Source organism: Chenopodium album, chromosome 21, assembly GCF_948465745.1.
Source record: "Chenopodium album chromosome 21, dcCheAlbu1.1, whole genome shotgun sequence".
Classification (NCBI taxonomy): Eukaryota; Viridiplantae; Streptophyta; class Magnoliopsida; order Caryophyllales; family Amaranthaceae; genus Chenopodium; species Chenopodium album.
The window spans coordinates 8,119,491-8,263,669 of NC_137854.1; the positions used below are offsets into that span (position 1 = coordinate 8,119,491).

The window sequence follows — 144,179 nt, forward strand, 5'->3', positions numbered from 1 at the left end:
GTTAGTTTAACAAAACAATAATCAAGAACTAGTGAGTAGCCGGGCATTGCCCCGGATTACTACTTTTGTAGTTGTGCATCTACTTATTTTTAAGAGCATTTAATAGTGTGTATGATTATGTAATTTCAATACTTTTATAGTATTATGTTAGTTGGTGTACAACATTAAAGCATAATTGACTATTTGGTTAGTTGTTAAATAATAACATTACTTTAAAGACGTCAAGTGTTCAAACATTCTCATCCATATATAATGAATTTGAGTTATTTCAATGGAAAAATGTGGTTACTTTTATGAATAAATAGAGTTATCCATATATATAAACTAGATGAAGCCCGTGCAATGCGCGGTTTGTTTGATTATTTTAAAATAATTTCTTTTTGTATTTATGTGCTAAAATTTGTTATAAATTTAGATAAAATTCCTAATATTATAACATAATGTATAATATTTATATAATTAGTCTTATTATCATTAGTTCAGCACGGAGTATGAATTACTGAATGTGAATAAAATTGTTGCAAAATAAACACACAGTTGACTCAAGGTCTTGTGCAATGACCATTGACCAAAACATGTCACAAGAGTTGACTCTACTACTCTAGTGAATCGGGTAGGGCAGACTAAAAAAGGGGAAATTCTCTATTTCTCATATTGAGAAACAAAATTTGTTTCTCATGGGCATTTTCGTGAATAAATCAACAATTTTTTCATTATTATGGACTCCATAATTGAATAAAGTTAAATTAAATAAAGTTATTGGTTTATTTACGAAAATGTCATGTGAGAAAAATTTTAAACGTGAAAACTGAAAAGGACCAAGCACTTACCATTATGACAACCCTCTCCTTCGATGAATCCATCACCGGTGAAACCCGGACAACACCGACATCGGAACCCGGAATCTCCAACATGACTACAAGATGCACTTGGATGACAATGGCACGTACCAGTAAGGCAATAAGCCACCAATGAACCTCAACCGCTTGAAACTCAACCCATGAGTCGGAATCATAAACAACTACACTACTACAGATGAAAACAAGGATTGACATCTAGTAACAATAACATCTTCGTACCTCAATGTTTTTAATATTAAAACCTTGGAATTCCATTCTACCGTTAGACGTGCAATTATATTCAGTGGAAACTCGCAATTTTTGGAGAATCCGAAAGGGTAGTTTATTGTTGTTCCGTTGCATGATCTGATGCATTTTGTTGGATTTGTGATCGGTTTTGGTATTGATATGAAAGTGAAAAGTATCACTAACATTAATATTGTTCTTTTATTTTTTGAGGTACTTTGCATATTTCTTATCTTTGAGACTTGGGTTACAGGCTTACATCACTAAAGAACAACGGCATAAGGTTGATTTTTCTATGGTCGTAATTTCACTCGAACTTTCAATATGAAAGCATTGTGCTCCTATTATCATTTTTACGTGTATTTTGAGTTTATAATACTTTTTCCGTTTCCCTAATCTATAACTTTATACTAAAGGCGAAACCAGGAGTGACACATGTCATTTCCTGGTTAAAAATTTTCCCTCCAAAAGTTTTTTTTTTATTTTTTTGGCCAAAGCTTCTTAGAGAAGTTTTTAATACAAACTATCTATAACTTTATACTAAAGGCGAAACCAGGAATGACACATGTCATCTCCTGGTTAAAAATTTTCCCTCCAAAAGTTTTTTTTTTTTAATTTTTTTTATTTTTAGTTTTTTGGTCAAAGCTTCTTAGAGAAGTTTTTAATACAAAATACAATAATATTACATTTCCGATCTGATAAGTATATTCCATTTGTACACATTCAAACAAAGATATTTTTTTTTATACAATATTATGCAATAATAGTTTGCTATCTATAACTTTGTAATGAAATTCATAGTTATTTTTATTAGTCGTGCATATATTATTCTCTCTATTTTCTTTAGTGTGATAAATTTTTAAATTTTTTTTTTGTAACTAAAGAACTTTCATCCTATTTTGCAATTAGGTATAATTTTTTATAATTTAATAATAGTGTTAAACTAATGATAAGTATTAAGTATTAAAAATTACCGTGCATGGCACGGGATTTAACCTAGTACAATAATAATTCACTTCCTATTTGATAAGTATATCTTATTTATATATGCAATAATAGTTTTCTATCTATAACTTTGTAATGTAATTCATAGTTATATTTATTAGTCGTGCATATATTATTCTCTTTGTTTTCTTTAGTGTGATAATTTTTTTAATTTTTTTTTTGTAATTACAGAACTTTAATTTCATCCTATTTTGCAATTAGGTATAATTTTTTTTAATAATTAAATAGCAATCTTAAACTAATGATAAGTATTAAAAATTATCGTGCATGGCACGGGACTTAACCTAGTATTGCAATATGGGGTAATGCACGAATTTTAAGATGAGAAGTGAGAATTAAAACCTATATGATAAGACATTGATAAGAAGAAAGCATGTACAAATAAAGAAATGTGGTAATATTTGTAAAATGTTCTAAAATGATAATTGTTGCAATATTAGGGAAATGGGGGATGATCTCTATTCTCTCTCTTCAAACCTAGCCACCATATTAAAACTTAGGGGCTGCCATCGATTTTTTTTTTATGGTAAGCTCAAATTTTTTTTTAATTTAATGTTTTTGGCCAATAAAGATCATCATCAGTATGGTGATTATAGTTAGTCCATTAATGTAGGATTTTGTCAGTCGCTCCATGTAGGGTTTAGTATTGTTTGTTTGTTTGGTTTTAGTGTGTGCAGGGATACAAATTTAGAAGATTCGTCTTGTAAATTTGTGAAATTTCTGTTGGTATAGAGGTGTAGATTTAGAAGATTTGTCTGGCAAATTTGCAAATCTTGGTAATCAATTAAGTTATATCTCTTTTGCGACTATACTTCAATGGAGCTCCGTCAACAACGATGCAAAGACATCTTAAATTATCCAGGAGCAGTTCAGAAGCGATGCCATTAGTTTAGAGGTATTTAATTCTTGTATTGAGAATTTAGATCTCTTAAAGGATGATTGTAAGTGTCGAATGACTATTATTGTTTAAAGAAATCACCCCCTCCCTATTCCATTCAAATTCAAAAAAAAAAAAAAAAAAAAAAAGAAAAAAAAAGAAAAAAAAGGAGGGAAACGGGGGATGAATGTTTAAACTACATCGAAAAGTCAAGTTGCCTCACCAATCAATCATATTGAGTCTATCAATAGCCCTTTAAAGAAGATAAGATTAGCTCAAAGAAAAAATAAAAAGGCATCAATTAATAATGATGTGCTTATGGCTGATTATTCGCTTATTCAGTATTATACTGGAAGTGCTCTATAGTCTATACAAGATGGGCAGATGGTCCATTGATAATTATTTCGAATGGCTGATGGGCCTTTTTTGGGGGGAGGCTATAATAGGCCTACTTCAGTGTGATTGATTATCCAATGATCCACATAATTTAAACCTGAAATATTTCCTCCGTTAACTATTATCTGCAACAAAGGGGGTGTTTGCGGACTCCTAGACAAAACTTGTTTGTGAGTGTAAAATGGAGAGAGAAAAAGTTGGGTGCATGTGATGAGGAGAGAGATAGAGAGAAATGATAACTTAAAAAGGAAAGAAAACATTTGTTGCACATAATAGTAAGCATCAATTTATAGTATATGTTGCAAATAATAGTTAACGGAGAAAGTATTTGGTTATTCAATGGGGTGCAATGGCCTTGTTTGGCAATTACGAGGAGCTTTTTACTGTTATTTGTTAGCTTCTTTGACTAGTGGTAAGTTAGCAATTTGATTAGATGATTGTAATTGTGTAATAGTAAAGGTATTTTGTAAATTACTATTTTCTCCGTTTTTGAATTGTTGTAACAATTTTCTAAAACAGTAATGTCACAATACATGTAAGTGATAACATTATAATTGAAAATTTTTGTTGTTGAATGTTGTACTATTACCTTTTAAAGTTCATTGTCCACTAATTTATACTCCTTATGATCTCTCACTCTTATTTTCAGTGTATTATATCATGTGATGTCTTCATTTCTTACAGAAGTGAAAAATTGTGTGTTGCAACTCTTGCAAGTATCAAAAAAATGGAAAGTATTAGCTATTAATTATTTTTAGTGTATAAAACAATCAATAAGCTAAACTCTCCTCATCTTAATTTAAAAAGCACTTGCCCAAAGCCTTACACCTCTAATAATGTTGCTAATAAAAGTGGCGCATCATACTATTGACATGATGAGACAAGTGCCAACTATACTCAAGAAAATTAGAACCATATTTAAGCTTTGTTTCCACGACTCTATGCCTCTAATCAAGACCCTAAACCTAAATGTAGGCTAACGTTGTCACTTTGAGTTAAAAAACAGCGTAGGCTAGTGCATAACTTACTCTACAACACAAATACATACTACTCCGTACTTTACAATCCATCTCCTAATGTTTAACCTATTTTCATTTTTAGTATGTTTATTTAATTTTGTCTCATACTACTTATACAAAATTACAAAGTATCAGTTTTGGTTGTAATAAACCACAATTTTACTCTACACATATTTGGTTCACCCATTTTTCGGGCTATTATCCACAAAATTTATTAATACTACCATACTCTCACGTATATGAACAATGAACCCTATAAAACATACAAAGTATTAAACATTATCATTAAAGAAATGTAGCAACTAAAAATAATACAGAGCTGATATGCATAACTAATTACGATAACAAAATATACTCATATATAACTTTAACATCTACCATTACCATAGCTTACACACTTTGATTTACTGTAATTAAAACAAGAACATGAATTAAAAGGCCTTAACTACTAGGCTACGACCTCGAACCCCAACTTGAGGTAATTAAGGTTCAATATTAAAAACTTAAATTATCAAGTATGGTAAATATGGTGACAAAGTCGAGGCTCAGCACAAACACTAAGAGGAATCTTTTTAGGATTTGAGAGACCATAAACCTCATCCATATCCAAATCTTGAGGCTTCATGTTATTAGGCAATTTCCATGCAAAACCATGAAGAAGATTAGCCAAACTTGTCTCTATAATTTTAAGGCCAAGATTATACCCTGGGCACATCCTTCTCCCCGATCCAAAAGGCAACAACTCAAAATTGTGACCTTTGACATCTATATTTTTCCCAATAAATCTTTCAGGCCAAAATTCATCTGGCCTTTCATATACCTTAGGGTCTCTTTGTATGGTGAAAGTATTTACAAGCACAACGGAATCCTTAGGGATATCATAGCCTTTGGTTTTAACTTGCTCCCTTGCTAGATGAGGCGCGAGCAAAGGTGCTACCGGGTGCAATCTCAATGTTTCCTTTACTATTGCGCAAACATAAGGCAAGTTTTGTATATCTTTCTCTAGAACCCATTTTTCCTTTCCTATTACGTGGTCCATCTCCTCTCTAGCCTTAGCTATGATGTCCGGCCTTCTTATGAGTTCAGACATTGCCCACTCAACTGTTGTTGTTGAACTCTCTGTACCTCCAGCAAGTAATTCCTGAAATCCATTTTATGTATGTATAATACTAATGTATAATATAATGCAATTGTTCACAAATGACAAATGGAGGCCGGATTAATAATAATTAAGTTCAATGTAATTATAAGTCGCTAAAAACATCTAATCACTTTTATAACAAATATTTTTCCTTGTATTTAGCCTAGATGTGCAATATTACAAGAATATACCCTAAAGTGATTTTTAAATGAAGATTATGTTTAGAGAGTCACAAGGACAAGTGATGAGAATTGATCCTAAGATCTCTTCGAACTAGGAAAGTTGCTCTAATCACTCTCTCATGAAAATTTATGTTGTATGTGTAGGTATAACAAAGTTAGATTAGGAAAGACATACCTGAGTGAATGCCTTGACTCCAATTCTTTCAAGCTTAACTTCATTATTAGGATCATCAGCAAGTTGTAATAATACATCCACCATATCTTTTGGAACCCAATTTTCCTTCTCAATCTCCCTTCTGGCATTATGTTCATCCAATACATGTTCCAAAAATATGTCGAATTTCTTACCTAAAATCTTCATCCTCTTCACATAACCTTGAACATCCATATACTTTAAACAAGGGATCCAATCTCCAAGATTTAATACCCCATTTAAAAAGAACCATTCATCAACCATTGACTTAAATTCCTTTAGTGTTACAATCGATTTTTCTTCGCTATTTTTCTCCGTGTATTTTTTTCCTAACACCATCCTACTAATCACATTTAAGTTCAAAGCAAAGAGGTAATCTTTCAACAAAATAGATTCTCCATTAGTGTTAAATATACCTCTTAAGAAGGAATTAAGTTCTTCTATGCGTATGTACTCGTATGATTCGAGCCTCTTGGAGCTAAAAAGCTTCATCAAGCAAATCTTTCTAGCTTGACGCCAATATGGACCATATTGAGACCATGTTATATCATAATAGTTATACGTTGTATACTTTCCGGAAGCAACTCTAGGCCTTCCGGCAAAGATTTCATCATTTGTTTTTAGGATAATCTTTGCCATTTCTACGGATGAGCCTACTAACACTGGGACTGACCCAAATTTGAGCATCATTACATGCCCATATTTCTTAGAGAGTTCGTCGATAGAACGATGGGGAAGTGACCCAATGAGATTGAAGTTCCCTATGATCGGCCATGGTTTTGGGCCGGGTGGTAAGTTAAGTTTAGGATGGCGGCGAAGGTGGTTCGTAAGGAGTACTATGGCTATGGTCGCTAGCGATGCGAGAAAATACGTTGTCCAAGTTGGTGCCTCCATTGTTGAGTGGTTAGTTTATGGATTAATGGAGGTATAGCTATGAATGGTTTTTTTTTTTTTTTTTTTTTAAAAAAAATCTTTTAGGGTTGATGGTTTTGAAGTGAAAATCAATAGGGTTATTTACTTATTTATAATAAATGAAGCAAGAATAACTTAAATAATGCATTAAGGTCCAATTTGGTAAAGCTAGCGGTAGCGGGTAACTGTTAAGTTAGCGATTAGCTGTCAATCAGTAGTGAGTATATGTTAGCTATCAAAGTAACTGATGATAGTATGGCGTGGGTGTTTGGCAAAAGTAGCGATTGCATTACTAAAATAAATTGATAATAATATAAATGTTAAAAAGAAGTAATAAAAAATTAACAAATGCTACCCGCTACTCGTACTATTTTAACGTTTGAGAAAAACAACTTAAACGCTACTTCTACTGCTAATTGCTAATCACGTTGATATCTTGGCAAACACACTTATTTTTTTTCCTTAGTAGTGTTTTGTATTGACTGGTCAAAACGCTAACCACTATCTTAAACGTTATTACCAAACAAGGCCTAAGTGATGATGAACTACTTACGATTTTGACCTCCCTTTTGTTTGTTTTTGCATTGCTTTTATAATTTTTGAAAATTTTATTGCAGGCGGCTGTTGTACCTTGCTTGGTACAGCCAAAAAATGCAAAAAACATCATATAACTATTTTGTAAAGAACATACAGTTGTTTTGTAAAGAACATATAGTTGTTTTGTAAAAATCATTCAATTTTATAATTTTTTTTTCATATCTAAAGAACTTTTGTAATATTAATAAAGTACATGATAATATTATGTAATAAACACTATCTATATATAACCACCATAATTTGAACACAAAATTCAATGAACATTTCACAATAAGCAATGAAATTATGTCGTAAATAAAAATACATTACACTAAATAAATTACACTGACAATCAAATAACATAGACATATATTCTTTTCACTTTTTTGGATGCAAATATATTCATTACATTTTAATGGTATGTTATTTTCACTCTAAATATATGTTCATTAAATTTTTACTCCGTATAGAATGTTCTTTTCACTATAGCTATATGTCCATTACTCTTCTATATCATGTTCTTTCCTACAAGACGACTGTACGTTGCACCGTACATGCGCCTGTAGGAACCAGCTATTGTATAATTTTTTGTATTGTGCGTCTTGGGAATATTACTGATCTATGGAGAATGACGAATTCTTTCAAACACATGAAGCGCAATTGATGATATCGATCATAAATTTCCACAAGATTACAGTACTTCATTGAAGAAAAGTATAGCGAATAGTCAAGCAAAGCTTATCTTAGATAAAATCACTAGCAAAAGTGCAATTATAAGTGGGTTAAAACAAAATATAATCAATAATTGATTAAATAGAAAGAGTATCCCAATTGAACTTGTAATTGGTTGGATAGATTGTCTTTTCACGAATAGTATCTTGAATTCTTGATAGAGTAAATTTTATCTTATTCCCATTTAGCTGAATCAATTGGGTGATGACTCGCGCGATCATCCAAAAGAGACGGAGATAATCAGGGAATATGTGGTTTATCATATGACACCAAGTCAATTTAGGGAATATGTGGTTTATTATATGACATCAAGTCAATTTACGTTTATTGATTCTGAAATTTTTTCCATAATGGAGGCGGATGCACAATGTTCCGTGCATCCGTTTTCTTTTTTTAAAGGTGGAATGAACATTTAGTTGTTCAGTTTAGAACATACAGTTATTTTATAAACAACATCTAGCTATTTTATAAAGAACATTACATATAGTTGTATTGTCATGAACATATAGAAGTTTTGTAAAGAACATATAGCTATTTTGTATAAAAAAAACATCAAACTTTATGTTCTTTAATTTATATATATCTAAACAACATGTCAACATCTGTAGTATTAATAAAGAACGTGATAATTAGAGGTGATCAATTTCAGCCCGGCCCGAAAATAAGGCGGGTTTGGACAAGCCTAAAATTGCATTTTTAGTTAAAAATCCAAACCCGACCCAAAAAAAAGCCCCAAAAGCTCGCTATATTTTCCTGGTTTGGGCACGAGATATTATGTTAAGGCTCGGCCCGACCCGAATTTTTGATCACCTATAATGATAATTTAATGTAATGAACATAATTTTTATTCAACCTTCATAATCTAAAGATTAAATTAAAAAAACATTTTAAAATAAACAATTAACATTATGTCACAAATAAAAGTTCATTATACCAACAATCAAAGAACATGGAGATAATGAACATTAGTTAACATTCTATAATATGCTCTTTTCACTTTAACTATATGTTCTTTATATTTCTATACAATGTTCTTTATAATTCTATAACATGTTCTTTTCACTTTAACTAAATGTTCTTTAAATTTCTATACAATGTTCTTTCCGCTTTTATTTTTTGGAAGAGATTCACCATGCGGATCGTGCATCCGCCTGCATGAACCGCACATTGAGTTTATTCAAGGTATTTAATAAACTCCAATGGTTGATTTAATATATGATACTCCGGATCCCTCCGTGTTTTTTTAAGTGATACACTTTGACCGGCACATAGTTTTAGGCAATTTAATTGACTTAAATAAAATAAGAGGTAAGTGGGGTAGTGGAGTATTAAAAAATTATTAAAAAAAAGTTAGTGGGGTTAATAGTTTATTGAAAAGTAGTTAATGTGAGAGGAAAGATATAATAAAAAAGTAGTAGTGGGTTTGGGTGGGGACCATGAGAGGAGAGAGATATAATATTTTAATGTATTTTTTTTGCCAAAAAAAGGAAGTGTATCATTTAAAAAAACACGGCCGGAAATGGAAAGTGTATCACTTAAAAAATCACGGAGGGAGTATTTTTTTTAAAGATTCTTGTACTATTTCTTAGGGGCAAGCTTGGACTGAAAATTGCATGCCCAAACCCGCCTAAAATGGCCAGGTCATGCGGGATTTAATTTTTGGGCTTTTTCAAGCTCGGCTAAGAAAATCAACTAAAAATACATAAAAGCGCATGCCCAAGCCAGTCCAAAAAATTTAAAAAAAAAAAATTGAGCCGGGCCGAACCCAACCTGATTTAGGCCGAAATTTTTTTGCCCAAAACCCACCCAAATTCAAGCTGGGGTAAGTTTGATCAGCTCTAAGTGATACTAGTACTATCACACACTCATATCAAAAGATTCTAAACTACTCCCTCCGCTTTTTTATATGAATAGTTAAAAATCTCAACTCTAACTTATAAAAAAAACAGAGGGAGTAGTTTAGAATCTTTTGATCGGAGTGTGTGATCACTAACATATGCGAGTTTGATCATACATTACATACACATGGAGCGAAGGAAGTAGTTCAAAGCGAAACATACATTTATAATATATACTATTCGGTGAAAACAATATACTTCATAATCTAATAGAATTTTATTACTATGTAGACCTATCAAATAGGGTCGGGTCATGAGTCATCTCAGATTGGGTCACCTCAGGTTATGAATCAAAAAATGTTCAACCCTTGTCAAAGTTTTGGGTTCAGGTCAACCTAATGCATGGGCTTTGAACATTTATTTCATTTATTTTTTTTTTACTAATTTTTTATTTTTTTAATGTATTAAATCAAACATTTCTACCAACATTATTATTAGTCATTACATACCTACGAGATAGCAAATTATTACAAAAGCACATCAATTCCTAACTAAATTGTATCAATGATAAAATTTGATATATAGATTAAAAATTTATCTTAAAATGCAATAAACAACCCGAGTATTGCACGGGGCACAAAAATAGTATATAAATATGTAAATATGATAATATAATATGTTGTTAGATTTGTCATAATGTCTATTTTAATAAATTATTATTTTTTATATAATTTTAACTAAACTCCATTTAAAATATTGATGGTTAAAGTTGCGTCTTGTCAAATATGCATATTTGACTCTAGCTATATAAAAAAAAAAAAACAGAGGGAGTATCTAGTTTTCCCTCTTGGAAAAATAATAAAATAAAAAGACTAGTCCGTAGAACTCTCTATTTATTTTCTACGTAGTAGTTGATAACTGATACAATTAAACTTTGCACACATGCCGATGTACTAGTTTCATCTTATTTTTACATAAATAAATTTTTTAAAAATAAAAAAAAAAATTATATTAAGAAACTTTATATCAATACCTATTTAACAACATATTTTATGATAATATATTTCTAATAAAAGAGATGGAAATAAGTAGGAGCCTAGGGTAGCACGCACGCGCGTGCTACTCCCAAATAAGAAGAGTCTGCCAAATAAACGTTTAAATTAGGGGTTTTTCACCATATATTCTTGAGTTTTTTTGTTTATTCACCATATACCTATGAACTTTTTAAAATTCATCATATACCCTCGAATTTTCACAAAAAATTACACAATATAACCTTGATGACTAATGATTGTTAACTTTGTCAATCATTACGTTAATTATGATCCGAAACCACCCTAAGTGCAATCCTTTACCTACGAAATCACTGACATATCTTTTTTCCACCCCCAAAACCACCCCCGAATTTCTTTTTTTCATCCTCAAAATCGATCATACGGATACTATTATGGAGATTTGGAGTGGTTTCGGGGATTGGACAAAGGAAAGGAGTGTTTTCGGGAATGGAAGGAGAGATCTTAGGTGGTTTCGATGCATAATTAATCAAATTTCATTCATCTTTTTGTCATTAGGGTATATGATGAATTTTTGTAACAACTCAGAGGTATATGGTGAATTTGAAAATTTTCATGGGTGTAAGGTGAATAAACAAAAAATTTAAGGATATATGGTGAAAAAATCGTTTAAAATACTAGTAGGTAGAAACTTGAGGAATGCAACTCTTGTTTATTCTTAATTTTCACATGGGACTTGGATCGATACCCGAACACATGATTGTCAATTTCATATAGCTCCTAAGATAGATCACCTTAGATATCCTTTGAGATGTTCTCTTAACATTATTGGTGAGCCTCAGTTATGATACGTAAATTAAAAGAATAGATTTGATTTGTTATAATGGCCTGTTTGGAAAGCATTCTGGATTCGGCCCAATTACCTTATTTGGATGTGCTTGGAATTTGGGAATTGGATTTGGCCCAATTCCAAGATTTTGAAGACATAAGTTTATTTTGTTAAATTGAAATTCCAACTCTAAATCCATCACTTCAAATTCCAACATTGAATAAAAATAAATAATACATAATTAACCAACTCTTTCTCTACTGCCCCGATTTTCAATTTCTCTAACTTGGCTCCCAATTTTCTCTCTCTTCCATTAAATCAGGTTATATCCTCCATGATTTTTTTTCCTCCATTAAAATGTACTCTCGACCCTCCATTGAAGCGGTGCGTGAGTTTTTCACTTTTTCTGCCATTAAAGCCTTTTCTTCGACCTCATCCTTTTTCATGATTATATTTCCCTACCGCCCGTAACAATTGACGGCATAGAAGGTCGGAATTATGAATCTAGAGCACGATCTGGACAATAGCAGCAGCATTTGCACGATTTTCCGTCGTTACTCCATTAAGGCAGTAACTTCTCTGACATTTATAGATGATTTCTTGGGAGAAATTGCGACGGAGTTAGGGTTCCGGTGAGAAGCAATTGACAGCAAGTTGAAGCTGTTGTTGATGATGATCTGATCATGAGTTGAAGCTGTTGTTGATGATGATCCGATCACCTTCACCATTTTCGATAGTAATGTTGAACAAGAATTCATGCCTCAAACTACATAAAAATGGCATATTATTCTAAAAAATACAATGAATTTCAAATGATTAAATTGAAATTTAAAGTTTTTCCAAACAAAATATTTGGATTTGAAAGTCTATAACTGAAATTTCAGATTTGAAATTCCAAATTTGAAATAAAATGTTAGTAACCAAACACTACCTAAAGAACTTTGATGGATTTCAAGTACATTATATCTCATCGTTGCTGATATTTTGAGCTGGATACCAATATGTTAGATATTATCAAATGTATAACTTTTTTTTTTAAGACATATCAAATGTATAACTAGCTAAACAAAGACCATTGTATTTACGATTTACTAGAATGTTTACCTTAGGCCTCTTAGAGCCAATTCATCCAGGCCATCATGCACTCGTGTGTATACGATGTAAAACCTTTAAGTAACATATATATAACTAGTATACTAAAAATATGAAAATGATATTAATAAAAAATATATAAACATTTCTCACGAATTATTCTATAACAACTCAATCCAATTGATGCATATAGAACTGAGGGAAAAAAAAATCAAAATCTTGAGGGAAACTGATAAATTATTGACGACTACCGGATAATCATTGATTGATCACTAATAATTGGTTGATCTAAATTCTTTCATTTTCCTTCATACTAGGCAATACGTACAGTACAATCTCAAAGTTGAATGCATTTCTACAAAAAACACCTCATACTTATTCCAAAATTTTAGTACATGTATCGGTTGATGATGCGCAACTCTTCAAGAAAAGTATCCTTTGTAACCTGTAGGTCTTTGATTGCATCTTCGATTTTTATTCGATTTTGTGGTGAATACACTGAACATTTTAGTCCTACCTTAATGAGAGATTGTAAGCAATTCATTTTACAGACATTAGTTGCCGAAATTATATCTTGATTCCCATTTCCTGCACCATCACTATCATCTAGAAGCCTTGGGTCAACTACCCTGGACAATCGGTCAGTCGATAATGCTTTCTTTGCATACTTGTGAAGGTCTAAACCTTCCTCGAACATGCCAGCTGTGGGAGATTCAGCAACCATCATTTCTATCAACACAATGCCGAAACTATAAATGTCACCTTCCTTAGACACTCTACTTCCTAGGCCATACTCCGTCCCAATATATAATACATAACACTTAGAGGTGAGAATCACTAGTAGAAAAATTGAAAAAGACACCGCTCAATGGCCACCGGTTTTTGAAAACCGGTGGCTTAAAAAATGGGCGGGATTAGACATATGTACATTGCCACCGGTTCAAGCCGAACCGGTGGCATAAATGATAAAGGCCACCGGTTTTGAACCGGTGGCAATAATCAAATAATAAAAAAAAAAAGCCCACCATTCTCTTTTCCCTTCCTTTATATACCCTAACCCTAATCTTCTCTCTCCTCTATCGCCTCTCCTCCTGCTCTCCTCCTTCTCTCTATCTCCTTCTCTCCTTCGTTCTTACTCCCCCTCTCTCTCCTTCTCTTTCTCTCTGTTCTCTTGATCTCTCTCTATCCTGCTCTCCCTCTCTGTTCTCTCTCTCGTCGCCCTTCGTCCTCCCTCCTCCGTTCTCCTCCTTCATCCTCCATCAAATCCGCACTACACAGCCACCATCAACCCACGAAATCACCACCACACCAGCAACACCAACATCAACAACACTGATAGATCTACATCATCAACACCAATTTTCGCTCTTTTTCGCAGTTTTTGGGTTTGATATTTTGAGGTTACGGTTTCTGGGTTTAATTGATTTTGTAATTGCTATGTTTAATTGATTTTGGAATTTTCTGGGTTTAATTGATGAGTGTTGATGGGTCTATGTTTCTTGGTTTAATTTGATTATTCAAGGGTTTCTGGGTTTATGTTTAATTCGAAATTGCATGAGTGTTCTGGATTTTTTTTTATATTTTATATTTTTTATTTTTTTTCGTGTTTTTTGTGAGTTTTTATTTATTAATTTTAATCTTGGTGTTCTGATGTTCGAAATTGTACGAGTATTCTGGTGAAATTGCATGCGTTTTTTCAGGTTTTTTGTTTTATTTTGAGTTTTCTGTTTTTTTTTCGGGGATTTCTGGGTTAATTTTTTTTTTTTTAATTATTAATTTGAGTTTTCTGGGTAGATAATGCATTTTTTTTTAGTTCTTGAGTTTTATTAATTTTGGTGTTTTAATTGATATAGGTATTAGATTATGACTCCACGAAGAATCAAGATGTTTGTGTCAAAAAAAGATCAAGATGTTGATTTTGGAATATTGTTTTAGAACTTAATTTTATTTTTTTTGTTTCTGATGTTGTAATTTTATTTATTTATTAATTTATTTTTATGTTGTAATTTTTTTTGAATTTTGTATTGTACAATAACAATTTAATGATAATTATATTTTGGATTATATTTCGGTTGATTTCGATGTTTTTTTTTCGATGTTGTGTTTCTTACATAATTACATTGAATCGTTGGAGTATATTTCAAGTGGAAAAAACAAAACCAAAAAAAATAAACATATATATAATTATATGCACATTGCCACCGGTTAACCGGTGGCATTTATATATAATACCAAAAAAAAAATAAAGCTGGAAGGGTTATTGCCACCGGTTAACCGATGGCAATACTTATTTTTGCCACCGGTTAACCGGTGGCAATACTTATTTTTGCCACCGGTTTTGAACCGGTGGCCTTTGCTTCGGAGTATTGCCACCCCCCAATTGACCACCGGTTCAAAACCGGTGTCATTGGGGGGTTTTGAACCAGTGGCCAATTCATATTTTCGCCTAGTGAATCAAGCATAAATACATATGAAAAACAAAAGAAAATGTAACAGCTTTGTAAAATAAATAAATAAATAATGATGCATCATTTAAGAAATAGAAGTACGAATTTAAATAGGTAAGTCATGGAGTTACCGGGAGCAGCATATCCAACAGTCCCTTTAACCGCAACTGAACTACTAATGCGTGAACTCGATTGTGAATGAAATCTTGCTAACCCGAAGTCTCCAACATGAGCAACCATATCATTGTCGAGTAGAATGTTGGCTGGTTTGAGGTCGCAATGAATTATTGGAATGTTACAATAGTTGTGCAAATAATCCAGTGCACATGCTATATCAATCGCAATGCTTACTCTTTGAAGGAGGCTTAAGATATTCTCAATATGTTGAACATTGTGAATCCATTGTTGAAGATTTCCATTTGGTATGAACTCGTAAACTAATGCCTTAAAATCATTGCCTTGAAAGTCAGTACTCGAGCATACAGTAAAAATTCTTAGGAGGTTCCAGTGACGAATACTTCTTAATACTTCACACTCTGCCATGAAGCTCTTTGTAGCTCCTTTGAGATCAAGACTGATGACTTTAACAGCGACAATCACCTTCTTATTGCGTTCGAGATCAAGGACTCCTTTATAAACCCGAACCAAAATGACCTGCACCAACTAAATTTTCTCTAGAAAATCGATCTGTTGCTTTCAAAAGCATGTCATAAGATACTTTTGAGAAGGGCAACTTCAAGTTCAACATTAATCCTTGAGATATCTTGTTCTGTTTCCTCATAAAATGAACTACAAAGTATATTAGTGCTAATATCACACCAACCAAAGAAGCTACCACAATGATTAAGGTGACTACAAAACGTAATTTATGCCGCCTTTTGGACTTGTTGGTTTGGCAATTTGGCAAATCAAGCTTATCCCCACTACAACTTTCTTCATGTCCTAAATATTTCTCTGCATTCGAATTCATAAAAACCTCCATATATGCTTTTGTCAAAAAAAAAAAAAAAAAAAAAAAAAAAAAAAAAAAAAAAAAAAAAAAAAAAAAAAAACCCTCCATATATTAGAACCTATTCCTCCAAGTTGAAAGATAGCTAGAGAATTATACTGGTATGAGATAAATATGACTATCATATAACTTAGAGATAGAATCAAATCTCGAAAATCGATTAAGAGACTACTATTTTTAATACTAACACCACTTCTAATATTATTGACATTATATCACTATAGTTTCATTGTCTTATTTTTTGAAAATTTGACATTGAATCACTATATATAGTTTCATTGTCTAATTGTTTGAAGTAATAATTGACTTTGCATATTAATGCTCAACTATGATTAGAGAGGGGTGTTGTTTTGATTTCAATGCAATTTAGGAGGAATCAATGAATTATAGGGGTAAAACCTCTCTTATACTTAATGTGCATCTTGTATAATATACTCTGTGACTTAGAGTACACATATATAGTGGATTTTGGGCTATAACTTTTGATAGGGAAATTTTAAGTACAAATACTTGCAATTATTTTTATAGAAAAGTGGAACGGGTCTTTTGTACAAAACAACCTTATGTGCAAGATCACTTGTAATTTGTAACAAGACCTAATATTTAGCCCATGCACTACGCTTAAGCATTGACTTACATTATGAAGTACGTGCATTGACTTGCAATCTTGCATTATGGACTACTTACTTGTAATATTAATGATAAAGTATTCCTTATTTGGCTGTCTATCCAAACACTTGCGACAATATTTAATGTCAAATTGTGATTAATCAATGCAATAAGACATTAAGACGGATGTGAACTCATTAACAACTTTGTATAATAACTCCTCATCAAGCATTTGTAAAATGTAAAGGACATGTTTTTTAAAATTAATCACAAAGTATTGACATTGACAATTCAAGGTATTGAACTATTGACCAAAGTAACAGGAAAATATTATCGTAATTTTAATACTCCCTCTGTTTTTTTATTTATTTATTTTTTTATAATTTTATTGCATCAATTTGACCGATATATTTGCCGAAACACAACTTTTACCATTAGTATCTTTAATTGTTAATTAGTGAAAATTATAACAGAATTATATTATGAAACTAGATATTATGAAGAATCTAATGATATATTATATAATAACATTTATGTATTTTATAGAGGTAAAAAAATTAAGTGCAAAAATCAAAGTGGTGCGTTTAAAATAAAACAAAGAGAATGCCTCATTAGGTATATTTGCAACAATTTAACACAAAAGGATAAGTAAAAATGTCTAATCATTGCAATAATTTGAAACGGAGATAGCATATACCAAAATATAAAAATAAGTTGAACTAAACAAGACCTAATAAGATATTCAAAAGTTTTAACTACTACACTTGCATATAACAGTGATTGATCTGTGCATGCACCATGCGCATGGTGCACCTAGTAAAAAATAAAAAAAGGTGGAAAGAACATACTAGTGTTTGAAAAAAAAACATATCTGTATTTGACAAAAGAAGATGTTTGTGTTTGACAATCTATGAACATGTCATTATAAAGAACATGAAGTCTTTACAAAAGAACATGATAATAATTTCATCAAATTAGCCATTGAAAAAAAACCCTATTCTTCATTTACTCTCCCCATAGTTTGGTTGAGGCCAATTCTTGAACCCCACCTCCTTCTTTTTCTTAATCTTCTCTTAATCATGCTCAAAAACTCAAACTTTGATTTATGCTTTTAATCTTCTCTCTCATGATCTTTCAATCTTCCTTCTAACCTTCACCTCGGTAATGATGGTGATGTTGATGAGGCTGTTTCACCTTGCGGTAATGCTCAAATTGGGTTATTCTTCCCCTAAATCGAATTAAGTGAGGATTTTATATTAATTTTATTGGATTTTAATGGGCTTTGTTTGAATTTTAATTTTATGGTGAATTTGGGGTGTTTTTGTTGGGATTTTTTTTTTAATTTCTTGCTGATTTAATTGTTTAAGTGATTGTTCTTTTGATTTTTCTAGGTATTCTTTGATGGGTTTTGTTCAATTTGTGACTTTGAGTTGAATTTAACATTTATTTAATGTACATACATTAAAGAACAAACTGTATAATGTAAAGAATATATCAATTAAATTCAAAGAAATTATGCTCTCGTTCTTTATAAATGTCTATGATGTTCTTTTTCCGCCCATGTTCTTTAAAATATGCATAATGTTCTTTCCAGGCGCACCACCATGGTGCACCCGGGTGTACCATAAAAATTTCAGGCATAAATATTATGTCGTAATTAGAAGTAATGCTCCGATTTTTCAAGTCTAATCTAATTTGTTGTGGGCCTTGTGGCTATTGCAAAACTATCCATCTAATATTGACTTTTATAAATTAGAGAATATGCTAAATGAATGAAATTAAGCTTTTGCCAAACTAATAATTATATGCATTTACAGATTTTGGAAATATCGAGATTGATAGAAGGTATCCTAATCAGTTTCGTAGTCTTCATTTGTCAAGTACCCAAAACAACCAATCTAAGAGCAAGGTTGGAGTGTCGTTTCTTGTGATCTTGATTATTACTTCCTAATCAGTTTCGTAGTCTTCATTTGTCAAGTACCCAAAACAATGATCAGCATGCTGAACGAGCCTTAAATCTCCTTCAAAGAGTAAACATTGCGATTGATATAGCATGTGCATTGGATAATTTGCACAACAGTTGTAACTATCCAATAGTTCATTGCGACCTTAAACCAGCCAACGTTCTGCTCGACAATAACATGGTTGCTCATGTTGGGGACTTTGGGTTAGCAGGATTTCATTTACTGTCAAGTTCATGTATCAATAACAGTTCAGTTGCGATCAAAGGAACAATTGGTTATGCTCCTCCTGGTAACTACTCGACTTATTATACCTCTAATCTGTTTCTTAATCTATGCATATATGTATCATTGCAATTAAAATTTTCATCTCACAAATAATACTCCTTTGTCGTAACTAAATAGAAACGGAGGAATATTATGTAAAAAATAAAAATAAAAAATTTAATAAAAGTACTTAATAGTAAGATATTTTTTGCTTTTCACACATAGATGGATGTATCTCGTCTCTAAATGTTATTTTTTTGGACAGAGTACGGCCTAGGAAGCAGAGTGTCTAAGGAAGGTGACATTTATAGTTACGGCATTATGTTGATAGAAATGATGGTTGCAGAACCTCCCACTGCTAGTATGTTTAAAGAAGGTTTAGACCTTCATAAGTATGTAAAGAAAGCATTGTTTAAGAACCGATTGTCCAGGGTAATCGACCCAAGGCTTCTAGATGATAGTAATGGTGCAAGAAATGGGGTTCAAGATGAAAATTCAGCAGCTAATGTCTGTAAAATGAAGTGTATGATGAAATCACTCATTAAGGTACAAAATCGAATTAAAATCAAAGATGCTATCAAAGACCTACAAGTTACAAAAGATACTTTTCTTAAAGATTGTGCATCATAAATAGATATATGTATTAGAAAATTGGAAATTTGTTAGATACTAGTATACTACTGCGATACCTAAATGCTTGAGGACAATTATTTTAATTGTATATATGGGTATGTGTGGTTTTATAAATATACATTCGTTCACTTTCAAAATTGTACTGTATTATATACTTATAAAAAAAAAATAAAACTCCATACATATGAAGACAAATGTAATACATAGTTCACCTGCTTATCTGAAATTATTTGATCTAGTCTGATCTGATAAGATATGATTTTGGTCTGGTCTGATTTGATCTGATTATCTGTTTTGACAAGATATGATTTGGTCTGGTATGATTTGATCTGAATGTAAACCAAGTTCAGATTTTTTTACTAAATGTTCAAAAGTATAGGCATGGTATATTGCGATTGTTCAAATATTTTTACTATATGTTCAAATTTTACGATGTTCGGATTTTCTTACGAAATGCTCAAAATCTATAATTGTTCAAATTTTTTTAATAAATGTTAAAGAAAAAAAAATAATAATAAGTGTGGTGCAGCTATTTTTGGGGCTTTTATGGGCCTGTTACACTCTCCATGATTGATTAGTGATCCAAATAATTAAAAGCTGGAATTTTTGGTTATTTAATGGGCCACAATGGCCCTATTTGTACAAATAGCTTTCACAACATTAAGTAGATGTTAGTCGCTAATTGGTTATTTAATGGGCCACAATGGCCCTATTAATGGTTATTTGCTAATTGCTTTGACAACTTTAAGTAGATGGTAATTGTTAGTTGTTTGATTAGCTTATTATATCTCTGTAAAAGTGTCGGGTCGTGTTAGGTTTGTTTATGGTATAAAATAAACTTCAAATGTCACTTAACTAGATATTGGGTAAATTTATTAGACTCTTGCATTTAGTCTTGTGACTTATTAATATAATACTATGTAGCTCAATCATCACGCATCATACAAGATAAATAAATCACTAATATGTAGGTTAACATTGTCACTTTGAGTTAAATAAAAAATAATAATAATAAATACAGTAATTAAAAAAAAAAAAAACAGTATGCTAGTTCATAAGTTACTCCACAACACACACGAACACATACTCCGTAGTCCGTACTACATACTCTATCAATCTCTTAATGTTTCACCAATTGTAATTCTTAGTATGTTTATTTAATTTTGTCATATACTGCATACGGAGTATAAGTTTTGATTGTAGTGGGTCACGATTATACTCTATCATATTTGGTTATACCACTTTTCTGAGCTATTCGCCTTAATAGTTATTAATACTATCATACTGTCACACACCCAGAGACTCATACAAATTTGCAGTATTAAATTTATAGCAAATAAAAATACAGAGCTGAGCTAGTATATATTTATTCTATTTTTACCATATCTTACACAATCTTTAGGTTCATTATGGTAAAGAACACAATTTCAAAGGCCTTGTCCTACTACCTCAAAACCCAAGTTGAGGTAATTAAGGTTCAATATTAAAAACTTAAATTATCAAGTATGGTAAATATGGTGACAAAGTCGAGGCTCAGCACAAACACTAAGAGGAATCTTTTTAGGATTTGAGAGACCATAAACCTCATCCATATCCAAATCTTGAGGCTTCATGTTATTAGGCAATTTCCATGCAAAACCATGAAGAAGATTAGCCAAACTTGTCTCTATAATTTTAAGGCCAAGATTATACCCTGGGCACATCCTTCTCCCCGATCCAAAAGGCAACAACTCAAAATTGTGACCTTTGACCTCTATATTTTTCCCAATAAATCTTTTGGCCTTTCATATACCTTAGGGTCTTCTTTGTATGGTGAAAGTATTTACAAGCACAACGGAACCTTTAGGGATATCATAGCCTTTAATATTAACTTGCTCCCTTGCTAGGTGAGGCGCGAGCAAAGGTGCTACTGGGTGCAATCTCAATGTTGAGATCATAGACAGCTTTTCTAGCAGCCACCTCACAGGACTCTTCTACACTCTCAGTGTAGCCCCCTATATAAACGGAAGCAATGGGACCACAGTCTGTCTTTATCACCACACAAGCAATGCTACCTGGTTCATCTACAAACTGGTAATCTGGATCAGGGAAGCTCAAATAACTGGTTATCTGCTTCAGGAGAGGTCGGAAAGGCATTATCACTTGCGTGGGTGGTAAGTCCATGACCTGTAAACATTTTTAATTCAATCAGTCCATCGATAAAGACACGATTCTTATTAAAAACTGCTATAGTGCAGATAATCCTAGACCTACACCATAACTCTCATGCTAGACTCACAAAATCCATACTATCTTAAAAAGTCCATTCCAACGGGCCAATCCCTAACAACATAGTAGGTCCTTATAAACAGCTAGCAAACAACATGCATCAAATAATAGCAGCAAACAAAGACAAGAAGCACCTTTTCATGATCAGAGTTAGCCATGAAAAAAAAAACCAACAACCACACTCATCTTTCCTCCACACAACCATGACTGCTTTAAAAGCCATCATTCATCAGTTCACTTTAAAAACTCAACACCTAAGACTCTACAAAAGAGACTAAAATTCCTGTAAATAACAATACACCACTACCCTGCACTCTAAACAGGACAGCTTCCCTTCCCCTCCCCCCTAAAAAAACACAATCCTATAAAATACATTCTTTTGCTAACAACGCATGACATGAAAGCAGCATCCTAAAATTCAAAGACACAACCATATACTATGACAACTCTAAGCTAAATCTAATGAACAACTCACTCAACCCAAAAACAACCTATAATAACCAACCCACTAATTAATGGGAAAACAACAATCATTTAACTTGTAAACTAAATGAAATAAGCAAAGAATGATTCACCACACGAACCATACTCCATAGACAGAACACAAAACATAGATAAAATACCAATCTATCTACAAATTAAAAGCAGATTGCTGATTCAAAAGCAAAAAAACGATTTAGCACATAAATTACACTCCATAAAAGAACACACAACATAGGAAAAACACCATCAACATGGATAGTCTAATCACATTGCTAATTTGTCCTTGTCACAGTCCAGTAATGCATGGAATTGTCATCTGTCATGGCTAATCACAGTCCAGGCTTGTCTAGTTTTTGGCAGTGTTTGCATCAACCAAACAATGAAATTAATTAATTAAAAAGATAGCCATATAACAATGTTCAGCGAATGAAAGCCAAGTTACCTGAGTTTCCTTTGTCTAAAATCTATCAGGCTGTTGTGGGCTTTCAGAACACAAAAAAGGAAAATAAATTTCAATGCAAGAACGCAAATGAAAGACAGACTGCAGAGAATGTGGATTCCTTATATACACATCCAACACAAGCACATACTAATAAGGTAATAATAAGCAAATACTTTGCTAATAAGCAAAAAGAGACACAAAGTCAAGACCTATGGCCAGTCAAATAAGGCAAAACTCTAGCAAGCCTTAAAATATGGAAGACCACATCCACATAAGCACACAACCTCATTGACCACATTATTGACCACATTTTTTTTTTTTTTTTTTTAATTTCACTGAAAGGACCTCATTGACTACATTAGTCTAACCACTCCTCTAACAAACCCATCATTAGGACACTAATGTAAAAGCACTAAGCCTATTAACAATCACAATAATCCCTTGTTTTCCCTATTTTTTACCCACTATAAATAATTTTTAATTTTGTATTGATTTCTAGCACTTCTAAGCCCACCCTTCTAATATCGATATTGTATCAATCTTGTAACTGATTTTTTTAAACTACTCACCATACAAAATTATTAGCACTTGTAATTAACCATCCTCATTGACCACACTTTTTGTTTTTTTTTTCCCTGAAACGACCTCATTGACTACATTAGCAATCACAATCATCCTTGTGTTCCCTATTTTGCATTCAGCATAACTAATTTTTAATCCTGTATTGATTCCTAGCACTTCTAAACCCACTCTTCTAATATTGATTTTGTATTGATCCTGTAGCTAATTCTTAATTAATTAATTTCATTGTTTGCCAGCGCCTGTAAGTAACCATCAACACTAACCCAACTAATAACCATATAATTATAATAACAGGAAAAAGGCAATGAAGAATTAGAAGTCTCGTGGATTGTCCCCAAAAACCCAGAGCAAAACAAGGAAAGGCATCAGCCAGCAACACCAAAATCCAACACAAAACAAAGACCAAACACCACGTGGGAATTAAAGGAAGGAAAAAAAAAAAGAGCAAAAAGGTGCGTAAGGGCAGAATTGCCAATGCACTGTAGAATTGAAACAGTAACCAATCTTCTGGTTCTTAAAAGGGTAAGGATATAACTCTATAATTTACCCTGACTAAACAAATAACCCCTTACAAGTAATCTATGACCGAATGAATAACCCATGACCAAACGAGTAACCTCTTACAAATGACCCTTGACTAAATGAGTAACACTCATAAGTAACTCCTTACTTTTGAGTATAGTTTAAAAAAACAAGATTTCAAGTCTAACCAAAGATAGTTAAAGTCTCACCTGATCTAGAGACAGAGGGCACAGAGCCCAGTCGAGCGAGATTTGACATATACCCATTCTTTGTAATCCACGCATTGTCTTAGAGGGAAGAGTTTATATAAACATATCTAAGCAACTCGCCTTCCCGGCTCCTGACATACGTTAGAAAAGTGGCATTCTGGATTCAGGAACCTCTTCCATCTTCATGCTGCATCCTCACTCTTTTTCTCTCTCCTCCACTCTGGTATCTCTCTTTATTTTTCGCTCTAATTCCCCGCTATTTTTTAATATTTATTCTGAAATCGAATTGCTTGATTACGACCCAAATTACAGCATTTCATTTTGGAATTTGATTGAAACAAAATACGATTATTTACATAGAACATGAATTTCCGCTCTTAATTTGTTATCTTTCATCGAAATTTAAACCTAAAATCACAACTAGCAACTCTGATTTTCGTTCCCTAATCACCCCAATTGATATACATAAGAGAACAAACCAAGTTAATTGCTAAATTTTGTTGGTTTTCATGAATTATTAATAGAAATGGGTATTAATTATTTTGGACTAGGGCACATTGAGTTTACCTAGGGCTATCAGAAGCTCTAATTGCCCAAGATTTTCAATGGTTTCAACGGTGAACAACGGTCCCAAGATGAAAATACCGCATGTTATGACGGTGGCGGGTTCGGACTCGGGTGCGGGTGCAGGAATACAGGCTGACTTGAAGGCCTGTGCTGCACTTGGGGTTTATTGTTCAACTGTGATCACTGCTGTTACTGCTCAGAATACTGTTGGGGTTCAGGTCTATTGTTTATCTCCCCTCATTATGTTTACAAAGTATTTATTCACTTGTTTTTGATGTATATGTGACATAGGAGGATGTGCATTATGGTATGTTGGTTTGTGTCTTGAAGAGAATTTGAACTTTGTTCTGTGAGAAAAATTCAGTTGTTTTAAATGGAATTATAACCTCTTATTAGTAATTGTAGAGGATGGCTAACATTAATGGTTACACTTCGTAGATTTGACCTTGTCTAATCCCGCATTCTAGGTTGTAGCCTTGTTATTAAGGTTGGTGGTATGTCGAAGAACTAATGTTAAAATATATCATGATAAACTCTATAGTGATATTAAAAGTTCAGCTTAGTGCTCACTGACCCTTGTGAAATCTTAGAAAGTTGGAAGTTTTGTATGGAGTACTATGTTCGCCACATATACTGCTAACACTTGGGCAGGGAATCTAAGGCGCAATTCTTGATTTGACATTGGTAGAAGGTTATCTATAGTCATTCAGAGCCTACATTTTACGTGATTAGTTAATAATTATATGATTCTATCTTGTATCCATATGGGTTCCACAATCGCTTTGATCCATACAAATGGATGATTGTAGGATAGTGATTGGTTTATTTAGCATGCAATATTGTTCGCATACCTTTGAATTTTGAAGGTTCTCAATTGATGAGTTATGTGTGAAGTTTGAAGATAACTCGTGGTCTAGGAGTTTTAATGTTCTAAGAGGTTTTCCCAAAGTATCAAGCACTGTTATATGTCGGGGAGTGCAACATGGAAACAGTCTCCAATCTAGCTTAAGTCGAGGAAAGCACAAGCTTTTATTGAGGGTGTAACAGAATTTCTGGATAAAAGGAGTGCACAAACCTCGTAGTATGTAGGGTGACAATTGCACATAATATTACACATTAGCTTAACTATCTCTCAGGGTGTTAATTGTATTCTTAGGTGAGGGTGAGAAAGTGCAATTATATCCGAATAAAGTTACCATTGTATTCCACTGTTACTTTTTTTTTTTTTTTTTAATAGGGACTAACCTTTGCAAAAGAGGTTGTGGTGTAGGTCTATTAGGGCCTTAGGGAAACAAAGCTTGTACTTATTTTGTGGTGTCTCTTGTCTTCCTAGATGTTTTATAATTGGTTGATCTAGTTGCTTACAAATGCTTGTGGAATCCTATAAGGACCTTTTTTTTTTGGGTATTGTGTGCTAACAAGTTGTGTTTTAATACGATGGTAAGCTGTTTGTGAACTTTGATGATTAAAATGGGAAATATTTGCCTTGTCTTATAGGGTGTCAACATATTGCCAGAGGACTTTGTGGCTGAGCAAATGAAATCTGTGCTCTCAGATATGGAAGTTGATGTGGTAAGTTCAGTTAAAGCTATCTGAATCCTTTTTGTCAAGGATTTTTCTTCAAGAGGTATATAAGTGGCTGAACTTGGTCCTGATAGGACATTCTTTGGGTTAGGTTTTGCTGACCTGCTACTTTTTGCTCTGTTGTTGGTTGCTTCAACTTAGCATACTCCAGTTTCTCATGATGAATAAATGTGTTTATGTCAGTTCATTCAAACTGTATGGCCTGGCATTCATCAGTTAATTGCTTCAAAAACTTTGAAGAGTATCACTTTAGAGCTGGGTTCATTTTTATTTCCATGCCGGTATTCATTAGCTATCCAGTTGCTTAATTTATCAGCACTTAAATTAATAATTTTTTAAACTATTGCCAAGAACTCCTTGTGTTAAAACTTACTTATCTTGATACTTGTTGCATTAATGTAAGTTGACCCAATTGAAAATTATTTGCTGAAGTATGGATTTTTGTCCTGCTAAACATCATTTGATTATATATTAGAACAGGAACGCAAAAGTGATTGAGGTTAGATGCTTTGTTACAAATTTGGAGTTTTGATCATGGCACATAAAAGAGTCCTTTCATTTTGAATTCTTGAAGTGATTTCCACCCTCCCCCACCCCCCTTCTTTGCCCCCAGCTATCACTACTTTCTTTATACTAATTTATATTTTGATCCTCGAAAGCTTACATTCCTACAACTACAAGTCCTGTCTCATGTTACTAGACTGTAGGTTTTTTGTAATGATGTGAAATTTCTCAGGTAAAAACGGGTATGCTTCCTTCTGTTGGTATGGTCAAAGTCCTCCTCCATTCCATCAAGGAGTATCCAGTTCAGGGTATGTATGCGTCTCTGGATTAAATTATTCTTAGTTTTTGCTGCAGTTGTGTATTTTGAGCTGAGTTGATCATGTTATTGAAGGAAGCTTTGGTGGTGGATCCTGTGATGGTAGCAACCAGTGGAGATGTGCTGGCTGGTTCATCTGTTCTACCTGTATTTAGGTACGTGTCAACGTGTGACAGTTTTAAGATGCATTGCCTCCTTAGTGGAAGTGAGTATGATATCAATGTCTATGTGTGATGTATAATAAAATTTCATCCTAGGAATAGGGAATCAGAATATTATTTAGTGGTGGTATTTAACCAAAGATAGTCACAAAGCAATGAAGAGGCAAAGTCAAATAGAATTTGTTAGACTGTAGTTGCAAAAAAAGGCTTATATGGAACTAATGGGAGGTAGCATTGTTCTTTCTGCCATTGTGTTTGCCAGTCAAAAGTGTATTTAAAGGCTTTTTGGCTCGATTAATGATTTTTATCAAGGCTGTAGCATTGATGCCGTGTCATTCAGCTTTTACTATAATGATTTTCCGTTTTCAGTTGCTTTCTTTTGTATTTGTATGTTTTAATTATAATGTTTGTTGATTTGTTGCTTTTTTAAATTACTTTTGATAGTTCTACATGCTACCCCTGTTTCTTTATTATTAAATTTTTTTAAATAAACTATATAAAACAGGGAAGAGTTGCTTCCTGTGGCTGATATAGTGACACCAAATTTAAAAGAGGCATCATATTTGCTTGGGGGCATGCACCTTGAAACAGTTGCTGACATGCGGTCTGCTGCAAAATTGATACATGATATGGGTCCACGGTAAGACCTTTACATGCCTTTGATTTTCTTATTATACACTTCTTTTCTGTACTGTGCTTATTAGTTTGTAATAAGGATGTTATCCTTTTATTCAAATGATTGTTATCTGTTACTGATATATGTGACTACTTTAAGTGTGGAAACAAAATTTGTATGTTTTCAGTTAGAGCTACAGACCTTGATGTAGTTTTTACCGTAAACCTGGGCCTATGAAATGGGAAGACAAGGGAGGAAATATGATTTCCATCTAGTCAGAGTTGCCATTATTATCCCAAGCCTTGGGCTTATTAAACTATAGAACTCACAAGCAAATATTATAAATTGTTGCTGGTGCCTTTTCTAAGAAATTAGCTTGAAAACTAATGTAGAATAGCATATTGCAACAATAAACTACATAATGATTTCAGACGTTAAAGTACAAGCTGCCATTTGGTTGAAGCTAAACAAATCCAGCTATGTTTTGGTTTTTTCATTGATAAAAAAATTGTTTCTTGCAGTTTGTTTTAATTTTTAAGTATGTGGATTTGTGGTCTTTGTTCTTCTATATCTAATAGACTAATACTACTATCACTGTATCACATTTCTAACAAAATGATAAAATGATCCCTTTATTGATTTATTTTTCTCAAGCTATATTGCCTCGTTGTTAAAGGTGACCCCCATTTTTTTCCTAGATGGCCAACCAATCCCAACACTATAAATGCTTTGATCAATAATTGGCTTGGGTGATGATCACATGATGTTTTTGGGTGCATATTATAACATCTCACGCAGTTGCTATTTGTAGGAATGGTTTAAAAACCATCACTCTGGTGATGAGTCTTATAATTAGTAGTTGAGATTGAGGCCCTGGGTCCTGGACTCTTGGTTTGACTTTTTATAGAAGAATTGCAGCCAATAAAGAAACAGAGAGAAAATTAAATGAGGGATGGATAATAATGTCAAATTGAGAAAATAAAATTGTGAATTGATTATTAATTTTTGTGCCTGATGAAGAACACAAGCTGCAAAGGTTTTGCTGCTACAAATACGTAATATACTTTTCTCAATTTCAGAAATGTGCTTGTGAAAGGTGGTGACCTCCCTGCCTCAATGGATGCAGTTGATGTATTCTTTGATGGTATGCTATTATATCCCTTAACCCCTTAAGGTCTACTGAGGTCATGAGGATGATGTTTTCTCTCTGCTATTTCACCTTTTCTTTGTCAGGTTATAGAGATTTGATTTTTTCTAAAATGAATATCTATTTACAGGAGAAAATTTGTATGAATTGGGCTCAACACGCATTAATACCCGTAATACTCATGGCACTGGATGCACATTGGCATCAAGTATTGCAGCTGAGTTAGCAAAAGGTTTACCAATGCTTTCAGCTGTTAAGGTAAATATTTCTTTTTATTGTGCCAGTATTAAAGTTTCTAAACAGTGTATATGGTGAGGTCAATTCATGTAATCTTTGACTTTTGTGTCATTATGTTCTTCTAAGACCTGCTATTTTATAGACTACTAATGGACCCATCTGATAGGCAGTCATAAATATGGTTGTTGTAATGAACTTCTAACATCTTTCTCTAATTTCTTTTGCAGATTGCCAAACGTTATGTTGAGACTGCCTTGAATTACGGGAAAGATATGGCTATTGGTAGAGGACCTCAAGGCCCCTTTGATCACTTGTTGAAGCTTAAAGCCTGCAGATCAGTTGCACCTCGTGCTTTCAGTCCATCAGATCTATTCCTCTATGCTGTTACAGATTCTGGGATGAATGGGAAGTGGGGCCGTTCTATTACAGATGCTGTTAAAGCTGCTATAGAAGGAGGAGCAACCATTGTTCAACTCAGGTATGTTTTAATCACTTATACATTTATTTTATCCTTTTGCTTCAACAATAGACTTGAGTGTGGTGTGAGTTCAGCTTGGCAAGAAACTAGTATCAAGTAAATTACAGTTTGAGTGAAATTATTCTATTCTGTACTAGGAATATGCATTATTTGTTCAGCTGATTTTAGATTTTAACATTGGGATTTTCTTTTGAGTTCTGATTGGTGCTGCTAGAATATGTTTTTGCACTACTTTTGGCTTATGTCTTTTATTCAATTATGAACTAGGTGTCTAGGTCCTTAAGTTTATAGATCCTTTTTTCCAAGATAATACACGAAGTATGGTATTTCACTAGTTGAAACATGAGCATAACAAATTATTTAAGAATTCTCAACTTTGAAAGTTGCTATGGCAAAGTTGTTAAGATTTTACGTTGTTGGGAGTCATCACCTTCTCTAGTTTCTCTACTTGCACCAGTGATTATCTCTCTCCACCTCTTCCAAAAAAACATTTATGTGTGTGTGTGTGCGCGCGCGCATGTGTGTGTGTGTGTGTGAGAGAGAGAGAGAGAGAGAGAGAGAGAGAGAGAGAGAGATAACGAGCTCTCCATTTTTAGTTCCGGTGCTTTCTAACTGAGTTTGAAATAAAGCTGAAAATTGGCAGGCTAATAGCCAAGTGTTCTATCATGTTCGTAAAAGGATTCTAATGATAGATTGTTTCAATCAATCAATCAACCAAAGCCTTAATCCCATAAGTGGGGTCGGCTACATGAACCAAATATTTTTAGACTGAATAAAATATTTTTAGACTGTAAAAGAACAAAGTCTACTCTGAGAGAATTATTTTCTGCTTTTTATTTAAAATTTGTTCTTGAGGAGATACATGTATAGCTTGTTGCTCTTGGCTTCAGAAAGTTGATAAGGTATTTCTGAACGATATTTTTAAACTGTTGGCCTTTTCTCCTCCCTTCTGTGTGTTACCTATCTTTCCTTTTTCTCTTTGTTGCTTGGAAATTGCCACTTGCTTGTAGGCTTGTAGCTAACAATTTTGCAGCTTATAGTAATGATTATCATTTGGTTTTGTTTCTGGACATGATAATATTCCAAGATTTTCTGCTAATATGCGCTGAAAGATCTGGTTTTAAGTCTCATTTTCTTTTGTACTTATTAGGGAAAAGAATTTGGAAACCTGGGACTTCATTGAAGCAGCCAAGGAGTGTGTCAGCATTTGCCACTCTAAAGGAGTTCCAATCTTAATTAACGACAGAGTGGATGTAGCATTGGCTTCTGATGCTGATGGTGTGCATGTTGGCCAATTTGACATGCCAGTATCTCTTGTTCGATCTCTTCTAGGACCTGAAAAGATTATTGGTGTTTCATGTAAGACCCAAGAACAAGCTCATGAAGCTTGGATCAATGGGGCTGATTATATTGGTTCTGGTGGTGTTTTTCCAACTAACACTAAAGCAAATAATAAGACCATTGGCTTGGATGGCCTGAAAGAGGTATGCTTGGCATCAAAACTACCTGTGGTTGCAATTGGTGGTATAGGCTTGTCCAATGCTCATTCGGTTATGGAAATCAATGTGCCAAATTTGGAAGGTGTTGCCGTTGTCTCAGCCCTTTTTAATGCTGAAAGTGTTTCTTCGGCAACTAAGCAGCTGCATGAAATTCTAAAGCAGGCTGTACAAACAAGAAAGTAGGGAAAGAAGAGGCGTGATGGAAATGCTGTTGCTGTTCATCATTCTGATCATTTGTGTACTCTAAAATGCATTTTTTGGTGAGGTGAGTTTAAAGCCTAACATACAATGCTCAACAGATGAGAAAGATCATGTGGAAGATATTAGAGATCTCATGCCTTTCATTGACTCATTCTATTTGCTCTTGATTATTGATTTTGGATTCATGGCTACAATGAGGAATGGTTGATCCATTTAGCACGTTGTGATTTGCCCATCTTATATATTCTATTTATTTTTGTTACTTGTCTTTTTTAAATAATGTACTTAAAATGTGGCAATTATAAATTAAGGGTGAGCTTTTTGAACACTTGTAATCTTTAAATCCAACATTTGCTATTGTTGGTTGTGATTTGTGATTTTGTGAAGCAGATTGATGTACTGGTAGATTATTGATTATTAGGATCAATGATTTTCAATGAAGTGTGAAGGGTGAAGGGTGACTTTTGATTTTGGGATATGGCCCATATGGGACGATCTTTCATTAAATTTGGTGTTACTTGATTTCCTAATTTCCTAGTTGGATGTATTCATGTTATGCACAAATTTGCAACTTGGCCAATTTCATGAATATGTTGTGTATGGAGTATGGACCCAATTATTGGTAGATGTAACAACTAATTATACCAAAATTAATACTTTGTATTAAGTTTACAAACTAATTAAGAACAACTAAACAATGACACTGATGGAGTAGTCCCGATCACTTTTTCTCTCTTCCCTTATGCTTGTCAGCCGGTGCACGAAATCTATCTAGTTTTCCTTTCTCTGGACTTCATCCGTTCCTCGTGTGTGTGCACCTTTTGGTGTGGACATGTTACATCTACCTCTAGTATCACAACGTATGGTGGATATATTCATAAATTAGTTGTACCTAGTTTCCTAGAAAATTATGGAAGGGATATATGAGTTTTGTACAATTGTACAGTCTTTCAACTCCTTACTCTTCTAACTACTTGTTGCCTTGCTTTGTTGGTGAAGAGTGGGACGTTATTAGATGACAACATAATGGAAGAATTATGTCAAAATAACTACCAATGTCGTCATGTGACAACATAATGTCATGATTTCAACCTTATAAAGAATCAAGAATATCAATCATATGCAAACAAAAACAAATGTATTAAATCGATCAAGAGGCCAATACAAATGAAACAAGAATTGAAGTCCTTAAAAGAAAATAGGAGATACACCCCAGAGGAGTGAAAACTGAGAACACAGGATGTAATTAGCTTAATTTGCATTATTAAGATTGCTAATTATCTCTTGTGTTCTCAGGTCACCCCTTTGGGGAATATCTTGTTCTTCAACATTATCATGATTCATACAGTCAATTGATAGAGGTATGAGTTTCTCTTGTTGTATTGCCAATTTGTAATAATGTAATAAGATATGAGTTTATAGGCTATAGCATTGCTATGTGTGGCAAACAGGTCATTCGACAATGAGTGTCGAAATCTCAAAATCAATTCAATTCTGATATTACTACTCCGTCCCTAAACTGCCTTCTTTCCCATGAATCCTTTTGTATTGCATGGTTCTTTAATGTAGTGAGAAGACAAAGGTTATTTGATTATGGGTTTATAAAACAAAGAGGATATGAAACCGTGCTAATTTTGGATTAAATTTCTCACCAAAAAGTAGGAAGAGGCGCAAATAAAGAAGGGTTAAAATATGGAAAAATGGAAATCCTCAATGGGAAGTTAACGACAAGGATACGGTGAATTACCAAAATGATTAACAGTTTTTGACGGGTACCATGTGTATAATATTGAAAACAGTGGAGATAGCATAAAAAGGTTACTTTTACAATGGCACTATGTAGAAAAATCTAGCTGTGTCAATTCGAATATTCAAGTCGGGTTTAGTAGGGTCAGGTCAGATTAAGTGGGGTAGAGTTTAGTGTAATTTTTAACTTTGCTAAATTATCGTGCCCATTCAAGTTACAATTTGAATCGAATATTTTTCGAGTCGGTTTTAGCTTGAGTTGACAGGTTTTGACAATAAGAAAGGGTTAAACACCAAAAAAAAAAAGAAAAAAAAAAAGAAAGGGAGGCCTTGTGGGTTTAATGAGTTAATTTTATTCCACACCAAAAATACAACAAAGAAGAGGAAATACTTCGTACTTTCGTAGTGATCTTCTACTGAAAATGGATATGGAGACTGACGCTTCAAATGACACAGAAATCACCTCAACCCAACTCTTCAAAGCCGCCGAATCCGGCGACGCTTCCCTCTTCAATTCTCTCTCCAAAACCCAACTCTCCAAATTTCTCTCTCTTCAAAACGACGACGGTCGCTCGCTCCTCCACGTTGCCGCTTCCTCAGCTCATTCCAAGGTTGCATTCTTCAATTTCATATTTTCATTCAATTTTTTGATTTTAAATTCTTTTTTTAGGGTTTTTTCTTGTTTAATTAATTCAATTTTTCTGGGTTTTACTTAGGTGGTTGAAATTCTAGCTGAAGCTGATTCAACAGGGAAAGTGATTAATAACAAGGATGAAGAAGGGTGGGCCCCAATTCATTCTGCTGCTAGTATTGGAAATCTTGATATTCTCCAAATTCTCCTTGCTAAAGGTTTGTGATTTCCTTTGTAAATTAAGTGGAATTAACCTGGGGTTTGATTTAATTTTAGGATTCTTGTCATTTACGCTTCAAATTTAGCTGGGGTTTTGGGTTGATTGAGGAATTAAGGGGCTTTATGGTTTGGTTGTTGAACTTTTAGATTAATGTACTTGTATATTTATAGTGCATAACAAAATATACTAGTACTTGTATTTGGATTGTGATCCTGTGGTGATTATATGTGAACAAGCATTTGTACTATATGTTTAACTCGAAGGCGGAGGCACGCTGTTGTCGCTGTGTTTGTGGTGCATAAAAACTGAATGTTTCTGGTTATATAATTCGGTATTAGGTTAGACACATGTTTGTTTGACAGGAAAGATGCATATCGCCGATATTGGTGTTGTTGCATACTTGTGTTGGAATTATTGATTTTGGTGATGTCTGATGATAAGTTTGGGTTCAAATGATGATAGTGGACCAAGTACATGAAATGAAATGTGATACTTTAAGGGCCTGTTTTGCTCACCTTAATTTCAGTTCAGCTTAGCTCCAATTAGTTCAGTTCAGTTCCTAATTTCCTTCTCTCATAAACTATTCATTTCATTTCAGTTTAGTTCAGCCCCAATCAGTTCAATTCAGTTTAGTTGTTTTCATTAAATCGAAACAGGCCCTAAGCTCCATTGTTTTGGCAAAAAATCAATTTTCACATGACATAATCTTATAAATAGTTGTTGTTTGTTTAATTGTTTCTTTAGAAAATATATTGTAGATGAAGGGGTAAAATGTGAGTGGAAGAGAGGAGATGATGGGAGGAGAGGAAAGGGATTTTAACAGTAAGATGGCAATCATTCTTTTTTAGAGGAAAATGTTTTCCACACTTAGGAAAACTATTTTTCCACATGTGAGAAAATTGTTATAAAATGTTTTCCACTCTTAGGAAAACTATTTTTCATATTTGAGAAAATTGTTATAAAATGTTTGCTGCCAAAACAAAAGCAACATTAGTGTGATTATAAAAAAATGAAGCAACTTTAGTGGATGAAGTAATTTCTCGTAGCAAGGAATTTATAATCTTTGGTTCTTAATTAAAAGATTTTGTAATTGACCACCGTTTGTGATGTGATCCCTTGATTCCATCTCTTTACTATCTATGTTTTGAATTAATAGAGCAAATTTAACTTTCCTTTCTAACTTTATTAAGTTAAAATGTTTTCTTATATTACTACTCTGTATATCATAGTATTATTTACAAATTGACACTCATATATATTTACACTTGATATAATCTAGCAATTATATTGTCATGCAATGAGTAGGTTTTGAGTCAATTTAGTTATCTAATACGAAGTATAGTGTACTGATAAGGCCTAGACTCCTAGGTGGGGTTAGGTCTATGGACAACACCTTTCAAGTATAGACGGCATTGTCATAGAGTTGAAAAGACTCTAAAGTCTAAAGAAACTATTGAAAGGCTAGGGGTGTTAATGTGCTGTGTCAGTAGTATGGTACTACTTTAAGAGGAAGTTCACGGAGTGATTCCAATAGGTGAGAGAGTGGCTTTAGTTTCCCTTGTTCCTATGTCCTTAGTCTATCATAAGAAAATTAAAAGGTAGCAAAGGTTTATTCAATTGGAAAAATGAGGATTGTTAATGAGAGAAATGAAAAGATGCTTAAACTGCCTTTGGTTTCAAATCTCTTGCTAATAGGATCAGCTTGTGGGAAAATGCAGAGGCTGTAAATGGGCAGTAAGAGTAAATTGTATACTAACTTTCCTTCCTCATCTTCCTGTCTGTGTGTCAATTTCTTGCCCTTTGAGGTACTAAGTACAAAGGAAAACGTGTGTATATGAGTTAATAAAGGGCATGACAGGTTTTCATGTCAGTGATCGAATATATAGATGCTAAATGCTAGGAGTAAACCGGCCTCTTTTGAAGGCATAGGAAGTGAAGTAGATGTGGTCAAGGCCTACTCATAACATCCAACAGTTGAAACAAGGAACCCGGAGGATTTCACCCATGACAGAAATGCAGCACGGTCATTCATGATTAGGTTGTCCAATGAGGAGTAAATGGGTCCATAATTTGGAGTCAACATTGAAGTACAATGAGGTCTTTGTTACTGGAGAAATTAGGGGCTCTGATGTATGCCTAGGGAAAGAAATATGATGTAATGACAAGCTAGGGATGCTGGTAGGCATTAGTTAGGTTAAAACAACCTGTGAGGATAGATTTTTAATGGAACTTAACATCTCTAAAGGAAAAACATTGTTTTGTCAGCAGATTGAGTGATTTAAACCCCTTTAGTGTTTGAATGTATCCAAAAGGCACAACTTTGGTGATAATTTATCTTTTTTAGTTCTTAGGACCTTCACGTGTGAGGGGGAGTGTTGTTCCTCATGTTATTCACATGTGAGCCGGAGAAGTAGAAAGATATTTATAACCTTGTAAGCTCTAGGAGCTACTCTGCCCAATGCTAATCAGTTTTGGGATGGAATGTTTTAGGATGTAACTTGCCTTAGGGTTGAAATTGGTCTAAACTCTAAAATTGTCATTTTCTGTAAATTTAAACATTTACATTATTGGGTAGAGATGAGATTATAAGACAAAAGAGCCCTATTTATACTATACCAATTACTTGATTGAACTAAAAAGCATTTTGAGGTAGTTTGAGGATGTTACACTTATTTGGATGGGTTGGATCTAAGATTTTATTATCATGCAATTTTTATTTTTTATTTTTTTTTATTTTTTATTTTTTCAGGGTGTGTTCTATTTACTTGATTTTTACGTCTTACTTGAAATTTTCAGAACTTATTTTAGCTCTAAATTAAACATGGATAATCCTTTTCAAAACTTGTTTGAACTTGTTTTCCTTGAAGAAAGTGGAAATAAGGTAACAAAATGTGGCCTTTTGTATAAAACAATTATGAACTTGTTTGAATTAATATTTTGAGAATCTAGTCATTCTAGTGATTTACATCATGATATATGAGTATATAATACATGGTTTTGATCCCCCTATTAAAATTTCTTGGCTCCAACCCTGTGGACAGGAGCTGATGTTAACTTGAAAAATGATGGTGGTCGAACTGCTCTTCACTATGCTGCTAGCAAGGGATGGGTGAAGGTTGCTGAGTTGTTGCTTGCCCATGGTGCAAACATCAATGCTAAGGACAAGGTTCATAACTTGTCAAAATAACTTTTTATAGAGAAAAGAAACATTAACTTTTTTAATTTTACTTTATTGTACTTTTTGATCTATATACTCGTGTTGCACATTGTGGCTAATGCTCAAGTGTTTGTTTTAGGTTGGATGCACACCACTGCATCGTGCAGCTAGCACAGGGAACTCAGAGTTGTGTGATCTCCTCATTGAAGAAGGAGCTGAGATTGATGCCCTTGACAGAGCTGATCAAACTCCTCTAATGACTGCTGTCATATGTGAAGACAGACAGGTGAATTTTAGATGGCTACCTCTTTGTGATGTCTTCTTACCAGCCTTAGCTCTGAGATGATTGACAACATCTTCCAATAAGAATTTTCTGTTACATTGTCCACCCCTCTCATAAGTCATAATTCATGTTATATTTTTTTCGAAAGTACCCTGTATAATAACTGTGTAATTTTTTTTCTTCTCCCCATTACTTGAATTAAGGACATATTAGGATTTAGGATTATCATATACCCTTTATATTAGAATGGTAACGGCTAGTATATGTATCAACCAATGTCGATCAAAGGAAATATATTATGTTCTACAATTGAATTAGTACTAAGATTTACTGCCACTGTCTAGTCTCCAATTAAGTTTTTGACAGTTTGACCAATATGAACTCTGTTTTTTTTTTTTTTTTTTTTTTTTTTTTTTTTTTTTTTTTTTTTTTTTTGATATCGGTCAAAATTGCAGCAAATCACCTTGGTAATTTTCTTTCCGCTATTGCCACGCCTAAAACTCTGTTCTTGCTATCACACTATTAACTTTTTAACTGCAGTTACCGGTTTCAAAAACAGACTTCATTGCTATCAGCAGTGTGTTTTTGCTTCATTGCTATCAGCAGTGTGTTTTTGCAAGGAACTTGGCTTCACAGTCTGATTTCTGGAATTGACTTGGCGCAGGTTGCACTTCTTCTAGTAAGACATGGAGCAGATGTGGATATTGAAGACAAAGAAGGCTATACAGTCTTAGGTCGCGCTCCAAAGGATCTTAGGGATGCTATTATTGATGTTGCAAAAGCCATGAGAGAAGGCTAAATCAAATGTGGTTTTAAACTTGACAAAGGAAACTCCCTCATAATTGGTTTTGGCATGTGTTCATATCTACCTTGTTGAGCCTATATACTGATGTAAATGGTGTTGGAAATCCAAAGGCAGTCCTTATACTTGTTAGACTTTCAATTTTGTGATCAGCTTAACTTTGACATCATTTATGGAGTAACGATTTTCCTTGATAATGTGATTTTTTTTCCCTCAAATACCTTATTTTTGCAAAAGTTTCTACATATAGGTCCAAGTAAACACTTCTTGTAAATGCTATTATAATCATGAATCCACTCTTTGAACCAAGATTACACAAAATTAGAATCTCCTTGTTGAATGGCTTTTTTCCCTCCGAGACAGAATGGTCAATATAATTGATGTTATGTGAAGGAAATAATCGAATTCAATTAGTGGTGTACCAAGGAAAACTGTCAATTCAATTAGTGGTTTATTTAGGAAAATTGTGCATAAAATTCAATCATAGTAGATAAATAGTTATCCACTGACCGCTAATTGAATTAGAGATTTATTGAATTAAGAAACACTGGTTTATTGAACTAAGAAACACCAATTAAATTAGTGTTTTAGTATTATAATCGCTAGTTGCCTCAACGATTTATTGAAGTCTTATTTGATAATGATTCACTTGTTAGCTTGGACAATATGAAATTATAAAAGAGATAGATGCATTTGGAATAATCATTACTCCCTCCGTCCCTAAATTACATTCCTCTTTCTCTCTATTATGTGAGGAATAAATGCTCGAAAGATGAATGTAACTTAGGGACGGAGGGTGTAATATAGTAATACTACATATTATTTAGGGAAATCATTCCTTCAACAAGATACTAATATTAATGTTGGTGGTCATTATGATTTTTGCGGTGGATGAATGAGAGAAGAGAGAATAAAATACAAATTGAGAATGGATTATAATGAATTGAAATTTTGGGGGTTTTTTTTTATGAAGAAATAATGGGTTTTTGTTATAAAATAAAGAAAAAGAGAGAGAAATTGAGGAGAGATCAGTATATTTCTATTCCATTGATGGGATATATATATATACAATATAACTAGGGTTGTTTGGATAAGAATATAAACCCTAGATCTATCTAGAATATTCTGGAATGATACAAGGAGTAAAATGGGCATCCACACAAATCCACAATATTTCATAACAGTTTTTATATATTCAAATGGGTTTTTATTTGTTCAAATGCAAACGAACCTAATGGGTTTTTATTTTGGGTTTTTTTATCAAAGAAATGGGTTCCAAGATTTGAAATCTTGAAATGATATTATAAAAATGTAATTTTTTTTGTTGTTTTTGAATTTCGAGCTTCAATATATATATACGCAGTTGTTATTTATTGTTGGATAACAAGATAAATTATATACTCCCTCCTTGTTTTTTTAAGTGATACATATTGACCGGCATATAGTTTTAGGCAATTTAATTGACTTAAATAAACCAAGAGGTAAGTGGGGTAGTGGAGTATTAAAAAATTGTTAAATAAAGTTAGTGGGGTTTATAGTTTATTGAAAAGTAATATATGTGAGAGGAAAGATATAATAAAAAAGTAGTAGTGGGTTTGGGTGGGGATCATGAGAGGAGAGAGACTTAATATTTTAATGTATTGTTTGCCAACAAAGGAAATGTATCACTTAAAAAAACACGGCCGGAAATGAAAAATGTATCACTTAAAAAAACACGGAGGGAGTATGTACGACTTAAATTAACGACCTAGCTAGCTAGAAGCCAAACAAATTTTGTCTTGGGAAACATGCAGTCAAGTTTGTTGCACATTTTATGAAATGAAAGTATTACAAAGTAATGTTCATTTTTAAGAAGTGAGATAAAATTGGAAGGGGTAATAAGTGAGAAAATTTACCAAATACGAGACAAACAAAAATGGCAGAGAGAGTAGCAATTAACGGACTTAATACTCTAGTAGTTTAGGCCTTTGAAAAGGTGAGAGCCGTGAGATAAACAAAAGTTCAAAACTAATGCCAACCGTTTATTTTTGTTCTCTTGTTATCTTTTCTTTACTCTCTTGTAAGAGAGGGAGTTTGAAAGGAAGAAGAAAGAAGGTGAGAAACACTTATACTTTCCAATGATTTCTTCATCTTTACATTCCTCCTTTCATGGCTCTTCTCTTCAATTCCCTCTTTTTAATCAATACCCAAAAAAAATTCAATCTAGAATTTTCATTTCCCAAATTAAATCTCAAAAAAACTTAGTTTCCAATTATGTTAATAATCCTCCTACTACTAAAATCACTCAACAAGGAATGCAAAAATATTGTGTACCTTTAGCTATTTCATTAGTCCTTTGTTGGTCAAATCCAGGTAATTTCATTTCTAATTTTCTATCATTTTTATTATTTGCTGAATTTGGGACTTTACTGATTTTTTTCATGATTTTTTTTTTTTTTTTTTTTTTTTTTTTTTTTTTTTTTTTTTTGGGGTGATAATATGTAGCTCAAGCAGGGTTTTTGTCTGGCTCTACTGGAATTGAATCTATTCCAGGTCCTGAACTTCCTAAAGTTGAATTCCTAGATCGCTTTAATGGTATGTAGTCTATAAACTCGTACTACCTTAGTCTGGATTTTATCCTCTTGTCACGAGTTGACAATGTAATTTGAACTAGTAACGTGACAACTAAACTAAGTGTGATTGCGTTGTTTGATTACTTTGATGATACCTGCAGAAGAGAACCAAAAGAAGTACGCTGAAAATGATGAGAGAATCAAGTCATCGCCTATCATCAAAGAGCTACTTGAGCGGTCCAAAATGAATAAGGAGAAGTAAATTTCTTATACCCATTACAAAGTTCAAAGCTATTATTTGATGCACTTGTTACTTATTAGCATCATTTTAATATTGCTAGGAAATTCTTGTAATGTGATTGAAATCACTCACTCTGTTCAAAATTAATTGTCACGTTAATAGAATATAGTTTGGACTAATAATGTGACTGCTGAAGAATATAGTTTGGACTAATAATGTGACTATTGAATCCGAGACGAGGGTGTAGTGTATTTAATTAGTTTGGTAATGGTAAAATTGACAGGAACAAGCAAGAAATACTGGACAAGTATTGCTTACGAGGAGCAGAATGGGGAGTTGGAGATTGCTCTACTGAAGGAATGACAGCAGAGGAGAGAGATACTTTCATAGAAACGCTCAAGCAGAAAATTGGCAACAAATGATTTTTATTTAATTAGAAAAAAAAAATCTTTTTTGTAAGCCATTAATTAGCCAATCATGTACACAAGTTATTAAAGTTTTACTCTTGTTTGATCTCATTTTAATCTAATTTTCATGGAAGTATTCTTATAGAAATTACTATGTAGTAACTTATCCTAGGTACATGTACTTTTTATAGAGTATCTTTATTATATAATGAAAATAATAGGCGTGATAGGCAATATTAAGAAAATAACATGTTATCAGCTTACCTTGAAAAAATGTTATTAAGAAACAGCTAGTGTATACATTGACTTTAAAGTCATTCTAACCACAATCTTATATGTTAATTACTTGTATATATATATTTATATGCTTCTAGTTGCATTATAAGGGAATTATTTAATTCAATACTAGGTGTTTGAGAGGTAGGTATCAATGATAAAAGCATAAAGCTTGATGCATAGATTCAAGAGTGAGTATTATGGAGACTTTCAATTTTGGAGTAACTAAGGTGACTTTTACTCATAGTTAGGGAAAACCTAAAAAATTGCAACCAAAAATCAAGGAGGAAGCAAAACAAAAAATGAAAATCAAAACATACAAGTATACAACATACCTACGGTGAACATTGTATTGTCAGCCATCATGAAACTCTGACTCTTGCTTACATAAAGATTATAGAGGTTTAAATTAATACTTTAATATTTCATAAAGTGATGTAAAATCTCGTTAGTTAACAATAGAGAAGAACATAATTGATCCCGATACGATAAGCGATAACGTAAAGATAACTATTAAGAAAGCACCACAGTATCACCAGAGGAAAACCTAAGACTTTGCCCCCCCAGTAATTAAGCTTGATTAATTAGTTATTAAACTTAAATAACCCTATTTTACTTATAAAATATTGCGTCATACACTCATACGGATTAACGATTAGCCATTAAGCACCACGATACCAAAGTGGTAGAGAATCGAACACTCAACCTTAGCGATGCGATGCTAGTTGATCCTTCTACCGTTCTACGAGGCTTAAAAAACTAGGCTGGCAAACAAAAAGAAAAACAAACGGAATAAGCCAATATCCAAGTCAAAATCCCCAGAATAATTGCAAACGAAAAAAGAAAGCAAAAAAAGACGTCTTCAATCATATGTCGGGTTCTGGTACAAGTTGATCCTTTCAAGCTCATCGATAATTCTCCAAACTCATCTTCGCCCACCTCTATCTCCATCTCTCTCTTTCTCTCTCCAGGTATTTTTCTGTTCTACCCACTTCTTTTAATCATGAACTTGTTAATTTTTCATCACTTTACTTCTTTATTTTCAATTCTTTCTTAATTACAATAATTTTCAGGTTATATGGTTGCAAAAAGTGTTAATCTTGCTGATGATATCTCCCCCATGTTTAATTTTGATTCTGCCCTTCTTTCTATTTTTTATTTGGGTTTTTTCTGTGGTTTTTGGGGATGTTTTGGTGTACTTTGATTCTAATTGCTGACTCAATATTTTCTGCAATCGATTATAATCATTCTTATATGGGTTTTGTTTCAATTTTGTTCTAAGTCCGGATTTAATTTAAATATGTGAAATTAATTGTTTCTGTGCTGTTGAATTATGGATCTGTATTGGGTCATTGCTCGAATAAATCCTTTTCATGGAAGTTGAATTGTTGATTTCTGCAATGCTGAAGAAACCCTTTTCATGATTATGTATTTGGTGGGCAGGAAAATGAGGTGTTAGTTTATGAGGGTTTGAGGTAGAGGAGCCCAGTAAAGCTTTGTTGAGTAATTGGGGAAACATGTATAGATCAATGCCTACTGAACCCACTAGGGATGGGACACCAGCTGATACGGTAGATTCTGTCGTGACTTTGGATCAAGTTCCTCGGTGGAGTGATACTGAGGTTCGTTGGTCTTCAGAACACCAAGGTGATGACTCGGTTTATCCTAGTTCTCATTTCCCTGATCCTCTTGCATCAGCTTCTACTTCAGAGAATGGAAGTAATGGAATGGTGTCTAGATTTCCTGTTGACCATGAGATTAACTCGAAGGTTTATCTATGGAGGGGAAATCCTTGGAATATTGAAGTAGATGCTGTTGTTAACTCCACGAACGAGGTAACTTACTATCATACTTTTGCTGTGTTTTTCTTTGCCTTTATTGGATGCATAAATTTCTGTACAGTCAATACTTTAAACGAAGTAAAATATATAATGACATGATTTACTTCATTATTATCTGGTTTTTGGCGTCAGTAAGATGTCTTAAATAATTATATGGATAATTACATTTACAACTGGACCTGGAATATGATCATGGTGTACAAATGAGGTTGCATTTTTTATTTGAATACTTGAGCGAGCAGTAGAATGCAATGGGGTCACTCGTGATTTAAGTCACTTTGCTGCTTTTGCTTGTGTATGGTACTTTTTTAAGTCTAGATTATAAAGGGATTACTGTTTCAGGTAAAAGTAGTAAATATCTCTCTTGAGGTGAATGTATGTATGAACGCTTTTTCCCTGTATTGTCTTTACAAAAATGGCCTGGTTTATGGACAGAATATGGATGAAGCACATAGCAGTCCTGGTTTACATGCTGCTGCTGGTCCTGGCCTGGCTGAAGAATGTGCTACACTGGTAGGCCTTTCCACTCTCCAAGTCTGGATCAAGTTTCTCTTTCAATTAATATAAGTGTCAGTTTAATGTTGAGGCTCATTACCTTTGGCTTCATTTACATACTCCCTTCATTTCCAAGTATTTTTGCAGGTCAAACTTAGACTATAAATTAATTTCAAACTTAGACTATAAATTAACTTAGATAAGAAAAGAAAAAAAGATTATTCAAATTCTAAGCTAGAAACTTGACTTCTATAAATTAGGATGGAGGGATACTCTCTTTAATGTTCATTGTTTGGTCATTTCTTGTTTGTGGTTCATATTACCTAATGATCTGCTAGTCTGCTATCAATCTTATTGGTGTAGCTATCCATGTACTTGGTTAGAGGAATATTTGTACAAAGGTCGGAGTTGTAATTAAATGGCCTTGTCTTTGGCAGGGTGGGTGCAGAACTGGGATGGCGAAGATGACAGGTGCTCATGAGCTTCCGGCTAGGTAGTTTTAACATTTATATTTTAATCTGATATTTATGATAAATCTTGTTTCATGATTAACAATGTTTAGAAGCAATGCTTTCTATTGTCCTGGAATTTCGGTGCAGTTTTTCAAGCACTAAATATAATTCTGTTTTGATATTTTAAATGTTTCAGTCCATCTGTGCAACAGGTCCATCTGTTCATCATTCTGTTGCATTTGATGTTTACACTAATTGAGCCAAAATTTATGTCATGCTTGATTGTATGCAATTGGTAGATCAAAGCTGTGTAACATATTATTCATTTCTGGGAGAGAAAAATAAAGATAAAAGAATATAAGGATATCTAATTTGGAAGCTCTCTATTCATGTAATTCTAGATTCTAGACATGTCGGGGCTTTTCATCTGTTGATTCTATGACCTTTTTTTATTTATATTTTTTTTTATCAATTTTCTTCCCCTCATTTGATGCTTTCTTTCCTTTTTATTAGACTGACTTGTGTCCATTAATATTCTTAGGAAGGTAATACATACTGTTGGCCCTAAGTATGCAGTCAAATATCACACAGCCGCAGAGAATGCTCTTAGCCATTGCTATCGATCATGCCTTGAGCTGCTTATAGAAAATGGGCTTCGAAGGTTTAAGAGTGTATGCTTGTTTTTATTTACTTCTGTGTTATTTTTTCGCTGTTGTATAAATTTGTATATTTTTGCTTGTGCAGCATAGCAATGGGTTGCATTTATACAGAGTCAAAAAACTATCCTCGTGAACCCGCAGCACATGTGGCCATCAGTAAGATGTTTCAAAATTTCTTTTCTTGCCTTTTAGAAAAAGTGACTTCCTTGATGAGCTCCTTTGAATATGTAATACCGCTAAAATAATAGAACTATATAAGGCTTTCAGACAAAGTGGCAAACAATGTTTTTGCCAATTTGCCTTACCGTTGTTCAATTTTTTGGGATTGGTGTTCTAGCATTCTTGTTATATGTGAAGATGGGTAGCTCTTGATCTTCCAACCTCCTTATAGTGTTTAATGTCATATTGACTCATCATTTCACCTCTTGTACCTTTGTTATAATGGCTACCTTAGAAAATATAACTACTAATATATGGAACTATGTAAGGCCTTCACTCAAAGAGGCAAATAATTTCACCAATGTGCCTTACTGTTGCTCACTTCTATGGGTTTGGTGCTCTAAAACTTGTCATATGTCAACCTGAGTAGCTCTTGAACTTCCAACCTCCTATGGGTTCAATGACACATTGATACTTGGACTCTTCATTTCACTTCTAGTACCCTTGTCATATTCTGGACACTCTAACATGGGTATGGGTACTTGATGCCTCTTTTTAAACCAAGAATATGGACAAAAAATTAAAAATATAGCTGCTTCACTTGAATTTGACATGGGTATGTGTCATAGATGCAAATATTCTACGTGGATTGTTCTCTTATTGTCAGTTTTGTGAAAAAAAAACTGGTCAAAACATTTTTCTGAGTACTGCTTTTATTTAATAGGGACTGTAAGACGATTTCTCGAGAAACAGAAGGACAAAATTACTGCCATTGTATTTTGCACTACCACATCAACTGACACGGAGATATATAAAAGGTAAAGCACTTCTTTTCATAACCCTTTATTTATTTATTTTTATTATTTATACAAGTCAACTTAAATACTGGATGCTTCTAATTGATTTCTGTAGTTTATGTCCTTATATGTGAATTGTTTCCATGTGCTTTTTATGTTTAGACTACTTCCTCTCTACTTTCCTCGTGATAAACATGAAGAAGAGGTTGCTATATCAAAACTTCCTGCTGATGTTGGGGACGAGAATGGTGAAACTGTTATAGATGAGCGTAAAATCAGAATAAAGCCACTTCCAAATGCTAAGAAGACAGAGCCCAAACCTTCTCAAGTCTCAAATGAAATTACTCTAAATGAGGTTGGATTGGCTAGAAGGTTAGTTTCTCTAAAGTCTATGTTTTATAATCCTACATTTGTTTACCTATTAAATTTTACTTTTACTACAGTGCGTATATAAAACAATGTGAAACACCAGTTCTTACTTTTGGAAGGCCTGGGTTCCTTTTAAGGTGAGAACCTTTGTGTGGACTTGGGCGTTGAGTGGAGTTAACTTCAATGATGTTATCCAAAGGATAGACCAAGGATGGCTATTTACTGTGTATGTCATGATATGTCATGCCTATAGCAGGTTTTGCATCAATGTCTTCATTATGAAATGGCATTTAATACTCTGAGGAAGCTTTAGGTGAGTGTGGGAAGTCCTGGGTTTTCCTTTATAGTTTATACTATTTGGAGTTGCTGCAGATTCATTCTGTGGGTTTTGAAAAGGCCAGAGAAGGTGTTATGTGGGAATTATTTATGGCTGTTCTGCGGTGCTTACTGGGCATCTTTGTGGGCCAATGTGGCTGGGGCTTTTTAAGTTTTGAGCTTTTGACAGTATTTTGTTGGGGATTGTAAAAGGAACTGGGTTAATCTGTAATAAATTTTCTGATGTATGAATCTGTAATAAATTTTCTGATGTCTGAGGACATCTTTCCTCCTTCACACTTTGTGACTTGGGTAATCTCTGTTTGCCTTTCATCTATTATATAATATAATATAATTGACTATAGCTGTCAAACTTTAGACAATTTCATGACTTGCCCTTTAAATTTTGAAGGACTTAATTTTTGTTTTGTATGAATCAATATATTGAGCCTAATTAAGTTATTTTACACAACCTGACAGGAATCCCTCCTATTTGGACACTTACTTGGATCCTGCATTTATGTCACTAATTAAGGATCCAGATCAAAGAAGAAAGGAGCAGTGGGAAAAGGCTGCTCAAGCTCAAAGTGGATGGAATTGTGCGAAAATGCTTGGATATGGAAACCTTGGTGGCCCTCCACTATCTGCTGCTGAAGAATATTCTCTCCACTCAAGATACCTTGCTAAAGCTAATTCTACTAACCTCTCTGAGATTGCAGAGATGAAAATTGTGTAAGCATTACTATGCGTCTCCCCACCCCCAACTATTAAATGCTTTGCTCAGCCTTTCTAGGGAAAAAAACACAGTATTAGAGAAAAATTTTAGCTTCAGTCTTGATTTTTTTGCTCTGACTTAGACTAAAGGTATATTTATCGGACCTTGGTAGATTGGGGATCCACTTAATTTAAGTTATGCTACTGGTTTTCTTCAGATATCGTGGTGGGGTTGATAGTGAAGGACGTCCAGTTATGGTAGTAGTTGGAGCTCATTTCTTGTTGCGCTGCCTTGATCTTGAGCGTTTTATCATGTATGTAGTGAAGGTATAGTACTTTTTTCTTTGATGATATCTCTTCATTATGTGGACGTAATGAGTTTGTGGTTTATTATAATAACATATGCTCATAATTTTTTTTTAGGAGTTCGAGCCTGTAGGTCAGAAGCCGTATTCTATTGTCTACTTCCACTCTGCTGCGTCTTTACAGCCGTAAGGATTATGTCTCTTTAAAAGTTTGTATGAGATGCTGTTTACTTTTAATGAGTGTCCTTGATGTCCTGTCTTCATGTGCTTGAAATCTAACATTTCTAAGCTTGTATATACTATGTATTTCGCATGTATAACAAGTCAATTTATGTCTTAACTTTTATTATCTGTTCTTCTGGGTGTACAGTCAACCAGACTTAGGGTGGATGAGAAGATTACAGCAAATCCTTGGCCGCAAACACCAGCGAAATCTGCATGTATGCTACTGGATGACTTCAATCTTACAAGATAATCTATTGCCTTGCCTGATACTTGTTACTAAAAAAAAGAAATCAATTTAACTTTATGGTTTTGTTTGATTTGATTGATATAGGCGATATATGTACTACATCCAACATTTGGATTGAAAGCAGCCATATTTGCCTTACAAATGTTCGTGGATAATATGGTATGCATCCATCATATTTTATTATTGTTTAATGGGCTGTTTTTTCTCTCACTTCCCAGCCACCAAATTCTTCATTCTTTATAATGCATTAATGTGATTGGCTAGGTCTGGAAGAAAGTTGTATATGTTGATCGACTACTACAGCTGTTCAGATACGTCCCTCGTGAGCAGTTAACCATCCCTGATTTTGTTTTCCAGTTGAGTATACACTTTCACCCCCTCTGTTCTTTGAACATACACTCATTTGTATTTTGCAGTCTCCAATTTGCAGTTTGATCATTTTTCTCATTAGTTTCATATTATGAAAATACACATGAAAACAAAGTTAACAAGATGCCTCGTGATTATGTCTTTTCTTTATATAAATTACGTAAGTTTTTATATATTAATGATGATGGGTTAAGCAGGCATGATCTGGAAGTGAACGGAGGAAAAGGTCTAATTGTAGATCCCAGAACGAAGTATGTGTATCAACGACCTTAAGCTAGAGATTGATGGTCTGTGCAGTTAGGGACTGTATTCTTTATTTTCTTTTCTCTGGACCATAATTTGTTTGAAATTTCACTACATTTTTTTTTTTTTCTTTCTTTGAGATAGAATTTATCATCAATCTTGTATACTAGATCCACATCTTTCTCTTTAGTTTTTCCTCTGCTTGATTTTTTCTGTTCTATGTTTAGTATAGCTATCCAAGAAATATCTTGATGATGTAATAAGATGATAAGAATAAATTTTTCATTTTATTCAGTGTATATATTTTGGTCTTAATTGTAAATTTGTAACATAGAAAGGTTTTTAACTACACTAATGGGCGTCGTCTCATTCTACAGTACAATTTCTTATGACGATTCATGTTAGCCGATCCCAAATCATTTTGGGACTAAGGCTTTTGTTGTTGGCGTTGTCTCATCCTATCTGCTTACATTTGTTTCCTTTAATTTATATTGGAATTTCATAGTTAAAGCCACAACTTCAACCATATTTACCCACAATTTTAAATTAGTAAAAAAGATATTAATGCTTTAAAATGTGCAGTAAAATTTGTAAAAGTATAGATTGACTCGTGGGAGATCAATGAAATCTTAACTGAATGTTTTTTAGTTGGTGAGAATTTCAAACTCTACTTGATGTTTTTCACATTATTTAAGGTTTTGCAGGGAAATATAAAAGGACTTGACTAAAGTAAAATGTAAATTTGTGAGGCTTGAGTAGAATAAAGATTTCAAGTTAGGTAAACTTCTGATGGGAAAAGTGATTAAGATAAAGACTTGAGTAGAAAGGGTTGGATCATGGAGAAGACACTTTTTGAAGTGTACCTTTGAAAAAACTGCTAAGTGATTACACATAATAAGCGACCTAGCATGTTTATCTGATTGCTTTGATTACCATCTTAAAAGAAAGACCATACCCATACAATACTTGAGGCTTTTTCATTGTGTCATACTCTTCTTTAAAAAGTTTAGTTTAAGCACGACTTTGATTACAATTTATAATTTCGACGACATGACACAAGATGTTATTTTTGAGCTGGGCCGTTGACCACGCCTAGCTAGCCCCAAAACCCGTGGGCTCGCCATGAGACACGGCCCGGCACCACCTTTAGCTATATGGACGTACTCATATTAGTTGCCTTGAAACCAACAGGCAACTATCGATTTGCCGCCAATGCCAACAACCAAAACCTTAAAAAGTCCCTATTAGAAAATGGCGGCAGCAATTTCTTCCCCCAAATTAGAATCATCTTCTTCAAATCATCATGAATCAATTATTTTCCCATTTTCTGAAGCAAATTCCTGCTTTCATCACCAAATACCCTCATCAATGGTGGGCAATTTCTCTCTCTTCCTTCCCATTTCTCCATCCTCCTCCCAAGGAGTACCACACTTCCCAGCAAACTAAAGCTTCATTGCTCTCCATTTCTTCAAACCCAGCTTACCTTCTTCTGGGTACCTGCAAAAATCTTCCTTCTCTCCAAAAAGTTCATGCTTTACTCATTGTTCATGGTGTAGTTGATAATCTTCTTTGCCTCACTAAATTGGTGAGTTTGTATGGTTCATTTGGGTATTTGAGGATTGCCCGTAAGGTGTTCGATAAAATTCCTAACCCAGATCTTTATTCTTTCAAAGTTATGATTAGATGGTACTTTTTGAATGAATTGCATCTCGAAACAATTATGTGCTACAGGTGTTTGAGGAAATGCCTCAGAGAGACTGATGATATTGTTTTCTCTATTGTGTTGAAGGCTTGTTGTGAGTTGAGGGATGTCAATGAGGGGAGGAAGGTGCATTGCCATATTGTCAAGGCAGGTAGTCCTGATAGTTTTGTGCTTACTAGTTTGGTGGATGTGTATGCTAAATGTGGGGAGATTGACTCTGCTCGGGGAGTTTTTGAAGAGATAGAGGATAGAAATGTCGTTTCGTGGACTTCATTAATCACGGGGTATGTGCAGAATGATTGTTCTGAAGAGGGTTTGATTTTGTTTAATAGGATGAGGGAAAGTCTTGTTGATGCAAATCAGTTTACATTGGGGAGCTTACTGACAGGTTGTGGGAAGTTGGGAGCTTTGCATCAAGGGAAGTGGCTTCATGGGTATATGCTCAAAGCTGGGATCAATCTGAATTCCTTTCTGGCTACCGCGCTTTTAGATATGTATGTCAAAAGTGGGAGCATTAAAGATGCTCGTTCTGTATTTGACGAGTTCTGTTCTACCGATGATCTAATCTCTTGGACCGCTATGATAGTTGGGCACACTCAATGCGGCCAGCCTAATGAGGCCCTGAAGTTATTTGCAGACACGAGGCGAGCTAGAATTTTTCCTAATTCCATGACCATAGCTAGTGTACTTTCAGCTTGTTCTCAACTTGGAGATCTGAGTATGGGCAGGTCGGTTCACTGTCTTGTAACTTTGCAAGGTTTAGAAGATGTTGATGTCAAACATGCTCTCATTGACATGTATGCAAAATGCAACCTGATGAGAGATTCTCGGTATATGTTTGATTCAATACACAACAAGAGTGTGATTGCTTGGAATTCAATGATTTCAGGTTACGCCCAAAATGGGTATGCTCTTGAAGCCCTTAAACTCTTTCATCAAATGACTTTAGAATCTATGTCTCCAGATGCAGTGACTTTGGTCAGCGTAATCTCTGCTTGTGCTTCTATAAGTGCTGTTAAAGTTGGTTCTTCTTTACATGCTTTATTAATCAGGGAAGGTTTGTCATCTGTTAACACCTATGTTGGCACGGCACTTCTAAATTTTTATGCCAAGTGTGGTGATGTGGTATGTGCACGTAAGGTTTTTGATGAGATGGGAGTAAAGAATGAAGTAACTTGGAGTTCTATGATTAGGGGTTATGGAATGCATGGTGATGGGGAGGAATCTGTTACGCTGTTCAACAATATGTTAAAGGAAGATGTGGAACTGAATGATGTCCATGTTACTGTTCTTTTATCAGCATGTAGTCACACAGGAAATGTCGGGGAAGGATGGAAATATTTCACTTCTATCTGTCGGGAGCATAACTTTGTGCCCTCCATGAAACATTATGCATGTATGGTAGACATATTAGCTCGTGCAGGAAGATTAGAGGAAGCTGCAGACATCATGGAGAATATGCCTATTCGGCCTGATATCAGTGTCCTAGGAGCATTTGTTCATGGATGTAGCCTTCATTCCCAGTTTGAACTGGGAGAGATTGCAGCATGGAGAATTTTAGACATGCATCCTAACGAAGCTTGTTACTATGTGCTTTTATACAAGTGGTATGCTTCAGATGGAAGATGGGACCAGGCAGATGAGATCAGAAATTTAATGAAGGAAAGAGGGTTGAGCAAGTCACCTGGTTGGAGCTCCTCAGAGATGGAAAGTTTTAACCAGCTTCCTTCCTTGCAATTATCTTCTACTAGGTAATCGCTCAGTACAGAAGATGGTATAATCTGCAGAGTCACTGACTTGAGTAAAAGATTTAAAAATCTGCGGTGTTTATCTCTGGAGCCTTCTTGCCTATGAATATCACCGAAATCCATGTTGTAGTATTGTATATGTGATGCAGCTGCGTGGAGTAAAAATGTAGAAAAAATGGTTTTGCATTCGGGACCTGTGGGCTGTGGCAAAGCCATCTAAAAAGATTTAACTTTCAAGAATGACTGAGATGGCTTAGTGGCTATGATGCACAAATTTGTTAGCAGGAAACAAAGTGTTCTCTCTTCAAAGATGATCGTGGTTTTATAAGCTGACAGGCTTGAAGAGTGAGATTCTGCATATTGTGTTCAACCTCTGTGAAAGAGCGAATTTTTGGGGCTATTGCGCTGGTGAATACGGAATATAATACAGCTAATTTTGTTCAAGCTGAAGATGTTTGCCAAATAATGTATCTTACATGAAATATATAGAGTTCCTCCACATTGTAATTATGTAACTGTCTTATTTGCAAATGGGGTTTGCCCAACGCTTGTAATCCTTGGTCATCTAGTAGCTAGTTCATCATATAAGAGAATTGCAAATTTAGCTAGTGGACTTAGGTTTCTGTGCAGTATCCAGACCATTGCTTTACTAGAATGAATGAGCAAGTAAAAATTAGTGAGCATTGTACTCATATTGAAAACCCTCTCATTCTCACTTTAATTAGACCGTAAATCCCAATTCATTCTTGAGCTTGTTATTTTCATCTCATTTTCACTTAACTGAAATATACTCTGTATTTTTTTTCACTCCCTCCGTCCGTGATGAATGAATGCAGGACATAACTCGAGAAAAAACAGAGGAAAAAAAAAAACCCTTAAAATCTTAAAAATTAACTTGGTAGAGTAAATTATGACCGTCCAAAAAGTAAAATGGACCTAGTAAATGGGATGAAGGTATTAATTAAACTAATTTATATGGTTAAAACTTTCTTCTTGTGTTTAAAAATAGTTGCATCATTTTGACTTTCACGTTAGCAATGCATACTTTTGACTAATTACTTTATGTATATTTTTTATTCCTTTTTTTTCTCATTTTCTTTTTGCACTAATGTAATACAATATTGTCAAAATTACATATTAAAAAAAAATAAATAAATAAAATATTACATACTTGAAAAGTGAAAATTAAGACAAATCTTTCAAGATCTCACCTTACTATTTTTTGAAGTATATAGAAAATCCAAAAATACTTGCGTGGACCTGGTTCACAATAATATTATTGTGGACCCGAGGTTTATACACGCGCAACTAACATTATATTGAACATAGTGACCTTTATTTTTAACATAGTAACCTTATTTTTAACATAGTAACCTTTATTAAAAGTTGTATAACATTTAATACTATTGTGAACTTGAAGTACGACGTTATGACCCTAATTTTAACATAGTGATCTTTATTATTATATTGACCTTATAAAATATTTCATTAAAAAAATTAACCTCTTATAGCCTATATATTACCAAAATGACTTTTATTTTCAACATAGTAACCTTCATTTTATTATAGTGACTTTTTTTTTTATTAATAAAACAACCATAGTTTCTCTAATGTTAGTGGTCCACAATAAATTAGTGTGAACCAGGTTCATTTAAGAATTTGTATAGAAAATCAATAAAGTACGGAGTACTAGATTTTATTTCCATTGGAATCTATCAACATCACAAATGGGACAAACAATAGAAAACTGTGGGAGTATATTTGCAAATTTTTCTAACAGTTGATATTCTTAATTAGACATTGAGATACTGAGATACATTCAATTAAATTTATACTCTATATTAATTTTATGGTTTTTACATATTACTTAAAAAGGGTTAATGTAAATAAATTCATAGTGCAAAAAGTTAAAGTGGTGTAACTAATTTTACACGAATGCATTGTATAGAAATTGAAACTGATAGAAGTATATTGATTCGGTATTACTAGCATTATTTATTATGTGAGGTTGATGGTTCGTGACATAATATGACTCAGACTTTTTTAAAAAATTGATTAAATAAATTTCATTTATTAAATTTACTTATGAATTGTGATTCTCTTTGTGGTCCTTACACTTGAAGTGAGATGCCTCAAAACTTGGTGCTTGTTCTTTTGTAAAATTATCCATAATTTTTCCTTTATTATTTTCCTACATACTTGTGATCAGAAAACAAAAATAAATAAAAAAAAAAATAAAAAAAAACACCAATAATTTACTTTGGAAGTAGTAGATTTTTTGGCAAAGATGTTCAACAAGAGGTTTGTTTGTTTTTTTTTTTTTTTTTTTTTTTTGTAATTAAATATTATGGATACATTTTGTGTATACACAAAAATCATCGATCTCAATGTCACCGCACTCCCATTCTATATCTAACCATATTAAATTTCGTATCCATTTCAATGCAATTTATAAAATCACCAACAAAACAATGATCTTTAAACCCAAGTCAACAATCTTAGGATACACAATCACGATTCTATATGTATAGAGGTTTATTCCAAATTAAGTACTATACAACAACTCAAAGACTTTAGTGGCAATTAAATTTAGTTGAAATTCAAGTTTGTTCATTCTAATTAAACTCCTAAATCAGGCAAAATCAACACTGCTGTTACATTAAATAGACAGCAAAATCCCAACCGAGTGAGTCTGAGTAGGGTCCAAATAAAAGGATGAAATCCCGCAACAAATGCGGTAGCACATGGCCACATTCAAGATCATACTTTTAGACTGAGTCACAGGACATTTATCAACATTTTTATATAACTTATTTTAGGACAAAAGGGACTATAACATTTATGAAAATCTGTGACAATATCTTAAAAGTATATGAAACTCAAAAATGATTATATAAAATATATGTCCTAGATTTGAGCAGAAAAGGCTTTGTTAATAATCATCAGAAAGACAAGCACACAATACAGGTGCATGATCTACTATAGTTCAAATTAGCTAATGCACAAAAGCATAAGCTAAGGACAAGAAACCCCATGCAACATTATTCATGAAACAATACAAAGTTGGTTGCAAAAGACAGATAATTAAAAAGGGGACCCAAATTTTGGGCTAAGGAACATGTACAAAGACAATCCCCTTTTGTGACTAAGAGAAAAAAAAAGAGAGAAAGAGGAGGAGGAGAAAGGAAAAGCTCAGTTCCGAAGGTCTTCAACGAACAACTCTACTCGAGTATCTTTTTTTGTTTTGTTTCCCTCTATAGGTTTTTTCCCGATTCATGATATCAGAGCCTCAATTCAATAAATTAGGTCAAAGGTACGGGAGGAGGGGCGGATGCAGGATTACCTGCAGGGCACCTTTGTCTTCTGGGACGTCTAGTTGTTTTTCCCCATCCCGTCAGGCTTCTATCTTCCAAAACCACTTCTGTATTACTATTCTGTAAATGTTGCTGCTGCTGCTGCTTCAATGGAAGGGCACAGACTGCATTTGCTGTTGCAGGTGCAGGTGTTGGTGTTGGTGTTGGTGTTGGTGCTGCTGCGACAGACCGTCGCCTGCCTCTTGCACCTCCGGATCTAGTAGCATTCCGCCTATTTGGCCCAGATTGCCAAGGATGACCTGTAGCTCTCATTAGACCACCAAACATTTGGAGGTCTTCGGTTACTTCGTGCCTTGCAAGTGATGTTAGGCCAGGAAGAATGTCTCTTTGAAAGTCTCTTCTTTGTCTTCCTCTACGACCATGTCCCTTTCGTGCTCTAGTTGTAGTTAAGACACACGTCCCTTTTTCTTCAATGTTAGGGACTTCAGGAAAGCTTGGTTTCGGGAAGGACTCTTCTGCAGTGCACTCCTTCTGTCTCAAAGTCATCAATTCAAAATCATCCAAATCTTCGGGTACCCCATCCAGATTTTCAAGATCAGATCCGTTAGAACAAGCGATATCAACAAACCACTGAAGGGGATCATCCAAGTCAGTTTCGACTTGTAGGAAAGTTGCTTCCTTGGATTGATTTGGGTTAACAAATGATGAAATGGCAACGATTGCCACTGCTGCTGACTTGGCAAGTTCGGCTTCTCCATCACCAGCATTATGTTGGGGTAACTCTGGCTCTTTCTCCGTCTCTTTTATCAAAGAATCTTCATCCGGAGGAATGACCTCCTCGTCTTCAAGAATGAAGGGAGCTTCCAAATCTATACCAGTGCAATTCCTCAAGGAGGTTTTATTTTCTGGAAGAGGGGTTTCACTCGGAATTTCCTCCTCAAATATGCAAGAATTAAGATCAAAATTATGTCTGAGACTAGCAGATTCAGTTTGAATATTCTCTTCTACAATCACAACTTCCTCTTCAGTGGGGTCACAAGGTAAATTCATATCAAAACCACCTTTTCTCCCACTTCTTTCACTCTCCTTGTTTCCTGAACATTTGTGAATAAGCAAAGGATTGGAAATCTCTTTCTTCGGTGTTGGAGGGTTTTCAAATATGGGTACCCCAAGAATTTTTCTGCTGCTATCAAGAACCTTGGCTTTAACATCACCCTCACATGAATTTGAAGCGACTGAACCCCATCGAGAAAGGGATGAATCCAGCGAGTTAAGACCTTTCCTTGAATTCTCTGCCTCATTATTGCAAGCGCTCTTTCCTCTGAGCCACGGCAAAACAGCTACAGGATCCTCGGATCTGTAATCCTTGTCTGAGATCCTAACACCTTGCCTGCTATAATGATCATCAGACATACCATTTGGAAGTGCCACATTCAAGTTCATATCTTTTACAGGATTCATATTGGAGCAACTTGTAGCCTTGAAGTAGTTGATACTGGAACAAGCCACCTTTTTCTCACTGTAATTGCCATTTGCATAATCAGCACCTTTATAAGAATATGATGAACCTTCATAAAAACCGTTTCTCACAGGTGTGTCAGTCCCCAAAGCTGAAGGGCTGCTATTTAGATTCCACTTATTATTGCCAAACAAATCATTGCTTTGGGCAGATGACTGGGGACTCTTGCTAAAGGTAGCAGAAGTTGGATATGGACTTGCCTGAATTGGTATGGGCTTTTGGCCAAAAAAGCTGCCCGGTTTCCCCCAAGATGAGGTACATTGATCCCATGGCTGAAAAAATCCAGGTTGATTTGGAAGATGAGAAGCACCTGTTCCAGGAACATTATAGCTGGATAGAGAATAACCTCTGTCAGATTTTTCTACCATGCCACCAGATTTTGCTTTCCAAAGATCTCCCTTGACACGATCACTGGTCAGAAAAGCCGGAGGTTGACAAACTTGATCAAGCATAATATGTACTGGCTGAGATGGTACAGGCACTTTTTCTGGACAGATTCCTTGATTGATGGATCTAATGCTACCTTTATTTTCTGCAATTTAAACACGGAAATAATGATCAACAGTACGCACAACTACCTTGATAATACAATAAATAAAACACATGAGAATACTCAAGTATACATCACTCATCTAAAAGTGAAGTCATGCCTTGTTCTAATGAAGAATCCTTGTTCTAATGAAGACTCAAGTGCCTAATTTTTAAGAGCAATGTAGTTCATTATTACCTTGTTCTAATGTACCAAACCAGTCCGCGCCATTTGATCTATGTTCTAAGTGTACATTGTTCAAAACCCCATTCATGCTGCCATTATTCTTGGGGTTCTGAGGAACATCATTAGATGACCTTAACAACCGTGCAGAAAGATCCCTGTACTGAACATCAATGTGACTATCACCACGGCGCAAAAAGTCAACAGATGAGACAGAGGTCGCTTCTTCCATAAGTAAAGGCTCATTCAAATCCGCCAGAGCCCTAGGTTTACTGACGTGCAAATTAGATCTTGAAGCATCTCCCTGAAATTCAGTCTTTCCAGGATAGTCCATTAACCGTTTTCCATTCCCCACTGCAAACTTTCTGTTTTTATCAGGGGAAGGACTAGTATTATCAGAAACTTTTACACCATTAAACTGATCCACTTCATCTGTGTCAATATACTCATCAGCTGGGAGTTGTAGATCAAGCATTCGTCTTCTAAGTTTTGTCGGTCTAGACTCCGACTCCGAGTTCTTTGGGCTACAGCAATTCGGAAGTGAACTTGGACTGGCTTGTATGCTCTTTCCTTTGGCAGATAATGGTGACGATTGAACAGTATCTGGGGCTGAAATGGGAGGTCTATTACAAACTGAGTTTGACAATGGAAGGTTTGGACCATTCCATCTTTGCACATCCTCATATTGCATTTGGGATGGTACAGGGCTTGAAGAAGATGATGTTTCATAAGGAATTCTCCTTTTAAATTGCTCTTTCCTTCTGGCCTCATCCATCAGATCTCTTTGTACTCTGTATAGTCGATGTAACTCACTCACCTGGATAAAAAAGCATGTGAATGGTCGATGGAATAATCTTCGAGAAATAAATTAGGGCTTAAAAAATATTCATTAATTCCATCTATTCCAGAAAAAGGTATTATGTCACACTCAGATGACTGAATTTGGTGATAATACATACCTGATCTTTAAATATGGCTTCATGCTCCAGCATTGTTTGCTTTACAATATCCTTGTCATACCCTGGCTGTGAATCGGCAACAGTCCTAGGCAAAAAACCGTAATAAAATTGTCCATTGGATAAATTGCTCTCACCAAAACAAGTAGGCCAATTAGCACCATTAGATTCACGAGTAAGATCCTTCATTGAGTAATGTGCAGGCAAGTAATTCTCAAACTGCACTTTTGTTCCCATTCCTGTCCATTTATGGAAACACTATCCAAATAAGAAACAAACACTAACAGATTGCACATCTACACTCGATACTGTAGCAACTACGGCTTGCACAAACATATCACCAAACAAAAACATTACAGAAATATCCTTCTAAGCAATGCCTTCTGTACACCCACCAGTCTACCACCATATTTTCCCCTAGTACTCACATGACACATCTTGCAATTTTTTACATGTAGCAAGCATAACTGATACAAACATAGACATCATTGCAGAGATCAATTCTTTATCTTACAAAATATTCAAACTTGTTCAGAATCATGACCAATTAGGACTTCGATGAAAAACATTTATGTGTGTGTGTGTGTGATATCATGCATCCAAACGTTAACGGCAGGCAGATTGCATCTGATTTGTGGTTGTCCGAGGTCAAGATGCAATAAAGGTAATGGAGTGTGTACATATATATAACTCGATGAAATACAAGTTTCATGGGGGTTAGGGTTACCAGCAGGAACCACATTTCAGATTTTTGTATGAACCAGCATCCCCCAACACCCACCAGGATCTTTGACTAGAAGTCATATTCAGCTTCGGGAATAAGACATGCATTTTAAGTCAGTCGTATACTCGTATCTATCATCATAAGCAGATAAATCTTCAGTGCCATAAAAGGACATACTCACACCTGGATACAAACTTAAAAGGTGAATCAAATGGAATTCCATGGAACAATGTACTCAAACAGTTCAACATATTGAAAAGGGGACAGATAGAAATATGCCAACTAAAACTCCCCGCTGATATCACAATTAAACTTGAACATAACAATGTCCAGTATAAATAAGACTTGAAATGTATGACCCACTATCCGTCACCATACAAACATCATTCTTTCGTGTTTAATGAATCTATCTCTACTATAACCGTACTACTTGTACATTCCAATAAAAGAGTATCCTAATTTGTCAAGAGCAGTTCCTACTATGCCATTCAAGTCTTTCATGAGCTCATGTTTACAACAACTCTATGAAAAGAGTGCATTAGTGTCATCCCTTCCCTCTTCCAAAATCACAGAGATTTCACAGACAACCATCTTTGACATTCTCTATTTTACCAAGTTGTGTGACAACCTTGTCATTTAAAAAGGCTCTATCCTTCAATCAAATGTACACCACCAGTACCCCAAAACAATTTATTTAAAAAAGAAAAGGAAATAAAATAAATTAATGTGGATATATTTTAGGAAATAATCCTTGTATTGAGGAAAAAAGGATTTGTTTCCTAATCTTAGTATATTTTGCCTAATTCAGTACAGTTTCAGGTACAGCTCATATTCACAGAGCTATATATATTGTAATGCTTTCACTGATTAATGCAAGATCAATTGACTCCCTAAGCTTACCAAAAATCACCTCAGCAGTATTAAGAAATCAGTTCGGTAAATGAAAAGATGTATTTATAAATCGCAAGCTATAAGATTTGTTCATAAATCTCACATGTACAACTCTATGACGATAATTTTGTTGGATTGGCAATCTGTTAATTGATAAAGTGAGAAGCTAGCTAGCAGAAACTACGCTACAAACACAAAGCAACTATGCAACAACATAACTGACACTTAAACACAACGTTCACATTAATCCTTGGCAAAGAAAGATTATATAGTTGTCTCTCACCCAACATAAGGAGCAGCGCAACACCATGGATATCCCAAGAACTCCAGTTCAAAATACAGAAATATAAGCCACAAACCTCAAAGCCACTAACAGACAATAGCCCAAGTTTTCGTAAGCCTCTAACAACTCTCCAAATCAACACTGGCTTCAAGACATTCAATAAACTGAACAAACCAATTTTAATTATCATCCATCCACCGGAAAACAAGGTGTCGCTTAGCAAGTAGCCACGTAAAGTCCAGAAACCCCCCCCCCTCCCCCTCTACCCTCAACTACTTGAATGCAACTCCACGTCAATCATATAACGAACTCCATTTTGTCGCGAAGCATCACTATACAGAAAACGATGAAATCCAAAATGCACTCAAATTAAACCTATTAAATTTAGAGACAGGATAACAAAAGCAGCAGCATAGCCTTCAGCTAAATGCCCAAAATATCAAATTATCCTAAATTTAGCTTAATTTAACCACTTGAATGACTCAAAAATCAATCACAAATCAACGGAAAATGCAAAGATTCACCCATTTTACACATAAACAACAATTCCAAAGAATGTTAAGAAAAGTATATTCCGTAGATAAAACAAAAATTCAGCTAAAACACCAGTTAAAACACGATTAACAGTGATATCTAAGAAACAAAAGGAAAGGCAATTGTTCTCATAAAAGGAAAATTACCCAAAATTCCAAACTAAGACTTATCAAATTGTCAAAACCCTACTCAAATAACATGAATAAAGCACAAAATTTTCAATGACTATTGATAAGGGAATATTCATTCAAAACAGATAATGAGGCATTAGATCCCCAATTAGATATAATACCACAAAATTGAAATTAAATGCAATTCCCAAACCCCAAATCCAAGCAATTATGAATTAAACAAAATGCAAATATCATCTAAACAACCAAAAACAACACCCAATTATATCAATAGAACAAGAATTATTAATTACAGGACTAGTAAAGTAACCAATTGATCAAAAAAACCCATAAAAATCAAAAACCCACAAAATTAATTTCTGGGTAAATAGTAGAAATTAAAATAAATAAATAAAGATTTTACCTTTAGACCCACATCCTCCAATCACTCTCCCTCTCTCTCTAGAACTGTGTTTCTCTCTCTAAAACAAAGGGGATTCAATCATTCATGAGTAAGAGAGGTTTTTCAGAGATGATAATAAAAGAGAAAAAAAAAGTCCCATCATGAAAATTCAGTCCTCAGAGACTGAAAAAGGAATGAACTTTACAAATGAGTTTACAAGAAAATTAAATAAAGATAAAATCTTTAATAACAAAACTATAAGTAATAAAAATAAAATAAAAAAACCCACCTTTAGTTAGGAAACAAAATTAAAATATTTATAAATAAAAAAAAAGATTTTGAAAAAACCCCATTGAATGAAGAGCTAATTAGATCGTCATGAGATTAAGAAGGGAGGAAAAAGATGAAGATTTCGATCTGCTGGGCCAGTGTCTGAAACAAAGAGTTAATTTTTTTTAGAGAGAGAAAGTGAAGAAATGAAGAGAGAGAAAGTAGAGTTTTTATTTTTTGTTAGAGAGAGAGAATGAGAGAGATCCCAGATAAGAAATCTTCACACAAACAAACGACCTTCTAAGAACAGTGACATGAAATTTGTCAACATCCGGTCTCTTTTTATTCTCTGCTTTTTCCATTTATCTTTCTTCTTCCTATCTCTCTCTTCCTTCTCTCTCTACTCTACTCTTCTCTGTCTCACTTAATTAGCTTTTTGCAAGTTTTAATTTTTTACTCGCTAAATCTCGTATAAACCTGGTCCACAATAATATTAAAGTACGAGCGAGTATAATTATTTACGGAGTATAAAACTATATTTATCTTTTTGGTATACTTGTATTCGTATAAGTTACGAGTATGATACTATATCATCTTTTACTGTCAAAGTTTAAACGCGTGTCTTTAATATTGTAGTACTTTCAGTTGCATTTTAAATGTGATTACTTAAATGCATAATTAATCTAATACTTAATAAGATGGTAATTATTAATTACTTTCAATTATTGAATTGATTATTATCATGATTATTTAAAACCTAATAATACTTGTATAACTTATGTGTGAGAAAATAATAATCTTATTGAATTTTCCTAAAATGAAAAATGAAAAAAGGAAATTAATTAATGGGTTTTGGCCTTTGGGGGCCATTTTCTAGATTCTCTCCACCTTCCTTGCTTTTGGTACTTGGTACAGATACTTATAATCCAATGTAATATTACCTTTTTAAGCTATATTATTTACCATTAAAAAAAATTAGTCTATATTTAGATAATAATAAGAAATTAATTTTTAACATTTGTACTGCACACCCAACACGCCTGCGGTACTGCAAGCAGCAACAACACAACAAACTGGACAAGTTGCAACTATTGCTTTTAAACATTATTATTAGTACTAATTATAATGTTAGTAATTAATTTATGCCAATTTATCCTATGATAAGTGTGATTAGATTCAAATTCTGTTGCCATTGATTTAATATCTTACTGGTAAACGTAAACTGAATAGAATAAATTTTAATTTTTATCATGAAATAAATGATTAAAAAAAGATCAGACCTAAATTTAATATAGTAGATTTCATTATTGATCATCTTCAATAGAATAAATCCAGTCAACCAATTATTTTTATTTCCTAAAAGTTTTTCTTTCATCTTTAATATGGAGTACTTGGTATGTGGTTGTAGTTTAATCACATACTTGTAGTTATTGTTACCAAATAATACCTTCTTTATCACATTTTATTTACAGACACTACAGTCACTTTACCTTTTTATTTGTCACAATTTTATCGGTAATGTTTTTTTTTTTTTTTACAGGTAGTATGAAGTAATAATATCATTAAATAATAGTCATACGGCATTTACAATAATAAAGATCTGTAAACCACAGATTTAGAGAAAATATCATAACTTTTACAATCAAAATCATAATTAATTTATTTTTGGTGCTTGTACAATTTCTTTTTTACTCCGTATTATAGTGTTGTACTCCGTATTTCTCAAAAGTTAGGCCCCACATTCCGCGTATTTTTCTATCTAATTTAATCTCTTCTTAAAGGGGTAATAAAAATGTGATTGCAGGCTTGTAGCTTAAGTAAATGAAAACCAGGGGTATCAAATTATCAATACTCAATAATACACACGGACTTTTCATTTCACATAGTTGAAGCAATAATGACATCACTTAACAAAAACGTGGATGGTAACTAGTTAAATTGGTTTATGCATTATTGGTGGTACTCAAAACATGAGATAAATTCTTTATTACTTACATTTTTTGTCCGTTATAGCTCTATGCCCACATAAACAAATACAGCACAATTCTTCATTAATAATGTCGCAATTGCAAGATCCAACCTGATTTGTAAACATAACTTGGCGTTAAATAAGATAAATAAATTTTTTTTTTAAAAAAAAAAAAAACAAAAAAAAAAAGCTCTTTTGAATTTCAGATTTGAAGCTACCTGGTCAAGCACTCAAGTAATAACAACAGCAGGCATGACAAATATCAAAGCTTTACAAACTTTTTATTTTTCTTTTTACCAAATTTTATATTCTATATATGGTCAACATAAACCATTTCTGTTACTTTCTAGTAAAAAAAATAAATAATAATTATTAGTATAAAAATCTATAGAACCTCTTAACAAGTGTAGATTAATTCCTGTATCCACTTAAACCAAATCAAAAGATGTATAAGTGGCTTTTATTAATTTTATTTTATTTTCTTTTTTCTTTTATTAAGCTTAAGTATCTAATTGGCTAACTCTCGATAGAGAGACAACAACTGGGTCCCACACTACTGTCTAAAATCAGATGAGGTGTTATTATTTTATGAGTTTTTTTGGGTTGGTTGGTTTAACAAATTGACCTTTCTTTTTTATATTTTTGAAAGGAAACTAATTGACCTTTAGATCCAAATTTCATTTACGAAAAAAGGCAGAATTTTAATTCAATATCTCCTAAAATAATCTCACTATAAACAAATAAATTTAACCAATTAAATGTTTAGTTTTCATTATCAAAAATTACAATAAATTCATATCTTGAAATTACATTTGAGAATGATACAAAATGTTTTTATACAGAGCAATTTTTATTATAAAAAATCACAATTTTAAATAAGTGTATCACTTTAACTAATACACATGTCAATGAGAACTTTGATCATCAATATATTTTATTGTTTATTAATAAAATTACATAAAATTGAATTTATGATTTGTGCATTGTGATTAACTCTATAACATTTTCCATTATAACAAAAACATTTATTACATAGTAATAACAATAATATATGGTTACAATTAGTTTATAAACATGTCAAAAATTTAAGTGGAACACTTATTAAAATACTGAGAAAATAAATACTCCGTAATTTTTTTCTTGTAAATATAAGAAGAATTGTCTTACCGATTTACATATCAGGCTTTTGTAACGTCACGGACTATAAGCTCTGATTAATTGACAAGATGCTTTTCATAATAGCATATATTATTTACCTATTAAGATAGAAGAGATGAACAATATATGTGTATAAAAAGGTTTTATAGATCGTAAAAAAAAAAAAAAAAAATGGTTTTATAAGGAGAGAATAATTAAAAATTATTGAGGATGATAGTGATACGAAGTTATTTTGATCAATGATACGTATTGTGTGTATTGGCTGATCTTCATGCTTATTTGTGTGAGCTAATGTACCTTAATAAAGCCGAATTTCCTTTTTTTATTATTAATTATTATTGCAATATGCTTCCACGTGTCCAAAAGTCTAGAGAAGATCAAAGCCACACAATTGTAGGGACTTAAATTCACTTGAAAATCAAAAATCAAATGAAATGTCACATTTCCCATCTACGCATGTGAGATCTTTAGGTCACATTTCTAATAATCTCTCCTTAAATAATTACAACGTACAAAGTAAATGTTTATTTTGAACATCTCTTTAAAACCGTTTGATTCTTGAAGATAATCCGGGGTGCGAAGTAAATGTTGGTTTGAAACTTTGAATTGCTATTATCAACTGTCTTTAAGTGATAAGTGATAACACATGATATCCCCTACATTAAACATGATATACTCATTTTAACTTTTTGTACTATACAATTACTGTATATTTTGTTACCTGATTTTTAGTTATTTGAAAGTTTATCTTATTGATTAAACTTATTAGACCTTAATATTATAATTAATTTTAGTTATAATTGAACATGGTAATCCTTACCAACAAACTTATATTTATCCTTTATCGTACTTATTTTATTATTTGAATGTATGAGACCTAAAATAAGTGAATAGCTCAAATGGTTAGAGCTTCCCTCCCGATTCCAGGAGATCCTGGGATCGATTCTCACCCCCGCCCTTGTGGCTCTCTAAACACCAAAAAAAAAAAAAAAAAAAAAAAAAAAAAAAAAAAAAAAAAAGTAAAAAAAGATAAGTGAAAGTAAGATGATCACGTTTAAATTAGTCATGTGTCGTATGTCATTGTGAATACTAATTCTTCTGTTATACTTCGTATGTTTCAAGGTACAAGTATTTTTTTCTAGCCACTTTTACTATTTTATTTTTTTAATTTTTGAAAGAACTTTTACTATTTATATTTTTGTTAATTTTTTTATGTAGTATTTGACACAATTCTACTCACCTTTACATATTAAACCTCATCCGCTTGAATTTATACATCTTTTATCTTACACTTACTCGCATGAAAAGTAGTGGTTGTAGAATAAGAAGAGGTGGCCAAAACTCAGGGTGTATTAACCTAATTTTCACTTATCTTATTTTATCTGAACTTATTTGAAGTTATTAAACCTTATTTAAACTTATTTTAGTTTTAATTTGTAATTTGATAACACTTATCAGAACTTATTTTTCCTGAACTGAACTTATCTGAACTTATTATACTTGAAATAAGTGAATTATCTGAACTTATTATACTTGAAATAAGTGAAAATAAGGTTTATAGGACACACCCTCAATTGGTCGAATATGGATTATTGGGTTATACTACCTCCGTTAATTATTATGTGCAACTTTAGAATATTTAATATCTCACAAATAATACCCAAAGTTGCACATAATAATTAACGGAGGTAGTATATGTTTTTAGGCCTTATTTATTGGTTTGATGGGTTTGAAGTCCTTAACTTTCTCAAATAAGTTTTTTGCGTGATTTTTAATTTCATGTTAGTTTTGTTTATATTCATAGAACGCGTTATATTCAAGTTATTTGATTTATCTAAACTTATTAGTTTTACTTATATACTTGTATCTTTTTGAAGAAACTTATATACTTGTATCTTATTTGAACTTGTAAACATGACTAACTTTTTTTTTTTTTTTTTTTTGAAAGCCATTTAAACTAACTGAAAAGAACACTCTTATTGTCTTTAGTGTAGATGAGATACATTACATGATTCAACTCGATTCGTAGGTCAAACAATGGGCTTTCATTTCAAAGAAAGTGTGGCAACAAGTGCAAATTTGCATGTAATGCTATATTGCTATGCTGTCCACTCAAAGCATCGCAAATCAACTCAAAGTTACGCAAATTTACTTTAAAAAGTTGAGCAAATAAATCTCCACATTTCGCAAGAAAGTCTATGAACGTAAGAGGCCAATTTGCGCAAGTAAGTGGCTCGGATAATTGAGAAAGTTGTGCAGATTGACTTAAAATTTGCACATATAATTTTGCACATATAATTGATATTCCTTATCCCAAAATATCCATAAAATTTCCTTTGTATACTCCCTTCCTTAGCCTACCAAAGGAATAACTTTTTTCTATTCAAAAACAAACGAGTACATTTTATTTGTTTTAAAATACTACAGTATAACATTTTGACTTTTGCAACATTTTACATACACGCCCATGTATTTTTTATTAACGCTCGCAAATAGAAGATTGACGAAAACACCCATCCCTCATTCCTTCCCTCACTCATCTTCTCTAAATTTCGCTTTCTTCTAAGTTGAGCCTTTATACATGAAGGCGAGTCGATGTTTAACCTAATTAGTGGTCCGTTTGTGACAAAATTAAGCTTAATTAGTTATGCAAATGGTCTCTACAAGGCGTTTTAATTATCTAAAAACATAAAAAAATAAAAAAAATAAAAAAAAAAAAAATCATCATGTTAAAATCATTCAATAAGAACAAATGACACTCATGAATATATGATGCACAAAAGGTGAAACAGAGTATTTGAATTCTTCTAACACTAAACAAAGCACCCCTTTTCTAACAAAACTACGAGGCTGTCCATATGTAGAGATATTGGACTGCTAAATTGCTTTTAACTTGATTGAATAAATGGGCTTTACTCTTCTTTTGTTTCTACTATTGGGCTCTTTTCCAGGTTTTTAACTTACCTTTTTAAACTTTTTACAGGTTCTATTAAAATACTCCGTAATTATTACCGCACTCCATGATAAATCTACAAATAGGAGATGTCAATGTCATATCTTAGCAAAAAAAAACAAAAAAACAAATGGTTAATAAACACTTGTACAACTTTAACAAAAAAAAAAAAAAATTGTTATAATATTCAATAGGCTTACATTGAAAATGTAAAGGTAATGCCAGAATTTAGATCTAAAAATCACCATTGACTGGAGTCGTTAGCAATTTTTCTAGATAGGTTCTTGCAATTTTTCAGCTCATATAAACATACTTTTCCAGGTTTTCGTTGATACAATTCTGTTGGCACGTTTGTTAAAGGATTTCAAATATTAATATTGTATCTTTAATACAACCTCCGTTAATGGTTATTTGTAACAAAAGGGTATTATTTGTGAGATATAAAATATTTCTTTGTTGCAAATAACCATTCACGGAGAAAGTATATGTCTTTACGTTTATTTTTTTTGAATGTATTATTACTTTTCCAAGTTTTGTTAGAGGATTTCAAATATTAACATCGTATCTTTAAAAGAGTATATAAATTGGCTGGGGCGGAACCAAAATTTTATTATTAGGGGGTGACTTAATATATTACATTTTTTTTTTTGAATGAACCCAATATATGTCTTTATGAAATGTTGAAATTTGAAAAAACAACAAGATTAAGTACTATTAAAAACAATGAAAAATTTAATATAATAATAATAATAATAAGCTGGAATAGCTCAGTTGGTTAGAGCGTGTGGCTGTTAACCACAAGGTCGGAGGTTCGACCCCTCCTTCTAGCGTTATTTGATATGATTTTTCCACCAATTTCTTGTAAATTGATTGACTCTGTAGGTTTTTTTTTATAACAATAATGCAAAGATATGGACATGCGAATTTAGAGTTTTGCGCTTGTGCTATAAGGCCTATAACCTTATAATACAAAAAAAGTAAACTTATTACACTTAAGTTTTGCAAAATAAATTTTTTTTAAAAAAATCTAAAAATATGTTAGGGACAAGTTTTGAACCTAACACCTCCAAAATAAATTCTCTACTCTATCTATTAGCAAGTCAACCATTGTACATTAGACATAAAACATTGCTACAGTTAATACATAAACAAAATCAAGGAGGAGGCCATGGCCATGCCAACCCCCCTGGTTCCGCTACTGTAAATTGGGACACAAGCATGATGCATCTAAAAAGATTTAACATGCTTTTATTTTATTGTTTTTTTAACACAAAAAGAAGTTGAAGCAAGTGTATATGTATAGTGACCATAGTTAAATTTTGTCCACTAAATTCATCTTGATGAAGTACTATTATTTATATATGAAATAATTAAATCTTTAAATTTTTCTAACAAGGTGTGCTTTGTTATTAGTGGAAATTTAAACTTTGAATAATTCAAAAGACTTGTTCTTTTCGAAGAACATTTGGTCACAGTCTTGTTCCGGTAATTTTCTTAGATTTGAACAGATGGAATAATATATAAGTTGACTCACTAGAGACACTACTACTCACTAGGTTGATATATTGTCCTAATGAACTAGTCGTATAACGTAGAATACCCATAAAAAAGCTTTTTTGGGTGAATGACAAATGCAAATATGCAATAATGAAGTATTTTTAGCACCAAAGTGAAACGTAAGCTTTTGAAAAAAACGCCAAACTGAAACTATGTAACTCTAGAATGAACATTAAAGTTTGTATTGATGTATTTTTTTTTTTTTTTTTTTTGAAAGATGTATTGATGTATTTCAAATGAGTAATAACATCAAGAACATCAAATTATCAAATTAATGCATCATGGAGTGCTATAAAAAAGTTACTCCGTAACATCCTTTCAATAAATTTATACAACTTAAATTTGGCGGCTACACGACCAAATTCAAAGAAAAATTCCTGAAAATTGTAGATTTTCTAAGTTTCAAACTCCTTCTATTTCTATTTATTTGTCTCGGATCGTTTGTCTATTTGCATAGTATTCATTCTTTTCAACATTCATATATAATGCTATGAGCATCAATAGTATTCAATACTACTCCCTCCATTTTATAATATGAGTAACAAATTTGAATATAGTACTAAAAACATATTTAATCATGAAAGATGTTGTTAAAAAGTATTAATATCAAGTTTCATTTTTAACTTTTTTTAAATTTTTTTTTACAAATATTAATTACATACCATCTAAGGTCAAACTAGTGCATTAGTATATGTGCAAAGTTTGACCGTGTCAATTATTTTAAGACAAAGAAAATATGTGATTTATAAAGATTTGTTATATTGAAAACAATTTGTAATGAATTAATAAGATATCAGATGACTAAAATTATCTCCTAGAATTGAATACTCTAAATAAGTCAAGGTAAAAATAAAAATAATTAAATAATTAAATAATTAAATAATTAAATAATTAAATAATAATAATAATAATAATAATAATAATAATAATAATAACAACAACAACAACAACAACAACAACGAAAAAAATAATTTTTAATTAGGTACCAAAATTAAGGTTGTAGACTGGCTAAGATAAATGTATAGGCGATAAATATATTGGATGTTATATAGATTTGCAATGTTCAAAACTTTAATAGAGCTACTTTGATAGCGAGGAAACGCTAAAAATATATATATATATACAGAGTTATAAATATAAATACCTACTAAATTTTTAGTACTTATTGAGACAAATTGAATACAGTATATAAAACAAGAGTACAGTACAAGACATCGCAATTAGGGGTGTCAGTTCGGATAATCGGATTGGGTCTGATATGGTCGGGTCGGGTCGGGTCGGGTAAATTTTTAAAGTTGAGTTATACTAAATTTTTATGTCCACGCGAGTCCAAATCTAAATCAGATATTTTTCGGGTCGGTTTCGGATCGGATTGGGTCGGGTCGGGTGTGCTTTTGACACCTCTAATCACAATTATGTACTCAGTAATTCTTGCACTCTATATATTTGAAAATTAACTTAGAATGCTTTGTATTAACTAGTGTTTAATTTCAAATAGAAAAAAAAGGAATAGATATAGTAAAAGATGGCTTTAAATATTGAAATAAACACACCTTTTTTATTTACAAATAAATAATTAATTTAGGGGATTCAAGAGACAAATTTTAAGGCTTGCTTTCGAAGTCAAATGGGGGGCAAATATGTAAAACAACATTTTTAGGGATACAATGTCCATGCATTATTGATAAGAGTTTTGTTTAATTTTTTATAAGGTAGGGAGGATAGGTTTTGCATAACCACAAATTGATATTTGCACTCCTCTTGGTACACATCAATATATAATAAGCATAATACAAAGCCAATGATTAATACGAAGTACAACCTATCTCATATTAGCGTTTTAAGTAACACTTAAACATATATTTGTAAATCTTCATAACGCGATTTTTTTTAGGTAGAATAAACATACAGTAATAAAATAAAAATCTAAAATTAAAATTATTGAAATATCGTAACCAAAACGAACCCGAACCTAAATGGGTAAATCCCTATACCCGGTCCAGATTTTGCCCACCCACACCCTTCCCTACAAGGCTACAACGGCTACAAGTACTATGACATGAGAAAATCCTATGGAGGAAATAACGAGATAGAGAGTACAGTATACGGGTAAGACTCATCCTTAGCAAATATAGCAAAATCTGGTTCACTACAAATCAGCTACTATTCCTGTTCTTCCGTATTAATTGCCTCCTTTCAAAAAAAAAAAAAAAAAAAAAAAAAGGTAGGTAGATTAGATATTCCAGGAGTATATCGTAAATTAAGACAGTGTTGAGAATGATCCGTACAATCTAGTCAAACTCATTACCACTCACTCTCTTTCTTGGGAGTCCCGCGAATCTGGGATTTTCAGTCTTAAACTTAACTAATTGCACTTCGTTTTCCACTTTATTTACTGATATGCCCTTGCTGACGTCACTCTAGTACTCCCTCCAAATCAGTTTCAGGTGGGCCTACTTCTACTATCTAATTCTTGATTATCTGTACTTGTTTCTTTTCTTCAGTCACTGCTTTCCACGTGTCTCCTCTCATTATCATTAAACTTTCTTTTTTTTTTTTTTTTGTGTTTAAAAAACAAAAACTTTTTAAGATTTTATATTTATGTGAAATGAGATCATGGTATGGTATGATCTCATATACTAACATAAATGAATGAGATATTATTAACATGGTGCATGTGATGTTGCATGTCCATAGATTCTCGGGCCCACTTAGTTTAATCTAAATCCAATGGGCCTTCTTATCGGGCCGCATTAGTCCACTTTTTGGAAAATTGAAAATTTTGGTTTGTTTCCTAAAATATAAGAGTTTTTTTTTTTTTTTTTTTTTTTTTTTTTGTCATTTGACAACCATCATACTATTAAAAGAATACTTAGGGTTTGTTCTGATTTATTGAACTGAACTGATTGGAATCGAATTGAATCAGACTGAAATGAAGCTGAACTGAACTAAACTGAACTGAACTAAAATTAAGCTGAAGAGAACAGGCCCTTAGTTCGTTTTTTTAAATTACAAGATATTTCACGCTTGTCAGTGTACATTTGTAACTCAAATATTTTTATAGTGTATTTTAGACGGAATTAACAAGATCCAACATGAGTTTATTTTTCCCACGTATAATTCACACAAGAAGATCAAATGAATGTGTGTAAATAGGGTAAATTTTCATACATTACAATTAAAAAAATGCGGAGAAAGTATGAAATTATTATATTAATTAGTTAAGTAATATAATTAAATATTATATCATTAAATATCATAAGGTATTCTACTTTTTAATTGTATAATGTGATCTTGATTTCTTTTGTTAAGGATTATCATCATACTTGCTCAGCATTTGATCTTCTTTGATATTGTTAATTCCATTATACATGCATTTTGCATTTTAATAATACACTTCTATTAATCAATATTTCGTCTCCCTATTTCACGCTTGTCAGTGTACATTTGTAACTCAAATATTTTTATAGTGTATTTTAGACGGAATTAACAAGATCCAACATGAGTTTATTTCCCACGTATAATTCACAAAAGAAGATCAAATGAATGTGTGTAAATAGGGTAAATTTTCATACATTAGAATTAAAAAAATGCGGAGAAAGTATGACCCATATAGATGGGTTATCTTTTCCTTTTTTTTACTTGTATTGCTTTGTATTATGTGGTCCTTGGGTATAAGATCATAATTGCGGTTTTTGCCCATATATTATGTAGCAATTGCATAAGATATTTTTGAATTTTTAGCTTAAAGTTATTAATAGTGCTTGGATGGATTTTTCTATACAGTAAACTCATTTTGCATACAGTAAATTTTTTTTTTTAGAAAAAAATTGTCTCATCACTTCCAATATATGCTCCGTTAATTTACTGTAATAATTAAAGTATCTTACAAAAGAAGTGCTAAACCACCTAATATTCCAAATTTTCTATATTGAAACCTTGCGATCAAATTACTGAACTCATAAACGAACTCGATCAAAATCCAGCTAAAAATAATAAACAACCTTGCGATCAAATTAACCCATAAATGAACTTGTTTAAAATCCACCAAAAGTATACATAATCATTGTCAAATGATTAAAAAATAGGTAGTAATCCCGTTAAAACCAACCTTCTACAACGATGCTCACAATCCATACCAACCATATCTTCTTCTCCATACAAAAGAGGAATATGCCACAACAATAAGAATATTGACATGAATAATCCCAAGTTTAATACCTTTTGATGGTTCAACAATAATCAAATTCTAGAGAAATCTAAAAAAAAAAATAAAAAAAAAATCTTTTTTTGACTGGCAAAGAATAGGATAGATTTGAGATTAATCATGTCAGCTTCTTGCTAATTAACAAGCTAAAATTAGGGAATACAAGAGGAAGATTTGAGATGGACTTCACAGCCACATTTATTTTCAGATTTCTGATAGCTCACTTTTTTTTTTTTTGAAGGGTAAGATAAAATATCATTAATTGAAAGTCATACGGCATCTACAATAAGCAATATAGAAAAGTAAAATACAATCTAAATTAATCAAGTAAAAATCCTCTTTAAAGAAACTATGATGATAAGAAACTAGATCTAACGATGAAGCACAGTCCCCGATTGTTCGCTGAAATATGCAACCTTCTGTGAGGGAGTCCATCTTCTTGACATAGTTTCGGGAAAATTCATTACTTGACCATGTCGATCGCATCTTCAATTCCAACGCCAATTGCAAAATTGTACGAATAACAACCCATGAATCCAATCTTTCATATTTAACCCTAAAAATAAATTCCAATCTTCCATAAGGGAAGATAAGAAAGACAAACACCAAACTCTCACAAAAGGAGAGAACAAACCCAAAAATTGGGAAGAAAACTCTCATAAAGAGAGAGCAAGGAGGATTATTAATGACTAGAAAACAGAAAACAAAGGAAATAAAGAAAGAATTGGGGCTTACCATCATTAAAGAGATGATGATGGTAGCCCCTAGCGGCTACCGAAGATTTTAGGGTTTTTTAGAGAGGGAGAGAGGAAGAGGCGAGTTCTGATAGCTCACTTAACAACAGGATTTGCGTCATTTTCTGTACACTATGAGCTTCAAAGTCTTATACAGTAGATGAAAGGTTACAAGAAAGGAGGTAAGAAACCCTAACACAAGTAAATATGGATCTAGTATTTCGACGTAAGAGAAACGAAACTATCATTCTCCTGAATGTCTAACGACCGTAACAGATTATATGACAATTTTTCAAATACATTTGACAAACAAGAGAATCACCAGCTATAAGTTGCCCGTATTATGAGTTTCAATTCCTCGTGAAGGACACACCCTTTTCAATGCTCACTGCCAGCTCCTTTTTTGCCTTTTCCAAACCAGCCCTATTACATACAATCATGAAAGTTAGATTCAGAAAAAAGAAATTTCATAGAAAGATCACAAAACACTAATAATAAGTCTCAATTCAGCTTCAAATGGTAATCTATAAGTTCATGTACCTTTCATATTCAATTAGAGGGCCAAGTGGGAAAATCTCCTCGGCTCCACTGCGACCAAGCCTTACTTTTGTCGCAAAGAATGGCAAATCAGTCACCTACAAGTAAGAAATAAATCTTTGTTCTCCCATCAGGTGAAATAAGTAGAATTGATAAGTAGCAGTACATGTTTATATAAAGTAATAAAGTGTGTACGTGCAAGAGGGAATTAACATGCCTGAGATTCCACGAAAGAGCATTCAATAACACCAGCATCTCCTCTCAAACCTCTAAGGCAGGCATCGGCAAATTTAACAGCAGCATAGGCCTGCAGTTTGAAGAATAAACTTCTGTCAGTCTTGATTTCGTTTAAAAAAGAGCAGCCGGGGGCTGGGTGAAAATAATTGAACAAAATTCAAAATTCATTAAATACTTATGTTAGACCAATACAATAATCACCTACCCCTTCCTTCGTTAAAGTATACATAAAAAAGAAAGAGAGAATCAAATTGAGATTTACAGCAACCTACCATTGAAAGGGTTGCAGATCCAGCCCCAGCTTTTGCCTGCCAAAGACAGAAAAATATTCAGAGCCAAAAAATGATCAAGCCCATTGAGACTTTAACAGTAAATTCATTCTCAGTTCAATATAGGCCAAATTCAAATGAATTCTAAAATTCTATCTTAAAAAAGAAGGCTCCAAGGAACAACAAACAAAGTGGGAGCAAAGGCATAATTTTCATATCCTTCCACTTGCTAATCTATTCATATCCTAAACTCGCACAAACGAAGTAAATTATGAAAAACACTAAGCAAGATAAATATTCTGTATTTTGAAAACGGTAATCAAGATATTAAGACTTCTGCATAGAAGATTGCATCTGTATATCATCAGGTAAATAGAATGGGTCTACAGAAAATAAAGTAGGCATTAAAGTAAGTCAGCCACATGTATAAAACTAAAATTTCAAACGAAGAGAAATATTGATCAATTGGCCATATCCTCACTCAGAACAATTGAGGAGAAAGACTTTAATTAAAAAGCTGTTAAGAATGATGCATTAACTTACAGAGTAAAGCAGTGAAAAGGCAAATGATTTCATATATTGTCAGCAAATTTAGGTAATTGTTTGAAAAGGAAAAGTTCTAAAGCTCACGGCGCATAAGACAGTTTAAATTGAGAAAAAACCATCTACTTGCTAAAAAATTAAAGATCAAAAGCTTGACAAGCAAACAAGAATATCAGAATTTAGGGACAAGCAAATATTATTATTAGACAAATTAAAAATAAATTCTGGATAGAATAATAAAACAACCTCAACAACTTCTGTTCCACCATTTTGGATGCGATCTGTTAGGTAATTGATTTCTTCAGGAGTAAAACTGCATGGAGGCTTAACCTGCATCAAAGAAGAAACTGTAACATTGCACCATTCAGTAAATTAGAAATTCAGAGCAGATACACATTCACGTTCCAGACCTGGGACAAGAGTGGAAGAATTGTAACACCAGCATGGCCTCCAACCACGGGAACATCAACCTCTCTAGGATCAAGTCCCAAAACTTCTGCCTGTAGAAATATAAATACAAATTATGGGAGGAGAAAAGTCAGAAACTATAACAGACCACATATAAGATTTGAATTTCATGTATGAGGCCCATCAAGGAGCTCATGCCATAACAGTAAATGCATTCTTTACTTTGCAGAGCATGGTGCATTAGAAGTGAGGAACCACAAGTCAAGCATAAGTAGGTTTTTTGTTACCCCATTGCAGGGAAATGGATTCATCAACCTCAAATACAAGACAAAACAAATTGGTCCAGATGAAACTTTTTGTCACAGCCTAAACTTTTTGTCACGAGGGATAGGATGCATTGAAAGGAAATGGAGAGAGAGGTTTTACTGCACTAACAGGGGACCAACTCAGTGATATCATTGCAGCTACAGTCAGAATTTATGGGGGCACATGTTATTGAAGAAGTAATGGTGCTACCGCGCTAGTGTTTGATATGCAGTTAGCATAGTTTGGGATGTTGCCACATGGGCATCCAAAATTCCAAATTGGGAGCAGGCAATCTGAATAACTGAATACTCATCCATGGGTTTGTTGATTGGTGACAGTAAACCAATTACTAATTGATTTGTATCAGTAGCTTCCTTAGAAGGGAAAAAAAAGTACCTCATGTGGAGGTAAATTCTAGCTTTCCTTGGAGAAAAAAGCGTATGGACTATGGACGGAGGACACTACCACAGACCTCATTTATCTTGTAAGGGGCTAAATGCGATTTCAATAATCCACGTTACTGTCATGTGATTCATTTGCAAATAAAAAATTGAAGGACATAGCCTATCTAACGTGAAAGGAAAAATCGAGTGATCAAGTTTGAGCATGACTTAATATCAAGGATGATGAAAATCAGGATATCATAACAATAGCATCATGAAATAGTCACGCCCAAAAGCAAATAAACAGCATCATAACTTGATTATATGTTGGAAAGCAAGAAATGAAGACATAAATATCTAAAAGCATACTATAAACAAGGAAACGATGAATAATAAGACATACCACAAAAGTGTTGGCCCTGACAACGTCAAGCATTGTGACACCAAGCAAGCGCTTTGGATCGTATGTACCGGCCTTCTTGAAAACCTCAGCGGCAATTGGAACTGTAGAATTCACAGGATTACTGATCAAGTTGACAATTGCTCTAGGACAGGATCTAGCAATTCCTTCACAAATTGTCTTAACAATTCCAGCATTGATTTTGAACAAATCATCCCTTGTCATCCCTGGCTTTCTTGGAACCCCAGCTGGAATGATGACAAGGTCCATGCCTGTTAAGGCCTCGTCCAACTTGTCTTTCCCCACAAAACCACGCACCTACCAAGTCAAACATGGTAATCAGTTCCAAGAAAATCCGAGCAAGAACCAGTGGAATTGAGGGAAGATGAGCAAGAGATGGGAGGAAAAATATTCAAAAAATTTCTTTCTAAAGAATTTTTAACTTATGCGAGTTCTAAATTCATTACATTACATGTCAATCATCTGTAATCTTAACCAACCAAATGAGTAAGAAATCCTATTCTTCCCCGCTACTGCCATTGCTCCACAACCAATAGCCTATAGTTGGGGTTAACAGTTTGTCAAAGCATTCATCTAACAACAGCAACTCTCAAGTTACATGCAGTTAGATCATTTGATCAAATATTTCACTTCAAGATCATTATATATCAATTATCAAACAACCAAAAATCCTAACTCCATCAGAAACCTACAATTGTGTGCAAGATTCCCTTCTTGAAACACTCACCTTGGTCGCTCACATTTTCAATATAGTTACCATCACAGAAGACAGTACCCAAACTGATAAAGTTATAAGATTCGATCTTCACTTTGAGCTACAAGATTCCATCCCATGCCTAATCCAAACTCCCATTTACCCAAAATCAATATCAAACTGTTGATCTTTCAAATCTACCAATTTTGAAACATAGATACCTCTCTGAATCATTACTAGTAGTACAAACATTAGTGTAACAAAAAAATAAAATAAAAAAATAAAATCTCATAAGAGCTCTTAAACATTGATCAATGACTTATATCTTCAATCAAACAAAGCAAATTCAAGCAAAAACAATGACTACAGAAATCAAAAACACCTCAATTCTAGCTGAAACAGTCCTAAATACTCAATCCAACCAAATATTACCAGAAATCAATCAAATTAGCAATAAAACTTATTTATTCCAAAAATAAGAATTGAAATTAGGGGCATGCATACCACAGCACCAGTATCCATATGACTGATATCAGCGGTAACACCAGGAGTATTAACGACATCGTATAAATGAAGAACAGAAACAAGAGGATTCATCTTCATCAACATAGAAAGAGGTTGACCAATTCCACCAGCTGCACCAAGAATTGCCACCTTAAATCCAGGTGCTGCTCCCTTTGCTCTGCAATTCATCTTCCCAATGCTCGAATTTCCCTCCATCATCTACCCAACATTCAAAATTTCTCAGAATCATCATTGAAATTGAAATTGAAATTCACAGGAGAAAAATTAGGGAAACAATTACCTGGAAATTTGGGGGATGAAGATGAGCTGCAATTCTGGCAATCCGCTGATTTGCTTCCGATGTGCTCTGCATTTTGGAATTTTGGGGAATTTTTTGAGGTTTGTTGAAGATGAAATTAGGGATTTGAGAGAGGGAAATTGGGGAATTGTGATGAAATTAGAAATTTAAGGAAGGAGGGGCCCTTTTCCTTATCCTGCTAAATAAAAACTTCCAAATTGGTTTTGGCCTTCCGTTTATTCTATGGTTGTTACTTGTTAGTTTGTGTTTGTCTAGATTAGTTTTGATATGTCGAATGTCGAATACGTTGCGACAATTTTAACTTGATTCGTGTTGGATTGATAGGAAGGTTTGTGTTAAATTGTGCATTTACGATATATCTTGTTGTACCTTATTTGTGTTATGCGGATAAAATGACAAGTGGTAGTATTTGTTGAGTCTTTGTGTAAGTCGTGACTCGTGAGTGAAACAAGATGAGAGTTGATGTTGTATAAAGTCTTAACCTGCTAGATTAAAAGTGCTGAATTATTGGATAACAACACACATTGCTTGTTTAGGAAATAAGGATTGAAAATCATTAAAGTAAGAGCTAAAGGCCTAAAGTAACAAAGCACCAAATCTAGATTGAAAGTTGTCTAACTTTTTAGGGGGGGAGGTGACCATAAGTTTATACTTCGTACTTCCTCCATTTTTTTTTAGTTGACACGTTTCTTTAGTCACGTTTGCCAAAACATTTATTCAATCATTAAACTTTAATTGTCGATAAGAAAAAATTTGAAAACGTTGATAGTTGGAAAGTATATAACGTTACGAATCTAACAAGATCCCACATGACTATATTTTTCGTTACGTATAAAGCACAAAACACGGTCAAGGGGGTGGATGAATAGTGCTAAAGTCAAAACGTGTCAACTAAAAAGAAACGGAGGTAGTATTATTTTATGATCTTAGGGGGTGTTTGGCAAGTGGGAATTGAGGGTAGGATTGAGAATTTTAATCCCAATTGAAAAAATGAGCTTTGTTTGTTTGGTGGGAATGAGATTATTTATGGGTAATAAATGGATGGGAATAGGAATATGAATAAAATGACATTTTTGCCATTAATTGAAAAATAATCTTAGTAAGGGTATTTTTGTAAAATTGTTATTTATTCCCAATATATTCCCACCCACTATCCAAACAAGGTATTGACATATTTTTATGTATTCCCATCAATTAATTCCCAATCCCATTCCCACCTTTTAATTCCCAAACTCCCATTCCCACAATCCAAACAACCTGTTAATATTAAGATTTGTGTTGTGATTATTGTTAAATTAAAATGTACTTCGTACAAATCTATATTGTTTTTAAGTCAGACATTCTAAGGTTTTTTGTACTGCCTCTGTTAACTTTTAGTTGCAACTTTAAAATCTTTTATATCTAACAAATAATACCCAAAGTTCCAACTAAAATTATGATAACATAGATGTTACATTTGATTACCTTGGGCCATTGTTTTTTAATTGGGCTTATAGATTGTTATGGGCTCTTATGGCTTCATACTTACAAAATTACTGGAGTAGCAAACAATGTTCGGAGTACAAGTAATAGTTATGTTGATCCATTATTAAATTCAAATACTTTTATTCACCGTTCAGCAATGCTCCGGGATAGCTAATGTAATTAGCAAAAAATACTTCACTTTAATTGCATTTCTTGATTTGTTCTTTTTTTTTTTTTTTTTTTTTTTGACATTGGGATTTGTTCATTTTGTTCATTGTACTTAGTAACAAATATAGTCATATGTAATTTTATTAAGTCCGTCTCAACGCCAATTGTGTTAAAAGTTTACTTTATAATTATTACTTTTACAAAAGACATGATTAATATACCAATGATTAAAGTAATGCATTAAGGAAACGTAAAAAAACTGAAATGTTGCAAGTGTAAAAAAATAAATTAAAAAAAGCAATGGGTAGGTAGAGGTTTTTTTAAGATCCGATATTGGTTTCAAGCATTTGATACTTCGTATATTGGTTAGGTAGTGGTTTTTAGTATTTAATAGTGAGCATTTGATATACGTAAAACTTACATTATTATCTTAGGTATACATCTTCTCTTTGCGATTCCAGCTATTAGAATTTTAGATATTTGAAGATATAGGAAAGAGTGAGATTAACATATAAGAGTACCCCTGGAGAAAACAATCAAGACGTTGATTACAAATTTTAGGTGATAAGCTAGTAATTTTAGAAGATTCTTCCATATATAGCTTGACAAAATTATTACACACCCATATCTTTAAACGTTTCGCTCTAACTACACATAAGAAGAACGAATATTGTGGATAAAAAAAATTACGACGATCAAAGAATTTAATTAGGGCTAGCATAGTTGCAATTGAAGATTCCATGACTAAACAAAATTAAAAAAGTCATGCATACGGTTGGTACACGGTGCGTAAGTAACGTTGGCCTCATGTAGTTTGGTTGTTGGCATCACAAGGAGCAGCTGCATTAAATCATTTATAAGAACAAGTAAGGAACACATTCCATATTATACGTTATCCTCCTTGCTCGAGATCGACTTCCGCCTCCTCCTTGTTTTTTACCACTCTCTCTCTCCTCCCTCCTTCCACGCAATCCTCACCATTTATGCTAAGGATTTTTGGATTTTCTATTTGGCTGATTTTAAAATTATGATTGGGACTGAAAACTAGGAATAATTTGCTTAAAAAGCTCTATCCTAAAGCACTTTTTGGATGCATTCAATAATATCTTGAGTTAAAAAAATAAATATCAATATAAAAAATGAACATAATAATTTAGTTGTACGTGTCAAAAAATAATCCAGTTGTAAACTTGTAATTCCGTCAGCAAATCAACTATATACCAAACAATGAAATTAGCAGTTATTCTCACTATTCCTTTAATATATAGCCATAGAAATGAGATCGTATGACACCATCTTAATTTATTCTTTTAGATTCAATTTGTTTTATAATTAAGGTGAATATATGGCCGTAAAAGGACCTTACTACCTTAGTATACAAGATTTGGAGTTAGCAATCATGCGTCTTATTTAGGGTAGTGTGAATATGATATACTTAGGTAGGGTGTAATAAACAAATTTTGATGATGAAAGGTTGTCATCCCTATTCCCTAAGTAGTTTAGTTGTAGAGATGAAGCTTAAATTACATCACACCGGAGTAAACATGTACAAGAATCAGGTTTTTTACTTTTGTATGATTTTAGTATGATTTTTGACACAAAGTATAATACTTCGTATAAAAGAACATTTATAATATACGTTTGTCGTATTAGGAGGAAATAAAGTAAAATAGTTACACATACATGTCTATAAACGTCACGTTTCCCCTCAACACAACTAGCATAATTTTATTCCTTAACTGATTTACGCATAAATTTCATGATTCATACAGATTGACAGGGGCCTAAGCCCTAAGTATCTTTACTACCCCTGTATGGCTGAAAAAGATATGAGAAGTGTGTGAACAACATTCACGAACTAAGAAGTTGTTGACCTAATCCAGGAAAGCGAATCTTTATGATGATACAATAATCCTTAAAACTGATAACCATTTTGTTGCAGCTTATTAATAAATAATGCATTATAGTATACAGTATACTTCGTATATTCTACTCATAGTAAGACATTAATTATATCTTCTAAATTTATTATATATATGACACCTCCTCATTCAACTTTGTTTGAACTTTGAATGCGTTTAATTTAACTTTCATATGGTTTAATTAACTTTGTCGAATGCATCTGTCTTTTATTTTATTCTTCTCATGATATAAAATAGTAGTTGCTAAATATGTCAACAAAATATTTTCTAAATATACTACGTCCATCCCAACATTCACTAATTAAATGACTTGTATTGAAGTAGTGATCTACTAGAGATAAGAGGTTCATGTGGGTGGTTGATCAGAGAAATCAAGAATTTTACGATCAACGCCACTAGCCCACTACTATGACACAAGGAATACAACATATCTAATCATATTATGATATGATGTACATATAACTATTATTTATAAAAATATACAAAATAATAAGGTTGTACATCTTCTCATTAGTATCTTCGACATTAAGTAGAGTTTTTTAAAACCCTAGGAGATTGATAACGATAGATTATTTATAGTTTTCTCAAATCCAATTCAGGTGTCATACACACGAGATATATTAGCTTATTAGATATGCTACTAACATAAACTATCATTCAAAACCGACAAAAATCTCATAAAAAGACAACCATTTAACCATGTTATAAATACAAAATATATAAAATATAAGTTAATCAACACATTACGAATACGCTTATAAAACTACCCATTACTTCAACATACAAACTTTAAAGATCCAAACATTTTTATTTCTCAGTATCTATCTAATTAAAAAAAACTCTGTAAAACTAATTGTTTATCAAAATAATTTTGGCCGAATAACCCCTTAATCCTGCTACACACTCTCTCTCGTAAAAACGGAAAAAAGGATCACTATACAGCTCAAAAGAAACTTAGGAGAGGGTGGGGAGGAAGAGGAAGCACAAATCACGTTCATCCCTCGCATCTTTAAGAAGCAAACGACACTAATTGTGCCTTCGTTCACACACTACACTCACATTTTACACAACCCATCTCAAAAACCTCCAAAAAAGCTCATTAAAAAGCTCATTATTAGGGATTTCTTTCCAAACTTGCAAGTTACTAACCTCCCTCCCTCTTTCTCCGTGAACCGCAAATGGTAAAAAAATCAAACACCCATTACCTTTTTTTAGATTTGCCTCGTTTTTTTTTCCATTCAAAAAATCCCTTTTTTCCTCCTTTTTTCCAACCACAAACTCCCACACCACAATATCACTCCCTATAAACTCTTAACTTCCCACACTCCCCCCACTTGCTTCTCACACTATCCCACCATGACACTCTCCCATCTCCTCCTCCCTATAACCATTCTCCTCCTCTTTCACTCCTCTCCATCATCGGCCTCACCCATTTCCGACTCCACCATCCTCCTCCGCGTTAAAAACAACCAAATACTCGACCCTAATAACCGCCTCTCGAATTGGCTTATCAACAATGATCACTCCAATAACACTAATAACCACTCACATTGCCACTGGACTGGCATTACTTGTAACCCCCTCTCCTCCGTTATCGCGGTCAACCTCGACAACCTCAACCTATTCGGCCCCTTCCCTTCCGGCTTCTGCCGCATTCCCACCCTCCGCAACCTCTCCATCTCCGACAACTCCTTTAACAACATCACCACCCTCTCACTCTCCCACTGCTCTCACCTCCACTCTCTCAACCTCTCTAACAACGACTTCTCCGGCAACCTCCCGGATTTCTCGCCGGAGTTCACCTCTCTGTTTTCCTTAGACTTCTCTTCCAACGACTTTTCCGGCGAAATTCCCCGGAGTTTCCGGTACTTATCCTCTGTTAAAATTTTACGCCTTTTCGGTAACTCCATAACTGGCCCTGCTTTTCCAGAGTTCATCACAAATTTAAGTCGAATAACTCACTATGAACTCGGTTACAATCTATTTGATCCCTCTGAGATACCGACCACCATTGAAAAGTTATCGAAACTCGAGGTTGTTTGGTTAACCGAATCGAATCTCATCGGAAAGATTCCGGAATCTCTCTGTACTTTACAATCATTGAAAAGTTTCGATGTCGCAGCAAATTCTCTCTCCGGTGAGATTCCGCAATGTATCGGAAACTTAACGAATCTCTGGCAATTAGAGCTCTTTAATAACAAATTTTCCGGCGAGTTGCCGGAAAATTTGGGAAATTTGAAGAACTTATACCTTTTCGATGCATCTCAGAATAATCTCACCGGAATATTGCCGGAAAGTCTCGCAGCTTTACAACTAGGGTCGCTGAATTTAAATGATAATCTTTTACAAGGGAAGATTCCGGCCATTTTAGCGGAAAATAAGAACCTCTATCAGTTAAAGCTTTTCAACAACAGCTTTTCCGGCGAACTACCGGCGAATTTGGGGTCAAATTCAATATTGAATGAGTTTGATGTGTCGACAAACAATTTTTCCGGCGAATTTCCGACGACTCTTTGCAGTGGGAAGCAACTCTGGCAGATTATTACCTTCAACAACAGATTTTCCAGTAAATTTCCAGAAATTTATGGAAATTGCAGTTCATTAAGTTATGTAAGAATTAGCAACAGCAATTTTTCCGGCGAATTTCCTCAAAGTTTCTGGAATTTACCTCATCTTGATACTGCTGATCTTCAGGATAATCATTTTGAAGGTACTCTGCCTCCTATTATCTCAAATTCGTTTAATTTATCAAGACTTTTAATTTCCGGCAACAATTTCTCGGGAAATTTACCTTCGGAAATTTGTGGATTGAAGAAATTAATTGATCTTTTTTTGGATGAGAATCGGTTTAGTGGAGAGTTGCCGAGTTGTATAACGGAATTGAAAGGATTACAGAAGTTTGAGTTGCAGGGGAATATGTTTTCCGGGGAGTTTCCGATGAATGTGAGGTCGTGGGTTCATTTGACAGATTTGAATGTATCGAGAAATAGGTTTTCCGGGGAGATTCCGAGTCAACTTGGTGAATTACCGGTGTTAAATTATCTCGACTTGTCGGATAATTTATTTTCCGGTGAGATTCCGGTGGAATTGACTAAACTCAAGCTCAATGAGTTCAATTTTTCGAATAATCAACTAGAGGGACAAGTCCCTTCGGGTTTTAATAATAAGTATTGTGTTGATAGTTTGTTAGGCAACCCGAGGCTATGTAGCTCGAATCTTAAACCATTTCCGACGTGTCCTAAACCTATACCCGTGTCATTCTTGGTCTCTTTTTTATCGGTTTTAGGTTTTGTTCTCATGTCCTCTATTTCCTTGCTTTGCATTACCAAGGTCCAAACAAGTAGTGAGTTTAAGAAAAGGCGTCCATTTAAAATGGTTGCTTTTCAACGGGGTGGATTTAATGAGCAAGAAATATTCTCTCGCCTTACGGAAGAGAATGTTATTGGGTCTGGTGGGTCTGGTCGAGTGTATCGTGTTACACTCAACTCGGGTCGTATTATAGCAGTTAAGAAGTTATGGGGTGGTGAGGACAAGAACACGGATATGGGTTTATTGTTCAAGTCAGAGGTTGAGACCTTAGGGAGTGTACGTCATGGGAATATTGTAAAATTGTTGTTCAGTTGTATAGGAGAGGGTTTTATGGCTTTGGGGTATGAGTATATGGAAAATGGGAGTTTAGGAGATGTATTGCACGGTGAAAAGGGTGGTGAGATCTTAGATTGGTCTCGACGATTTGCAATAGCTTTAGGTGCGGCTCAAGGGTTAGCCTACTTGCACCATGATTGTGTCCCAGCTATTATCCACCGTGATGTAAAGTCCAACAACATATTGCTCGATGACAAGTTCCTGCCAAGGGTTGCTGATTTCGGACTTGCTAAGCCAATGATAAAGCCTAGAGGAATGAAGGATGGAGAGAGTGCTGAGGCCATGTCGCGGATAGCTGGCTCTTATGGCTACATTGCACCCGGTAAGTTTTACTACTGCCTTAATGCACTATGGTATATATGTCTACTATGCTGCCATGAATAATTTATGTAAATTGGTGGGGTTAGACCAGAATTTAACATGGTTTTGGATTGCTTTAATAATTGGTAAAACATGGGGTCCCTCAAAATTCGTATGATTAATCCATCAAATGAGTTTGATGCATAAATTTTGTGATAATTTTCAAGTTGTCTTTGTCTTTGGGTCATGAGACAGCTTGCTAATATCTGTAAGTAGATAGAAAATGTACTAAAATTGAACTTTTTTTAAAGATTGTCAATTTATTGGTGGACCACTACTGTTTTTCTTTGATTTATTTTGCTATATACTAATTGTCTTCTTTTGCTTGAATGCTTGACATAACATGTGAACAAATTACTCGATTTGTCGATTTACTCTGCTTAGGATCTAATGGCTATTCTTTCCATTAATTGTACGAGCATGAGTTTATAATCAGTTGTGTTAATATATAATTGGATTGTTGCTTTCAACATAACTTAAGATTGGATTCGCCTTTGATTGTGGATGGCAGAATATGGGTACACACTTAAGGTGACAGAGAAGAGCGATGTATACAGTTTTGGGGTGGTGCTAGTAGAGCTAGTAACAGGGAAGAGACCAAATGATGCATCCTTTGGGGAGAACATGGACATAGTGAAATGGATGACAGAAGTAGTGTTACAATCTCATGAGTTTGATCAAGCAAAGCAGCTGATAGATCCAAGAATGAATCCAGATACATGTAACTTAAAACAGATAAAGAAGGTGATTGAAATCGCGATCCTTTGTACATCGGCTTCCCCTGTGAACAGGCCAACCATGAGAAGAGTTGTTGATACGCTCAAGGATCAAGTCACATTGACAGTAGATACAAAATGATCCATATATTGTATTCTTAGTTAGCATGTAGTGCTCTAGTCTGTGTCCTATTATTTGTAAAACTTGTCTAGTTCTCTTCTCTTTGAGAATTGTAAATCTAGATTCTAGAATAGTATATGTGCAAGAGATCCAATTTCTAACTCCTATATAAAAAAAATTGCTGATAACATGCCTACATATACGGTAGATCATCCACCCGTCAAAAAAAAAAAAAAAGGTAGATTATACATATCAATCTATTATCACCGTCGTCCTCCGTGATTGTATTATATTTCTTTTATCGGGTGTTTTATTGAGTTTGTCTCATACCATAAATGACACAAGAGAGTACAATACTTTGTCCCAACTTAAGTCCTACTCCGTACTAATTTACTCTCTCGTGGACTTTATCCAACTATTAACATAGCAATAATAATTTGCATATGATATAATTATTGTGGGACGAAAGATAAACTTTGTAATTCATAGATCTTAAATGTAACAGTGTCATATCTGATATTTCCATTTCACCAAAAAATAAATTAAAAAAAAATAAAAAAAAATAAAAAAAATTGATATTTCCATGTTTATTTTTGGTCATCTTTTGCCTGAATTCAGGCTGAACTTGGACGCTAAAACTCATCAAGCTACTAGTTTGTTGACACGGCCCAGCCCATAGTGTTATATACTTATATGGCACTTCTCGTAATATTCTTTATTCCCTGTGAAATATTGATAGGGGCAGGGAGTCACATGGTGGAACTGAGGATGGGATGGATTTGGTATCTTTGTGGACTTCACTTTCTCAGTTGGAAACTTGAGGTTGAAGGCTTGAAGCATTCTTTTAGTGACACTAACCCGGTTAGTGATTACGGAGTAAAAATCAAGGCTAATGGATTATGGAGGAATAAATTTGTTGATATAATCTTACACCCAACTCTTTTTATATTTGCACTCTCTAGTTTTATTTTTCTCTTATTTTCCCTCCAAAATTAATGTCCCATGTATTCTCTCTCCATCCTCCATAAATGCTCTTCTCTGCAATCACATCAATTTGGGTTTCTCTCTTTTTCTCTGTCCACTAGTGCAAGGCCTGTTCATATTACTGAACTGAGCTGAACTGAACTGAACTGATTGGAGCTGAACTGAACTGAATTGAGCTGAAATGAATATTTTATGTGAGAGGAAAATTAAGAGCTGAACTGAACTGAACTGAACTGAACTGATTGGAACTGAACTGAACTGATTGGAGCTGAACTGAACTGAACTGAAATTAAGTAAATGTGAACAGACCCTAAACTAAGTGTTGAATTTTCATCAAATTGTTACTGCATGAAGTGTAAAAATTGGGGGTTTTTTCCCAATTCACGAACTCACGTAATTCTTCACCATACAAAGCCACATCTGCAATTCTTCACCATTGTACCTGCAAAATTAGCAACAACAACATAACTATTAGAGAAGAGAAAAGAACGCACAAGATGAGAAGTACTAGAGTAGAGAGAAGAATGCTAGAGTGAGCACTACAATGATGAAGTCAACACTACAATTCTAGAAGAAATAAATTAACAACCCTAATTTACCTTTCAATTGATCTGATCTGGAGGACATTTGCCCTAATTTTTCGTTGGAGTGATTTGGGGATACTTGCCCTATGTTATTTATAGAGTTAAAATTAGGAGGCTAAAAAAATGAGCGAAAATTACCCAACAGGCTGCAAGTAGGGAAAACAAGGGGTCAACGTTTGAAAGTTCGAGCCAATGTCGGAAAAAAACGGGGAGAGGTTTCAATAAACAGAAAAAGTGATCGTGGAGGTTTTTTTTAACAAAGATTCTTTTAAAAGGTTTTTTCTTACAAAATGAGGCATTTAAAAGGTTTTTTATTTTTTATTTTAACCAATTTTCCAAATTTAAATCATACTCGCTTGTTTTTATTTAAGTACCCTACTTTACCGAGATACTTGCCAATGCATAGCTTTAACTAATGATATTTTAATTATTAATAACTATAAATTATAATAGTTGATATTTGAAGTATAATAAACAATATATAATACTTCATTTTTTTTAATCTTAATTGCACCACATAATGATATATGTTTCATATACAAGAGTAAAAGTTATTGCTAATATGTGTAGGGTTAATTTACATAGCTTTTCGAACTAGTGTTTTTTATTTAGTTGTTGTTGTCCCAAAAAAAAAAAGGTCCAAAATTGATCGGGACTAAAAATTTAAGTTTCAAATTGTGCGTAGAAGTGAAGAAGTGAGTGTTGAGCAGAGTCAGATTTGGCGCAATATTTGAAAGGCTAGAGTGCCACAGAGAATAAGAATGTTCTTATGGCTGGCAGTCTGGGATCCAACGGCTAATGAAAAACTCGAATCGATTTATTAGAAAGTTGACCAATGACCCCTGTTGTTGCAATTGTGGTGCTGCCGAGGAAAACCTTGACCATTTGCTTTGTCATTACCCATTTGCAATTAGGATTTGGTGCAAGCTAGGATGGAAAGATATTGAGGTAAGGAATTCTATGCCTTGCAAGGAATGGATTGTGCAAAGTATTTCCCCCCAACACTTAATTGCGGCTAAAATTCGCTCGACTACTTTTGCTGTGTGTTGTACTGTTGGTGGTTATGAAGGTGGAGAAGTGAAAGAGTTTTTGCCAGGGAGGCTAATCTTCCTCTTGACCAAGCAACTTTTACAATTGCTAGAGTTGGAGATATTAATCGAGCTATTGGTAACTTCCCATTATGTGATGATGTTATGGGTAGGAGAAGGGAGGAAGTTTACATTAGATGGGAAGTTCCAATAATTGGTTGGGTGAAACTTAACAATGATGGGGCTTTAAAAGGCAACCCGGGTGAAGTTGGTGCTGGTGGCCTGATTAGGGGAAGTGATGGTGAGGTCTATGAAATTTTTTGCTTCAAAGTGAGGAGTATGCTCGAACACAAAAGTCGAACTGCTAGGAGTGCTTTGTGGACTGGCGCTTGCTTGGAATAGTGGCCATAAGAAACTATTGGTTTCTATTGATTCTGAGACTATTGTTAGAATGTTGGTGGACAAATGCCCACCTCATTCCCCTTATATTCACTTGGTTTGAAAGTTCAAAGCCATCATTTTGCGTCAAGGGCGGGAAGTGCGTATCAACCACTGCTACAGGAAGCTAATCGAGGCTGCAAATTAGTTAGCTAACTTTGGAGTCCACTCGAGTCAAAGGATGGTGATTTTTGAAGTGGTCCCGAGGGATCTTCAAGCCTTTTTATTGGATGACCTTAGTGGAGTTGCACAAGCACAAGCTAGACTTGTTCCTAGGAAGAAGGATTAGTTTGTGTTAGTTTTTGTTTTGTTTGTTTTTTTTTTCCTCTTGTTTTGCTTTGTGTGCTTTATTCCGGGTTTCCCTTCTTTTTCACCAAAAAATATAAACCATTACGATCCAATCTCATTTTATAAGATCCCAAAATTTTTTACCAATCCAACCAATTCTGGACGAGAGTAGATAAAAGAACGTAGTAATGTACTCTGTATTTAGGGCCTATTCTAATTTACTGTATTGAGTTGAACTGAATATTTTATAAGAAAAGAAAATTAAAAACTAAACTGAATTGAACTTAAGGTGAAGAAACCAGACCCATAGACCTTTTTTTTTAAAAAAAAAAACTTTTTCTTGTTATGAAAATATTGTGTGGATATCCATTATCCTCTTTGTATGTTTCCAGAATATTCTAGATATAGGGTTTATTGTTATCTAAGCAAACCCTACTTATAATATTCTATGTATATATACCCCTATCATATTTTTTTTTTTGAAAACCCGTTAGAGGCGACTTATATTGATAATTTGTCCATAAGTACATACGGAGAAACCTCACAAGGGCAATGGTTCTCCCATATTTGCTCATTATCATGAGGTATTAAACGGGCTAAACTATGGGCAACTACATTGCCATCCATTTTAACATGACACCAACTAACGGAATTAAAAGAAACACAAGAAGATAGGACATCATCTAGCACTGTATCAAGATCAGTATAGAAGGTCGAGGCTCTGCTTAGTCTATTGACAAGAATCTGGCTGTCTGACTCAACCACAATATCCATCAAGCCGTGGCTTCTTGCAAGTTTAACTGCCCACCTGACAGCCTTCCCTTCAGCAATTATAGGAGGCCAATGAGCCCTGGAACGACGAGTAGCAGCGAAGAGAACATCCCCCTTCCAATCTCTGGCAACGACCCCTAAACCAACCCAACCTTCCACGCTAAGACACGCATCACAGTTAAGCTTGATCATACCCTCATGTGGAGCTTTCCATACCTTCGAACCTCGGCTAGTGCTCTTTTTGACACACCCATATATTTTCCTTGAGTAAGTGTTACAATCAGCAGCAAGGCGATGAACCCTCTCAACAATAACGGGATGATATACTTCTTTGCCATTGAAAATCATATCATTTCTCCTATTCCAAATATTCCACATCAAGATGGCACCTCTGCATACCATTTTTGCGTCCAGCTTACTCCACGATTCAAGTAATTCAAGGAAATTCATGCCATTAGGCCAGAGAGACATTTCGGGGCAATTACAATCTAACCAAAGGTTTCGAACAGTGGGGCAATCGAAGAGCGCATGTTGGGCAGTTTCAGGAATACCTTCGCACCAAGGGCAGTCCGAATGCTCAGTCATGTGTCTGTGCTTCAGATAAGATATTACAGGAAGGGTCCCTGTACACACCCGCCATAAGAAGTGTCTGACCTTCGGGGTGACATCCAACCCCCAAATGTCCACCCAAGATTTGTGGAAAAGGTCGAGATTGCACGACTTTCCAAGCAAGTATGCTGATTTAACCGAATAGGAGCCATCAAAGGAGAACGCCCAGGAGATAATATCAGGACCAGCATTCGAGCTCAGGGGAATAGCCAAAATGCTTTTAACATCATCTTCATTAAATATACCCTCGATGCGTAGTACATCCCACTCTCCAGACTCATGATCAATCAATTCTTTCACCAACCGTACCCCATCAGAAATTGGAGTGGTAATAAACCGGCTTTCACCATTGACAACCCACGGATCAGTCCAAATATCGACAGACGCTCCATTACCTATTCTCCATAGTAACCCTTCTTTGATAAGCCCCTTCGAAGACCATACACTACGCCAAGAATAACTTCCCCCCAACCCGAGGTGAGCATCAAGGAAGCTTCTTCCCGGATAGTACTTCGCAGAAAGGACTTTGTTAAGCATAGAGTCTGGGTTTCTAATGAGTCTCCAAGCTTGTCGACCCAAAAGAGCATCATTGAAGACTTTTAAATCCTTAAACCCCATACCCCCAAGGCACTTAGGAGAACAAAGGTCCTTCCAACTTTTCCAGTGCACTCGTTTTTTGTCATCTTCTTGACCCCACCAAAATCGAGCCATCATAGCATGAATATCATCTATCACCCTTGCCGGAATTTTATAGACCCCCATAATGTAGGTAGGAATAGCTTGAATCACCGATTTGAGAAGAATCTCCTTCCCTGCCCTTGATAAAAAATTTTCCTTCCACCCCGACAGCTTCTTACTTATTCTATCCTTCAGAGCCGAAAAAACCATCTTTTTTGATTTTCCGATGATGGTTGGAATCCCAAGGTACTTCTCATGATTATCCACTTGCCGCATTGCTAGAATACTCAATAGTTCCTCTTGCATTGTGTTACTGACACCTTTGCTGAAAGAAACCTCCGATTTGTCGTAGTTAATTTTCTGCCCGGAAGCTTGCTCGTATATGTTGAGAATTTCGACGATCTTTGAGCACTCCCTTCGGTTGGCTCTAGCAAAGAGAAGACTGTCATCTGCAAAGAGGAGATGAGATATTTCCGGCCCTTTCCGACTAGCTCTGGCTCCATGAAGGGAGCCATCCACTAGAGCTTTTCGCATAAGGCCAGAGAAAGCATCAGCAACAAGAATGAAAAGATATGGGGAAAGTGGATCCCCCTGTCTGAGGCCCCTAGAAGGAGTCACTGAACCACACACAATGCCATTAACCACAAAGGAGTACCTAACTGATGTTACGCAATCCATAATAGTCCGCACCCATCTGTCATCAAAACCCATCTTCAAGAGCAACTTTTCAAGAAAATTCCATTCTACTCTATCATAAGCCTTACTCATATCAAGCTTCATAGAGACCATACCCTTTTTACCTTTACACCTCTTCTTCATCGTATGAAATAATTCCAGAGCAATGAGGGCATTGTCAGTTATAAGTCTTCCCGGAACAAAAGCACTTTGATTTTCAGAAACAATTCCAGGGAGAACAGATTTTAATCTCATGACAATTGCCTTTGAGGCTATTTTATACAACACATTGCAGAGGGCAATTGGTCTAAATTCCGAGACCAGAGTAGGGGAATTAACTTTCGGGATAAGAACAATGTTAGTATTATTAACAGGGCCAATTGATTCATTACCCTGTAAAACATTACTAACAAGCCTAGTAACATCATCACCAACAATATGCCAAAATTTCTGAAAAAATATAGCATGCATACCGTCGGGTCCCGGAGCTTTGCAAGGGTGCATTTGAGATAGAGCAGTAAAAATTTCATCTTTTGAGAAAGGCCGCAAAAGGTCCGAATTAATCTCCGGAGTGATGAGTTTCTCCGTTGAAGCTAGAACTGCATCGCAGGCCTCTAGCGACGGGAACCCAGCAGTGAACAGGTCTTGATAGAAAATCTGAATAACCTTCTGTATCTCCTCCTCATCTTCTTGCCAGTTGCCGTCACCATCAAAAAGGCCTTTGATTTCATTTTTCCTCCGTCTCTGAGAAGCTTTGTGATGAAAATACGAAGTATTCCGATCCCCATCTTTGATTTCTGAGGCTCTAGACCGCAAATACCAATAAGCTTCCTGTTTTTCATGAAGATCATCAAGCTTTTTCTCAAGATCAGCACCTCTAGCAAGCGACTCATCTGACACTCTTTCACCCCGAACCTTTTTCAACTCATCCTCTAGAGCATTGATTTGTGACTCCAGGCTCTGAAATTTTTTCCGGCTCCAGACTTGAAGATCGTTGGCCACAAACTTCACACGGTCTTCTACCCTACCAGCATTGTCACGCCATGCTCCCCTAACCACAGCTTCACATTCACCATCCAACAACCAGCACGTCTCAAAACGGAACCTTTTTTTCTTTTTCTTCCTTCTATGAGAACCGAATTTGAGAAAAATTGGGGAATGGTCCGACTTCACTCTCTCAAAGTTCTCCACAATCGAATCCGGGAAAGCATCAAACCACTTGCCATTGGCTACAAAACGATCAAGTCTCTCCCTAATGAGGGTTTGCATAGTCAATCCCCTCTCCCATGTAAACCATTGACCCACATACCCCAAATCATGAAGATCACAGTCCATAAGAGCATCACGGAAATTCAGCATCTCCTTTCTTTCATTGTCAACTCCGCCCTCTTTTTCATCGTAGCTCAAGATCTCATTAAAATCACCACCAAACAAAATTGGACCATCAAAATCATTGCAAATTTTTCTAATAAGAGTCCACGTTTTGTTTTTATTTCCAGATTCGGGCCAACCATATATTCCAATAAAACGCCAACACAAGCCAGAGTTTGTTTTAATGTCACCACAAATATGATTTTGAGAGAAAGAGACAAGAGAGAAGTCAATGCTATCCTTCCAGTACAAGCACAATCCACCAGCTTTACCAACACTACTAACACCAAAAGCATACGAAAAACCAAATCTACTTTTATTATTCTCAGCAGTATTTTTATTAATTTTTGTTTCTGACAAAAATAAAATATCGGGAACTAAGTTTGTGCACCACTTTCATAGTGCTCGAACTGCACGGGGGTTAGAAAGCCCCCGGCAGTTCCAACATAAGAAACTCATTGGGAGGGGCGGGGTAGAATCATATCAACCTCCGCCGAACTAGCCGAAAAAGGAGTCACCTCAGGGTGGGATTTGAGTCTCTTCCTAGTATGTGAATCATGTACTTCTGCTACAGTGTGTTTCTCAGCTTGTTTCCTTTTCCCGACAAGGGGAAAGTGCTCCTCCATTGTGGCATCTATATCTCTGTCCAACCGCTTCCAAGACTTGCCTGCACGCCCTTCCGGTTTAAGCACCTTTTGGGGTACCTCTGTCTCAAGCGCTGGCACATTGCTATCAAAATTACCAGATGTGGGAACTAGCTCGGTATGAGGTAGGAAACTGCCAGCTACCTCACAAGGGATAATTTGCTGTTGCTCCTCGGCTCTTGGGGTCTGAATCCCTTGTTCTAAGTTGGTAGTCACAATAAGAGCACCAGGGATGGGGGCCGTCTTCTGTTGACAATCAATCTGACTTGATTCCAAATTCTCAACCTTATTTGTCACTTGCTGCAAGGGAGAGCTGAACAGCTTGCGAGCCACATTTGAAGGAATTTTCCAGATGACTCGAGGATCATTATACCCAGGCAGTTTGGTACTTTGATTTCCTTTGAGTCTTGACAGCCACGCCTTCTCCTTCTCTTTCTCAAAGATCGAAATTTGAGTCAGTTTCTTAGGTGATGCACTTAGCCATGGGCCATATTCGTACACCACCCCATTCTTAACATCTTCTGCCTCAACAAACTGACACTCAATGTCAGTGTGGTCCATTCTACCACAATAGTAACAAAAGTCAGCAAGCCTTTCGTATTGAATGCTGCACCATTTTGAGGATTGCGAACTGTTAGCTATTTTAATTCCCCTTCGCAAAGGTTTACTAACATCCACAAGCACCTTAATCCTTAAGTACTCGTTCCATCCAAGGGGGTCTGAATCATCAAACTCCAAGAAACCCCCAAGATGCTCACCTACTTCATACGCAAAGTCAGCCGATCTCTTATTAAAAGGAACGTCTCTAATTCGAGTCCAAAAGGGCGAGGTCTTGAACCGCACCTCTGATGGTTGTTCATCACCAGCAATTTCAGTCAAAAGAAGTAATTTCTTGTCAAAGAACCAAGGACATCCATCCATCACCCTTTTCTTATCATCCTCATTGAAGAATTGAAACACAAAGAGGTTTGTTTCAACCATCCTAATCGCCACATTGTCCCTAATTTTCCAGACGTTGAGGAGAGTTCGTTTCATTGCCTCGACATTGAAAGGCCTCCCCGTGAGCAATTTGCCAACCAAAGTCAGCGAGATTTGTGTTTTTGTGTCATCATCAATGCAATCCGCAACATCATCACCAATTACTTTATCCTCATCTTCTGTGAGTCGCAATTTCTCCAAATCCTCCGGCAGATTCGATTCCATTATTCAAGCTATGGTGAAAGCAGGGGAAAACAGGGGAAATTCGAGAGAAAATGGTCAGAGAAAGCTAGATTAACCACCGGACAAACAACTGGGAACGGAAACCCTAGGCGAGGGACGAGAGCATACCCTAGACGAGGGACTAAAACAGAAACAAAATATATACCCCTATCATATGGAATAACATGAATAGATGAATTCTCTCCATAATTTTTCTCATATTCTCTTTAATTTTATAACACGTTATCAGCACCACTCTAGCCTATTGAGCATACAATACGAATACACGCATTTGATTATAGTCATATATCAAGGATAAACAAAGGTACGCATATACTCCATATTATGCATAATTATTAATTGATTTCCCCAGATCGGTGTAGATATATAAATATGTATGCAAGTTGGATTGAGTAAGTTATACTTCATAACAACCGATAATTTGTTTGGTAAATTTTGATGCACAGTGATTCAACGTGCCTAACTTATATTGATTTTTTTAGTGCTATAGTTTGCATTAATAGAGTCACTATCCGTTACAAGTTCTTTGCATAATACTATTATTTATTTGGGTAATTGAACTCATTAAATCAATAGTTTTGGATAATGTCGCTTACTTTTGTGATTGATCAAATTAATGACATAATTATTGGCCTTATATTTTGCTGTCATAGGATTATTTGTTTTGATCATTCTTGACTATCATAGTATATACTTTTACAATTCTATAAATTTGATTATATATTGGTGATCATATATCTCGTGTCATATGTGTGCATATATCAATATTTGTATTTGCAATTCTCTGTTTGTTTATTTGATCACATACCTTTTATCGATCACCTCTTAATTATCTTTTGTGATTTTATTTAATCAATATCAATTATATTTTTGCGTCACCAATTATTTCCACCGATGGCTCGATAATATTACTAATTAAATCTTTTAATTTACATATATAATTTATTTCCTTAATGTTTGATCAATGTTTTGTATGATATCAATTACCCATTAGTTATGGATTTGGTGTTTTAATGAATTAACAAATTAGTCAGACCCTTCTTGAATTGAACTCTTTCTCAGGCTATAAGTTTATAATCCATAATTCTATTATTAAAGAGTATGCATTTTCTCCATTTTGTTTAATACAGAGTAAATTATTATACCTTGAATGACCATCACACGTCAATTCTTTTTAAGCCAAAAACTTTAATGAGCTAACATTATTGAATAAATACCCATGGAATTTCGTTTCGTATTAAAGTTTGACGATGAAATATAGGTCTTGCAATATTACTGTATTGAGTTTTAGAGTCGAATGTTTACGATGCTATGTTCTATTATGATAAGTTAGGCAACTAGAATGATAAGTTAGACAACCATCAGAAAGATAATGCTTCGTATATTATATTAGTTGAGATTTCATGTTTGTTATGATAACTAACTTAAATTAGTTGTGGTTTCATGAACATTAATTCCCTCTAGATAGAATAGTATAATTATCTTCTTGGTAAAGTTTTTATATACATAGCTATATAACTGTCAAATATTAACTTGCAAAATTTGAGATCTTTTATGCCAATACTTGGCTAGAACTTTGTTTTGATCAAAACTTGAATTGGCATATGCGAAGTACATATTTATTATAATATTATAGTTCCTAATTTATAATATTGTTTTATATCATTAAATCATGTCAAACTTTGCAAAACTCGAATTTGTTGCTCTTGATGTTACTAGAAACAACTGTTGAAATACACTTAGATGCAAAAGGACTTCGTGATGCCATAAATCATGCTAGTATTTATTTGCCGTTGAATTTAAGTTGTAGTTTGCATTGTGATGTGCTAATAATAATGACTATTACATGGATACTTATAATTCCGCATGAAATAAATAAGACAAGTAGTGTACTATTAACTTACATGTTAATGCTCTATATAAAATGGCATGCATATTCGTCTCTCCTTTTTTTTAGTATCCCTATAAGTTGATAATATTATAAAGCATACTATATACATTATGTTGATCGATGTATGATAAAATTTAATTATAGTATTATGTACCTACTTGAAGTTAGATTATTGGAATAAATGTTAATTGAATATGATGTGCGAACATGAAGTTCCTTATATTTATAAAGAGTATTCACATATATAGACTTAAAGTTCCTAGCTTGAACTTATAAAGGGCTCAAAACCTTTAAGAATAATACAAAGAAATGTGCATGATCTACAAAGCTAAAGCATGTTGCTTAGATATCCACTACATACTAACGTGATTTTATAAACACAATGTCATGAAATAATACTATACAAAAGTTTCGAAAAGTTGACATAATGTCTTTAATTTGGGGAATAATTTGGTGGTTATTATAGATACCAGTCATACCACACTTTGCGTGAGTATTAATGATTCATAGATAACTAGATTCTTATACCCGAAAATGAATGAGAAATAATTGTATGATTGAGATGATATATGCATGTTTTCGTGATGAATATAATTCATGCAAAAGTTATATGATCTATGTATTGAACATGATTGCACAATATATATTTGAGCAAGAGATGGATAACATTGTGGAAAACTTACTTGTAAAATATATTTATTATGCCCATACTTATAAAAAAATTAATATAATTGGGCAAGAGTTACGAGTAAGAACAAGTATATAAAAATAACTTTATTATGCATATGCTTGATACATGCATTGCTAAAAGAATTTATGCCTTCAAATTTGGACGAGAATTAATGTTGGATTCATTTTATGCCCCATATGCAAGGATTAGGGGGAGATTGTATTCATTCCATATTTTATGTAATCCTTACACATTAATAATAAAATATATTGATGGCCAGTTTGGTATATACATTAACTTAAATACCAACAATTTATTTAATAGAAGTGGCCACATGTTATTTTGAAATGATACCATTTTGAAGATGGATATAAATTTCATTGATCATATACTAATTATAAATGCTCTAGTTAAAATTATTGTCCCAGAGGGGCAACACTGGTTACTAATGAACCTAAAGCAGGTCTGAAGCGTTATAGTCCAATAGAGTTAAAATATAACAACCTTCGGAAAAGGAATGGAGCAACTATTGACAATGACAAATTTGAGGAAATGATAAATCCCATTACATTTTTAGAAGAACTCACTTTTAGTAAAATTTATATGTTTCATGATTATATAAAAGACTCCCGAAGAGTATGAAATATTCAACAAGATTAACATGTATTAAGATTATAGTCAAAACTCCAGCAGAGTATGAGTAAATTATTGGATAAAATATTTGTTGATCGTCTTGCCAATTGTATAAAGAAACACATGTTGATAATCAAATATCACATCAAATTCATGGCCATGCATAACGTAAGATTAATAATAAAGTGATCACTAGTATTGGAAAACTGACTAGAGTTTAATTTAGAGAAGTGATTGGATGTAATAATTAAATTAGGCCATCCGGGTTTAATAATTACCCGTTATGGAAACCTGAAGTTTCATTTGATAATGTGCTGACGCTCTCTTAATGTTAGATATATGAAATGAATTGAATAGCAAGACATAACATTGAGATTGAGCTTTATTTGGATTATGATTCATAATAATTTGTATTGATGAAAATTTCAAGAGTTAATAGATTTTAATTTCTTATTTAAAGAGTAATGGGTGACCAAAAGTTCACCAAAATAATTTATATATTATTGTCAACTATCAGGTGACTAGAAGCTCACCAAATACACTATTTAAGTCTTTAAAGATCTAGAAGATCACCACTTAGTAGAATTACAAGCAAGTGATTTATGCTTGTATAACAATTCTTTTGATTGGGGCTATTATATGTCGGCACATAAGAAAAAGAAAAAGAAGGAAATTCAACTGCACAACATATGTCTCCCCATTGATGTGGAATTATTGATCTCCTGAAGAGAACAAATTATGAAAGATTTAATAATAATACATATGTGTTATGCCATGTATAGATAAAAGCTTGTTTAATACAAATCTTCTGAGAAATAAATTTTGATTGTGATTTTCCTAATGAAGTGAATTTTATTAATGCAAACTTATCTACTAAGTTGGTATATAATAAGACGCCCCTATAAACTAGATATTTTACCAACTTAGGGGGAGAAGAACGAATTAGCAAAAGTTGGAAAAATTAAATAAATAAAGAATATTTATGATCCCTATAATGGTAGTTTGAAAAGTTATATATATGCCAACTTTTGTATATATATTATCAAGATATGTTGCACATTTATGATTTGATTTGTATTCAGTTATGACTCATGTTGCATAACGTTGAAAATACATTTTGGTCATATTAATTATGTGTATACATTGAGATAAAATCTTGCCAATTGTACTTGAATCACTACACCTGAAGTGTAGGTTGCATATGATCGGTTCCAAAATAAAGATATGTTTAATAGATATGATATTTGGCAAGATAGTGCAGTTAACACTAATAGTGTAATAGTATATAAGTACCATAGTAAATTAAATACCCTAAAAGTGGTATAGATATCTGAATTATTATAATAGATGGCCTATGATGTAAGAAAAATCATGATGGTACCAATGAAAAATGTATTCAGATATCATTGTCAAAATAGCATGCAAATTAAAATTGTACCTTAAGGAATTATATGATTATACCGGTATATGATGGAACCGATAAATAATGCATATGCATGATATAATGGACTAGTGAATAAGGGATCTGGAATATATGTCCATTTTAATGTCGACATAATGATAATAATAAAAGTTTATCATGGACCAGAAGTCCAAAGAAATATGGATTTTTAAAATCCACACTGTACAGTGTCTTGCATTATTTCGAATCCTATGTATGTTCATATGCATGTGTGAGTCATAGGTTACTGGATTATTCATTGCATATGTTTGAAGTTGTTAGATGCATTACTCATTGTATACTTTGTTTAATATGTTATCATATTTTCTATATCTCATATTGCATGCATTACTTTCTGTACAATAATTGTGGTGTATGTCAATGTTCATTCAAAGTATAGTAAGGCATATTTACAACTTTGATGGAAAATGAGAAAGAAATATTTATATTCTAGTGGGCTTATAATTGTGATGAAATTATTGATGACGCCGATTCAATTGCATGTTATGAATCATGTAAGAAGAAGAGTTCATGAAGAACTTATGTACGACGCATTTATATATCCAGCCCTACAAAAATTATATTTTGAATATTGCAAGTATTATTAAACTTTTAGTCTATGTGACTAAATCATTGACATCTCAACCTGAAGTTTGAGTATATGAGAGTTAGTGGGATTTACTATTCATGTTTGCAAAACGTCTAAAGAATATCAATGGAATACCTATGCGTGAGAATGTTTTCTTATGGTCGTCCAGAAGAACCATGATTAGGGTATATAATTATATTTCTCATATTATAATTCATATGAGATTGAAGAACGACATTGATAATATCAAGTTTTGTCACCATATTATTATTAAAGAATGTTTGATCAAATAATGATCATCAATAACGACTTCCAGCAGAAGTCATAACCGCATAAGTTTTAAATCAACTATTAAACAGAGATTTGAAATAATGATATTAGAGATAAACACATGTATGGTGAAATGAAGACACTTCACATGTTCACGAGAAGACTTGAAGATTTGAAGATGCAACTTCATTTTAAGAGAATCGAAGATCAACTAATGATATTTTACTTACTACATATGAGAAGATATCCAAACATATTGGATTCATTGTTGCGGCACTAGAAGATCTCAAGTTATGTATTCATTAGGGGGAGAAAATACGCGCTGCACTCTTTTTCCTTAATTAGGTTTTTATCCCATAGGGTTTTTCCTATTAAGGTTTTAACGAGGCACAATCTTCGATAATGGACATCCAAGGGGGAGTGTTATGAAAATATTGTGTGGATATCCATTATCCTCTTTGTATGTTTCCAGAATATTCTAGATATAGGGTTTATTGTTATTTAAGCAAACCTTACTTATAATATTCTATGTATATATACCCCTATCATATGGAATAACATGAATAGATGAATTCTCTCCATAATTTTTCTCATATTCTCTTTAATTTTATAACATTTCTTTATTTTTTATTTATTTTAATTTTATACTGTATTTTGGTTACTACAATACTACCATAGTACCACTACAGACTACACTATGGCACAGTCCAGACTCCAGACTACTCCAATTTAAAGTTTATATAACCCCCTCTTTAGTTGAGTGACTTGAGTCCATAAACCGCCAAGAACAAGACAATCCACCAATTAAAAAACCAATCCATTTTCAAAATTTAAAATTTGAAATTAACAGCTCACTTCACCGCAAAGCAAGGCCAACAACTTAAACCATGGTTAAATCACCCCCTCACCCATCTGTCTGTCAACCATAGTTAAAAAAAGAAAACCCTCATTTTTTTTTTTTTTCAATTTTCAATAACTTCTCACCTTCCTGCAGTATAAGAACCACCACTTCCACCCTTTTCTTCCCTCATTCTCAAAACTTCTCCTTCTTCTTCGCTACTTTCTCTCTCCTCTTTCTCTCTCAAAGAAGGCGTCTTCATAAACGCCTTCGATTTTCATCTCCATTTTTGTTCCTTCTCTCTCCTGTTTCTTCGATTTTCTTCGGTTTAGATCTAGAATTTTCTAGCGAAAATGAGGGAGTGCATTTCAATCCACATCGGTCAGGCTGGTATCCAGGTCGGAAATGCTTGCTGGGAGCTTTACTGTCTTGAGCACGGTATTCAGGTATATCTCTCTTTCTCTTTCTAGATCTATTGTTTTTGCTTCAGTTTTTGTTGATTTCATGCTGTTTTTGTGAGAAATCTGATGTTTAAATTGATTTGAGGTTGTTGAATTGAATGTTTGGTGCTGCATTTTAGGTTAGTTTTAGATCTATCCTGTTTTATGCCAGATCTGATGTTTTTTGTTCGGTTTATAAGCGTTTTGTTGTTAAATGATGAACTTATTTGAATTTGAAATGATTCGCAGTTCGTTTTTCGTTCGGTATATAATCGATTTGTTGTTAAATGATGAATTTGTTTGAATATGAAATAATTAGCAGTTTGTTTTTCGTTCGATCTATATGCGATTTGTTGTTAATCGATGAATTTGTTTGAATATGAAATGATTTGTAGTTTGGTTGATATTTGAAACTTGATTTAGGATGTTTAGTGTTTGAAAACATATTAGATCTGAGACATTAGCTTGTATTAAAATGTCTTGTTCTGATGATTTAAGTTTTGATTGAGTTTGTTTAGATCTAGTAATGTTGGTATAGAGTTGAGTTTTTCTGGTGAACACAACAGGTGTTGATCTGTATTTGTATTTTGATCCATTTGAGCAAATAGAAAAATGACAAAACCTTGTTTGCGATTTTTCAATGGTCAATTATTGGTGTATATTGTTGATAATAAGTTTTTATGTAATTGATTAATCTGGTTCAAGCAATGTATGTGCAAATAAGATGTTTGATGATTATTCCGAAATGAAACTATGATAAAAGTAAGCTTAATATAAATGACGATCAAGCTTAATATAAATGACGATCATTTATTGTGTAGTCGTATGATTTGTCATAATAATGGCTATATATGAACGATTAATTCTGATTTTATCCAATGGATTCACACATGAGATGTAAAATATAAGGATGTACTGGCCTCAAGCTTCCATGTGATTCCTGATTTTGTAATCGTTGTGATTTTAACTGTTAAATCAGATGGAATTTTAGAATGCTATGTCTCTAAGACGTGATTGTAATCTCACTGATTTGTTTTTGATACTTGCTATATTTAATACATTGATTGTTGGATGTTCTTGTGGAAAATTATTGTGTTTATCTTATATGCACTGATGAGTTTTAAGTTGTATGGTGATGCTAATTACTTTGCCATTTTGCGCTGATAGGCTGATGGCCAAATGCCAAGTGATGTAACTGTTGGAGGAGGAGATGATGCCTTCAACACCTTTTTCAGTGAAACTGGTGCTGGAAAGCATGTCCCCCGTGCTGTGTTTGTTGATCTTGAGCCCACTGTCATTGACGAAGTGAGGACCGGAACTTACCGCCAGCTATTCCACCCTGAGCAGCTTATCAGCGGAAAGGAGGATGCCGCCAACAACTTTGCCCGTGGTCATTACACCAGTAAGTGTCGAAGATGTGCTTTGTATTTGATGTGATGTTAGATTATGTGGATTTGTATCCTAACTGTTTGTTTAATTGCAGTTGGTAAGGAGATTGTCGACCTCTGCTTGGACCGTATCCGCAAGCTTGCTGATAACTGTACTGGGCTCCAAGGTTTCCTTGTTTTCAATGCTGTTGGTGGAGGAACTGGTTCTGGTCTTGGATCTCTCCTCTTGGAGCGTCTCTCTGTTGATTATGGAAAGAAGTCCAAGTTGGGTTTCACCATCTATCCCTCTCCCCAAATCTCAACCTCTGTTGTTGAGCCCTACAACAGTGTCCTCTCAACTCACTCTCTTTTGGAGCACACTGATGTTGCTGTTCTCCTTGACAATGAGGCCATCTACGACATCTGCAGGCGTTCCCTTGACATTGAGCGGCCCACCTACACCAACCTTAATCGTCTGATTTCTCAGGTAATTGTTACTGACAACTTAATTACCAGCACACATTAATACAATAGGTTATACCTTTGGTTAACTAACATTCTGTTTTCTTCACCCTCAGGTTATCTCATCCCTTACTGCCTCTTTGAGGTTTGATGGTGCCTTGAATGTGGATGTGAATGAGTTCCAGACCAATCTTGTTCCATACCCCAGGATCCACTTTATGCTTTCCTCCTATGCCCCTGTTATCTCTGCTGAGAAGGCTTACCATGAGCAACTCTCTGTTGCTGAAATCACTACCAGTGCTTTTGAGCCATCATCTATGATGGCCAAGTGTGACCCACGTCACGGAAAGTACATGGCTTGTTGTCTGATGTACCGTGGAGATGTGGTTCCCAAGGATGTCAATGCTGCTGTTGCCACCATCAAGACCAAGCGTACCATCCAGTTTGTTGACTGGTGCCCAACTGGTTTCAAGTGTGGTATCAACTATCAGCCACCCAGCGTTGTTCCTGGCGGTGATCTTGCCAAGGTCCAGAGAGCTGTTTGCATGATCTCCAACTCCACCAGTGTTGCTGAGGTCTTCTCCAGAATTGACCACAAGTTTGATCTCATGTATGCCAAGAGGGCTTTCGTCCACTGGTACGTTGGTGAGGGTATGGAGGAAGGTGAGTTCTCCGAGGCTCGTGAGGACCTTGCTGCTCTTGAGAAGGATTATGAAGAGGTTGGTGCTGAGGGTGCCGAAGATGATGATGGTGATGATGAGGGCGAGTACTAAGTTCCTTTGGGTTCTCTCTAGTAGTAATGCTTGCATGTTGTTTTAAGGACCAGTTACATTATTTTGTTGTTTGTTGATTTGTGCTCCTGTATGGTGCAAACAATTATGGTTGAGACTTGGTTATTTGTGTCCTTGAATGGTTTCTGGCTATGAAATGGATAATTAGTTATCTTTGTTTGTGATTTGGTCTTTTGTGTACGCTTAAATGGCAACTTTTGCAGGGTTTGATATAATTTGTTCTGGTTCAGATTTGTCGATGACTTGATGCAGAGCAGAGCAAACATTGCTGAGCTAAGTACTGTCTAATATTGATCTTACATTTAACTTTGAACTTAGACTGGTGAAATCTTCAACTACTAATGTTACTTATACAATGTTTATGCTCAATGATAATATAATTCCCAGGATATATCATATAACAAATTGTGATACGTCTTACAAAATACAAATGTATAAAATCTTAAGTTTAATAGATTCATACCTTGTAGTGCTTGTACTAACAGCTGCTGCAAATCTTAATTTTAGTGTTCTATTAAAGATAATTTTCCTCTCACAAAGCTTATTAAATCTTGCCTTTTTTGTTTTTTTCTCGAGCCACAATGTATCAGCTGTCGGCTTGTTTCATTCCCCTAAATCAACTAGGACTCAATTCACATCCATAGCTGAGGCTCCAGCAGCCTGATCATATGATTCCCAGTATTGGCAATAAGCTGGGATATGCATATCTTGATGCAGGTACGCTTGCAAACCTTTATTATTCATGTTTAAAGAGCATTTAGTTATTCATGTTTCTCTGATTGTTTAATGTTTCCATTGAACTTTAATTCTATTATTAGTGTGTATTAGGTTTATTAGTGTCTATTAGGTTGAATTGTTCGTGAAATTGATTACATTACACGGTTACACCTATATGGCTATTATGGAAGAACATTTCAATGCTAACATGGAACAAGGCTTTAAATTATAACCTCATACACAGCTTTTAGATTCCATGCATAACTCAAAATTTAATGTATAACATCATTCATTACTCAAACATCAAAGATCAAGCAACAATTATAACATCCGGAGTACATAACTTTACTGGAGTTTCATTGTTTCTACCATATACACAAATTGAAAAGCATTTAATTGAACAGTACAAAATGCAAATTACTAAACACCTGCAAAATCCCACTTTTTTTTATCGCATTGACAATCTTGCTCTAGCGTCTCTGCCTTTGCTGCCTGTTGTGTTGCCTTGCCCTCCTCCTTCTCCTTGCATGACCTTCCTTACGCAGAATTTTCATCACCAGTATATGAAGAAAGTTGCAATACCATTCTCTATATCTCTTGATATAAAGAAGAGGCCCTAAAATGACGGTGATTCCCACAGGGAACCCAGCTTCAGCTCCCATTAACATCCACTCAAATGTGTTCTTTGAGATCCAATCTGAATCTTGTGAACTCGAATCTGAATTAACTTGAATTCTAGGAATTGGTGTTAAAGGTGGGCCATACAATCCTTGGTTGCCTTGGAATGAAGATGCGTTGAATGACTGAAGCTGAGTGCTTGTTGGGATCCTTCCCGACAACTTATTGAAAGATAAGTTCAAATACTCGAGGAAATTCAGGTTTGCAAGTTGTGGAGGTATTTTATCACTTAAGGCGTTGCAAGAAAGATCTAGAGATTGAATTTGGCTCAGATTACCGAATGATAAAGGAATCTTGCCCGAGAAAGAGTTGTGTGATAGGTTGAGTACTATTAGACCATTTAGATTTCCCAACTCTTTTGGTAGCTCCCCATGGAAGAAATTATTGGAGAAGTCAATAATGCTGAAGACTGTTAAGATGTATTGTAGCTCATACGTGTTACCTTTGAATGTGACTGTCACTGAGTTTTGATAGTGTGTTGCTTCATACTCCTCACTTAGTACATAGCGTGGTTTTGGTTCCTCTTTACCTGTTCCTGCCATCATTGATGTCCAGTTGAAAAAATATTGGGCATTTAGTTCACCGGAAAAATGATTGGAAGCAAGGTCCACAATTTGAAGCATGGGCCAAATTGAGCGAATCTGTGGGCAAACCAAAGTTCCATAGAATTTGTTGGATCTGAGGATGAGTACTTGCAATTTGGGCAGGCTTTTCAAGTGACAAGGGAAGGTGTCATTTAATTGATTATTTCCGAGGTCTAACACTTGTAATGCTTTGCAATTGGCAAGTGATCGAGGAACACGTCCTTGAAGAAAATTCCCATTCAAGTCCAGTGTTTCTAAGTAGCAGTATTGATTTCCAGATATAGCAGGGATGGAACCTTTTAGATTGTTTCCTCTCAAATTAACTACATTGAGAAGGGACATGTTGATAAAATAATCTGGAATATTCCCATTCAGATGGTTGAACTCTAGATTAAGATGATATAGATTTATGGCATACTGTAGTGCTGCAGGGAAGCTCCCACGTAGGTTGTTATTTGAAAAAGACAAGAAGTAAGCCATGAATAGATTTGGGCCAAAATCAGGGTCAATGGAAGTGAAATGATTGTTGGAACAATCTAAATAGGCTAGAATGTATGGGACAATTGGAAATTTTCCATGAAAATTGTTGGAATGGAGGTCTAGAGTTACCTGTAAACGGCCAAAGTATGAGAAGTTAAGATATGGATCTATTTCTAATTCCACAAAGCTGTTGCTAGAAAGGTCCAAGAGTACACGTTTGGTACTTGATGAGAGAAAAACGCCCCAAATCCACTTGGGCACTTTACCGGAGATCTTATTCATTGAAAGATCAAGGCCAGACATTGATGTTTGATTTTTTAAAAATTCTGGTACGGAGTGCAAGTTGCAATTAACCAGGACAAGGTATTGTAGCTGGGCAAAAGAGGAGTTTACGCCACAACCATCTGTATCAACGGACAAGTAATTGTGTCCAAGATCAAGATCTTGAAGTAACTTGTAGCTCTGTAGAAACTCAACAAGTTTGATTGTGCCGTTGAACTTGTTGAATGACAAGTCTAGCTCTTTCAGGTTTTGCAGTTGGAAAATTGACTTTGGGATTGGGCCTTCCAAGCTATTGTTGCTCAAATAAACATTTTGTAGCATAGATGAAGTTGCCACAAACTCGTTTAGTTGCCCGCTGAATTTGTTACCATCTAAAAATATTTCTTGGAGAGATGGCATTGTAAATATTGATGTAGGAATGCTTCCTTGGATATAGTTGTACCCCAAATCTAGAGTTTGGAGGTACTGTAGATGGACTATGCTACTGGAATTGTTTATGCCACCGGTTATATTGAGGTAATACAATTCCAGGCCAATGACTCGGCCAGTTGAGTTGTCGCATTCAACGTGATTCCACTGGCAGCAGTCTACGCTTTCATTCCAGTCCCTTAGCTTGTCAGAAGCGTCCGGGGTGAACGTGAGATTGTTTTTAAGCTCAAGAAGTAGAGACTTCTCATCATCATGACACTGGCTAGAAACACAATATGTACGGAGGCAACAAATGCATAGCAACCATACAAATATTAGCAAAGAAATGAAATTAATGGGGATTTTCATTTCATTACCCATTGTTTAATGTCAAGGGAAGAGTTGATAGAGAGAGAAAAAGGATTTATGGAGGAAGTAGTTGTTGAATTGGTATGGTATGGAGCTGGGTGGAGGCACTTGTACTTAAAAACCAAGTTTACGAAGACTTGCAAAATGCTAGTCATGCGCATAATTGTTTGTTTAATGTATTGATTAGTAACATTTTTTCGTCAAAAATTCTCGGGAAGATAGGAAATTTTTGTCAAAAAGTAAGCACTATATTTCAACTACTACCACTCAATACTCAATAGTAGAGGAAGTATAAATATAGAGGGTTATGTCATTGCCTCACAATTCACAAATATAATACAGTAATAGTAGTGTAATACTACATCAGTTTTTGTAAGTCGATACTCACTCTGTACTGGAATAAATCACACAATCAATCTTGCACACATGTTAACAATTTAAAGCTCTGTTCTTTTGAGTTATTCAGGTTCCGCTCTGTAGAGCACTCCGATTATCTAATGTCTTCGTTGAGCTACAAGAGCCTAGTTGATTGAATTGTTCTTGAAATTGATATTGCACCTGTATGTACGAACTTTTCATGCTACAACAAATGCTATTATAGCATTCATATATTTTAGTTAAAATTTTTATTGTCTCTAAAATAATTCACACTGTATCAAAATTACCATATAAAACGGAGTTTTAAAAATTAAAGGGAACTTTGCAAAAAACCATTTTTTATAAGAATTTTTTTTACAAGAAACTTTCTTATAATTTTTTTTTTTTTTTTATGCAAAGACATAACTTAATCAATTTTTATTTTGTTTGCAAAATCATACTTTTATGCTGAAAAATGGGGTCAAATCCTAGCAAAATCATACCTTTATGTCAAATTGGAATTGACTACCCCAACCCCAACCACGAAACCGGCCCCTCCCTAACCCCATTCACAAAATCACCCTCTCCTTAGCTCCACCCACGAAACTGCCTCCTCTCCTTAACCCCAACAAAATCGAACTCCCTTCTTTCCACCACCCGACAAAAATCTGAGTTAGGGGTGGTTTGAGTACGTGTAAATTAGGGTTTGGGGAGCGCGGCTAGGGGTGCCGTTGCTAACAGGGGAGGGGAGAAGGGGTGGCTAGGGCTATAGAGAAGGGTTTAGTGTAGTCAACGCTGTTAAAGGGGTGGGTTTGGGTGGTCGACGTCATAAAAGGGTGATTTTGTGGGCGAGGCTAAAGAGGGAGATGGTTTCGTGGGTGGATTAGGGTAGTCAACGCCGGAAAAAGGGGTCAAACCCCATTTTCCGTCATAAAGATATGATTTCGCAAAAAAAGAAAAAAAAAATTGATTAAGGTATGTCTTTACAAAAATAAAATAAAATTATAAGGAGATTTCTTGCAACAAATTTCTATTAAAAGTTTAATTTTTGAACAATTTTCAAATTTAAATCTCATACAATAACTATAGTCCATACATAACTAAATATTTTATGTAACATTATTTGGTTAACTATTGGCGCATAGCTGCTATAGTCCATACATATAATAGAGTATGTTATACAAGTACCCCCTTCAAAAAAAAAAAAAAAAAAAAAAAAGTGGTGACGTGAAGCCGTGTAACAGTAAAGAGAAATATAGTTACAAATCGTTATATTCTACCGCCAAAAAAAACACATTTCACTATCCTGCTCTCAATAAAATTCAACCTCTCTCATTCCCCTGCAACTAAATCTTTAAAGACTGTAAATCATCATGGCAGACAAGAAGATGAAGGGCAAATTAATGGATTATTGTGATGAACATTCACAAGCATCGGACTCTTCTGTATGATTTTCTACTTCATTCCTTCAACTCTGTTGTTCTTTATGTCTTAATCTCATCATTATCATCTTTATTTTGCTCTTTAATCAATTCTCGATTATGTTGCAGTTTTGAATTTCTGGGTTATTATCGTTTAATTGCGAATTACGAGTAAAATTTAAAGGGTGTTTAAATTTTGGTTCATTCAACTCGACATTTAATAGGACAACTGCTTGGTGTACTTTTCTGCTTAATTCTTCATGTTTTGAATTTGATTACTTTTTACCCTAATTACCAGATTCTTGGTGTTATTTGATTGTGTCTTAGAACTATGAAATTTTCGTGCTGCTTAGTTCAATTGATTACTGCATTTCGAGTTTTCGGGTTAATAATAATGGTGGATAAAGAGAAAGAAATAGATGGGTATCTATCTATATTGCTGTTCATTTTAGTCTTTCTTGATTTAGATTTCTTACTACCATGATTTTCTTGAAATGTTTACCAGCTATTAAAGGTTAAATTAATTAATCTGTTATAACTATGACGTTTTTGTGTCCGCTTAATAAAAAATTAATCACTGCATTTCAAGTTTTCAGGTTAATTATACCTTTGAAATGAGTAATTAATGGTGGATTTAGAAAAAGAATTAGATGGGTATTTCATTTATCTTGCTGGTTCATTAATAGGGGTTTTCTTGATTTAATTTTTTTCATATGATGGTTTTTCTTGAACTGTATACTTGCTTTTAATGGGTTAAATAATGTTTGTGTCATTCAGTCGAATCCTACATCTACTGAGGAAGATCTTGAAAAGGAGGCTTCTGAAACTGATCCACAATCTCTACGAAACCGGCGATCTATTAGTCCAACTAGTGAAGAAGTAGAACCTGAGGGGAAAAGACCCAGATATGGTAGCAGTTCACCTGACAGTACCCTTTCTTGTCCTAACTTTCCAGTAAATCAGGACAATATTCCTGAGAGATGGATGAGTCCTTTATATGAAATGCGACCAGCTGATTTACTGACTGATTTTCTCATCAGTCACAAACTTGTACTGACTGATGTGATAGAGTCATGGGTGAGGACTAATATCAGAAACTTTGCTCCAATGCCTCTAAGAAATACATGGTCAATTCCTGAAGTTGCCAATGTTTCTAGACCACCTAAACCTCCTAGACCACACGGAGCAAAGCTGAGGCTAGAGTTGGGGCATCAAAGTGGTGAGCAGCACGAATTGGAAGGTGAGCAGCATCGAAGTGCTGCACGAATTGGAAGGCAAAGCCCGCCTAATGTTGGTGGTCAGCAGCAGGAAGGTGAAGGTCCTAGTTCAGGTATGCTTGAGTTGTCAATAACCTTAAATTAGTTACTTGGTCTGCGGTAGATTAGCACTTTGTTACTCGAATTTCACTATTAGTCATTACTGTATTGTACCTGTCTGGTGTTATTTTGAATTTGAAATCATGAAGTTGTATCTTAACCTTGCTCACATCACTACACACACCTACATTCGAGCACTTTGATTTGGGATAAAGTATTCGAGTAACAACTGATGCTGTAGCAGCCTTCTGAAAGTCTTTGTTAGGGAATCACCTATATTTTCCTGCCTTTTTGTTTAGAATGAACCTGCTAATTAGTCTGTTACTTGCTTGGCCAATTGCCTTTTGATAATTTCATGAAAAACTTATGGTGTTGGATGAAATGTGTAGCTCAACAACAAAGAATGCCCCGAGTTGCAGGTGTTTTACGTCTATATCTTGATATCGTAAGTCGCATAACAAATTTGGAAGCTGAGTTGAATCATCTGAAGGGTAACATTAATGACGTGAGGTCTGCTCTGGAGGCTGTCACTGATGGCGTGCTATTAGCTGAGAAAGATTGCCAAAACCGTGTTTCAGCACTGGAGAATGTAATAAACAATTTGAGGGATAAAATTTGTTGCTTGCAAACTGAGTTGGAACAAATAAGGTCTAATCCTAGAGCTGCAGAGGTGCCTTCTAGTATGAGTGCTGGGGGTGGTGGTGATCATATTGTCACGGTACATGCTGGAGATGGGTTTTCTGCAGCCAGCACAGACAGAAACAAGGCAAATGCAGACTCGAAGATTGACAGAATTATCAGCTTTGGCATTAGTGCGTATACTATCGCTGGTGTCCTATTCAATTTCTATCTTAATTGGGAATCGGGTGAAGTAGTCACACGATGGCTAATCGTCACAAATTTGATTATAGGCGTGTTTGTGGCGTATGTTCTTCTCCGAGACTTTTTCCGAGACTAGTGAGGTGGAGAAGGATTATGAACAGGTTGGAGTTAAGGATGATGATGGTGATGATGAGGGCGAGTATTAAGATCCTTCATTGTTTTGTTGTTATCTTCGTTAGTGATTTGGTGTTTCGAGCACAAGCTTAAATGGTACTTAATAGATTTAAACCTTGTAGTGTTTGTACTAACAGCTGCTGCAAATCTTAGTTTTAGTGTTATTTTGTTAAAGATGAATTCCACTGGCTAAATCCTGCTTATTTTTTTTCGAGCCACAATGTATCAGCTGTTAGGACTCAATTCATATATACATAGGACCCTTTGCTAAATTTTTTAATTGTCGGTAGTCCTTTGGTTCATTTTTCTATCACATTGAATGGCTTTTCATTTTTTTTTAATTGTACACATGCTCAAAATTTCAAAGGACTATGTTGTGAAATATTTTGGTTAGATTTGTTAGATAACGTAGGCCCCGTTCTTTAGAGCTGCTCTGCTCTGCTTTGCTCTGCTGAAATCTGCTCTGCTTTGCTCTGCTCTGCTGAAATTTGCTCTGCTCTGCTCTGCTTCAATTTGCTCTGCTCTGCCCTGCCCTGCCCTGCTTTGCTTAAAATTAATACTTAATATTGAATTATTATAATAATAATAATATATATTTAATAAAAATAATAATAAATAATCAATACTTAATGATAATAATAATAATTAATATTTAATAATAACAAATAAATAAATAATATTAATTAATAATAATTAATATTTATTAATAATAATACTTCCTCTATTTTCTTTTACTTGCAACACAGCCTTGTGGCACGTGTTTTGAGCTCTGGTTTATGTAATGTAAATGGACAAAATTTTCATTATAATTTTTACAAATGATCCTTAACTCTATTCTAATTTTCATGTAAAAATTATATTGATAAAATCGCTCGTTTACCCTCACTAATCATCTCCTAAAACTGCGTGCTTAAAAGGTGTGTTGCAAGTAAAAGAAAACGGAGGAAGTATATAATTAATATTTAATAATAATAATAATTAATATTTAATAATAATAAAATTAATATTTAATAATAATAATATTAATAATAATATAATTAATTTTTAATAATAATAATATTAATAATAATTTAATTAATAATAATATAATTAAGGGAAATTCTCATTGGTAGCAATGTAAAATTGCACATTCTCAATGGTAACAAAATGTTTTACAAATTCTCAAAAATAGCATTACTTTTGATAAATTTCTCTAACATGACAATATTTTTGTATTTAAGAACTAATTAACTTTATTAAACAATAATTAATCTAAAATTAAAAAAAAAAGGAACGGCCACCCACTCAAGCCCCCAGCCACCCTGCCCCCACCTTGACCACCCAATTCAACAACAAAACACAGCAACCCACAACCTCTCGTCACACCGGCCGACGCCAAAAATCCCCTCCTCGTCTCCGACGAACACTATTCGCCCCTCCCCTGCCGTCTCCACTCCGTTCATCCCCTTAAACCACGCACCACTCGAAACCATTGAATCCCCAAAATAAAATTCTAGGGTTTAAATCTGCCGCGAATCGTACCTTCTGTTGATTCAAATTGTAGCTTGTTCATCGACAATTAGGTTTCTTGCTCCTTTATTTGGCAGAAATATGAACCTAACACCATTGTTGCCGCCTTCGAAAGGTTTAATTTTTGCTGTGGGTTGAGTTTTTCTCTCTCTCCCCTTTTGTGCGTTTAGGGTCGTTGTTAGTTGTTTCTCCCTATGTTAATTATGGAGGGCCGAAGGTGGTTCAGGGTTTGGGGGGTCGAGGTGGGGTACCGTAGGCTAGTGATTTCAGGGGTAGTACGACCAGCGGGAGTGGCTAGAGTGGGGAGCAGGGGCAGGCCGGCAGGGCAGGGTGGCTGGCTATTTTATTTTGTTAATTATTAGCTTAGTTAATGTTTAATTAAGCTAAATGTTTGTTAATTAGAAAAATATTGTTATGTAAGAGAAATTTATCAAAAGTAATGCTATTTGCGAGAATTTGTAAAAAATTTTGTTACCATTGAGAATGTGCAATTTTACATTGCTACCAATGAGAATTTCCCTATAATTAATATTTAATAATAATAATATTAATAATAATAATATTAATAATAATATAATTAATATTTAATAATAATATATTAATAATAATATAATTAATATTTAATAATATTAATATTATTAATAATAATTAATTTTTAATAATAAAATTTAATGATTATAATAATAGTAATAATATTAGTAGTAGTAGTAGTTGTAGTAGTAGTAATAATAATAATAATAATAATAATAATAATAATAGTAATAATAACAATATTAATGATAATGATAATGATAATGATAATGATAATAATAATAATAATAATAATAATAATAATAATAATAATAATAATAATAATAATAATAATAATAATGAAATCTGCTCTGCTCGGCTCTGCTGAAATCTGCTCTGCTCTGCCCAGAAGCTCAAAAAAACAGGGCCGTACTTTCATATAAGTACTTTCACATGTTCACCCAAAAATATACAAGTACTTTCACATTTATATTGTAGATAGTATTTGGGTTTCAATTATTTTGACGGAAAACATCTTATGCGAAAAAAATGAATACATCTAGTTTAAATTATGCAAAATCAAAGGGGAATGCATCTAGTTTCTGTCTATATACACATGCACACAGTATCAAAAAGCACCATACAACAAATACTAAATTCAGCAGTCAGAGTTTAAATTTTCCAACCCAATTCAGAAGCTTCCCCTGCTAAGCTAGTATCTTATAGGTTTACATTCAGATTTGCATTTGCAAGGGATTGGACTGACAATCAAACTCCCGATGATAGACGAATTCTTTTCGGGCGAAAACCCAACTCCGAGATCATCACACACGAGCTTAATATCGCACTTGTCAAAATAATGATCACGAGGACGTACATAGTGACCCTGAGCTTTTAAACCAAACCGTATAACATTATCCCGATAGATTGAATCCACGGTCTCGTTTCCAAGGTTGTGTGCATTGATGAGCATTCCAAATTGAATCTGGCGTTCTTTATCATCCATAAGAAAAGCATCAAGTGACGTCGATGAAATAACCTCATCATTTTGGTGATACTCTAATAACACTTGCATTTGATCAAAAGACAATAAACCTTCATACTTGTTCTTTAATGTGACAGTAAAGTTCAAATCAGCTGTTACACGTTTCTCAGTATTATTATATACTTTCATGGAAAGAGAATCAACCTCAAACTCTGGATAAAAATCACCATGGTTGTCACAGACGATGGCAACCGATGCTAAAACCAGGATAAGAACAAATACGGATGCAAATACGGCTTCGCAGTCGATTTTGTTGCTGAAATTGTTGTTGTTGTTGTTGTTGCCGCTTATCATTTTTGGTGTTCTATCTTCTTTAACTCTGAACACAACATAGAAAAATTAGAAACACTGAAAAATAATTGTACAAATAGTTTAGGGAGCCACAAGTTCTATACTTTCAATGTAATCCGTCAAAACAAGTAAACAATAACAAATTAATCAATTATATAAGTATCCAATAATATAAGCAATTTTAAATTAATTAACCCTACAAATTATGCTCGAATTACTCACTTCAATCCAATCATCCAAGTAATCCAACAATAATTGAACAAAGCCAATCAATTTAACACTTAAATTCATAAGTGAACATTAAAGGGTTGTGCAATAGATTAGCAACCAAATTTGATTCAATTGTCAAATAAGGCTCGAAAAAAACACATAAGTAATTTTAGGGATATTTGATTCGATTATCAAATTAGGCTCATATATAAATTTATTTTCATAATCTATCTTAGAATTCAGAGGCAAAAGTCAAGATTTTGGAACCCTAAAGTTAATGCACTGACAATTAAATTAAACTAACCCTAGATTGTGAAATTGATATGATTATTACAAAAAGAGACAACAACTTACCCTAGATGGAGAACTTAACGTGAAGTGCACTTCAATGGAGAACTGAGAGGAGGAGGAGAAAAGACTATGCAATAATCCGTTTTATATTTCTTGTTTTTGACAAGCAATTCACTGGGTTGGAGCCCTATTAATAATAGTCCTAAACCGCCCCAATTATAAATGGGTTAGTTACATCCGATAAATAAATATACTGAGGATATATATTTTAGGAAATCTTAAGATATATTTACTTAACATATTTTGTGCTAAGATATCTTTTGGTATTTATTTTTTTGGCAGTTTCCTAATCCTATCATAGGGTTTGCTTGTATTATAAATTTTTGGAAGAACATTAATGAGAATTAAGCCTTGTGTTTGATTTAGGGTCTGTTCATATTTACTGAACTGAGCTGAACTGAACTGATTGGAGCTGAACTGAACTGAACTGAACTGATTGGAACTGAACTGATTGGAACTGAACTGAACTGAATTAAGCTGAAATGAATATTTTATGTGAGAGGGAAATTAAGAGCTGAACTGAACTGAACTGAACTGAACTGATTGGAACTGAACTGAACTGAACTGAAATTAAGTAAATATGAACAGGCCCTTAATTTAGCATGGTATTTATCTTTTTGGTAGGTCTTTAATCTTTATACAGTACTATCTAATTATGGGTTCTTAACAAGACGGATTATGTCTTACAAATTACAAGAACAAGAGTGTACCCGTGCTCATGCACGGGATATAGGTTGTATATATACATTTAAGAGAAAAAAAAAAGGTAAAAGTGATACTCCTTCCGTTTCATAATGTTAGTCCCATATACTATTTTGGGCGTTTCAAAAAATCTACCCATATTGAATACATTTCATTTATAACTTGATTTTTCTGAAATTAATTGATTGTGGATTGATGACATTACTCTAAGTAAGGAATTTTTTTCCTTAAATTATGCAATTATGACTTGTGCTTTCCTAATAAAAAATAAAAAAAGTTAAATAAGGTAAACTAATTATGAATTACGTTGTACTTTAATGTTAGATTCCAAATATATTTGTTTTCTTATTTTATGTGATTGATTCTATATGAGATTAACATTATGAAACGGAGGAAGTGGTTATTAAAGGGTGGTTATTGATTTATTTTTTATTTTTTTAATTTTTTTTTAAAGTGATATGGGTAGTTATAAGTTAAAACTAGGGGTGAGCATAACAGGGTACCCTGTAAAAATTCCAGGAACCGGAACCGGAACCTGTTGCAACAGGTTCCTCAAAATGGGAACCGGAACTGGAACCGGAACCGGAACCTGTTGAACAGGTTCCTAGAAATTGGGAACCGGAACCGGAACCTACAGGTTCCGGTTCTGATTCAGGGTACCCTGTATTATAAAATACTCACTAACTTTTTGTAGATTTTTTAATAAAAAAAATGGTTAGTCACTAATTTATAATGTTTACAACTCGCATATAAGACAAACTAATAGTAGTTGTCTTACAAATTTAATATATATATTTTTGTAATTGCAATTTTGATACATATTATTTAAAAATAGAGTACAAATTAGTGTATAATTAAAAATTAAGTGATATTTTTATCAGGTACAGGATACCCTACAGGTTCCGGTTCCAAAAATTTGAGAACCTGATCCGGAACCTATTACAACAGGTCCTCCAATTTGCTACCCGGAACCGGAACCTCTTGTACAGGTTCCGGTTCCGGAACCTGCGGTTCCTAACAGGTTCCGGTTCCGATTCAGGGTACCCTGATTTTTTGCTCACCCCTAGTTAAAACTAGTGTGTGACTCGGGCGATGCCCCGAGTTGCTAGTTTGTAATTAACGTTTGATTAATTATTGCTTAATGTATTAAAAATCATTTTCAAAATTTAATATATTGAAAAAAGATTTGTATTAGGAGAACCATATTTAATATTTGTAACAAAATTTAATACAAGTTGTTAAATTATCTTATGATAAACAAATAGTACAATTAAGGACTAATCATCTTAACCAAGTTAATTAATGGATAAATTTACACAATATATGGATAGCTAAGGCGGTAAGACTTGCATTGTGATACTTGTTGGTCTCAAGTTCAAGTCTTGCTATAAGTATTTTTTAGATGTCAAATCTAATCCGTGTTGTAAAGATGACGTGCCATATATTGATGACTTGGCACGTTTATAGAGCTTAAAAGGGTGACACGTGACACATATTCTATTTAGGAACGCTTTTTAATATATAATAATAATAATAAGTATAGATGGTGGTTATTGGTTATTTTTTTCAAAAATAAATAAATAAATTAATAGAAGGGCTAGAATTGCAAAGATGGGAATTTGGAGTGTCGTGAATAAAAGTTGGAAAAAAAAACTCTTAAATTATATATTAGATTCGCAATTGGAAATAAATAAACCGCTCTTGTCCAAAAAAAAAAGAAAAAAATTGAAATAATTAAACCACTCTTGTCCAAAAAATTGGCTTGTTCAGATCGAGGAGAAAATGAGGAATCGAGGAGAAAATGAGGAATTTTGATCGATTTTGGGTCAAACATGAAATAATTTCTATTATACTTGTACTCGTATTATTTAATTTGTGACACCTAGAAGGTTCAAGGTTTGACAAAATGAGAGTTGTGATCTTATCAAGCACGACTAGGGATGGCAATGGGTCCTGGACCCGACCCAGACCCGGTTGGACCTGACCCATATTTTAGGGTCTGGGTCTTTAAATTTTAGACCCGATGGGTCTGGTCGGATCTGGGTCTAAGCTTAATGGGTCAGATCTGGGTCTAGGTCCAAAATTTGTATACCCAGACCCGACCCATGGACCCATTTTTTATTTTTTTTTATAAATAATAGATATATATTAGTAATAAATTTTTAAAAAATCACTTAATATACTACATAATTAAAGGTTGAGAAGATAGACTTTAGTGAAAGTGAGCAAATAAAACAACCAAGAAATTAAGGGCTTGTTTGACATCGTTGTCTGTTTTTAGTTTTCTGTTTTTTCGAAAACAAAAAACCAAAAACTTGAACATGAAAAAGGTGTTTCCACTTTTCTGTTGTCAGTTTTCAAAATTATCATGATTTTAATAAGTTTAACTAATTTTTGTATTATTATATGACTTATATCATATGAGTTTGAAAACCAAAAAAACAAAAAACAGAAAACCATAGCAATGCCAAACGAACCCTAAGTTTTTGCATAGTACAGTTTTTTTTTTTTTTTTTTTTTTTTTTTTTTTTTTTTTTTTTTTTAAATGAACAAATTATTTGTGTGTCAAAAATATGAACACGTTATTTAATGCGTCTTTTATTATTTTGAAGATTAGTAACTATATTCAATAAACCGTTGATCAAATATTGTTAACTTAATTACTAACTCTCGATAACTTGTTATTTAAAAAAATGAAATTATGATACTTTATAACTATAATACAAGTACTAAATCTCGATCAATTACAGACATTGCCAAGAATGTAAAATAGCAAACAAGAATGAAAGCTATTCTCTAGTAGGCTAGTAGCTGATAGATTTACATTGAGATTTGCATTTGCAAGGGATTGGACTGACAATCAAAATCCCGATGATGGTCGAATTCTTTTCGGGAAAAAACCCAACTCCGATATCATCACACACGAGCTTAATATCGCACTTGTCAAAATAATCATCACGAGGACGTACATAGTGACCCTGAGCTTTTAAACCAAACAGTAAAACATTATCCCGATAGATTTGTGCATTGATGAGCATTCCAAATTGAATCTGGCGTTCTTTATCATCCATAACAAAAGCATCAAGTGACGTCGACGAAATAACCTCATCATTTTGGTGATACTCTAATGACACTTGCATTTGATCAAAATACAACAAACCTTCATCCTTGTTCTTTAATGTGACAGTAAAGTTCAAATCAGCTGTTACACGTTTCTCAGTGTTATTATATACTTTCATGGAAAGAGAATCAACCTCAAACTCTGGAACAGAATAATCACTTTTGACAAAGAAGATGCCAATCCCTGCTAAACTCTGGAACAGAATAATCACTACGACTATTATGCCTTTGTCTCTGTTGATGTCGTTGCTGCTATTGTTGTTGCTGTTGCCGGATATCATTTTTCGTGTTCTATCTTCTTCAACCCTGAGCACAACATAGAAAAATTAACACTGAAAAACAATTATACAAATAGTTTAGAGAGCTACAAGGGCAGATGACCGAGAGGGCTTGTTCACACAATCTAATCCAATTAACACTAACATGTTTAAGGGCTTGTCTGATACTTAAATATCGTTTTTTGTTTTTTTGTTCTCTCTCCTTTTTGTCAATTTAATGACATACGTTACATGCTTTTGGAAAACAATAAAAAAAAAAAAAAAACCCTACAATTATACCAAACCGGCCCTTAATCAGAGCTTATTTTAATCCATCATCAACACTTCAACAGTAGTACATTAATTGCTTTTACAATTTCAATGACATCAAAACAAATAACAATTTCACATACTCATAAATTATTCAATGTGAACTAACAGAGTTATATGCTTTCCGAAAAAAAATAAAGGAAAAAAGTTCTATACTTTCAATGTAATCCGTCAAAACAAGTAAACAATAACAAATTAATCAATTATATAAGTATCCAATAATGTAATAAATTGGCAATCTTAAATTAATTACCCTACAAATTATGCTCGAATTACTCACTTCAATCCAATTATCCAAGTAATCCAACAATAATTGAACAAAGCCTATCAATTTAATACTTAAATTCATAAGTGAACATTAAAGGGTTGTGCAATAGATTAGCAACCAAATTTGATTCAATAATCAAATAAGGCTCGAAAAAACACATAAGTAATTTTAGGGATATTTGATTCGATTATCAAATTAGGCTCATAAATTTCTTTTCATAATCTATCTTAGAATTCAGAGGCAAAAGTTAAGATTTTGGAACCCTAAACTTATTGCACTGACAATTAAATTAAACTAACCCTAGATTGTGAAATTGATATGATTATTACAAAAAGAGACAACAAGTTACCTCAGACGCTGCTTCAATGGGAAACTTAACGTGAAGTGCACTTCAATGGAGAACTAAGAGGAGGAGGAGGAAAGACTATGCAATAATCCGTTTTATATTTCTTGTTTTTGACAAGCAATTCACTGGGTTGGAGCCCTATTAATAATAGTCCTAAACCGCCCCAATTATAAATGGATTAGTTACATCCGATAAATAAATATATTGAGGATATATATTTTAGGAAATCTTAAGATATATTTACTTTACATCCCATATATTTTGTGCTAAGATATCTTTTGGTATTTATTTTTTTTTGGTAGTTTCCTAATCCTATCACAATAGGGTTTGCTTGTATTATATACTAGTTTAAAGTCCCGTGCAATGCACGGTTTTACTTAATCAAATTATGAATTACAATGTTGCTATAACATTAATATATTTATATATAAAAAAAAAATTAAAACAAATACTTGAATTTCTCTTCAAAAAAAATTAACTTGAATTAATATTCCCTCCGTCCCCTTTTGATAGTCCCTTATGGACAAATTTTAGTCCCAAAATGTTCACCCCATTTGCTTTCTCCAACAACCATTAATATTAATTTTTTACCAAAATTCCCTCTAATTTGCAACAATACTTGTGCAAATTTAAATTTCCCATGTAAATATTGTTTTCCCATGTACTTCTATTACTTTATCTCTACTTTTTTGCATACCCAATGTGAATTTACCTTTTCAATGTACCTTTACTATTCTTATTTGTGTTTATTAATTCCCGTGAAAAATGCCCATACAAAAGTTATTGATTATTAAACATTAAAAAAAAAACACTCAAATTTAATTATTATACTGTTTTATATGAGAAATAAAATTTATGTTAATTATAACCCGTGCAATGTAATTATATACCCCATATTTCCCTATTTTGTTGGCATGTTTTGACCGGCACAATATTTTATAGTATACTATAACCAGAAAAATATTTTATACAAATTTAATTGACTTAACTTTTAATTTTTAATCAGAACATGACAAGTGTCATCTCTGGTTTCGCCTTTAGTATAGGTATATTGATTGATGATTGATTTTTGGAAGAACATTAATGAGAATTAAGCCTTGTGTTTGATTTAATTTAGCATGGTATTTATCTTTTTGGTAGGTCTTTAATCTTTATACAGTACTATCTAATTATGGGTTCTTAACAGGACGGATTATGTCTTACAAATTACAAGAACAAGAGTGTACCCGTGCTCATGCACAGTATATTTTTTTTGAGGGAAACGCACCGAGCAATTTTATTAATCAAGGGACAAAGTGTCCGAGAGTACATAGGGAGAAACCTCTAAAGGATAGTGATTGACCCAAACTTGTTCAACCCCAAAAGGTACTACTCTTGCGAGATTGTGGGCGACAGTATTCCCACCTCTCTTTACATGAGACCATTTAAAGCTATTAAAATTGCAGCTTAAAGTCAAAATATCATGAAGAACATTATCAAAATCAGAGAAGAAAACCGCAGCTTTGGAGAGACGGTTGATTAAAACTTGGCAGTCCGACTCCAATATTACATCTTTGTAGCCAAAATGCAGAGCCAATCTAGTTGCCATCGCAAGAGCTTTTCCTTCAGCAATTTCCGGGGGCCACGTAGCTTTGATTCTTCTAGATGCAGCAAAAAGAACTTCGCCTTTGTGATTGCGAGCCACTGTCCCCAAACCAACCCAAAAAGAGCTTTTCCTCTTTTTTTTTTTTTTTTTTTTTTTTTTTTTTTTTTTTTAATACAACCTCATGCACGGTATATAGGTTGTATATACATTTAAGAGAAAAAAAAATGGTAAAAGTGATAGTTATTAAAAGGTGGTTATTGATTTTTTTTTTTTTTTTTAAGTGATATGGGTAGTTATAAGTTAAAAGTAGTGTGTGGCTCGGGCAATGCCCCGAGTTGCTAGTTTGTAATTAATGTTTGATTAATTATTGATTTATGTATTAAAAATCATCTTCAGAACCATATTTAATATTTGTAACAAAATTTAATACAAGTTGTTAAATTATCTTATGATAAACAAATAGTACAATTAAGGTTTAATCATCTTAAACAAGTTAATTATTAATTTGTTGGATAAATTTACACAATATATGGATAGCTAAGGCGGTAAGACTTGCATTGTGATACTTGTTGGTCTCAAGTTCAATTCTTGTTAAGTATTTTTTAGATGTCAAATCTAATTCGTGTTGTGAAGGTGACGTGGCATATATTGATGACTTGGCATGTTTATAGAGCTTAAAAGGGTGACACGTGACACGTGACACATATTCTGTTTTAGGAACGCTTTTAATATATAAGTATAGATGGTGGTTATTGGTTATTTTTTTCAAAAATAAATAAATAAATAAATAGAAGGCCTAGAATTGCAAAGATGGGAATTTGGAGTGTCGTGAATAAAAGTTGGAAAAAAAAACTCTTAAATTATATATTAGATTCGCAATTGGAAATAAATAAACCGCTCTTGTCCAAAAAAAAAAAAATTGAAATAATTAAACCACTCTTGTCCAAAAAATTGGCTTGTTCAGATCGAGGAGAAAATGAGGAATTTTGATCGATTATAGGTCAAACATGAAATAATTTCTGTTATACTTGTACTCGTATTATTTAAACTGTGACACCAAGAAGGTTCAAGGTTTGACAAAATGAGAGTTGTGATCTTTTCAAGCACGACTAGGGATGGCAATGAGACATGCATTATCGTATATTAGAAAGATTTGGTAGAATATTTACATATATTTATCTCCTATATTAACGCGGGCCTGGGCCGCACCCGCAAACCAAGAGAGCGAGTTCACTTCACAAGTCCAAGGGGATTCCATCCCAACAATTGGTATTATATGCACCATGGTGCACCTAGAAATAGGTGCACCAGGCCCAATCTGCCGCCCAACCCAAAAGTATTTGCGCCCAATAGAAAGAAGCCCAGCCATTTTTATTTTTTTTTCACCATTGAATTTTGATATTCTCTTTATTATTTGAAAATCTAAATTAAAACTTTAAACAACCATTTTTTATTTTAATCTCTCCTTTTTTTTTTGGATATTATTTTTTGTTTTCCTCATTAACAATTTTGATTCTCTGTATTTTTTTTTTACCTCTAAATTACTGGAAGCTCTAAAATTTTCAACAAAAAACGGAAAAAACTCTAGTTTCTTTATCCACTTTAATATAAAGTATCCTGTATTTTGTTTAAAAATAGAAATTTGCTTTTTTTTTTTGAGCTTTTTAACCAATTTTGGTGGATTGTGCAATAAAATTAGCAAATCTTATGTGAAATCGTTCCATATCCCTCATATTTTTGTTCATATATATATATGTTGTATGAAGGAATGATTTGTGTATAAATTTTATCAAGTATTTGGTATGAATTATAATTTATTTGGATGTTGTGTATTTCCTCTTTTGTTGTTTAATATTTATTTATAGACGAACTACTGAACACCTTAAAGAAACTTTTGAATATCCCCCAAAAGCCTCAATAAATTTATTATAAGCCCCCAGAATTTTCTAATAAGCCACTAGAAAACACTGAACCAACCTAAAAAAAACTCTGAACCCGCTAAAAAAGTTTTTGAACCCCAATTACAAACCACTGAACACCATCCAAAAACATTTTAACCACCTTCAAAAACCTTTGAACTCTAACCACAAACCACCGAACACCTTACCAAAACCTATGAATCCCCTACAAAAACTTCTGAACTCTAACCACAAACAACTGAACAACCTACAAAACTTTTGAAATCCAACCACAAACCACTGAACACCCTACAAAAACCTCTAAACCCCGCATAAAAACTTCTCAACCCCAACCACAAGCCACTGAATACCCTACAAAAATCTCTGAACCCCCTACAAAAATTTCTGAACCCCAACCACAAACTACTCAACATCCTTCAAAAACTTCTGCACGTGAAAATACTACTCAGAATGTTGCTCGGCCTTTAGACTTTCCTTACAAACAACTTCATATGTTATAACTGCAATAAACAAACACAATTCATAATAACCATTACTAGAGTTCAAAAATAAAACAACAAAGTTCAAATACAGGGAAAAAATGTTCATAATTACGTTTACAATTATTTTCTAAAAAGCATATATACATACTCAAAGATTTATGTAAAACGAAAAGGTTCATTAAAGTAACCTAAATATTCATAAAAATAGAAACAATGTTCAAAATATGATACTGCTAATATAAATTTTGATAATATATACAATAATGAAAAGTGTGTTGCTCGAATTATATGAACAAAATATTCAAAAACATAATATAAACTAATATATTCGATCATAAAATACAAATTAAAACATCAATTCACCAATTAAATAATAAATGAAACTGAAAATCATCAGAAAAAAAATAAGCAATTACAATCAACAATCAAATTCAACACACTTTCAAAAGCTTAATTAACATTATATATCAAATTAATCAATTGAATAATATATATGAATATCTTTCAAATTGATCACATAAATTCTGCACTAAGTAATCATATGAACCGAATGTTTAGAATCATATTAAACGAATTCTGCAGTAAGTAATCAAAATCTCATCACTAATTTTAGCAACTTAATTCAAATAAATCAAACATTTGATCAATTCATCAATTAATAATCAATTGAATAATATGAAATTAAAACTAATTAAACCTAAAAATTATACGATCAGTTCAAATCATCACTCAAAAATCAATAACAAAATGAAAAATCAATACACTACTAGAAAACAGGCAAATAACGATGGAAAAATTCTGTCGGAACTGGTTGTCGCAATACCCTTTGTTGAAAAAGGGCCATTTCCGACGGACTTTCTGTCGAAAACACTATTCCGACGGATTTCAGTCCGTCGGAAGTGATTTTCAGGCCCGACAAAAGTCTGTCGGAAATTTACGACGGACTGTTTCCCGTCGGAAAAATTCGACGGGAAATCCGTCGGAAAATGATTTAAAAAAAAAAAAAAAACGCCTCCCACCACCTCTCACCACCAGCCCACACCACCAGCTATTAGCGCACACCACCAGTCCACATTAGCCGCCTATCCCGTACCACCACCCACACCAGCCGCCCTAACATGAACCACCACCCACTACCCAACCACCAAAACCTCCACCAATCCCCTACCCACCTAACCCTAACCCACCCAAATACAGATCTACCACCCTAACGAACCCAAATCTACGACCCTAACTCTAACAATTTCGACCGAAACATAGCCCCAGCCACCCCACACCACCAAAATCACCAGTGTCGCCGCTGTAACAAAAAAACACAACCCAAAAATAAAAAAATAAGAATTAATCCCACACCAATCCTAATGTTCGAACTCCAACAGCCACCAAATTCGAATATATTCAAAATATCTGATAAACCAACAACAAAAAAATCGAAAAAATACACATACCTTAATTCGACTACATAAAACCTTGAAATTGGGTTTAGGAGGCCAAATTTGACCATGAAAACTCTAGATCTAGAGTTTTCATGGTCGATTTTGACCTGAAAACCTTTGTTTTCATCATGAGAAGAGAGAGAAAGGGCAAAAATCGATCTAATCGAAATTGCTGTTGATGGCGTCAGTGTTGGGGTTGTTGTTAATGTTGATGTTGGCGGTGGTGGGGTTGTTGTGGATGTCGAAGTTGTCTGTGTTGGGGTTGTTGTTGTTGTCGATGTTGGCGGTGGTGGGGTTGTTGTTGATGTCGATGTTGTGGTGGGAGATGTGAGGTGTATGGAAGAGGGGAAAGAAAATGAGAGAAAGAGAAGAGAGGAAGACAAGAAGAATGGTAGAGGAGAGGAGAGAAAAGGAGATGAGAGAGGAGAGAGAAGAGGAAAGACAGAGAAATGGAGAAGGGGAAAGAGAGAGAAGCGGCGGATAGGCTTTTAAGGTTTCTTTAAAAATGTTTTTTATTTCTTCTTTTTAAAAATTGTATTTCGTCGGAAACGGAAAATTTTTTCGTCGGAAAGCACATATTTTTCGAAGGAATTTTATTCCGTCGGAAATTTCCGACGGAATAAAAACCCGACGGAAATTTCGACATTGCCGATGGATTTCTGTGTCCGTCGGAACCAGTCCGTCATTATTTGCCTGTTTTCTAGTAGTGATAATTAGCATCAACAACAAAAAACCTAATTATTAGTGATAATTATCAAATAAAATAAGAAATCCAACTTACAGTGTCGAGGTTGGCGATGAACAGCAGTGATGAACAAATTCAATAAAGAAACAAAGGAATCAACAAAGGAGAAAAATTGAGGGGAGAGAAATTATGGATGATGACTAAAAAACAGAATAAGAAGAGAATTGAAGAGAGGGAAGATCAGTGAAATTAAATAGCAGAAGAAGAGCATTGAAAATTTGAAAGAAGAAAACTACAACTAGCAAACACGTGGCATTAATCTAACGGTGGAGTTGCCCCTTAGCCTTATAAAATATTTAACTCTCTCTTCTTCAACCAATGTGGGACACTTATATGTGGTGATACTTGGAAGGTTTATTCTTCAACACTCCCCCTCACATGTAAGGTCCCTTTTAACCACTACTAGAAATAGGCTGAATTCCGACGGACACGAAAATCCGTCGCAAATCACAAAAGTTACGACGGATTTCAAACAGTCCCGACGGAAATTTCGTCGGAAAGTATATTCCGACGGAAAAATCCGTTAGAAAAAAATAATTTCCGACAGATTTAAATCCGTCGGAAATTTCCGACGGAATTTTCCGTCGAAAAGGCATTTGACCATATCTGTTTTAAAAAAATAGAAAATTTCGTATAAATACCTAACCCTAAACAAACCCCTCATTTCAGTCCCCTTTCTCTCTCTCCTCTTTCCCTCAGCGCCGCACTCCATCTCTCTCTCTTCATTCTTTATCTCTCCTCTCTCAATCTCCTTTGCTACTCCCTCTCTACTCTTTCTCTCTCCTCTCTCAATCTCCTTTGCTACTCCTCTCTACTCTTTATCTCTCCTCTTTATCTCTCCTCTCTCGATCTTCTTTGCGATTTACTTCTCGATCTCTCCTCTTTATCTCTCAATTTCCGAAGCTAGCCAAGAAGCTATTCTGATTTACTTCCCGGCCACATTCCCGGCGTGTTATGGTTTTAAGGTCAAGTTCGACCATGGAAACGCTAGATCTAGAGTTTTTATGGTCGAATTTGACCTTTAAAACCCAAAATCAAGCCAATTTTGGGGTTTTGTTGATGAAATTCAAGGTATGTTGTTTTTTTTCTTCTAAATTTTCGATTTTGCAATTTTTTTTTTTTAATTTTATGATGGTGGACTCGTGTGTGGTCTATGTCAGGAAATTGTGGTGGTGGTGGTGGTGGTGGTGGGTGGGTCGGGTTCAGGTGGTCCATGGTGTGGGGGGGGGGTTAGGTTTAGGTGAACCATAATGGGTGGGTTTAGATCTGGTTTAGGTGGGTCATGGTGGGTGGTTTTAGAATTGGGTTCAGTTTGGGATGGTTAGGTGGGGTGGGTTAAGGACTTAAGGTGGTGGTTCTAGTTAGGCGGGGTAGGTTACGGTGGTGGGTCTGGGTTTGGGGGGTTTGGGTCTGAATTTGGGGGGTTTGGGTTAGGTCGGGTCTAGGTTAGGGGTTTGGATCTGGGTTAGGTTTGGTTTTGTGGTGTGGGTTAATTTAGTGATTTAGTGGGTGGCGGTGGTGGTGGTCTGTAGTGGCGGTGGTGGCAGTGGGTAAAGTTAGGGTTTGAGAAGGTTGGTTTGGTTGGGGTTGACAGGCCTTTTTGGGTGGTTGGAGGTGGTGATACGCCGTGCCGGTGGTGGCACGGCGTATTTTCTTTAATTTCTCGAAAATAGTTTCCGACGGAATTCGCAGGTACCAGAAATTGTCTTTCGACGGAAAATTCCGTCGGAATAGTGTTTCCGACGGAATTTTCGTCGGAAGAAGGTGGTATTTCCTACGAAGGCATTTCCGACAACCTTTTCCGACGGAATTCCGTCGGAAACACCTTTTCCGACGGATTTCAAGGTGTTTTCGACGGAAAAATTCCGTCGGAAATGGGCCTTTTTCTAGTAGTGAACTTTGTCTCATGTGATTTTTCGGGCTAGAGTGCTTCCTCACTCTCCCTCACATGTAAGGTTCTTTTTTTTTTTTTTTTTTTTTTTTTTTTTTGTAAGCATCCTTTTATATCATGACTTTTATCCAAAGGGTTTAGTTTATTACTTCATACTTCATAGATTAGAAAGAACTTTTTTCCGTTAGCTTATAATATTATTATTTGGTCAAAATTGCAATCTCCATATACGATACTCAGAATTTATTCAATTTAATATGGATTGCTGCCTGAAAAGAAGAGTGGATCCATAGGTGGCAATCCATGTTAAATTTTTTAAGTATATGATATATAATTTGCTAATTACGATATAATTTGTATTTGTGAAATTTTATATAGATATCTATGAAAAGAATAATGAATGACATTCAAAATAAACATGCATATGACACCCTTTTTATATGTTTTTTTTTTTTTTTTGACATCAGCCTTCTTATATGTTGTAATGTGTGATTTTGTGTCTATCAATGCATGTCCTTAATTCATTCTATCAATGAATGTGACACCCTTTTTATATGTTTCAAAAAATTTCATTCTGAATACAACAAATAGTTATATATGAAAATTAAATAAAAGTGTTAAAATATATTAATAATAAAACTTAAAATTTTGGAATATATCTTTGTCTATATCTTGTAAGTAGATTTCTAACTACTCATCATTTTATTAATTATTTTTTTCTACATTTTCGTTAGCATTACTAGTATGCTCACATTCCTTAATATTAATTTTAAAAATAAGATTTCACGTTGGAAAATTATTTATAAATGAAGGATTTATAATATTAACTCTTGATGAATTATTTTTATTTTATTTTATTTTTTTAACAGTGAATTGTGAAATTTTTATAAAAGTGAAATTATGATTCTTAGTATTAAAATTGAAAATTATTAATTGGAAGAGAGTACAATTATTGATGTTGTAATATACAAATATTTAATCTTGATCAATTATTTTACAAAAGATTATATTATGCAAATATAAATATTTAAAAATTAAGAAGTAACTCTTGATATACTCAATTATTACTACAACCACCCAATTCAAATTAAATCGGAGAGATTAAATGAATTAGTGATGGGTTAAAATCAAAAAATGAGGATTAAATTAAAATAAATTACATTTGGAATAGATAAAGTAATTATCGGTCACTAATAAATATAGCGTTATGTGAAATAAAAGTTTCAAATGACCTATTTATACTTCCTCCATTACATATTAGTAGCTTATAGATTTACATTTAGATTTGCATTTGCAAGGGAGTGGACTGACAATCAAACTTCCGATGATGGTCGAATTCTTTTCGGGTGACAACCCAACTCCTATATCATCGCACACGAGCTTAATTTCGCACTTGTCAAAATTATGATCACGAGGACGTACATAGTGACCCTGAGCTTTTAAACCAAACAGTAAAACATTATCCCGATAGATTTGTGCATTGATGAGCATTCCAAATTGAATCTGGCGTTCTTTATCATCCATAACAAAAGCATCAAGTGACGTCGACGAAATAACCTCATCATTTTGGTGATACTCTAATGACACTTGCATTTGATCAAAATACAACAAACCTTCATCCTTGTTCTTTAATGTGACAGTAAAGTTCAAATCAGCTGTTACACGTTTCTCAGTATTATTATATACTTTCATGGAAAGAGAATCAACCTCAAACTCTGGAACAGAATAATCACTTTTGACAAAGAAGATGGCAACCGATGATAAAACCAGGAAAAGACATAATAAGGATAAAAATACGGCTTCCCAGTCGATGCCGTTGCTGCAATTGTTGTTGTTGTTGCCGCATATCATTTTTGGTGTTCTATCTTCTTCAACTCTGAGCACAACATAGAAAAATTAGAAAACACTGAAAAATAATTATACAAATTGTTTAGAGAGCCACAAGGGCAGGTGACCGAGAGGGCTTGTTCACAACCTTGCAGCAATCTAAGCCAAACGGGTCCTTAATTAGAGCTTATTTTAATCCATCATCAACAAGTACATTAATTACTTTTACAATTTCAATGAAATCAAAACAAGTGACAATTTCACATACTTTCTATGTAATCCGTCAAAACAAGTAAACAATAACAAATTAACCAATTATATAAGTATCCAATAATATAATAAATCAGTAATTTTAAATTAATTACCCTACAAATTATGCTCGAATTACTCACTTCAATCCAATCATCCAAGTAATCCAACAATAATTGAACAAAGCCTATCAATTTAATACTTAAATTCATAAGTAATTAAACATTTAAGGGTTGTGCAATAGATTAGCAACCAGTTTTGATTCAATTATCTAATAAGGCTCGAAAAAACACATAAATAATTTTAGGGATATTTGATTCGATTATCAAATTAGGCTCATAAATTTCTTTTCATAATCTATCTTAGAATTCAGAGGCAAAAGTTAAGATTTTGGAACCCTAAACTTATTGCACTGATAATTAAATTAAACTAACCCTAGATTGTGAAATTGATATGATTATTACAAAAAGAGAAAACAAGTTACCTCAGACGCTGCTTCAATGGGAAACTTAACGTGAAGTGCACTTCAATGGAGAACTAAGAGGAGGAGGGTCTCCGCGAAGCTTTCGGGAAGAGGGGTAGTCTCAATAATCCGTTTTATATTTCTTGTTTTTGACAAGCAATTCACTGGGTTGGAGCCCTATTAATAATAGTCCTAAACCGCCCCAATTATAAATGGATTAGTTACATCCGATAAATAAATATATTGAGGATATATATTTCAGGAAATCTTAAGATATATTTTACATCCGATATATTTTGTGCTAAGATATCTTTTGGTATTTAATTTTTTTGGTAGTTTCTTAATCCTATCACAATAGGGTTTGCTTGTATTATCTATTTTTTGAAGAACATTAATGAGAATTAAGCCTTGTGTTTGATTTAATTTAGCATGGAATATATCTTTTTGGTAGGTCTTTATACAATACTATCTAATTACGGGTTCTTAACGGGACGGGTTATGTCTTACAAATTACAAGAATTCGCAATTGGAAATAAATAAACCACTCTTGTCAAAAAAATAGAAAAATAAATAAATAAATAAAATTGAAATAATTAACCTTAGTTGAGTAGTACGTTATGGACTCGTGGTTAGAACTTTTAAAAGTGTAACATTACCAAGAATAATCGAAATGAAATTAGCTCCATTGAAAATAAGCAAAATAGAGGGGTATCATTGAGAATTTCCCAATTTTATAACTTGTTCATATAAAATTACAAGAAATTAGTATAGGAGACATTTTATAATTAAATATATATAATCCAAAGTTTCATGTTATTATATTTATAACTAAGGATATCAAAATCCAAAGTTTTAATTCGTCAAATTTTTAAACACTAAAGTTTCATGCTTAATTTAGAAATGATCCGATAATGATACTATACTACTATTGTTATAGGAGTTAGGAGATGTTATATACGAGTAAATGGAATAAGGTCATATTTAGATATACATGAACAAATTACAAATAGGAAATATACACTTTAATAATTCCAATTATGGGCGACTTACTTTTAATAATCCGAGCTCAATTCGGATCCTTAAGGAATAAAATAGCCCCTAAAACCTTAACCAAATATTTTACGACACGTAAACTGGTGAAAAAGTTGAATCGGACTGCAATTTACAATTTATAAGAAACTAGGTTAAGTCCCGTGCCATGCACGGTAATTTTTAAAACTTAATACTTATCATTAATTTAGCATTATTATTTAATTATAAAAAATTAAACCTAATTGCAGAATAAGATAAAAGTTTTGTAATTACAAAAAAATTTAAAAAAATTGATCACACTAAAGAAAACAGAGAGAATGCGAGTGAGGGATAGCTCAAGTGGTTAGAGCTCCTTCCCGGTTCCAGGAGATCTTGGGATCGATTCTTACCCCGCCCTTGTGGCTCTCTTAACACACACACACACACACACACAATAAAAATAAAAAAAACAACTAATAAAAAAAACTATGATAAAAAAAAAATAACAACAGATTGAATAATGTATACACAACTAATAAAAATAACTATGATTTACATCATAAAGTTATAGATAGAAAACAATTATTGCATAATATTGTATATATATATAAAAAAAATATCTTTGTTTGATTGTGTACAAATGTCAAATGGAATATACTTATAAAAGAGGAAGTGAAATATTATTGAATAGTTTTTGGAGAGAAAATTTTTAGCCAGGAGATGACATGTGTCAGTCCTGTTTTCGTCTTTAGTATAAAGTTATAATATTTAATTATAAAAAATTAAACCTAATTGCAGAATAAGATAAAAGTTTTATAATTACAAAAAAATTGATCACACTAAAGAAAACAGAGAGAATGCCAGTGAAGGATATATTGAAAAAAGATTTGTATTAGGAGAACCATATTTAATATTTGTAACAAAATTTAATACAAGTTGTTAAATTATCTTATGATAAACAAATAGTACAATTAAGGACTAATCATCTTAACCAAGTTAATTAATGGATAAATTTACACAATATATGGATAGCTAAGGCGGTAAGACTTGCATTGTGATACTTGTTGGTCTCAAGTTCAAGTCTTGCTATAAGTATTTTTTAGATGTCAAATCTAATCCGTGTTGTAAAGATGACGTGCCATATATTGATGACTTGGCACGTTTATAGAGCTTAAAAGGGTGACACGTGACACATATTCTATTTAGGAACGCTTTTTAATATATAATAATAATAATAAGTATAGATGGTGGTTATTGGTTATTTTTTTCAAAAATAAATAAATAAATTAATAGAAGGGCTAGAATTGCAAAGATGGGAATTTGGAGTGTCGTGAATAAAAGTTGGAAAAAAAAACTCTTAAATTATATATTAGATTCGCAATTGAAAATAAATAAACCGCTCTTGTCCAAAAAAAAAAAAGAAAAAAATTGAAATAATTAAACCACTCTTGTCCAAAAAATTGGCTTGTTCAGATCGAGGAGAAAATGAGGAATCGAGGAGAAAATGAGGAATTTTGATCGATTTTGGGTCAAACATGAAATAATTTCTGTTATACTTGTACTCGTATTATTTAATTTGTGACACCTAGAAGGTTCAAGGTTTGACAAAATGAGAGCTGTGATCTTATCAAGCACGACTAGGGATGGCAATGGGTCCTGGACCCGACCCAGACCCGGTTGGACCTGACCCATATTTTAGGGTCTGGGTCGGATCTGGGTCTAAGCTTAATGGGTCAAATCTGGGTCTAGGTCCAAAATTTGTATACCCAGACCCGACCCATGGACCCATTTTTAATTTTTTTATAAATAATAGATACTCCCTCTGTTTCATAATGATGTTCCTGTTTCGCAAATCGATGCAAAATTTTACCCATCTTTGACTGCAAATATCTTTAATCTCACACTAGCAAAAATTATAAAAGTTAGAAATTAATAATCTACTCACCAAGACGAATCAAACTAGATCCCACATGATTATATTTGCTATTATAGATTAAGAGAAATTTAGAAGATTCTCTCTTTCTTAAAAAAGTCAAATATTCAAAACAGGAACATCATTGTGGAACGGAGGGAGTATATATTAGTAATAAATTTTTAAAAAATCACTTAATATACTACATAATTAAAGGTTGAGAAGATAGACTTTAGTGAAAGTGAGCAAATAAAACAACCAAGAAATTAAGGGCTTGTTTGACATCGTTGTCTGTTTTTAGTTTTCTGTTTTTTCGAAAACAAAAAACCAAAAACTTGAAACAAAGAAAAAGGTGTTTCCACTTTTCTGTTGTCAGTTTTCAAAATTATCATGATTTTAATAAGTTTAACTAATTTTTGTATTATTATATGACTTATATCATATGAGTTTGAAAACCAAAAACACAAAAAACAGAAAACCATAGCAATGCCAAACGAACCCTAAGTTTTTGCATAGTACAGTTTTTTTTCTTGCATTAAAAATATGAACACGTTATTTAATGCGTCTTTTAATTTATTATTTTGAAGATTAGTAACTATATTCAATAAACCGTTGATCAAATATTGTTAACTTAATTACTAACTCTCGATAACTTGTTATTTTGAAAAATGAAATTATGATCCTTTATAACTATAATACAAGTACTAAATCTCGATCAATTACAGACATTGCCAAGAATGTAAAATAGCAAACAAGAATGAAAGCTATTCTCTAGTAGGCTAGTAGCTGATAGATTTACATTGAGATTTGCATTTGCAAGGGATTGGACTGACAATCAAAATCCCGATGATGGTCGAATTCTTTTCGGGAAAAAACCCAACTCCGATATCATCACACACGAGCTTAATATCGCACTTGTCAAAATAATCATCACGAGGACGTACATAGTGACCCTGAGCTTTTAAACCAAACAGTAAAACATTATCCCGATAGATTTGTGCATTGATGAGCATTCCAAATTGAATCTGGCGTTCTTTATCATCCATAACAAAAGCATCAAGTGACGTCGACGAAATAACCTCATCATTTTGGTGATACTCTAATGACACTTGCATTTGATCAAAATACAACAAACCTTCATCCTTGTTCTTTAATGTGACAGTAAAGTTCAAATCAGCTGTTACACGTTTCTCAGTGTTATTATATACTTTCATGGAAAGAGAATCAACCTCAAACTCTGGAACAGAATAATCACTTTTGACAAAGAAGATGCCAATCCCTGCTAAACTCTGGAACAGAATAATCACTACGACTATTATGCCTTTGTCTCTGTTGATGTCGTTGCTGCTATTGTTGTTGCTGTTGCCGGATATCATTTTTCGTGTTCTATCTTCTTCAACCCTGAGCACAACATAGAAAAATTAACACTGAAAAACAATTATACAAATAGTTTAGAGAGCTACAAGGGCAGATGACCGAGAGGGCTTGTTCACACAATCTAATCCAATTAACACTAACATGTTTAAGGGCTTGTCTGATACTTAAATATCGTTTTTTGTTTTTTTGTTTTTTTTTTCTCTCTCCTTTTTGTCAATTTAATGACATATGTTACATGCTTTTGGAAAACAATAAAAAAAAAAAAAAAACCCTACAATTATACCAAACCGGCCCTTAATCAGAGCTTATTTTAATCCATCATCAACACTTCGACAGTAGTACATTAATTGCTTTTACAATTTCAATGACATCAAAACAAATAACAATTTCACATACTCATAAATTATTCAATGTGAACTAACAGAGTTATATGCTTTCCAAAAAAAAATAAAGGAAAAAAGTTCTATACTTTCAATGTAATCCGTCAAAACAAGTAAACAATAACAAATTAATCAATTATATAAGTATCCAATAATGTAATAAATTGGCAATCTTAAATTAATTACCCTACAAATTATGCTCGAATTACTCACTTCAATCCAATTATCCAAGTAATCCAACAATAATTGAACAAAGCCTATCAATTTAATACTTAAATTCATAAGTGAACATTAAAGGGTTGTGCAATAGATTAGCAACCAATTTTGATTCAATTATCTAATAAGGCTCGAAAAAACACATAAATAATTTTAGGGATATTTGATTCGATTATCAAATTAGGCTCATAAATTTCTTTTCATAATCTGTCTTAGAATTCAGAGGCAAAAGTTAAGATTTTGGAACCCTAAACTTATTGCACTGACAATTAAATTAAACTAACCCTAGATTGTGAAATTGATATGATTATTACAAAAAGAGACAACAACTTACCCTAGATGGAGAACTTAACGTGAAGTGCACTTCAATGGAGAACTGAGAGGAGGAGGAGAAAAGACTATGCAACAATCCGTTTTATATTTCTTGTTTTTGAAAAGCAATTCACTGGGTTGGAGCCCTATTAATAATAGTCCTAAACCGCCCCGATTATAAATGGATTAGTTACATCCGATAAATAAATATATTGAGGATATATATTTCAGGAAATCTTAAGATATATTTTACATCCGATATATTTTGTGCTAAGATATCTTTTGGTATTTAATTTTTTTGGTAGTTTCCTAATCCTATCACAATAGGGTTTGCTTGTATTATCTATTTTTTGAAGAACATTAATGAGAATTAAGCCTTGTGTTTGATTTAATTTAGCATGGAATTTATCTTTTTGGTAGGTCTTTATACAATACTATCTAATTACGGGTTCTTAACGGGACGGGTTATGTCTTACAAATTACAAGAATTTGCAATTGGAAATAAATAAACCACTCTTGTCAAAAAAATAGAAAAATAAATAAATAAATAAAATTGAAATAATTAACCTTAGTTGAGTAGTACGTTATGGACTCGTGGTTAGAACTTTTAAAAGTGTAACATTACCAAGAATAATCGAAATGAAATTAGCTCCATTGAAAATAAGCAAAATAGAGGGGTATCATTGAAAGGTGGAATTGGTTCGAAATCCACCAAGTGGTTGCCAGAAAGGTCCAAGTTCATCATATGTAGATGATAATTGGCCAATATCCACCCGGGCAGAGTACCTGATATCTGATTCATTGAAAGATCAAGAGTTAACAACGATGTTGTTCGATTTCTTAGAAATTCAGGGATGGTGTGCAAGTTGCAAGAAGCCAAGGAAAGAAATTCTAGTTGGCGAAAAGAGGAGTTTAGACCGTTAGTATCAACTGACAAGTTATTGTACGAGAGATCAAGTGTTATAAGGTTCTGGTTGAAAATTTTAGCTAGCTTTAGTGTACCATTGAACCTGTTTGATGACAGGTCTAGGTATGAAATGTCTCTCCGTTGGAAAATTGACTTCGGGATTAAGCCTTCCAAGCGATTGTTGCTTAAATCAACAAAATTCAGCGTTGAAGTAGGTGTCGTTAACTCATTTATTTGTCCGCTGAATTTGTTAGCTCTACAGTAAAACACACTTAGTGATGGGATCGCAAACAGTGATGCGGGGATACTTCCACTTAATGAATTGAATGACAAGTCCATTTTCACTAAGTTGACTAGTTTCCCCCAATCTATAGCTGTAATACTACCGGGGGCTGCCCAGTTAATCTCTTTGATTGACAAAGTTTGTCAATCTTTGCCGACAACTCAGCAATATTGGTGACAGGCGGATGAGTCAGCGTTCGAAGGAGACATGTAGGATAGCGGAATTGAATGTTCCCGTTAATGTTCCTGTTTTGCAAGAAAAATATTTTTTAAAGTTTTAGCAGGGAATTAAATGTAGTTGTTGGCTTATAGGCTTCATATTAGATGCGTTTGACCATCAAATTTGAAGCTAAAGGGAGTACCGAATTCCAATCTGATACTTATGATTTGGAGAAGAAGCTTGTGACGAACTCGGATCAAATCTGAAGGTGTTTCTAAGGTTAGTGCAGTTACACAAAAACTTGTAGCAAACTAGCTTGTATCATGCTTGGTTTTTGTTAATGGCTGATATTTTTTTGCATTATGTCTTGTAATTTAAAGATATGCAAAATTAGGCTATTCAAGCTTGTTTCATTCATACTCTGCATCATATATTTATACAAGGAGTAGGCCATTAAGCGATTCCCAAACCCCTCCCCCTCACCCCCACCCCCACCACCACCACCACTACATACCACCCTGCTACCCTGCACCACCGCAGGCGGCAGCACCACCAGCACCGCCACAGGAGCCGAGAGAGAAACTGTGGTGTGTAGCAAAGCCAAGTGTTCCTGCAGAGACATTGCAGGAAGCAATGGATTATGCTTGTGGTGAGGGAGGAGCGGAATGTGATGAAATTCAACCAAACGGGAATTGTTATTTATCTGATTCTCTTGTTTCTCATGCTTTGTATGCTTTCAATAGTTATTGGCAGACGAACAAGATTAATGGTGGTACTTGTGACTTTGGTGGCACTGCCATGCTCATCAATTCTGGTCCTAGTATGTTAAAGTTTTTTTTTATTTATTAAATTATTACATTAGTTTCTTTTAATCTTTATAATGTTAACTTTAAATTATTTTTTTTCTTCTTTTTGCAGGTTTTCTTCAATGTAAGTTCATTATGGTGTGATTTCAAGGAGCTTTATTGGTATGTCAGTGAAATATGAATGCCAAAGATGAACAGTTGTAATGATGGTAGCATTATCATAATTATAGTTTTAAGTAGAAAGTATGGGTTAATTTGTGTTGATTAGGGTAGGAATTAGGATTAAGAAAGGGCCTTTTTTGGTTAATTTGAAGGTTACTAAAGCTTTGTACTTTAGCAATTTTAAATTAAATGTATGGTGATCGATGGACAAAAACTTTAGTGCCCTTTGATTTGTATGGGAACAAAAGTACGGAGCATAATATAAGTGTAGTTATTAAAATACGGAGCATAATATAAGTGAATTCAATATATATAGTTAGGAGCATAAAATCTAATGTAGTCAATATAGGGTAACATATTAAAGTACGGAGCATAATATAAGTGTAGTTATTTATGTAATACCTTTCACGTTTGAGCTTCTATTCATTGGTTAAACCTTAAGGAATCTATATTGTTATAGGATATAGATCACACATGACACAACTTTGAGATTCTATATCAATGATATAAAGTTTAGTGAAATCAACAACCCCTATATTTGCGTTATTTGTATATATTCGAACTAATTTAGTAAACAAACAACAAAATTAAACGCGCGTTATAATTTCATTTACTTTTTTTACTTTTAAAAATCTAGTTTAGTCAATATAGGGTCACATATTAAAGTACGGAAAATAATATAAGTGTACTTATTTATGTAATACCTTTCAAGTATGAGCCTCTATTCATTGATTAAACCTTAAGGAATCTACATTGTTATGGGATATAGATCCCACATGACACAACTTTGAGATTTTACATCAATGCAGTCAAGTTTAGTGAATTCAACGACGCTTAAATTTGTGTTATTTGTATATATTCGAACAAATTTAGTAAACAAACGACAAAATTAAACACGCGTTGTAATACCCCTCATGGTTGCTTTAAAAGAGTTTGATATACTACTCGTGTTGGTCTGTGGGGACAGTTGTTGGCCCTCGATGCGCATTTCGTGACAATAGGCCCCTCCCTAATCTGTTTGGGGTCGGGGTGTTACACGCGTTGTAATTTCATTTACTTTTTTACTTTTAAAAATCTAATTTAGGGCCTGTTCACATTTACTGAATTGAGCTGAATTGAACTGATTGGAGCTGAACTGAACTGAATTGAACTGCACTGAGCTGAAATGAATATTTTATGAGAGAGGGAAATTAGGAGCTGAACTGAACTGAACTTATTGGAGCTGAACAGAACTGAAAGTAAGTAAATGTGAACAGGCCCTTAGTCAATATAGGGTCACATATTAAAGTAGGGAGTATAATATAAGTGTAGTTATTTATTGTACTCCCTCTGTTTTTAAATACTTGCTTCATTTCTCCATGCACGTAGTTTTAGGAGAAATTAGAGAAAATAATAATATATGGATGTAGTAGGGTAAGTGGAAGAATAAAAAATTGTAAAAATCAAAAGTAATGGAGAGGATTGGAGGAGAGAAAATATGTGATGGGTCCACTAGGTAAGAGAAATTAGTTAAATATTATAAAAAGTTTTCAAATAAGGAAATGGAGCAAGTATTTAAAAACGGCCGAAAAATAAAAATGGAGCAAGTATTTAATAACGGAGGGAGTAATACCTATCAAGTTTGAGCCTCTATTCATTGATTAAACCTTAAGGAATCTATATTGTTATGGGATATTGATCGATCCCACATGACACAACTATGAGATTTTATAGCAATGCAATCAAGTTTAGTGAGTTCAACGACCACTATATTTGCATTATTTGTATATATCTATCCACTAGTAGAAATATACACAAGGCCACCGGTTCAAAACCCCCCTTATTGCCACTTGGGGGGGCAATAGCTTCTTTAAACGCCATCGGTTCAAAACCGGTTGCAAAAACCAATATTGCCATCGGTTAACAATGTACCTGTAATATATTTTTTTGTCTTTTTCACTTTAAATGTAATAAACCAATTAACTAAAAAAAAAATTAAACATCAAATTTAAATATAATCGACCAATTTCATTCATTATAATAAAAAAAATTACAACATATAATCAAAAAAAAATTACAACATTTAATAAAAAAAAAACTACAACATGAAAATGAAAAATTACAACGTATAAATCAAAAAAAAAAATTACAATATAAATAAAAAAAACAAAAAAAATTACAACATCAACATAAAAACCCCAATACAACATCTTGATTCTTCAACTTATATTCAATCATCTTGATTCTTTGATTTATTAAGATCTAAATCAATTAAACTGCATCAATTAAAACAAAAAAATTCATAAAATCACGAACCAAAAATTAATAAAGTCACGAACCAGAAAACTAAAAACAAAATAAAACAATAAAAAACCCAAAAAATCGTGTAATAAAACCCAACTTTAAACCCAGAAAAATCGAATTAAATCCCAAATGGATTAAAATCGTATAAGTAAACCTAGAAAAATCGAAAAACCCAGAAAAATAAAAAAAAAAACCCAAAAATTAAAATAAAAACCCAATAAAGTCAAAAAAACCAGATCAATAAAATAAACCCAAATATTAAAATAAAAAAACCCAAAAAATCGAAAACCAAAAAATTAAAAAAAAAACCCAGAAAAATCGAAAACCCAGAAAAATAATAAAAAAAACCCAGAAAATAAAACAAAAAACCCAGTAAAATCGAAAAAACCCAGAAATTAAATAGTCAAACCCAGAAAATAAAAAAAAATAAAAAACCAGATCAATAAACAAACCCAAATCAATTAAAAAAAACCCAGAAATTAAAATAAAAAACTCCGAAAAATCGAAAAACCCAGAATTTAAAATCCAAAAAACCCAAAAAAATAAATAAAAAACCTAGAAATTAAACTCTTAAATTCAAATAAAAAAAACCCGAAAAAATAAAGAGGAAAAAGAAGGAGAAGAGGACGGAGGGTTTGAGGTGTCT

At 33.7% G+C, this 144,179-nt stretch overlaps 11 protein-coding genes, 1 non-coding gene and 2 pseudogenes across 14 annotated transcripts; 8 read left to right on the plus strand and 6 right to left on the minus strand.

The window, feature by feature from the left end:
- Window positions 1–4,893: 4,893 nt before the first annotated feature.
- Window positions 4,894–6,830, minus strand: LOC145600282 (trimethyltridecatetraene synthase pseudogene; annotated as a pseudogene).
- A 5,522-nt stretch (window positions 6,831–12,352) lies between these two features.
- LOC145600284 (putative receptor-like protein kinase At3g47110) lies at window positions 12,353–16,319 on the minus strand. Its single transcript, XM_081656203.1, has 4 exons — window positions 15,992–16,319; window positions 15,469–15,897; window positions 13,336–13,619; window positions 12,353–12,517 (listed from the first exon to the last, which is right to left on the minus strand). Exons 1-4 carry the CDS (start codon window positions 16,317–16,319, stop codon window positions 12,353–12,355), a joined length of 1,206 nt encoding a protein of 401 aa, XP_081512329.1.
- An 8,041-nt stretch (window positions 16,320–24,360) lies between these two features.
- Window positions 24,361–31,867, plus strand: LOC145601823 (thiamine biosynthetic bifunctional enzyme TH1, chloroplastic-like). Its single transcript, XM_081657898.1, has 10 exons — window positions 24,361–24,545; window positions 24,874–25,107; window positions 26,387–26,461; window positions 27,210–27,285; window positions 27,373–27,448; window positions 27,960–28,094; window positions 29,150–29,214; window positions 29,348–29,475; window positions 29,682–29,932; window positions 31,083–31,867. The coding sequence occupies exons 1-10, from the start codon at window positions 24,507–24,509 to the stop codon at window positions 31,612–31,614; spliced, it is 1,611 nt and encodes a 536-aa protein (XP_081514024.1). The 5' UTR covers window positions 24,361–24,506; the 3' UTR covers window positions 31,615–31,867.
- Window positions 31,868–33,726: 1,859 nt separating this feature from the next.
- On the plus strand, window positions 33,727–38,668 carry LOC145602286 (uncharacterized). Its single transcript, XM_081658471.1, has 5 exons — window positions 33,727–33,989; window positions 34,095–34,227; window positions 37,271–37,395; window positions 37,526–37,672; window positions 38,334–38,668. The coding sequence occupies exons 1-5, from the start codon at window positions 33,801–33,803 to the stop codon at window positions 38,466–38,468; spliced, it is 729 nt and encodes a 242-aa protein (XP_081514597.1). The 5' UTR covers window positions 33,727–33,800; the 3' UTR covers window positions 38,469–38,668.
- Window positions 38,669–40,457: 1,789 nt separating this feature from the next.
- LOC145602641 (uncharacterized) lies at window positions 40,458–41,819 on the plus strand. Its single transcript, XM_081658811.1, has 4 exons — window positions 40,458–40,823; window positions 40,956–41,045; window positions 41,185–41,281; window positions 41,548–41,819. Exons 1-4 carry the CDS (start codon window positions 40,589–40,591, stop codon window positions 41,684–41,686), a joined length of 561 nt encoding a protein of 186 aa, XP_081514937.1. The 5' UTR covers window positions 40,458–40,588; the 3' UTR covers window positions 41,687–41,819.
- A 933-nt stretch (window positions 41,820–42,752) lies between these two features.
- Window positions 42,753–49,580, plus strand: LOC145601094 (uncharacterized). Its single transcript, XM_081657025.1, has 15 exons — window positions 42,753–42,918; window positions 43,391–43,782; window positions 44,224–44,301; window positions 44,721–44,776; window positions 45,277–45,396; window positions 45,480–45,550; window positions 46,278–46,371; window positions 46,513–46,722; window positions 47,515–47,766; window positions 47,967–48,075; window positions 48,172–48,239; window positions 48,424–48,493; window positions 48,610–48,684; window positions 48,790–48,881; window positions 49,092–49,580. Exons 2-15 carry the CDS (start codon window positions 43,465–43,467, stop codon window positions 49,165–49,167), a joined length of 1,689 nt encoding a protein of 562 aa, XP_081513151.1. The 5' UTR covers window positions 42,753–42,918; window positions 43,391–43,464; the 3' UTR covers window positions 49,168–49,580.
- Window positions 49,581–50,291: 711 nt separating this feature from the next.
- Window positions 50,292–53,069, plus strand: LOC145600285 (pentatricopeptide repeat-containing protein At2g03380, mitochondrial pseudogene; annotated as a pseudogene).
- Window positions 53,070–55,473: 2,404 nt separating this feature from the next.
- LOC145601582 (uncharacterized) lies at window positions 55,474–62,573 on the minus strand. Of its 3 annotated transcripts, XM_081657623.1 has the most exons (5): window positions 62,055–62,573; window positions 59,816–59,995; window positions 59,092–59,327; window positions 58,148–58,949; window positions 55,474–57,952 (listed from the first exon to the last, which is right to left on the minus strand). In XM_081657623.1, the coding sequence occupies exons 3-5, from the start codon at window positions 59,323–59,325 to the stop codon at window positions 55,890–55,892; spliced, it is 3,099 nt and encodes a 1,032-aa protein (XP_081513749.1). In that variant the 5' UTR covers window positions 59,326–59,327; window positions 59,816–59,995; window positions 62,055–62,573; the 3' UTR covers window positions 55,474–55,889. The 3 variants fall into 3 exon arrangements, with proteins under 3 accessions (XP_081513749.1, XP_081513748.1, XP_081513750.1); XM_081657622.1 differs by lacking the exon at window positions 59,816–59,995; XM_081657624.1 differs by lacking the exon at window positions 59,816–59,995 and having other exon boundaries at window positions 59,092–59,346.
- Window positions 62,574–69,139: 6,566 nt separating this feature from the next.
- Window positions 69,140–69,213, plus strand: TRNAN-GUU (transfer RNA asparagine (anticodon GUU)). The gene has a single exon. It is a non-coding gene; the product is annotated as a tRNA-Asn (tRNA).
- Window positions 69,214–74,981: 5,768 nt separating this feature from the next.
- On the minus strand, window positions 74,982–79,686 carry LOC145601000 (malate dehydrogenase, glyoxysomal). Its single transcript, XM_081656900.1, has 9 exons — window positions 79,485–79,686; window positions 79,184–79,402; window positions 77,968–78,282; window positions 76,878–76,967; window positions 76,714–76,797; window positions 75,928–75,963; window positions 75,636–75,725; window positions 75,422–75,516; window positions 74,982–75,304 (listed from the first exon to the last, which is right to left on the minus strand). Exons 1-9 carry the CDS (start codon window positions 79,554–79,556, stop codon window positions 75,232–75,234), a joined length of 1,074 nt encoding a protein of 357 aa, XP_081513026.1. The 5' UTR covers window positions 79,557–79,686; the 3' UTR covers window positions 74,982–75,231.
- Window positions 79,687–84,228: 4,542 nt separating this feature from the next.
- Window positions 84,229–88,113, plus strand: LOC145600999 (uncharacterized). Its single transcript, XM_081656899.1, has 2 exons — window positions 84,229–87,023; window positions 87,573–88,113. The coding sequence occupies exons 1-2, from the start codon at window positions 84,413–84,415 to the stop codon at window positions 87,917–87,919; spliced, it is 2,958 nt and encodes a 985-aa protein (XP_081513025.1). The 5' UTR covers window positions 84,229–84,412; the 3' UTR covers window positions 87,920–88,113.
- A 3,608-nt stretch (window positions 88,114–91,721) lies between these two features.
- Window positions 91,722–97,171, minus strand: LOC145600286 (uncharacterized). The gene is made up of 2 exons (XM_081656204.1): window positions 95,824–97,171; window positions 91,722–95,677 (listed from the first exon to the last, which is right to left on the minus strand). The coding sequence occupies exons 1-2, from the start codon at window positions 97,169–97,171 to the stop codon at window positions 91,722–91,724; spliced, it is 5,304 nt and encodes a 1,767-aa protein (XP_081512330.1).
- Window positions 97,172–103,680: 6,509 nt separating this feature from the next.
- On the plus strand, window positions 103,681–106,745 carry LOC145601944 (tubulin alpha-1 chain). Its single transcript, XM_081658033.1, has 4 exons — window positions 103,681–103,967; window positions 105,129–105,363; window positions 105,445–105,815; window positions 105,907–106,745. Exons 1-4 carry the CDS (start codon window positions 103,875–103,877, stop codon window positions 106,561–106,563), a joined length of 1,356 nt encoding a protein of 451 aa, XP_081514159.1. The 5' UTR covers window positions 103,681–103,874; the 3' UTR covers window positions 106,564–106,745.
- Window positions 106,746–107,768: 1,023 nt separating this feature from the next.
- Window positions 107,769–110,111, minus strand: LOC145600287 (receptor-like protein 47). Its single transcript, XM_081656206.1, has one exon. The coding sequence runs from the start codon at window positions 110,109–110,111 to the stop codon at window positions 107,769–107,771; it is 2,343 nt and encodes a 780-aa protein (XP_081512332.1).
- Between the last annotated feature and the right edge of the window lie 34,068 nt (window positions 110,112–144,179).

Coding starts and splice junctions, on each gene's coding strand:
- LOC145601823 (XM_081657898.1), top strand. CDS start 24,507: ATGCTGCATCCTCACTCTTTTTCTCTCTCCTCCACTCTG. Junction 27,449..27,959: donor TCTGTTCTACCTGTATTTAG/GTACGTGTCAAC, acceptor TATATAAAACAG/GGAAGAGTTGCTTCCTGTGG. Junction 29,215..29,347: donor AGTTGATGTATTCTTTGATG/GTATGCTATTAT, acceptor ATCTATTTACAG/GAGAAAATTTGTATGAATTG.
- LOC145600999 (XM_081656899.1), top strand. CDS start 84,413: ATGACACTCTCCCATCTCCTCCTCCCTATAACCATTCTCCTCCTCTTT. Junction 87,024..87,572: donor TTATGGCTACATTGCACCCG/GTAAGTTTTACT, acceptor TGTGGATGGCAG/AATATGGGTACACACTTAAG.
- LOC145600284 (XM_081656203.1), bottom strand. CDS start 16,319: ATGGAGGTTTTTATGAATTCGAATGCAGAGAAATATTTAGGACATGAA. Junction 13,620..15,468: donor TGTTGGATATGCTGCTCCCG/GTAACTCCATGA, acceptor TTGTGTTGATAG/AAATGATGGTTGCTGAATCT. Junction 12,518..13,335: donor ATGCAATCAAAGACCTACAG/GTTACAAAGGAT, acceptor AAAATGGTGAAG/GTGATCGGATCATCATCAAC.
- LOC145601582 (XM_081657622.1), bottom strand. CDS start 59,325: ATGGGAACAAAAGTGCAGTTTGAGAATTACTTGCCTGCACATTACTCA. Junction 58,950..59,091: donor AAGCCATATTTAAAGATCAG/GTATGTATTATC, acceptor TTTTTTATCCAG/GTGAGTGAGTTACATCGACT. Junction 57,953..58,147: donor GTTTGGTACATTAGAACAAG/GTAATAATGAAC, acceptor TTTAAATTGCAG/AAAATAAAGGTAGCATTAGA.
- LOC145600286 (XM_081656204.1), bottom strand. CDS start 97,171: ATGGAATCGAATCTGCCGGAGGATTTGGAGAAATTGCGACTCACAGAA. Junction 95,678..95,823: donor GGTGACTCCTTTTTCGGCTA/GTTCGGCGGAGG, acceptor TATTTTTGTCAG/AAACAAAAATTAATAAAAAT.
- LOC145600287 (XM_081656206.1), bottom strand. CDS start 110,111: ATGGGTAATGAAATGAAAATCCCCATTAATTTCATTTCTTTGCTAATA.
- LOC145601094 (XM_081657025.1), top strand. CDS start 43,465: ATGTATAGATCAATGCCTACTGAACCCACTAGGGATGGGACACCAGCT. Junction 44,777..45,276: donor GCTCATGAGCTTCCGGCTAG/GTAGTTTTAACA, acceptor TAATATTCTTAG/GAAGGTAATACATACTGTTG. Junction 48,494..48,609: donor AACACCAGCGAAATCTGCAT/GTATGCTACTGG, acceptor TGATTGATATAG/GCGATATATGTACTACATCC.
- LOC145602286 (XM_081658471.1), top strand. CDS start 33,801: ATGGATATGGAGACTGACGCTTCAAATGACACAGAAATCACCTCAACC. Junction 33,990..34,094: donor CTTCCTCAGCTCATTCCAAG/GTTGCATTCTTC, acceptor GGTTTTACTTAG/GTGGTTGAAATTCTAGCTGA. Junction 34,228..37,270: donor CCAAATTCTCCTTGCTAAAG/GTTTGTGATTTC, acceptor CCCTGTGGACAG/GAGCTGATGTTAACTTGAAA.
- LOC145602641 (XM_081658811.1), top strand. CDS start 40,589: ATGATTTCTTCATCTTTACATTCCTCCTTTCATGGCTCTTCTCTTCAA. Junction 40,824..40,955: donor CCTTTGTTGGTCAAATCCAG/GTAATTTCATTT, acceptor GATAATATGTAG/CTCAAGCAGGGTTTTTGTCT. Junction 41,282..41,547: donor TCCAAAATGAATAAGGAGAA/GTAAATTTCTTA, acceptor TAAAATTGACAG/GAACAAGCAAGAAATACTGG.
- LOC145601000 (XM_081656900.1), bottom strand. CDS start 79,556: ATGCAGAGCACATCGGAAGCAAATCAGCGGATTGCCAGAATTGCAGCT. Junction 78,283..79,183: donor ATATGGATACTGGTGCTGTG/GTATGCATGCCC, acceptor TTGACTTGGTAG/GTGCGTGGTTTTGTGGGGAA. Junction 76,798..76,877: donor TTCTTCCACTCTTGTCCCAG/GTCTGGAACGTG, acceptor TCTTTGATGCAG/GTTAAGCCTCCATGCAGTTT.
- LOC145601944 (XM_081658033.1), top strand. CDS start 103,875: ATGAGGGAGTGCATTTCAATCCACATCGGTCAGGCTGGTATCCAGGTC. Junction 105,364..105,444: donor TGCCCGTGGTCATTACACCA/GTAAGTGTCGAA, acceptor GTTTAATTGCAG/TTGGTAAGGAGATTGTCGAC. Junction 105,816..105,906: donor TTAATCGTCTGATTTCTCAG/GTAATTGTTACT, acceptor CTTCACCCTCAG/GTTATCTCATCCCTTACTGC.